This window comes from Vipera ursinii, assembly GCF_947247035.1.
Source record: "Vipera ursinii genome assembly, chromosome: 3".
Classification (NCBI taxonomy): domain Eukaryota; kingdom Metazoa; phylum Chordata; class Lepidosauria; order Squamata; family Viperidae; genus Vipera; species Vipera ursinii.
In genome coordinates, this window is record NC_139516.1 from 172699007 (window position 1) to 172843185 (window position 144179).

At 36.7% G+C, this 144179-nt stretch overlaps 1 protein-coding gene across 1 annotated transcript; it reads right to left on the reverse strand.

The window, feature by feature from the left end:
- Positions 1 to 1081: 1081 nt before the first annotated feature.
- On the reverse strand, positions 1082 to 107399 carry ST18 (ST18 C2H2C-type zinc finger transcription factor; the record flags this gene model as incomplete). The annotated part of the gene is made up of 21 exons (XM_083359992.1): positions 107298 to 107399; positions 89504 to 89558; positions 83170 to 83200; positions 65211 to 65389; positions 58183 to 58968; positions 53564 to 53698; positions 49014 to 49104; positions 47374 to 47478; positions 44598 to 44803; positions 40921 to 41132; positions 27234 to 27479; positions 19174 to 19286; positions 16590 to 16652; positions 16144 to 16212; positions 13831 to 13893; positions 13670 to 13750; positions 12832 to 13053; positions 11196 to 11284; positions 10329 to 10432; positions 4762 to 4905; positions 1082 to 1222 (listed from the first exon to the last, which is right to left on the reverse strand). The coding sequence occupies exons 2-21, from the start codon at positions 89556 to 89558 to the stop codon at positions 1082 to 1084; spliced, it is 3135 nt and encodes a 1044-aa protein (XP_083216118.1). The 5' UTR covers positions 107298 to 107399.
- Positions 107400 to 144179: the final 36780 nt, after the last annotated feature.

The window sequence follows — 144179 nt, forward strand, 5'->3', positions numbered from 1 at the left end:
AACTAAGCCACTCCTAAGATTTATTACTAGTCAATGTTGACAGTATTTAGCTGAATGATAAGTGGTGTTTAATGTTCTTGCTTTGTGATATGTATAAAATTATCAACTTGGGAAGCACTTTTCCAATATGAAATTATATTGATAGTGGTAAACAGAACAATGTGTTTTTTTCCAGCTTCTATACTTCAAATCTATCTTATTTGAATGATTAAACAGTTTGATCTTCTTTCATGAATGAGCATGAAATTGGGCCAATGAGAAGCTATCCTTCAATCAATCCAGTCTTCCCCTGAATGGTTTCAAACAATTGTTTCATGTAGGCTAAGGCTGTAGCTGGATCCAGTGGTTTACTGATTGCTATATTTCATTATTGCTACAAAAATTCATGAACTCTTACTGTATGCTGTGCTCAAGGAAATTAGCCACTAGAGAGCACAATTCACCTTGGTATCACTGGATCTTTGCCTCTCATGCTATTTGCAAACCCATTTCTTATTTCATAAAAAAAACTGTTATAAAAAGCAGGATGTGGTGAAAATAAACTAGAATCACAGTTCTGTTACTTTGTTTCTTTCATAGTATTTTTTTTTCTTCCTGTACAAACCCAGCACATTATTTAATTTACACTATAACTTTCAGTCTATTTAAAATCCCATTGGAAAATAAATTAACAAGCACATTTGTAAAAATATGGCAGGCTGCAAGAAATGCTGTTAAACAATCTTTTCTTTAAAAAAAATCCATACAACTCTTTGATTGAAAATAAATTAAAAATGTAAAAAAATAGTTACACACACTTTGTACATTCACTTTACAAAAATGAAAGAAGTGCAAAACAACAATGGCAACTAAAAGGATTTGTACAGAAATAAATAAGTTTGATGATCTAACTCATTGCTGTTAATACAATAGTCTGTTATGTTTAATGTCCATTTTATGTCAGCTGGAAAAAAATAGTGCAATGTTGTAATTAAAAATGCAGCACAGCAACCAATATTTCTAAGCAGTCCAGGTGCTTTTCATGGATTCATCTGGAATTTGCAGCTGCTGAGACCTTCTTGTGCCCAGCAATTCTTCCATCCTACACATGAATACCCTTCACTGCTTTCTTGATACTTTCCAGTAGAGCCTTACAGTCCGGGGAATAGTCTCTTTCCAGATTGCTGTACATTTCAGTGAGTGTATTCACGTATGCTTCAAAATTATGCTCACTGATTGGGCCCTGAATAAATGACACAAAACAAAGAAATCAAAGATAAGTGGGACATTAGCAAGAGAGAGATTTCTTATCTGTGGACCGCAGACTGAATTTGTGAACTGATTTTTTAAAATCTAAGTCAGAACCTTTTTTCTGGTAAAAGCATGTCAAAATCAGTTGGAATCATATTAAATGACACCCCTTTTCTCTCTGCCTATTCCTATTTTACTGTAAGTGCCTTCACTTGTAATGCTAATATACTTGCCATATTACTAACAAGTAAAAGACTTGTCTATGCTATCTCCCTTGGATGGCCCAGCAAGTTGCTATAGGCAGATATTTATAATTCTTCGTCATCCGTGGCTGGTACTCCAACATCACAAGGTGTCTGTCCAGATATCACTTTTTGGGGAAAGGGTTTTTTAAAAAAACAACAACAACAACACACAGGCATATGGAGGCTAGATTGAGTTGCGATATGATTGAAGGTAAAGGCAAGTGGTTTTTTTTGTCCAGGGGCTCTGTGTGAGAGTGTGTGTGTTTAAGTCTTTGAATATACATGGGTGATGTGATGATAACTCCAGTGGTTCAACATGTGGCCCTTGACAAAGATATTGTAGCCATAGAACAATGGGGAACCCAATCACTTTTCCTTCTTGCCAACTGATCACTATCATCTGGTTTGCAGCAGAAGTGGAATTTTATTTTCCTGCTGCCATTAATGGAAGGGGACCAAGTAACTTGGTCTATATTGTTCTCCTGCTCATGGGGCTGGCAGGGACCAGATGCTGGTTTCCCATTAGTAATGTTGGCAAGTAAAAGCAGTATACAGTATGCCATTGGCAAAGTCACTGTGTGTATATAAGTTCAACCCTTGGATTAAACATTTGAAGAGAATCTTCATGTTAGCTGCGTAAGTTAGCACATCTTCATGTTAGCTGCGTAAGTTAGCACAAGGGCAATTTGGAAATAAACCTCCATTTGGTTATCAATGACAGACACTTGCAAATACAGAACTTTTATTATACACATTAGAAAACTACAACATTATATTACTTTTTGACATAATCTTGAAGGAGGTGGTGGTGAGACCCCTTCTCAAGAAGCCTGCCCTGGATCCAGCGATTTTGAACAACTATCTTCCGGTCTCCAACCTTCGCTTTTTGGCAAAGGTTGTTGAGAGTGTGGTAGCGCATCAACTCCCTCTGTTCCTGGAGGAAACCGATTATCTTGACCCGTACCAATCGGGCTTCAAGATAAAGCACAGAGATGGCATTGGTTGCGCTGGTGAATGATCTCTGGCGGGCTTGGGACAGGGGTTGTTCCTCTGTCCTAGTCCTATTAGACCTCTCAGCAGCTTTTGATACCATCGACCATGGTATCTTACTGCGATGTCTCAGGAGACTGGGAGTGGGGGGCACTGTTCTACATGGTTCTCCTCCTACCTCCTGGGCCGTTCGCAGTCGGTGTTGATGGGAGGGCAGAGATCTGCCCCGAGGCCTCTAGTTTGTGGAGTTCCTCAGGGGTCAGTCCTCTTTCCCCTCCTGTTCAACATCTATATGAAGCCACTGGGTGAGATCATTCGTGGTTTGGGGTGGGGTATTATCAGTATGCTGATGATACCCAGCTTTTTCTTTCCACTCCGAACCAACCCAGTGATGCCCTCATCGTGATGTCCCGTTGCCTGGAGGCGGTTCTGGTTTGGATGGGGAGAAACAGCCTTCGACTCATTCCTGCCAAGACTGAGTGGCTGTGCATATCGGCATCTCGGGTGAACCATTTTTGTCCATCGTTAACGATGGGGGGTGAGGTGTTACCTCCCGCTGATAGGGCTCGTAACTTGGGCATCCTCCTGGATTCACAGCTCAGTTTGGAAGATCATATAGGAGCCGTGACCAGGGGGGCTTTTGCCCAGGTTCGTCTGGTGCGCCAGTTGCAACCCTATTTGGACCGAGATGCCCTATGCACAGTCACTCATGTGCTCGTGGCCTCCCGGTTAGACTACTGCAATGCTCTCTACATGGGGCTGCCCTTGAGGACCACTCAGAGGCTTCAGCTGGTGCAGAATGCAGCCGCGCGAGTAGTAATGGGAGTTTCCCAATACTCTCATGTAACACCTCTTGTCCGCGAGCTTCCAGTTCCCCTCCGGGTGAGATTCAAGGTGCTGGTGATGACCTATAAAGCCTTAAATGGCATGGGTCCAGATTATCTCAGGGAGCACCTGCTGCCAGCATCAGCCTCCCATCGTCCTGTGCTCTCCCACAGGGAGGGCCTCCTTAGGGTTTCGCCGGTTAGGGAATGCCGGCGGGTGATTCCAAGGGGGAGGGCATTCTCTGTGGGCATGCCTGCCCTATGGAATGAACTGCCGGTAGAACTTTGGACTGCCCCAGACCTTTGCTTGGTTATTTGGTTATTTGATCTTTCTGGCCTGGACTGAGGGGGGTTTAATTTAATTTTAAATTCTAAATTCTAATTTGTTTTAATTGTGGGCTAGTCTTAATTTAATTCTATTTTAATTGTATTTATTTGTATTGTTTTAATTCGCCCTGTAAACCGCCCTGAGTCCTTCGGGAATAGGGCGGTATATAAAATCAATCAATTAAATAATAAATAAATAAATAAATAAATAAATAAATAAATAAATAAATAAATAAAAAATAAAAAAATAACCACCATTCATATTGAGGCACTTGTCATAATGTCTTACAAGTTTTGAAATTCCTTAATAGTAGTCACTCGGCACCAAATCTGGGCTATGAGGGTGTGTGTGTGATCAAAAACATCCCAACGGAACTGCTTCAAAAGTTATTGGGTGCATCTAGCAGTGAGCGGGCAAGCATTATCATGGACCAACATCACACTGGAAGAGGCTCCATAGAAAATCCTACCAAATATGAAGATGCCAAAGGAGTAATGCTAGTGAAGTTTATGGAACGTGGTTTGACCATCAGTTCAGAAGTCTACTGTGAAACTTTATGAAAACTCAGATGATTCATCCATAACAAGTGTCGGGGCTTGCTGACTTCCAGTGTGAGGTTGGTTCATGATAATGCTTGCCCACACACTGCTAGACACACCCAGGAACTTTTGAAGCAGTTCCATTGGGATGTTTTTGATCACACACCCCTCATAGCTCAGATTTGGCACTGAGCAACTACGATTAAGGGATTTCAAACCTTGTAAGACGTTATGAGAAGTGCCTCAATTTGAATAGTGATTATGTTGAAAAGTAAATTTTCTAATGTGTATAATAAAAGTTCTGTATCTACAAGTGTCTGTCATTGATAAGCAAATGGAGGTTTATTTCCAAATTGTCCTTGTATATCTCTTATTTCTCTACAAGATCAGTTGTCCCACTCCAAAAATATTATTCTTTTCTATTTAAAGTACTGTCATTATTCTATCCAGAATTGCTCATACAGATTTTCCATAATTTCACAGTGGCATTAATGGATTGTGCATCATAATTTTCCATTTGACAACCCTGCAAGATGCTATGTATACTTCTTTATTCTTTGGGTCTTAGAGAATGTGCAGAATTCTGAGTCACAAACATACTGTACCATTTGTGGAAGTTGAATGTCAGCAAGACTGGAGATGAGAGCTTGGCTTAAACCAGCTAGTTCCTTTAATAGGCTCTCATTATTCTGCTCTATCAGTTTATTCTCTTCTTCTATGGTTTTCAGATTGCTCTCCATGGATGTGATCTGAATCCATAAATAAAAATGAGAGATGGCAGAATGAATAGTTAGGCTCTTGATATAAAGCTTCAACTATGTATTAGAATTTGCTCAGAAAGAGCCAGCAGAGGAGATACAACCCTGAGGCTCACAAAATCGTGTTAACAATATTCATCAGAAAAATTGCTAATTTTAGCAACACATTATTGTTTTTGAAAGAGTGTAGAAATGAAATTTGTTTGCCTCTTGCTTCCATTTCCACCCAACCTAGTCCCCTTCCCAACACTTCCACCCAACTCCAACTTGAGGAAAATTGTCTTCTCCACTCTAGACAGCAGCAGAAAACCTGTAGGATGAAAAGAGAAAGCATTTGTTTCCTTGATTGTTTGGCAGGAGTTCACAAGTGGAAGAAAGGCCACAGTTTGGCAAAATAGGAGAAGGCTTGGTGGTTGGTTAAATGCCTGGTTAAAAAAAGAATTTAGCTACAGTATTAGGCATACAGAAAAAGAAGCAAGCAAACTGCTGTTTACATTGCTGATTTTTTTTTTTTGCCTTGCAGCATCCCTGCTGACTCACTGCAATAATAACAACCCTGGTATTCTCACTAGAGCTAGATAAGACAATGCTGTAGGATGACTGAGATTGTAACCCTTCTGAATGTAAAAGACTAAAATAAAACAGAATAGAAAAAAGTGGGACCTCTTTGACAAGAAAAGCTAACACAAAATATCATCTTGAATGAATGATCCATCAGAGTAAATAATTCTAGACTAAGGGGCACCAATGAAACATTTATATTATTATATTATATTTATTATATTTATTATATTTATTATATTATATTTATTATATTATTATTAATATTATATTATATTATATTATATTATATTATATTATATTATATTATATTATATTATATTATATTATATTATATTATATTATATTATATTATATTATATTATATTATATTATATTATATTATATTATATTATTATATTATATTATATTATATTATATTATATTATATTATATTATATTATATTATATTATATTATATTATTAATATATTACATAATTATAGCACAGCACATTATGCATTACAAGCCTATCTATATTTAGGTAATATGTAGTATATAGTAATTATTCCAAAGTTAGAGATTTAGTCACTTCTTGTGAAGGTGATAACTACTGTATTTGTTACAATAGAAACATCTAACAACTCCTCTGTGTTCAGGAAGAAAAGAAGGCGTTCCATAAGAGAACAGCTCCTGCAAATTGCCTACAGATTCCTTCTCATCGTATTTCACTGCTGAGGGGGGCTCAGCAAGCAGATTCCATTTAGAATTAGTGGTCTACAGATAATCAGGCACAAGCCAGATAAGATTTTAAAGGTTATAAAGTCTCTAAACCAGAAATAAACCTATGCAGGTCCTATGGTATTAATCCTAATGATGGCATGCTCCATTGTGCATTAATTGCAATTTCTTGATGTGTACTGCTCATTGCATATCTATACATTATTTAAATTCTCATGCCTGTAACATTTAATTGGCCAAAATGGTTTACCATAGAGCAGAACTTTTCACCTCAAATAGGCTAGACTTTATGGAATGTGTCAAAAATCCTGTGGAACTGAAATCTGGCAAATTTTATAAAACATTTTATGATATACAAGTTATCATAAAGCATTTTATGACATCAAACAAAATGACACAAATTTCTTGTATGCAACTTCTGATGTTTGATTGTGCTGTGCAGTTCAATATGGGCTACTTTCAAGGCATCTCTGGACATCTCTCTGAATTTTTAAGAACTTTTCCAGGATATTAAAAGCTCTGTCAGTGTTGAATATATTGAGAAATCTGATAAGAAATCCGGTATCTCTAATGATCCAACAGGCCACAGATTGTCTAATTGCATCCTAACGTGATGAGGAAAGCTAAGGCTCAAAATGAACTAAGGCTTGCGACCAAAGTCAAAAATAAAAAAGGTTCTTTCAACATGTAAAAAACAACAAAAAAGTGAAGGAAATGATTGGTCCATTAGTGAGTGAAAGTAGCAAGAAGGTGACAAGCAACAGGGAGAAAGCAGAACTATATAACTCGTTTTTTTGCATCTGTCTTTACACAAAGGGAAAAAAAGACCAACCTATCAAAAATAGTGCCATATAAAACAGAATAGAAACACAAGTTAAGATAGGCAAGAAAATGGTAAGTGAGCACCTGTCCAGCCTAGACAAGTTCAAATCACTAGGGCCAGATGGATTACACACCAAGGTTCTCAAGGAACTGGCAGATGTGATCTCAGAACCACTGAACTATATCTTTCAAAGATCCTGGAGCACTGGGGAACTACCAGATGATTGGAAAAGAGCTGATGTAGTTCCCATCTTCAAAAAAGGAAAAAAAATAGATCCAGGAAACTACAGACTTATCAGCCTGACCTCAATACCTGGGAAGATTCTGGAAAAGATAATCAAACAACAAATCAGCGAACACCTTGATGCAAACAAAGTCATCACTAAAAGTCAACATGGGTTTGTCAAAAACAGATCATGCCAGACAAATCTTATTGCATTCTTCGACCAAGTGACAAAATTAGTGGACCAGAGGAATGCTGTGGATATAATTTACTTGGACTTCAGTAAAGCATTTGATAAAGTAGATCACAAACTACTACTTGATAAGATAGAAAAATGTGGGTTAGACAGCATCATCATCAGATGGATTCATAGCTGGCTGACCGGCTGTACTCAGCGGGTGGTCCTCAATGGAACCGCATCTACATGGAGGGAAGTGTGTAGTAGGGTGCCCCAGGGCTCTGTTCTGGGCCCAGTGCTCTTCAACATTTTCATCAACGATTTGGATGAGGGGATAGATGGGGAACTCATTAAATTTGTAGACAACACCAAGCTGGCAGGAATAGCCAACACTCAGGAAGATAGGCTTAAGATACAGGAGGATCTGGACAGACATGAACACTGGGCGCTATCTAACAAAATGAAATTCAATGGTGAAAAAAGTAAGGCTCTACACTTAGGCAAGAAAAACCAAGTGTACAGGTATAGTATAGGGGGTACCTTGCTCAATAGTAGCAACTGTGAGAGGGATCTCAGAGTCCTAATGGACAATCACTTAAATATGAGCCAGCAGTGTGCTGCAGCTGCCAAAACAGCCAACACAGTGCTAAGCTGCATTAACAGAGGGATAGAATCAAGATCACGTGAAGTATTAATAGCACTTTACAATGCCTTGGTTAGGCCACACCTGGAATACTGCATCCAGTTTTGGTCACCACGATGTAAAAAAGATGTTGAGACTCTGGAAAGGGTACAGAGAAGAGCAACAAAGATGATTAGGGGACTGGAGGCTAAAACATATAAGGAACAGCTGCTGGAATTGGGTATGTCTAGTTTAATGAAGAGAAGGATGAGGGTGACATGATACCAGTGTTCCAATATCTCAGAGGCTGCCACAAAGAAGAGGAAGTCAAGCTATTTTCCAAAGCATCTGAAGGCAGGACAAGAAGCAATGGATGGAAACTAATCAAGGAGAGAAGCAACCTAGAACTAAGGAGAAACTTCCTGACAGTTAGAACAATTAATCAGTGGAACAACCTGCCTCCAGAAGCTGTGAATGCTCCAACACTGGAAGTTTTTAAGAAAAGACTGGACAGCCTTTTGTCCAAGATGGTACAGGGTTTCCTGCCTGAACAGAAGGTTGGGCTAGATGACCTTCAAGGTACCTTCCAACTTTATTATTATTATTAGGATAGGATATTAGTCTTCTGCTCTAAGATTGACCACGACTGGCATCCCAGTTGTAGCTGATCTTATTGGTCATAGCTTCTGTTCTACTAGGAGATGAGAATATAGGACTCTGAAATTGCTCACTAGCTTTTTCTAGAGGAACCCAACTCCTTCCATAGCCTAAAGCTGGTTTTATTCTGGAATCAGTCAGCTTTGGAACCCAGTACTACAGTCTGCAGACCGTGGATTAAAATTCCACCATGTATTAATGACACCAATCCCAAGCTGGTAGATAATCTCTTCCAGAGGCTTCATAAAAATGTTAAATAAGATAGGAGAGAAAGTTGATCTCTGAGGCATCCTGTAGTAGAGTGTTGAAGGGCTCAGACTGTCTTTTGCCCATCCTGTCTCAAACCATCCACTTAGGGAACAAACAAAGCAGCACAAAATGAACCCCTGACTTCTAAGCCTTAGAGATGATTCAGAAGGATACTGTAGCTAACGGTATTCAAGACAGCTGAAAGATGCAGAAGGACTAAGAGGATCATGTTCTCACTATCAAAACCTCAATCATCATTTATTATTATTATTGTTGTTGATGATGATGTTGATGTTATTATTATTATTATTATTATTATTGTTGTTGTTGTTGTTGTTGTTGTTATTATTATTATTGTTATTATTTCTATTCTCTGCACACACCTGGATTGTGACTGAAAAGATTGCAGATAATCTTTCCTACAATCTATACTTCAGAAGACAACTGGAATCCTAACAAAACCACCCTGCAGACTCTGCAAATGCCATTTGGCAGCCAGTAGGATCTATTCTATGCTTGGGATGGGCTGATTTAATTGGATTTATCTCCTTGCAGAGGTCAGTAAAGCCAGTCAATTCTATGGTCACTAAAAAGTGATCTGTCAATGACAATGGAGTAGCTTTTATATCTACCACCACCAGAGCATGCTCAATTGCTCCAGAGTATAAACCAGGTCTCATATGTGGTTTCCTAAGCATTGGACTAGGATAGCTTGGGTCAAACCCCCAGTTATCACGATGACTATGAAAACCCAAGCTGCCTCAGAACATCTCCCCCTCAAGGATGGCTGTTTGAGATCATCTATACCATTCAGTAAATCTAAGTGTCTGACTCACCATCCATAGTGAGGCTTGAATGTGTACAATGACATATTAGCTCTTTTAATTCATTTTTCCAATCCTTTCCTTCTCTTTACATGCTCTTTCACAAAACATCACTTTAAAATATTTCACTTTTCTTCTTCCTTTCTTTCCAATAGATCTGGCAAACAAACTTTCCTAGACTCAGCCTCAAGCAATATGAACCCCTTGCCACGTCAGGATAGTCAGCATTTTAAAACTCAGCTGGTAGTACTCAGTGGCAGCCAAGGCCTCGGTGTGGTCCAACCAGGAAGAAGCAGAGCATAGGCCAACTGGCAGATAGCACACAGGGAAGTGTTCAGGTGTTGTTCATGCTGTTACCATCTGTCACTATGCCCCTTTTCCTATTCTTCTGAGAAAAAGCTGCACATAGAGAATGTGTGTACTGACCTGGTCACCAGTATTCTTTCTTAGCAGTGGCCTTCATTTTCCCCCCAAACCAAGCTGTTCTAAGGAACAGGAGACAGGCCTGGGGAAAAATATGTATTATTGCTATATGCCAATGAAGTAGTTACATTCTTACCTGTGTCTGGAGTTTCATCATGTCAGCTTCAATTTTAAGGTTGGATTCATTTAGTTCTTTAATTTCTTCATCCAAATGTCTGATTTCCTCTTCATTCTCTAAACCTGCACAAGATTTACTAGTTCGAGTCAAGTACAAAATGTCTTCCTGAAAATATTCACATCTTTCTTTAGAAACACTGTGAAACTGAAGCTTAAATTGGTTAGATAGCCACCCATTTAATTAGAAACAAAAGTGCATATTAGCAATTTCATCCTACACTTATCAGAATCAATATAAAACTCTCCATTGTGACATATCAAGGACCAGGAAATCATGAAGGGCTTCAAAAGGCTCATGCATGTCCACTACATTTCTCGATATTTTCCTCATCTTCCTTCTGTTCTACTGATTTAAATGCCTGTTGGTGAGAAAGTTTTATATCTAAAGGGAACATAGTTTTAGTGTGTAATCTATGCATCAATTTCAGTTATATGACACAGGTCCAAAAGTTAAGTTTTGTTAAGTTAAATGTTGTATTACATAGGGATAGGAACTGCTGATCTTCCCTTTGCATATCAGTAAAGTGACAATGTGGTAAATATAAATTTATAATCAATGCAAGTACATCTGTGCCTAGTGCTCAATCATAAACTTCAATAGTTTTTAAAAGGGAATCTTTGGTGGCTAATCAAAATGACTATATGTTACCTATAGTCAATATCTATTGAGGGAAGACAGAGAGCATAGTATCACATAGATATTATGGGAAAACAATACATAGTCAAAACTTTTGTAATAATACTGCTTTAATGTGGCATAACTGTTCTTATAATTCTCAGTAAATAAGTGGGTTGATAGTAGATTTATGCAATCTAGTCTCCTTACCTCCATTTGCTTTCAATTTAACAGTCATTAGTTCTTCAGATATTTTGCCTTTTTTTAAGGCTTGTGCATTCAGGGGACATCCAGACAAACTAAAAAGAGTAGGAAAGGGGACCTATATGAAAGTTGAAACATATTTTGATTGCAACAACTCAGCCTCCAACATCTTGTCAATATAAATCCATTTCAGTATGCTATCCATTATGCTCCACACTTATAATAGCAATAGCACTTAGACTTATATACCACTTCACAGTGTTTTACAGCCCTTTCTAAGCAGTTTACAGAGTCAGCATATTGCCCACATCAATCTGGGTCCTCCTTGGAAGGATGGAAGGCAGAGTCAACCTTGACCAGGTGACACTTGAACTGCCAAACAGCAGGCAGCCAGCAGGCAGCAGAAGGAGCCTGCAGTACTGCATTCTAACCACTGCTCCACCAGGCTCTTAACATAATCTTACCATGTTTTCCTGAAAATAAGACCCATCCCGAAAATACGTCCTAGCTTGAAATTTAAGCATGTGCCTAATATAAGCCCTACCCCCAAAATAAGCCCTAGTTTTGGTGTGAGGCACATGTGTAAAAAGCTAGGGCGGGGTGGGGGGGGGTGAAGCTGCCCCACATGCCCCACACACCACTGCAGCCAGTCCTCCCACACCCCAACACTTGTTGCACTGCTGCCTGAGTTCTTCTGTAGCTGCTTGCAGCTGCACGCCATGTGATGCATCGCACTGCTGTTGCTGCTTGTAGCAGGAGGCCACGTGGCTTGTCATGACAATTGTGCCACTGCCACCACTTGCGGCAGGATGCTGCATGGCTCATCGTGTTGATTGTGCTGCTGCTGCCGCTCACAGAAGGATGATGCCGTGAGCGGTGGCAGCAGCATGACAAGCGCGAATGGTGCGATGAGCCATGCGGCCTCCTGCTGGGAAAGGCAACAGTGGCGTGATCAGTGTGACGAGTCACGCAACCTCCTGCCATGAGTGACAGCAGTGGCATGATGCACCACATGGCATGCAGCCGCAAGTGGCCACAGAAGAACTCAGGCAGCAGTGCAACAGGTGTTGGGTCATGAGAGGACTGGCTGCGGTGGTCCTAAGGTAAGCAGGTTAGACATACCTGGTGCCTTATATAAACACGGTTATATAATATTCATATTTGTTTTGTATGAATTCCAGGGACATGTCTACAACTGTCTTCTCTTTCAGTGCATTGTTCAGTTCTATTATGGCTGCACCTTGATAGCTTTTGCTTCAAAGCACCAAATCTGATACTTTTGCACTACTGTTTTATTAACAGCTGCTATGAAATTTATGACCTTGAAGTCACATTAGCAGCTCAACAGAACAAATTATGAACAGCTTATGGTGCCCATTCTTCAAAGGTCTATAAAATATTAGCTCAGTTGTTTGATCCTAGGAATAACTTATTCTTACATAGTATGCATAAGTGTTCATTAAAGGTTCGGGCCCCAATCATCCCTGAAAGATGAGCTATTTAAAATGCATGCAAAATCCTAACAAGACTTTTCCTGTCAGTTGAACAGGATTGTCAAATTAACAAAACTCCATTGATTTATAGATACTTGCTGAGAGAAGCGGGGGGGGGGAGAGAGAAGGGAATAAAAACAAAGGGATACCTTCTGTGGGTGACAAAAACATTATTAACGTGACCCAGCCCATTGCAGCCTGGCAAGGGGCAGTGTGGCAGTTCTTGCTTGTTCAACTTCCAGGGAAGAGAAGATCCATTGAGAGGACTTTCCTTCTGTCTCTTGGCAGCCATGGGACAACCTGAAGCGGTGCGATGGGAAGTGTATTTACCTGATACATGACCTTGGCCATCACAGCCTAGCACTGGACATCTGTAGGAGCACAGCAAAACTGATATTTGTCTAAAGATCTCTCTTACAACAGTAAGAGCTCAGGAAAATAAATTCAAATTAGCAAAATAATATGCATGTCCAGGATTTTTAATGGAAAGCTCTTAGCATATTTGATCTCACAAATGACATAAGCCACGAAAGCTGTAATGTGCTCTGGGATGAGTGTCCTGTGTTAACCCACATTATATCTTGGCATTTTATGTGAACTTAACTTTTGTGTTAACCCACTCATTGCATTTAGCGGACAAGCCAAGGTTAGTCTAACAGAGCCATTATAAAAGATGTAAAATATCCAATGATATTTCATCATAAAGACTTGACAGTTGTTAACATTTATCAGCGTATTTATCTGCATGGATAATTGCCAATCATAAACTCAGGGTAGGAAAGAATTGCTGGTAATATATTCAGGGAAAGTCTTAGAAACCTTCCTGCATTACATCCTTTTTGCAATATCAGGGATAGTGGTATTCACTGAAACCGTAAAGCTAGCTTTCATAACTTTATTTCAATTTGTTATTATATATGCACATGTTAGTAAGATCAACTGGGGTGTGCTTTGTGATTCATCACAAACCTTTGGAAGCCTACTTACTTAAGTTCAGGATCTTCTTTTTCTTCCTTTGTAGGAGTCACTTTCAGACCACTTTTCCTGGCCCGAGGACAGCCAGACAAACTAAAGAAAAGTATGCAAAGCAGTTTATTTCTCTTCCTGACTTCCTAATTTTTACTTTTGAATAAGTAAGGGGTCCGTACCTTCTGTGAGAGGCATAATTTCCTGTCACATGACCAGAACCATCACATCCAGGAGTGGGGCACCTATGAAACACAATATAGAGAAAAAGAAGAACTATTCAGATGAATCCTACCTTATTAAATTGAGAACTTTAGCAAAAGTTTCAATAGGACTTTCTTGCTTTGCAATTTTGCCACTTCATGGTGAAAATACAGAAAATGCTTTAATGTCTTTAACATTATATATATATATATATATATATATATATATATATATATATATATATATATATATATATATATATATATATATATATATCTTTCTCATCCCTATGAGTGATACATGTCTTGGGTACTCTACAAGAAGCCTGGGAGTTTGAAGGTTCTGCATATTATCTTAGCTGTTCCTAGCACTGCATGCATCTGGACAGATAGCTTTGATCTTCTTCCTGAAATATGTTGGAACTATTGTCCCAGCTTGGCAGCCCTGAAATGCTCCTATCACCACTGGGACCATCCAGCCTCTATTTTCGACATCCTACCCAGTTTCTACTTGTGGTCCTGATACTTCCCAGCTTCTCATATTCCTTCTTCCTGATGTTGCTGTCACTTGGCACCACTACATCTATCACCAGCTCTGTCTTCTGCTCCTTGTTGATCATGATGTCTGCTTGATTGGCCAATACCAGCATGTCCATCTGAGTCTGAAAATCCCACTGGATCTTAGTCCTGTTATTCTCTATGACTTTCTGTTGAATGTCCCATCTGAACTGGGGACAGTCCAGCCCATGCACAGAAAAATATTCCTATACACAGTGCCAGGTACTTGATTGTGCCATTGTTCCTACCTATATCTTACACCCTGCCACTACATGTTTGACTGTATCTGAGGCCTCTCTGCACACCCTGCACCTTGGTTCATGTCTACTATGGTAGACCCCTTCTTCTATGGATTTGGTGCTTGATGCTAGTTCTTATGCTGCTATGATCAGTGCCTCAATATACCTTAGATGGCCAACCAGTTATTTTGACTAAAAAATCCAAAGGTAGAATATGTATGCATCTGTATCTACAGTATATGCTATATATATATATATATATATATATATATATATATATATATATATATATATATATATATATATATATATATATATATATATATATATATATATATAGTTTATAATCATATTGATAAAACATAAATCATATCAGTCTACCATCCAAAAATTGTGGTATACAAACCCTGGCCCAGAGCAAGTTCTCTTCAAACATGAAATGCTAGGTAAAAGAACTCAGGCTTGACTGCCCTATAGACAAATGTAGGAAGGACATTGTCTGGGTCTCTGAAGTCAGGTGCTCCAAAGGAGAGAGAAGTAACTTACAGAACAATGTGCTGTGCCTCTCTCCTTTGATCTCCTCTGAGAAGAGGTTCTTAACATATTCCTTGGGATCGAATGCACTGAACAGATCAACTCAAGAGCCTGTCTTTGAGACTCACAATACTGTCTAGGGTCAGGACTGGAGTGTTCCACTAGAACAGAATTTCCAGCCATTCATTTCCAAAAGAGGTCATTCCTGATTCTGCAACAGGCAAAGTTATGCACTTCCATCATGTACTTAAACTGGAACTTGAACAAAAGTCTTATTCTTCAGCTCAAGACTACTCCCCAGCAGCAGGTGACCAGTTGAATAGAAAACATTCAAATGTCAATAGCTAAGTTTGCCCTTTCTCTTCACATTATTCTTTGTCAGTGGGATTTACCACTGTTTTTTTTTTAAAAAAAATACATTAAGATTCAACTATTATTATTCATCCTAATATAATGTTCAACTATTGTTAATGATCCTAATGGGAGTCTTTTTCTTTGCTTTACTGCATTCATAGCAGCATCTAATTTAGAGGACCTTTGGATCAGTCTGTTCTCCATGCAATCAAACCAGTGGATCATTTTAATGTTTATTCTATTAGAAACCCATCCAAAAAGTGGGGGGAATAAGTCTCCAATACTACCACCACTGTTATCATTTTGGTCCTCCAGGAGATAAAGGACGAGTTTTACCAGAATACTTATCTAACTGGATAATTTTCCACCCATGAGCACATTCCTCCAAACTCTCCATCATGCAATTTTAATTACATGAGATTGGAATGGCTTAATAAAGCTGAAGAAAGAAAATATTCCTGGTAAAAGTGATTTATGATGTTTGGAAAAAAGGGAGTACAAATAACCTTACTTGCTGCTCTTATTAAATAACGGATTTTGAGGAAAGAAAACCCTGTAAAGAAATGTATCAATCAATACCTCCTCTTTCTTTGCAACAAATACATACTTAAGCTCTTGAGAATTGGCAGCCATTAAGGATTTTAACGTCTTGTCAGCCAAAGGACATCCAGAAACACTAAGAAATGCAAAAGAAATGCATGAAATGCAAAAGAATTTAAAGATACTGCAACAAAATAATAATTAAAGATTACTGTTTTTTCTTTTTAAAAATAAACTAAAAGTTTAACCAAAGTAAGACTCACCAAATCTAAGGCTTCAGGATTTATTTATTTTTTTGTAACGTAAGTTTCAGTAAGTACATACAGGTGAAGGAGGTCTTGTGAATTACCAAATCCAAAGTATTTAGGATCTTAAGATTAAGTTATATTTTAAATTGGGCCTAGAAATGTATATTGGATATGGTAAATATATAGCTATTATTATTAACTGCCAATTGCAATCTTGTATCTGTATAGTTTGTTAAATGCTCTCACATTTCTTTTTCTTTTTTACCTGCGGTGGGAAGCATAGTTTCCTGTCACATGACCACTGCCATCACATCCTGGAGTTGGACACCTAAGAAAATAAAGTGCACCATTCAGACACAAATTAATTGGGAAAGAGAGAAAACAAAGGGGAAATAACTATGTTCTGCTGGAGAACCATGTTCTACTGTTCTCCATGGTCATTGGGCTGCACAAAAGATTTGATGTATTGTGGTAGCCTTTCCTCCAGTAGTGTTGGCACAGTTGTTTTGGGAGGTGCCTGTGTGCAGCACTCATGGTGCCAGCAATATGAAGTGGCTATATATTCATTTACATGCATGAATAATTTGGGAAACCCCTTGAAGCAACTGCACAGAGTTTTCTAGAACAGTGTTTCTCAACCTTAGCAGCTTTGAGGTGTCTGGATTTCAACACCCAGAATTCCACAAGTAAATAGCTGGAAAATTTGGAAACTGAAGTCCAGACATCTTAAAATTGCTAAGGCTGAGAAACACTATTCTAGAAGATGTTCCTGCCTCTGAGTTTTGAGGAGAGACATTCCATTTAAGCCACTATGTTTGGGAAGTGTTCCTTCAAATGCTTTATATAATGCTATGTGTTAGTAATGAGATAGCTGTCTCTCTTCTCTCTATCTTGCAATGGGCTTTAGTGAAGACTATTTTTATGGCTAAGCAATCTTATATTCCCAATATTTCAGGGGTGGGGGTGGGGAAGAGATATTCTCTGTATCAGGAACCTGGTTTAATTCCTCATTATCAAGATCTAATCTTACTTCAAATCCTGGTTTGAAAAAACAATTAAACTTCTGCTCCTTACACTGGAAACAGTGACATCCAGGCATCAGACAACTGGGAGTTTATAAGTCCCTGTCCCCCCACTTTTGGTTCACTTCTATCCTCTGGCTGACTTACTTTTTATTACCCTTATTTGTCTATTCTGCTTTTCCAGCAGAACTCCTCTACCTAAACTGCAATAATCTGGCTGACCACTAGAGTTAGAGTTTTCTGTATCGTGTTGCTTTCCATGTAATGGTTGTCCATATTTTTGCAGCAGCCCAAATATCCTATGGGATGTGGCTATTTGCAATGAATGAAATGCAGAGGATGGTGAAGCAGAAAGCAAATGTACAAGGCAAAATATATAGTTGAGTCTGGGGCAAGCTTCCAAGCCCTTTTAAAAAATCTTTCAGTGGCTTCCACTCCTAGTTAAAGAAAAGTAAAGAAAAATAAAGGAAGTTTACAGCTGGTATAGGATGCTGCTATTACCTGTTGTAAAAAGCCAAAAATTCCACATATATGAAAGAAAGTCATGGGGAAAGAGAAAAGCAAACATAGAGGGCTTTGTCTGTATGATAGAAAAAAATGTATGTCAGAGGGAAAGTATAGGCTTGCTGAGGTAACATTACCTTTTTTATTTTAATTGGAGATGCATTCAGTTTAATTCTATAAAATACCTTCTTGTGATTGTCTTCCTTTCTAGCTGCCTATAGCTGCCTTACTTAATGGTGGCTACTGACATTATAATGATTACTAGTTAGTATAACAAGAGCAGCTGAAGTGAGATCCCAAGAAGAGAGAAAGAGTAGATTGTGTGGGAAAATACTGCTTTAATTTAATAAATATGGATTATAACACTATAAGTATTTTCACTGAGATGCATCTATATTTTTATAGAGTGAAAATGAAGATGAAAGCTGCAAAACTATACCTTGAAGATTGTAGATAAAAATATGTTGTTTACTCATAAAGTAACTAAATCATTTAATTATTTCATTTAGTTGTTCACTAATGAGTTGAACCTTCTAATTTTTTTTTCTAATAATTAACTGACTACAGTTTTCAGTAATATCCTTAAAGCATGATTGGATCACCCCATCGTAGCTGCTTAAGAGTACTGGAATTTTAAAAAGAGAAAATGTATAGTTTCTTTTAAGTAGAAATATAGCACATTAGATCACCTAGTTTATTCTGCAGAATACTGTTTGCCTTGGTATAATATAATTATTGAAGATGCCATTAATATTCTAAAATATGTAATCCATATTTATATTTGTATTGTAACTGAGCTTCAGACATAGAATTTTGCTTTATAATTGCTGTTGCCATTCTTGATATTTCCTCACGATGGAGCCATTTGCATTACCAATTCTACCAGCAAATATTTGGTAAACATTCCTTGCTCTGAGTGTTACTTTTAGACCTTTTACATACTTGTATTTAAACATATTTCAGTTAAATTACACAGCCAAACATATTAGCAAGCAAAACAACCATTACTGGGTGATTTAAAATCTAATGCAAGGTTTACAAGGTATGTAAGTTATTATACACAGAGTAAATTATATTCTGTGTTTATTGTGTTAAACAGTTGTGTGGACCTTGGGAATTAACATAGTATAAGTGGAGTTCTTGAATCACTGAATGAAAAAAAATATTTTTTATCCAACAAATTTTATTAATATTTTCTTCATACAGGAAAACTAAGCGATACTGATGCAATATCTATCTATCTATCTATCTATCTATCTATCTATCTATCTATCTATCTATCTATCTATCATCTATCTATCCATCCATCTATCATCTACTCACGTGATCAGTTCCTTTTTGAGGTCTCTTGAATGGACCTTGGGTTTTGGACTAGATTCTGAGACATCTGAGGATTTTTTTTCCTCCAGGCTTTCGGGACAGATTGCAGGATCTTTCTGAAATAATAGAAGAGCCTATTACTTAGAAAAACTGCTATCTTTTAATCCAGTTTCACTAACCTGATGCCACCCAGAAGTTGTGGACCAAACAGTTTCAGTTACCTAATCTAACTCAGGGTAAATAGAAACTGTTGAAAATAAACATATTTTTAATTTAGTGCTATTTCACACAATATTTTTTAAATGTACTGTAGTGGGAAAATGCATGGTAATTTTACTTTTTCATGTGTACTCATATGTACTCATTGAAACAGATCGTTCATTAGGTCACGGGAAAATTGTGTAAATTGTTCACAATTATAAACACAACGTTATGTTTTTCCATTTGTTTTATCATCTGTTTTCTATTTACTTTACCAACAGAAGTTAGTCAAAATAAAGGAATATCTGATTATATAAGCTGGTTCTTGGTTTGTGGTCAACCATGATATGGTTTATTTGGGTTTGGTTTAACAAGATGTCTGATTGCAGCCAGGGTCATTCAATATTTATGTTGTATGTTGCATGCCACTATGATTTGTTCCAAAAACTATGGCTTAACAAGTCATATGAATCTAACCATACTGTCTAGGCAGAATAAGTAATCAAGTAATCACCACTGAAGAAGTTCAATATCAAATAATAATGTCATGGTCACCTTATATCATCTGTCATCTTAGATCCAAGACTGTATTCAGAGTTTGTTGTATCTACTCAAATACAAGAGTCAGCTATTGGAAATAAGTTTATTAATAAGACCTTTTCTGTATGCTTATACAATCTGTTTCAAAACCAGAAAACTAGAGGCAAACCTCATTATTTAATACAAAGGTATATTAGACAGACAGTGGTAAGGTACAGACAGCTAGTAGAAAGTAAACTAAAAGTCTTCCACAATTATAAGTTTTTTTTTCTTTTAATCAACTTCTCTCAATTCTGTTTCTAAGTGATCTCTTAGATTGTCTGTATGTGTGAGCTTTATTTGAGAAGCTGAGCTACATAGTTCTTAGGATCCTTGCCAGCCTCCATATTCCTACCCATTCAGGAGGGGGGAAATCAAATGAAATTCCATTAATGTACAGATGGACATTTATATTGATTTTTCCAAAGACCAGAACATAATGACAACACAAATAACAGATAATAGCATCTGGCACTTTTAACATTTTAAGCCCTGAAATCTTTGGAAAACTGACAGTTGAACTAAACTAAAAGCTCCAGTTATTTCTCAGCTTTTTGCTTCCTTTTAAGAAGAATGTCAGCTTTTTTCAATTCAGGATTTATTTATTTATTTATTTATTTATTTATTTATTTATTTATTTATTTATTTATTTTTGAGGATGGCTTCTGGGCAGATACATTATTTCTTTGTTAGGAAAAAAAAACTTTTAGAAATGAACTTCAATTTGACAATCAATTCCATATGTGTGTGTATGCATGTATAATAACGATTACTTGCTGCATCTAATATAATACCTTTATAGTATGCTGTTTTTGACCTTTTTTCATTTATAGCCAATATTATTTGGATCTTGTATATTTTGGATATGGATCAGACACAAAATTATTTAGATGAAAGGATAAATATTTTGTCCCCTCCCGCCTGTATTCCCAAGGCCCATTTGGAGAATTCTTTTGGTTCATGCATGACCCATGTACCATACTTTTATCTTTACATTATAAATGACAGTATAAACATCTCTATTTGATGAAAGTAAATATATGTGTCCCAGGATAATGTGGCAGGATCCAATCTGGAACCAGATGCTGGAGGCCATCCTCCAGACTGGGGAGAAAGAAGTTCTCTGAGGATGGGCTCCAGCATGAGTCCAGAAGCTCAGAAGGCTTAATCTCTGGTCCCAGTGACCGACCCTGTTTGGATCCTGCATCTTTATCTGAGTATTTTTGGAAACATTTAGTTTCAGTTTACAATCATTTTCAGCTGTTCCAGCTGCAGAAAATATTACTTACTCTAAACTCATCCTTGAGGATAGTGATAAATATTATCAGAAAGACTCATAGGACCATAGATTTAATGCGACCTTAAGCAATTTAGCTCAACTTCTGCTTAGTGCTTGACAGTACTTACCATTGGGAAATTCCTCCTAATATTTGCCCTTAGTTTTATATTCCTTTGTCTTTGTCCAGCTTCCAGTTTGAGTTAAGAAGTGATATGTCCCATCTTATAATATATAACACCATATAAACACTTTTCAAGTATTTGTATACCATTGGCATATTTATTTTAATATTCTCTTTTGGAAATGAAATATGCACCATTCCTGATAAAGAATGGTTTCCATACCCTTCCGATATCTCTTCTCTGAACTTGTTTCAGCTTCTCGATATCTCCTTTAAACTGCATGAGATAGTACCTCTGATGATTTGGATGCAATACTTCTATTAATACACTTATCTTTTTAACTGATGTCTTATAATGTTTTTTCATGTTTAGCTAATGGTCCACTAGTTACTTTACATCCTTTGGACAAACACTCCTGGCAAGCCAGCTCATTAAAATTCTATAGTTATATGTTTGATTTTCTTCTTAATCAGAAACTCTGCTAGTTGGCCTAGTGTTCAAGTCTGTCAAGATAATTTAGACTGTGGTTGCCATCTTAGGAATTAGCCAGCCTCCAAGCCTGGTGTCAGCCACAAATTTGATAAGTGCCATTTCTATCCCAGCTATCTCTGCTCAAGAATCCCTTATGCTGATGATGTAGGCTATGAATTAGGAATCTGGATGCTATCTTTGTTTTAGCCAATTGTTCAGTTCCAGGATTTTGTTTTCCATTTTGCCCCTTGACCATCAATGTATAGATTTATTTTTTGCAACTCCTTTGCTTTCCTGTGCTTGGCTTTAAGCTATTTATCTGAAGTACTGATTTCTTTTGGTTGTGTTGTTGTCTCCATGTAGGGAAGCAGAAATAAATAGCAATCAGTTGCAGTTCCCAGGATATTTTATATTTTGTGTGAAATTTCTATATATATATATGGATTTTCCCACCAAAAACGGAGTATATTCTGTAATATAATATTCTGCCCCCTCAATTCCAAAGACAGCTTTAAAAATGAAGTTTTCATTCGATGATGGGAGGTAGTGGAGATTTTCTATACCTTAAATTATGAGCATTATACTTTTTTTTACTATTACCAAATTTGAATGGCTTTATTTAGTAAAACTCTCCTTCTTTCAATCTTTTGAAATATTCACACATATTATGTTTATCTACTTGGACTGCTTGAGACTCAAAGTGTAATAGAGTAATATAAATCATTCCACTAACAAATCAGTTTGAATATCATGATATAATATTAATAGAAAATTGCATTTTGATCTTTTGTTCATGACAAATTGACATTATGAGCTAATACAGATTGCTAAAAATTGTTGTGTGAAATGTTTGAATGATTAATGGGATTTTTACTTTAACCATTTTCTTAATTAATTTTCATATGCCCAAAGGCAATATTTACAATTGTAACTTCTAGTGACACCTCGGTTTGGGCCTGAAATATTTTCAGCTTCAGAGACACTTAAATTATTAGGAGTGATTAGTAAAATTATAATAGTAAAAGATCCCACAATTAACCTTTATAAATCTTTGTCAATGAATTAATTCAATATGCAAATGTTAAAAACTAAATAGAACAAAGAATTGGAGGTCCCCATTTCCTTTGTCAAGGAATTTTCATATATAAAAATTAAATAGTTCCTATATTATGCCATATTTAATTAAAATAAATTGGATCTATTGTATTTTTACTCAAAAGATATTAATTTTCATCATGTTGTTTAAGATACGGTAAGAACAATGTTTCATTCAAACACATTTTCAGCAATGACCTAAAACTGCTATATTCTGGGAAGAAGTCATATATGTTACTTCGATAGTGATTTTATAAAACTTTGCCATTGTTCCATTATATCTTGGATTCAGGAAGATAACACACTTTTTGTGAGAACTTGCTTGATCCACATATAGCAGTGCAGCAGCTTTATTTTGTTTTGTTAATCCCTGAGGTGGTAAAATCCATTGTTCTATTGAGATACAGAAGAAAGAAATATCTCAGAAAGTTGGAGTTTGCCCTTCATGTCTGTATCTTCAGAGTGATTGTTCAGCTCTGAGACATAAGCCTCTCTTGATTTTTTTTTATGTTTCTAAGAACTCACTATTTCCACAGAGCTTCCTTCTTTCTCTTTGGGGGTCTTTTTTGCTCTTCTGCCTGGTCCTCCTTGAGATGTTATTCTACCCGCTAATATCATGAAGAATGTTCTTATGTAACACTTGTATTTTCCCAGGGGAGTCTTAAAGAAAACGATTGCCATCTGGCCTTTCATCTCCTTCAACAAGGAAAATAACCTACTCTTATAATTAGCATACTTTTCTAGTAAGAAGACAAAATAAAATAAAATTAAGTGAAATAAATAAAACAAAGTAAAAATTGGACTACATAAAATAAAGTTGCTTTGTAAGAGTGGATTTATTGACGTAAGAGCAAGAATACTTCCAGACAGATAGCTGCAGTGCTAACAATAAAAAATATTGTGTAAATATTACATATTCTTTTGCTTTTAATAAAAAATCTTTGATACAAAATAATTGGCATGGCTTTTAAACTGAGGTGTTCAAACTATAATTCCTTGGCAGGTTTCTTTCAAGTAATGGTTCCATTTAAGTTTGATGTGTTCAGATATGTTCTGTTTGATTCATAAAAATCCAGCATAGTTGAAATCTACTTGAATAGCTCTATGTATACTTTGTAAGTCTTTAGTTGCATTTGAGAAATCATAGCCTTCTTTCAACGATAGGTTATGAGGTTCTTTGATCTGGTCCAAAATCAGTCCAATCATTTTTCAATATTACTTGTAATTTTACTATGGGATGGGGATGAATAATTTTTTTGACATATTTTTTTTTATCAAAAACAAACAGATGGTCAATGGCTCTCAGAGTCAGAACTAGAAAAGGTAGGGTAGAGACACAACAATTTAATTTTGTTTTCCTTCCTAAGGCTAGGAGAGCCACTCGAGGTCCTATGACTTCAAATTGTGGGGTTGTTGGTGCTCTTTGAACTTGGTGGTTTTCTTGCAGACATTTCTTTAGCACTGATGATATTACCTAGTTCAGTGATGGCGAACCTTTCAGAGACCGAGTGCCCAAACTGCAACCCAAAACCCACTTATGTATCATTGTGTGCTGGGTGGGCGTGGCCCATTGGGTGGATGTGGCCCATTGCATGGCGTGGCCAACTGGGTGGATGTGGCCCATTGGGTGGGTGTGGCTGCAGTGGTAACGGAAGACTGGGTGGGACTAAAAAGTTCAATCAGTCAATTCCAACTTTGTGAGATCTTTTTTTTTCCACTATGAGAAGTTGAAATTGATTGATTGATTGAACCTTTTTTTTGCACATGGCAGCAGAGGCCTAAAGCGAAAAGGTTTTATAAAACCCAGCTGAAGGCCTAGGACTGGGGTGATGGCACACATGCTGACAGAGAGGGCTCTGCATGCCACCAGTGGCACGCATGCCAAGGACCTAGTTTGTTAATAAAATGTCTGCAAGAAAACCACCAAGCTCAGAAAGTACCCCAAACCCCACAGTCCATTCCTGAGCTACAAATATTCTCTTCTACTGCTGCCTCAAATTGTACCATTCTGTTCTTATGTGTTTCATTGAATTAAAACACAGAATACTTATTGTAAAGATTTAAAGCAGCTGTTTAACTACAGCAAGTCAGAGATTGGGGTGATGGCTCTTCCTACACAACTGCAATCCTTCTTTGCAATGCAAGATTGCAATGACATGGAAATAAATCTCCTACTTTCTGCACTAATTTTCATGTAATTAATATGGTCTCCACCTGGCAGTCATTATACATGCACTGTTCTTATGTTGTACACAAAGATAAATCTGAATAAACAGTGCTGATTCCTGTTAATTTATCTAAGTGTCATTCAACTCGCATTATAAAAATCTGATGCTGATTATTCATCATAAGAGTAGGTTTAAATAATACTCTACTTTGCTTAATTCTGGCAACAACATTCGTATAGAAAACATGGGCAAAAAGTTGGGGGAAGGGAGAAAACAAACAAGAAATGTACTATCAACAGTCAATAAACATATAAATGAAAAGGGCATAACAAAAATCAAGGAAATCATCAGGGTTTAAATTATAATTTAGTACAGTATCTGTTTCAAATGATGATTCCCTTTATGTAAATATTTGTCTTATTTATGTAAAGGAGAGTATCAGTCCACAGCTGCATTTTTGTTTCCTGTTCAGCTTCTATTGTAAACCAAATTGATACACTATACTAATATGCATGTTGATGTTTTGGGAATGCCATGATGAAGAATACAGAGGAGCAAATGAGATATGGGTTGTATTTTAAGTGCTTGATTGATTTCTTTGATGATCACTGTCCAAGGGTCAATTTTTATATGATTTATATGTTTCTGGCAATTGAGATTTCAAATTCAAAGAGGTACACAGTCAAGCTGTATTGAATCTTCACATATCTGCTGTATTCCTACACCAAACCTGGGTAATTTCCAGGGTCAAAACGGGGCTGAAAATATAGATGTTAGAGAACAGTACATGGATATCTAGTATCTTTGATTTGCATACCTCTTTCCACCTTAATTGTTGCTCCATTTTATTTGACTTAGGATTGGTCAACTCTCTGTTTGAAGATTATTATTCTGTTATATACTGGTAGGATGGCTTTATATTTATTAAATATAATAAATATTAGATGTAGATGGGTTTTGGCTTCTATATGGTGAATATCAACAAAACAGAAAGCAGTAAGAACAGATAAATGTGCCCATAAATGTCTTCCTAAAGACTGGTCAGGAGCTTTTTTAGACATAGCTTTTAAGAACAAAATTAACCAGAGATTTAACATGCTGCAAAACAGGACACCACTCTAAAGCATTATCTGTCTCTACAAGAATGCTATAGCATTCTACACAGGGCTCATAAACATTCTTAGAAAATAAAATAGAGGATGACTGCTTTGTTTGGAAACATATTTATCTTTAAAAAAAAACAAATGTAGAGAGTGTCTTAGCATGACTAAATCAGAGAAGAAGCATTCCCATTTATGTGTATTTGTGTGTTTGTGCAGATGAACAAATTGTCATGTAGCAGCCATTTTAAAGAAACTCACAACATGCTCTCTAAACTTTAGACATGGCCTCCTGCTTAAAAATATTGAGGAATGCATATCTGCCTTCCTAAAATAGGTAAAGAACTTACTGACATGGTTTTTCAGATGCTAAACTACAACCCTTTCAGCCATCAGCAATATTTTAAAAGTACAGATAGCTGGGGGCCGGATCCAGCCCGGGAAGTGCTTTCATGTGGCCATCCTGGAAACAGTGAGGGAACGGCCCCCGCTGCCTTGGCCCTGGCCCAGAGACCCTCCTTCTGCCAGAGACCCCCAGATCTGTCCCACTCCTGCCCAGGCCCCCATAGGCACCCTTGATGTGAACGATGTAGAGCTGGCCATGCCCACCCAGTAGGCCATACGAACTCTAGCCACGCCCACCCTGGCCATACCCACCCGGCCCCCCGAGGGCAACCACAATGCTGATGTGGCCCTCAATGAAATTGAATTTGACACCCCTGGTGTAGAGAGTTGAATGTTTTCTCTTCATTCTCATAAAAATCTGGCAGCCAAAATCTGAATTTTCTAGGAATACCACCATACTATCAGAAATGAACATGACATAACAGTTAATGGCACATCATTCTAAATACCTCTTTCTGCCAGCATCATATAGGCAGAAATAACCTTGATCAGTCCTTAAGACAGTAACCAACTTCTAGCTGAATTGCATTTGTTGATATTTAGAGATGCAGGAATATCTGCCATTAAGTCAAATTATGCATTAGAAAATAAACTGTCCAAAACTACACCCCTGGGTATTGTCAAGTAAAATAAAACAAAATACCTCTTTCTCTTCCTCTTTTTTGCCTTGGCTCTTGCTATAATTGATTGGTGTATCCCAACCTTCTTTTTCATTCAAAGCTTGGTAGAAAGTGGCATTAACCAGAATGCTGCCTGATTTGAGGGGGGAGGAGGAAGGAGTGGGGACACTTGCACTGAAGGAACTTAGAGAACCAATATTTTCTTGACTTCGGTTCTTTTTCATGCTCAGATCCAAAGTGCCATTTTCATCTACTTCTATTTCAGTTCCCTGAAACATAAGAGAGAAACGTTTAAAGAGCTGTTTGCAGAGGTACCCTAAGACATGTGGAGCTTTTAAGGGATAAGTGAAAATGCCTCTTATTATTTAAATATGTCTAAATCTAAAACCAGCTTTACAGTTTACACCCATTAATATTTAATTCTTAGGCAGACTTAAGTGATACTTCAATAATGCTCTTTCTGCGTTTGAATACTTCTATATTACAAGCAGAATTGGAGAAGGGGCTTCCTAAATGTAAACTGTATATACTAAATCAGAGGATATGTTTAAAATTTAAATCTTGCTCCTTTTATTTGCAAATAATTATGATCCCTTTCGGATCAAAGCATAAATTCATTGCTTATCAATCTTATTTTTTTTATTCCTTCCTTCCCCCACATACTACAGATAGTACATTTGCATTAGAGGAGGGTAAAGAAATGCAAAAACATTTGTCCTTTACATAGGAGCTACAATCTCACTTGATCTAAAGTGCACTCTGAATTATAAGATCATGTTAAAGGATTATCGTAATAAATGTGGTGGTACTCCTCTTTTAAATATAATATCTCATTGGACATTATGAAGAACAAAATCAGATATAAATTATTCTTGTTGCTCTGTAGCTTGCCTTATGGCCAAATTATGTGTATTTTTCCATACGATACCTTATGCATGTTTGCTATCTACAAAAGTATCGTAACTGAACTATTGAAAAATTTTGACCTACAAAGATTCAAATAGGATTTTTAACCTGATGCTTTCCTAGATGTGTGAGCTAAATGCCACAATTTCCTTTAGGCCCTATTGACCAAGAAGTTGGGGGAGTTAAAATATAATACATCTCCAGGTTTGAGACAACACTATATGCTAAACCAGCTAGAATTGCTGTCCCTTGCATTTATCTCAGCATCCTTTGGTACAGAGGAAGAATAGAGAATTTCAGTTTACTCTCTAATTCAGGGGTACTCAACCTATAGCAAATGAACTCTATCATTCCTGCATCTTTTTTGTCAGCAAGGTAGCCTCAGGAACTATATTACCCAAATTTAGGAGCAATGCAATTGCCACCATATTTTTAAATAGATTTTTGGCACTAAGCACTAAACTAGGTTTTAATAAATTAATACAAAAAGAAAACAATCAACATCTGGGGAACAACTATTAATTCTATGACAAAACAAAATCAATGCAATACAAATTAAAGTACAAATTGTAAAGTTGTAGAGTTGAGAAAGGAGATTCCAGGAGAGAGATAACTTTTGTTTAAAGATGGATGAATGAGAAATGGAACAGTGCTTTTGCTTTATATATTCCCTTTATAAAACATTGCAAAACGGAAAATGGTTAGGTTACTATGGTATTCAGAAATTGTTAAATCCAATCAGAGGGCTGGATTATTATACTCACATTCTGGATCCAAAACTTATTCAGAAAAAAACAAAATTCAACCCTCCCATAATCTAGTATCAGGAACACAAAGTATGTACCACAACAGCCATATTTTCAGGAAAGTTTATAAGAAAGTTGTAAGATTCCACTTTTATAAGAATCTTTGCAAAGGTTTTTGAGCTACAATGCCTTATGTTGTTATGCTTTAAGAAAATTTGGTAGCATTTAAATTCTAAATCATAATATCACGACATTTATAGTAAAATGGGATTTCAGGGAAGAGTATTCCTAGCAAATTTTACACTGGTAGGTTGAAGGTGTTTGGGGACAAGTTTAAGGTGCTTAACTTAAAGGGAAGGGATAATGGAAAGAAATGATGATGTCCTTCACAAATATGTTATGTTGAGAGTAGAAAAATTCTCTCAATAATCTTTTCAATAAAATATAAAATAGACATCCAAAGCAGCTCATGAAATATCACCATGCAACGGGAAATAACAAGGAAAGCAAATGACAAAATAAACATCTCCTTCCAAGATGTTTGCAACCCTCCAAAGAGGCTGTATTGGTGGTCTGATCTCAAGAGGAAGCCTTGTCATTCAGTGTAATTTTTGTTCTCCCTCCCAGCACAACCTGGTTGTAAATATGGAGCAACAAATTGGCCAAATGCACTATGGGAATGCTTTAATTGGGACCAAGCAGGCTAGAGGGATACATTCTATCTCATGTACTTCACAATTTATCCCAAATTATCTCAATAAACCTTGACATTCAAGTCTTGACAGAATCCAATGCTAAACTCTTTTACTGAGTTATCCTGAATTTCATCTAGGTAGTAGGAAAGTATAGGAAGTGAGGAAAAAAAATACAGGGCATATACTGGTCCAGTATCTGTTTTTTTCCTTCATATAAATGAAGCTTCAATGGTTAGATAACCCAGACTTTGATATCTGAATATAGATCTTTTTTAACACTCATATTTTGTTGTGGTTTTTTTAATCTAGCTGAAACGTTAATATATATTGCAAATCCATGTATGATATGCCATACTTTAAATAAATAAATATGTGAAACTACTTCTCAGGTATGATTAGTTGGCTGCTTGGTGGTTATCTTCCTTAACCTATGAACCACATGTTGCCAAATCAGATCAGCTACTGCTTTAGTGACTAGAATATTATTGAATTATTCTTATAAAAAGTTTTATTATAAATCCTGACTGATAAATGTATCTGCTGTATGATTAGTTGCTCCACCATAAATGCTTGGACACGAATTCAGTATGTTGGTTACTAAGACAAAGACAAAGACAACCAAATAGAATAAATCCTGAAAAAAGTTATAAAAGAATAAACTATTTTGATATAGCTGCTTTTAGAGTATGTTGCTCATATAATGTTAGAAAATTATCCAGAAAATGTAAAGTTTTCATGATACTTGCATAAGGTTTTTGAAATATCAGTTTTCTTGCTTTCCTTGGAAAAAGCTGAAAACAATTGGGCCAATTACTTCTCTGTGTACAAACGAGAAACTCTTCTACGACAATGGTCACATTTTAATCCCTCATTTTAAGAGAGATATACTTCATTATATTTATGGGAAGTAAATATACTTATAATATGTTCATGGTAAGATGCTTTCACTATATCTTTCAGTCCCTTTTTAGTAAATAATTTAATCTCCTGTGATAGTTTTAAACCCTGAATTTGCCAGTACAGCTTATCCCGGATAATAACTTAGTAACCACATCTTATGCCATCTGTATAAAATCAAATACAGTTTTATATCAGCATTAATAACTCTTACTTACAAAAATCCAAGATATTAACTGTATCACTGCCAGCTGAACTTTCCAGGCTGCATTACCATAATTACCCTTGTGTTTTTTTGGCTTCATAGTTGATATATAAGTGCAGCCATGAAAGAGAGCTACAAAGTAATCAAGTTTAATAAAATACTAAATATTGTAGTTGCAAACATTTTTCATAATAAAAAATCTTGGGTTAAGTCTGCCTGACCAACATTCACATAAAATGCCAGACCTCTGTGACAGATGGCTTAGGAGAAGATGCCATGTGATAGGGCTGCAGTAGTTTTATAGTGGGGAAAAAAATCCATAAATAGTGCAGATTTTCTGTCACTAAATAAAATACCAGCTATAGGGAAGGCAGAGACAACAGCAAATAAATTCCATAAAACAGTCAAAGTCTTCTCAAATTAAAACACAAATCCAAATATGTTAGGAAACACATCTGACGATTGGGAACCAAGCCGTATTTAATTGAACCAAAAAGGCCTGGTTGGAAGACAATTCATATCCAGAGATGTGAACATTCTTGATTTTTTTCTTTGTTTTTAACATTTATCATTTTATTGTTTGTGTTTTTATCATTATTGTTGAGCTGTGTGCCAGAAGATGAGTTGCTTTATAAATCTTTTCAAGTAAATAAAATTAATACAGCAGCTAGGGTTCTGATGTGTAAACATTGGTGAACACAAATTTAATTATGATCAGAAAGTTGTGCATTTGCAAAAAAAAAAGGACAGTTGGAATATAAGTGAGCTCATAGTTGAACAGAGTGATCAAATGGAAAAATGGGTCTTGGGTTTGTAGAAAAATGGATCCCATTTTACCTCTTGACTATTTATAATGTGATACTTTTCATCTAACATTTTCTACAGTCATACCAAATGCCAAAGGAATACTACTATGGAATTCATCTTTCTGCTTCACGAATTAATCTTTTGATCATATTGTCAAAACATTTTAAACGTAAATTACTAGAAGAGGATGGACACTTATTCAAAGAATAAGAAAGTCTGGTTTTATAGTACTTTTTATTTTCATCTTGCCAAAATATGCAAGATGTGCTTAAATAGCTCTGGAAGATACTTTGGAAACAAAATCCACATGGGACAACTCTTTGATTTCTCCCCAATCAATAAATTGGTTGCATAGAAAACCAACATCTCAGGGAAATGGCTAGGCAAAGACATTTCTCTGTCATGCTAGGATTTGATAGGCAGAATGGTTGACAGAACAGGTGACTGTTCTAGGTATTGGCTGCATTCACACAACATACTTCACCTTGTTTAACATATTACTTTATCATATAAATCATTGATAAGAGATGGTATTAAGAAACAAACATGGAAATTGATCCAGGACGAATCACTGTTATCTTTTGGTATGATTTGGGATTGATAAAATGTCACAGTAATTTTTTAATGTGTTGATTACAATAAGTTTGTTAACAGAAGGTTTTGAAACCTTAATCTTGCCTTTTTTATTACTATTCTTCTTGTTAATTATTATGTCATTAATATAGTATATAGATGACAGGTTAATAACTTGCAAATAAATTTATTAGTTTAAAGATTTGTTTTTTTTTTCAAGGGATGGGAAACTAATATTGTTGTAACATATTAGTCAGTATTCAACTAGGGGGGATAATATATGCACATGTGTTAGTGTTTTTCCTTTTTTTAATGCACTTTTTAAATGTCTGTTTTGTATTTTTTTTCTTAGTTTTTTTAAAAAATTTAAGTTTTGTATTTGTATTTTGTATTTTAACTTTTTTTGGAATAAAATAATAATAGAATTGAAAAAAAATACTATAATATATATCAAACTTGGCAATTTTAAAATTTGTGGATTCCCCAACCAGCGTTCTGGGTCATAAACAAAGAAACAACCAAAAACATCTGCCCAAGATTAACACTAACTAAGCTACTTAGTAAATTGTGCAAATGTGTCAGCTAGCTTTACCTGTTCTGGTTAAGAATGTTACCTGACTGTTATTCTGAAGTCATATAGTCGTAAAACAACCAAACCCCAACATGTTCAGAATAAGGAAGATTAACTGCGGCAGTGGTTACCAAGTTTAAGACACATCAGTTATTACTGGTTTACAATCCCCATCATCCTTCAATATTAGACATGGTATGATGGGAATTATAGAGAATAATATCTGGGGATCCCAATACTAATGCAGCTGATAATCTAAAAGATCATGAATATTCTTAAATCTAGTCAATCCTATAATCTCAGTGTGAAACACAAATCTCATGGCACACATAAGAATTATGCTAAATTAAGTCAAGGACTTGCCTAGTCTGGTATCCTATTTCCACAGTAAGCTTCTAATGTTTCAACACAATTTACAAGAAGAATCAAGCAGAACCAATTTCTTGCTTCTGTACTATCAGCAATTGCATTTCATCAGCAATATTTTTGTTTCCCTCCATCAGAAATAAAGTACCAGAGGTATAATGCAATGAATATGGAGATTCTTCTTGGGTCATAATAATTTCCAGTCATTGGGTTACATGCTGTCTATCTCTTTTAAAACAATATATGCCAATGGTCCTATCACATTTCAGACTATTATTGCAGGAAACTACTTTTTTCCAGTACAAACTCCTACAAAAATGTGTCTTGTAACACCACATTTAAAATATGTCTAATCCAAGAATTCATTATTCTATTTGTGTGTCATGTTTCACATTATAAGGACTAAAAAAGCGTTCTGGTGACAGTACTATGTAGTGTGATTTTCTTACTCAAAACGAGTATATGATCTGCTGTTTCTTCTGTTTCTTTGTTCAATCTGCACTTTGAATCATTTGATGATTTTTTTTCAGTTCTGGCCTTGATTGCATTAGTTCAAATAGCTTGCTCTTGAGCAGTCAAAATTAAGCATTCAGTTGCTTTTTTAATGTTCCGGTTGTAAGCCATTGCCAGGTTTTATCTTTATCCATTTTCCCTTTCATCTTTTCTAGAAATTTACCATGTAATGTTTCTCCTTGCTGGTATTTCATTCTTGTTTTTTATTACATTATTTCAATGTTCATGCTTTATTTCTTGTACATTTAAGTAAGTTCCAATTTTTAACTTGCATTAGTGCTTGTTCTTGGCCATCTTTTATATAATCATCCAATGCAGGCTTTTCTTCTTTGACAGTTTGTTTGACTTGAAATAAGCCTCTGCCTTCATTTCTGCAGGATGGGTATAATTTATTAGTACCATTACAGGAATATTATACATAGTGAATAATCATCAATTTCTTGTTTTTCAGTCCATACTGTCCAAATGAGCTTCTGGGCAGTTAATAATTCCAGCAATGTATCATATCACAAGTATGGCTCAGGAATTCCTGGTTTTGATGGTGTTTCCACTGTTTCGACTGTTCAGTTTTGTCTTTAACCATTTCCTCACTTTTTTGATGTATTCTTTATTAATCACATTTTAACTTGTCCATGTTTTGATGTTATCCAGCTGTAAAATGCCCAGATACTTGTAAGCTTCATCCTGGTGGTTTGGTCATTCAGTATTTAAATTCCATTATTCATCATTTCACTCGGATTTATCGCTACTTTAGCACATTTCTCTAGGCCAAATTCCACTGCTATATCTGTGCTAAACATACTTACAATATTTATCAATGACTAAATTTTGATTTCTGATTTTCTGTAAAGCTTCAGATCATTCATATAAAGTAAATGCAAATAAACAAATATATAAAGCACTTTGGTCCAGTGGTTAAGAAACCAGGCTAGAAACCAGGAGACTGTGAGTTCTACCCCACCTTAGCCATGAAAGTCAGCTGGATGACCTTGGACCAGGCACTCTCTCTCAGTGCAACTCACTTCACAAGGCTGGTATTGTGGGACAAGTAGAAGGAGGAAGTTATGTTGGATATGTTTGTTGCCTTGAGTTATTTGCAAAAATAATGAAAATCAGGATACAAATTAAAAAATACTGTAAACAAAATGTGAGATTTTATTAGTATTTTTTTGCTGTTTGATAGCCAAGATCTGTTTATTTCAAAATCACTGAAATCAGAATCATAACAATGACAAAAATAAATGTAATAATAAGTCACCCTGGAAGATAGATAGATAGATAGATATCTTAGCAATCTAAAAAAAATACACAAATATGAGCTGTCACTGTTGTCACTACTGCCTGTCGATGGCCTTCAGGTTAGGCTGAAACAGGAAATAAAGATTTGTCCCATGTTTAGGGCCTAGCAAGGTAATCTAAATAGTTAACAAGCATATATATATATATATATATATATATATATATATATATATATATATATATATATATATATATATATATATGACTGATGAGAACAAAATAAGTTCAAAATGGCCATATCAGCCTCCCTAATTCTTTATTAGCAATTTGAATAATTTACACAAATAATGAACTGTCGTAAGTTGTGACTATAGCCTGCGGATAGCCTTGGGCTAGGCTGAAACAGGAAAGAAGATTTAACCAGCAAGGTATTCAAAAGACTTGACAAATACTTAACACATATATCTCCCTTGCTTCCTAGCTAGTAAAGAGAGAAAGAGCCTGTGGCCTAGGGGTTAAAACAACTGCCTAATATATAATTAGCCCAGGTTCGAATCTCAGATAAAGGGTATGACTGACTGACGAGAACAAAATAAGTTTGAAATGGCCATATCAGCCTCCCTAGTTCTTTATTAGCAATTTGTTGAGAGCGTGGTGGCGCACCAACTCCCTCAGATCCTGGATGAAGCGGTTTATCTAGACCCGTACCAATCGGGCTTCAGGCCGGGGTACAGCACGGAGACGGCATTGGTCGCTCTGATAAATGATCTCTGGAGAGCCCGGGACAGGGGCCATTCCTCTGTCCTAGTCTTATTAGACCTCTCGGCGGCTTTCGATACCATCGACCATGGTATCTTGCTGCGACGCCTCAGGGGACTGGGAGTGGGAGGCACGGTTCTGCGCTGGTTCTCCTCCTTTCTCCAGGGTCGCTCGCAGTCGGTGTTGGCAGGAGGACAGAGGTCGACCCCGAGGCCTCTCGCTTGCGGAGTACCTCAGGGGTCGGTCCTCTCGCCTCTCCTGTTCAACATCTACATGAAACCGCTGGGCGAGATCATTCGCAGCTTTGGAGTAGGGTACCATCAGTATGCTGATGACACCCAGCTTTTCATCTCAACTCCAAACAACATCAGTGATGCCCTCGACGTGATGTCCCGCTGCCTGAAAGCGGTCCGGGAATGGATGGGGAGGAACAGGCTTCAACTGAACCCGGACAAGACTGAATGGCTGTACGTACCGGCTAGCCAGGATACTCAGAACATCCCATCCCTTAACATCGGGGACGAGTTACTACCCCCTGTTGATAGGGCCCGCAACCTGGGTGTCCTCCTTGACTCGCAGCTCTCCCTGGAAGATCACATAGGAGCTGTGACCAAGGGGGCCTTCTCCCGGGTTCGACTAGTTCGCCAATTACGGCCTTATCTGGACCTGGATGCCTTACGTACAGTCACCCATGCTCTTGTGACCTCTCACCTAGACTACTGTAACGCTCTCTACTTGGGGCTGCCCTTGAGATCCACTCGGAAGCTTCAACTGGTGCAAAGTGCAGCGGCGCGGACACTCTTGGGAGCCTCCCGATACTCCCATATCACACCTCTCCTCCGTGCGCTGCACTGGCTTCCAGTTGCCTTCCGTGTGAAGTTCAAGGTGCTGACAATGACATACAAAGCCCTACATGGCATGGGTCCGGACTACCTGCGGGAGCACCTTCTGCCAATGTCAGCGCCCCACCGCCCTGTGCGCTCCCACAGAGAGGGCCTCCTCAGGGTGCCACCGCTCAAGGAATGTCGGCTGGTGGCCCCCAGGGGGAGGGCATTCTCAGTGGGTGCGCCAGCCCTCTGGAACAGCTTGCCAACCGAAATCCGGATGGCCCCCGACCTCCGCACCTTCCGGCGAGAATTAAAAACTTACCTGTTCCAGCAGTCCGGCCTGGCCTGATAGCTCTTATTGGGGTCCCAGTTTGTATTTTACTATTGTTTGTTTTTCATTACGGTTCATTCTGTATGCCTATCTTATTCTGTACACCGCCCTGAGTCCCTCGGGAGAAGGGCGGTTTATAAAAACAAATAAATATATATATATATATATATATATATATATATATATATATATATATATATATATATATATGTATATATATAGTAAATAGTTATTCAAGTGCATAATTTTATAAACAAAAACAGTCAGTTTGGTATAGTGGTTAAAGAAACCAGGCTAGAAAGCAGAAGACTGTGAGTTCTAGTTCTGCCTTAGGCTAGTTAGATGACCTTGATCAGTCACTCTCTATCAGCCCTAGGAAGGAGGCAATTGCTTTTAGAATATTGCCAAGAAAATTGAAGGGACCAGTCCTCGAAGTTGCTAGGAGTCAATAATAAGTCAAATATGCTTTCTCTCTCTCTCTGTCTCTGTCTCTCTCTCTCATACAAAATTATATGAAAGAAAAACAAATTTAAAAACCTTTAAAAATATAAAGTAGCTTAACCACTAAATCATGATGGCTTTCAAATTAATGCACACATTCTGTATGCCACCATCTCTCTCCTGAGATAGGTATAGGCATTAATGAAAAGAATTTGGATTCAATTCTTTGCATTTACTCTTCAAAAGTTCAGAATATTTTATGAATTTGTTTGCCACCAACTGATGAATGGGAATGTTGGCTTTATTTGTCTGGATAGAAATCTGCTTCCAAAATTGTTATTTAAACTATTTAAAATGTAAGAAATAAGTATTGCAAAGGATCGGAACCTATAGAACAGATACCACCCCAAAGAAGTCCTGCCATTGGATGGAATAAAATATGAGGAAAATAAATTAAAAATAGGAGAGAAATTTAACCAAGTAAATTTACTCAAAATTCATTTAGTGGACCTGTAAATGCCTAACAGCTCATGCTATTCCATTTAATTAAAAATCTGTGGATTAAAAAAAATCAATAAGCACTAGTTTTCAAATATATTAAAATAAATTATTATGCTTAGCATTTATACTGTGGTGTAATAGCTTTAAATGTATCAACTGCAATGGTATTCCTGACTTAAATATATCCTTAATACCACAATCCAGATTCCTGGATTCTGTTTTGTTATCTATTCACCAGTTTCAGCACCAGGAATAATTGAGAGACATCAGATATGCTTGTCTGCTAAATATTTCATGCTGTTTATTTTCCTGTTGTGTTTTCTTTCAAGATAGAGTACACATATGCCACTCTGTCTAAACCTGGTGGGGGGAACACCCAAACATTAAATAGATTTCTTGGCAAAACACCTTAAAAAGATAAAGATAGAATATACTGCATGTGTTCATTCTTTGAATGGCAATTACATAAGGTATGAGATCAAATCAGAGAAAACTGTAGGAAGAAGTGATATCACAACAGGCATATTTCACAAGAATTTAAGTAGAAGAAAAGTTAAGAGTGTCACCATTTTCTAAATCATTTTCAAAACACCCTCTAATACAAACTAAATAATCAGTTTCCTTAAATCTGGATAAATACAGGTGATTCAAGCTCATATTCTACTGTGGTGCCTAGAATATAAAATTTTTATATTGAATCATTTGCAGTTATTTAAATGTATTGGGACCATTAAAATCAATGCTAGAAAAATTCCCTATCTTCTGCACTTAGTGCAGAACAATCTGGTTTAATTTATTTTGTTATTCAAACTGATCCAGAGAATTCTTTGCAGGAATTCATAACTATGCTTTTAAATATGTCGCATTTCATTGATGTTACTACTGTGTGTTGATTTTTTCCTTGCTTTTATTTCATAGCGAAAACTAAGTTATGGAGATCTGTGTTTTTAAATAAATATGCAATTTGATTATAGATCACTTCTATTCTTTCTTAACATGGAAATACAAAAAAAAATCCCTTAAAATATATGTTATAAAAACAAATTAAAGATCTCAGTTCAACTTTAGAATGTTTTAGTTAATTGTTTTGATAGGTTAATCAAAACATATTTTTTCCATTGAAAGATGATTTATTATATAAGCCTCATTAAATTTATTTTCATTCTTGAGGTTAAGTTTGAAAGTGAATAATCATTTTTCCCCATGTAATTTTCCACATGAAGATAATATTTTATTAGATGATGGTGAACAGACAATATACAATAGAAAAGCATAATAAACAATCTAAATGATTTTGCTTGGTTTTCTTTCATTCCCCCCACCCCACCCCAAGACTAAAGTAGACTTTTAGAAGTATGTGGCCTATTGAGGCATTTTCCCCTTATCATTCTTTTGGTGAGTTATGGGCTATTTGATTAGAATTTTTTGTCTGCAAAGAAATTGGAGGGGAAAGCTAGTTCACAAATTCATTTTTCATTCTTTATTTCACAGAAAATGTTCCCAGTGCAATGGAGAGGGAGCTACAGAATTTCAGATTCCCTGCCTGATATTATTTTAAATTTAATAACAATACCTTCTGAGAAAATTGTATGCACAATTAAAAAATAAATTGTAAATATTGTTTGGAGACAAGAGTGAAAATCAGAGTGATTATCACACCAAACTAAAACCATGCAGTTTTAGAAAAAGTTTTGGATCACATTATTCTTTATTCTCATTCTTGAGGAAAGTGGATAGCATAAGCAACAAAAAAAATACCATAATGTATATTAACCTGTTTAAAATCTTAATTTCTCTAAAGGGGATCTTTATTTAAACAAAATAAAAAGAATATCTTTGATTCTGGCAAATCCATCTCTTTCAACCTTGCTTTGCTTTGCTTTTGCCAAAAACTAATTCTGTTGGCCCTTCTGTAACCCTGGTTGTCATTTTTCCCTGCTGGAAGTTTGGCAAAAGTAAAAACTGGCAGAGGACAACACATTATATTTTTAACTGCATATTAAAAACTTTTTTGTATAGCCATTATTCTTACTATGTGCTCCAGTTGTGACTAGGAGTTGCTTCAATCACATTCCCTTCTTTGGCAAATGCAAAGCAGGTGTAAAACTGAAAATATATATATATTAACAACGGTCCCTCTATTACTGTTCTTTGGCAAGAACAGTCTGTTTCTAAGGTCAGCCAAAGGTAGGGGCAGCAGTTTAATATTGCCTCTGGTATCAGCCTCTTTCCACACAGTGGGATGAAAGTAGGGATTGTCATAACAAGTACTAGAATACTTTCTTGATACAAGGTAATAAATAAAACTGTGGCTCCAGCTAAAACTTGTTAGAAATTCTGTACCTCAAAAAGAAATTGCCTGGATAATTGGGCTTGGAAAATAAGACTCTCAGCTTCACTGGTTGTTGGAAAAGGCAAAGCAAAATATTCTTGTTGAACATCTGTGAGCTTCACTTGATTTTCCATATTTTGATATGCTATAAAAATGATTTGCCAGAAGGAAACAATCTTATTAAAGAAGATCCTCTGGCACCAGAATAATGGCTGCTCACATAGCAGGACTGAGAACTATGGCTAAAAGTTTAGTAGAAGGACTGGGAAATAGTAATTTATCTTTTCCAGAGCAAAGACATGTCACTGTATAATACTTTCAAGTAACCTACCTAGCTCTGCAGATCTGTGCCTGTTCATCTGTCTACAGGACCATCTCAGTGTGTTTATTCAAGACTGTACCAACATTATTTCCAATGGTGTTCTTGCTACTAGACTGGTAGCGAATGGTACTAAAGCAACCTAATTTGCCTACCTGAAAGGCTGCATTGTTAAACATTTCTGAGACTCCTAAACAAAGCTGAAGTACAGCAAATCTAGAGGACCCTGGTTGAGAATCGTGTCTTATTAAGTAACAACAATAACAACAAAAACAACAAATCTGTTGCCTTATAATCAATGAAAACAAAGCCTAATTAAAATTAAAAGTTTACAGCTACATATTTTCAGCAACCACCAAAACCTGTATATATCTCCAATTTATCAAAACTTGAATCTCTTTACATTTCTATTAATTTTATAGTAGCTTTTATTTCAGGTGAGAAGAAACTCTTTTAAAACAGTTTTGCACCATGTCCTTCCCTAGTTCTTTTCCATGTAGAAGCCATTTATGACAACTCTCCAGAACATAGTCCTGTCATTTTTCAAAGGAATACTCAGAAAGATGCTGCTCTTTTCAAGGGTAGGAAGGGGGAACAATTGAGTGCAATCACTAATATGAAAGACAGTTTATTCACACAGTTCAGTAGCTAACGCACCCTCCAGGTTTCTGGACATGCCTACCTTGGCAGACAGACTCCGTGGTTTGCTGGAGAGGATCTCTGTAGCTTCCCTGCAGTGGGTGGAAAGGTTCAGAATTGCAGCAGCTGCTGCTATGTGGGTGTCTTCACTACATTGACCATAGCGATAAGAGCTGGCATGGCAAGGACTCTGTGTGTGGGCGCTAGCACTAGGCTGCCGATTAGAAAATTTCCCTGGATTTGAAAAATGCTTTGCTGTTGAAGAGAGATTTGATTAGAAGTAGTTCTACAAAACTGTCCTCCTATTAAAGGGACAAAGGCAATCAGCTCATACAGTAAAATAGACAAACAATGCATGAAATAAAAGCTCCTTTTGACACAAAACTCAACATTTTTTTAAGTTTCAGAAATTAATAGATTTAAAACATTAGACATTGTTGTCATATAAATGTTCAGATACTTCCAAAATCAGTAGAGGACAACAATTATAAATCCATTTCCTAAAATGTTCTCATGCCATGTGAAGGAAACTTTGTAGGAGTTTATCTATCTATCTATCTATCTATCTATCTATCTATCTATCTATCTATCTATCTATCTATCTATCTATTTATTTTTGGGACTTATATGCCGCCCTATCTCCCGAAGGACTCAGCGCGGCTAACAACAATAAAAACAACAATACAAAAGTTAAAAGAAATTAAATAAACAGCCCCAATAAATAAGCTAAACTAAACAATTAAAAATTAAAAAACATCTTAAAAAACCCTGTCATCAGTCCAGGTCAGCCTGATGAAAAAGGAAAGTTTTAAGGCCGTGGCGAAAGGACCGGAGATCCGGGGCCATCTGGAGCTCAAGGGGGAGTTGGTTCCACAGGGCTGGTGCTCCCACAGAGAAGGCCCTCCCCCTGGGGGTTGCCAGCTGACATTGTCTAGCCGACGGCACCCTGAGGAGGCCCTCTCTGTGTGGGCGCACTGGGTGATGGGAAGTTTGATTATGATGCTATGCCTGCCATCTAGCAAATTTTGAAGCCTTCCCCCATGGACATTTCTAACTTTTGGTACAGTCTCTTGTCTCTTTATAAAAAGTTTTCTTAATATTTTATAGATGTTTAGCCTGAACTCAACATTGCAGCATTCATTTTCATTCTTGAATTGAATCTCTTGGGATGTATCACCGTTTTCCTGCAAAAGTGCACACCCACTTAGAGTGCAATTGAGTTCCAGTTATAGCTTGAGTGTGCTGGCAGTTAAGTTCCTATATAATTATACATTTAACTGAGAATTTTAAAGTGGATATTTATAAAATGACAATTCATATGGGGAACAACACAATATTGTGTCTCTCTGTCTGTATCCCAGTAACTGGAATTGTTAATAATGCCCTAGAAGATGAGTTTTCAAAATGTACGTGACTCAGAGTTTACCAGTATCTTCAGATAGAGGGATTACAGGATATCACAATACAAACATCAGAGCAATCACTTTGACCTTATAAAAATGCCATAAACTTATTTTAACAGTGTAATTCTAGTAATTTAGATGTTGCTAGCCTTTCTGCAAGAGATCATCAGTTTTCTATAATTACACCTTTTTACATTAATCAGTGGATATTGCATATAGGTTTGGGTGTGAGTCTTATCTAAACAATGTATTGTTTGCTATGCACTATATATGCATAGTTGGAAAGGATCTTGGAGGTCATCTAGTCCAACCCCCTGCTAAGGCAGGAAACCCTATACGATTTCAGACAAATGGCTGTCTCTTTTAAAAAAACTTCCAGTGTTGGAGCATTCACACGTTCTGGAGGCAGGTTGTTCCACTGATTAATTGTTCTGTCAGGAAATTTCTCTTCAGTTCTAGGTTGCTTCTCTCTTTGGTTAATTTCCTTCCATTGCTTCTTGTCTTGCCTTCAGGTGCTTTGGAGAATAGCTTGATTCTCTCTTCTTTATGGCAAACCCTAAGATATTGGAACATTGCTATCATGTCACCCCTCACCCTTCTCTTCATTAAACTAGACATACCCAATTCCAGCAACCTTTCCTTATATGTTTTAGCCTCCAGTCCTGTAATCATCTTTGTTGCTCTTCTCTGTGCTCTTTCTAGAGTCTCAACATCTTTTTTACATTGTGGTGACCAAAACTGGATGCAGTATTCCAAGTGTGGCCTTACCAAGGCATTGTAAAGTGGTGTTAACACTTCACGTGATCTTCATTCTATCCCTCTGTTAATGCAGCCTAGCACTGTGTTGGCTTTTTTGGCAGCTGCAGCACACTGCTAGCTCATATTTAAGTGATTGTCCACCTGTACTCTGAGATCCCTCTCACAGTTACTTCTATTGAACAAAGTGCCACCTATATCAGGGGTAGGCAACCTTGACTCTTTTATGACTCATGGACTTCAACTCCCAGAATTCCTGAGCCAGCTGGCTCAGGAATTCTGGGAATTGAAGTCCACGAGTCATAAAAGAGCCAAGGTTGCCTACCCCTGAACTATACTATACCTGTGCATTTGGTTTTTCTTGCCTAAATGTGGAGCCTTACTTTTTTCACCATTGAATTGTTAGATAGTGCCCAATGTTCAAGTCTGTCAAGATTCTTCTGTATCTTAAGCCTGTATTCTGGAGTGTTAGTTATTCCTGCCAGCTTGGTGTCATCTGCAAATTTAATGAGTTCCCCATCTATTCCCTCATCCAAATCATTGATGTTGAAGAGCACTGGACCCAGGACAGAGCCTGGGGCACCCCACTACATACTTCCCTCCATGTAGATGCAGTTCTGTTGTGGATCACATGCTGAGTATGGCTGGTCAGCCAACTACGAATACATCTGGTGGTGATGCTGTCTAATCCACATTTTTCTATCTTATCAAATGATCTACTTTATCAAATGCTTTACTGAAGTCCAAGTAAATTATATCCACAGCATTCCTCTGGTCCACTAATTTTGTCACCTGCTCAAAGAATGCTATAAGATTTGTTTTTGACAAACCCATGTTGGCTTTTGGTAATGACTTTGTTTGCCTCTAGGTGTTCGCTGATTCATTGTTTGATTATCTTTTCCAGAATCTTTCCAGGTATTGAGGTCAGGCTGATAGTTCTGTAATTTCCTGGATCCATTTTTCTTCCTTTTTTGAAGAAGGGAACTATATCAGCTCTTTTTCAGTCCTCTGGTAGTTCCCCAGTGCTCCAGGAACTTTGAAAAATATAGTTCAGTGGTTCTGAGATCACATCTGCCAGTTCCTTGAGAACCTTGGGGTGTAATCCATCTGGTCCTGGTGATTTGAACTCATCTAGGCTGGAGAGGTGCTCACTTACCATTTTTTTGCCTATCTTAACTTGTGTTTCTAATGTGTTTTTATGGCACTATTTTTGATAGGTTGGACTGTTTTTTCCCCCTTTGTGTAAAGACAGATGCAAAAAAAATGAGTTAAATAGTTCTGCTTTCTCCCTGTTGCTTGTCACCTTCTTGCCACTTTCTCCCACTAATGGACCAATCATTTCCTTAACTTTTTTCTTGTTTTTACACACACACACACACACACACACACACACACATGCACACAGAGTGTGCGTGTGTGTGTATGCATGATTTCTCAGAAGGAACTAGATATTTTTACCATAGTGAAGCTTTTAACTATGGTAGTTGCTGGTTTGCTTGGTATATACATCCTGAGAGATGAAACAAAAAATACAGTGTAATTTTGTCAGTCTCTTACTTACATTCAAAGGATTGTGTGGGTTTTTGTCCTTGTGTAGTTGGCATCACTGTGCATTTGCCAAAGACCTGGGCATCAAAGCTAGCATAGTCAAAAGGTACTTTCCCATATTTCTCTTGCTCTCTTGTAAAAGTGGTTCCGGAGGAAGTGGTCACTTGGGCAGATTGGCAGCTGTACTGAGATAACTCAAAATGTTTCACCAAGTTTGTCCTTCATAATGAAGACATAAAATATCAGAATAATAACTATTGTTATTAGATTCATTCTCCAGCAGAGATACACTCAACAGAGTAATTTTTTAGAGATGCAGATTAGCACTAAATGTTTAGAACTAGGAAACACAAAATAGTAAGATACAAAAACTAATATTGTTCATATCTTTTCTTAAAGTTCTTTTCTTATATAGAGAGATGTGCAGATTTCAACTCCTAGAATTCTCCAGCCAGCATGCTTAAAGCTGCCAAGTTTTAGAAACGTTGGTCTATAGAATTATCTTTCTCACCATAAAACTCCTCACAGCTGAGGCAGACAAATTTAGTGGGTTTTGTGTTTAGGCATGCCTGTTACTAGCTTTGACAGGTTCATCAGTTACGTCTTCCTAAATACAGCTCTCCGTACCTACCTTTGGTTGGTATTTCTCTGAGAAATTAGGAGGATAGAGTTGAGTTGAATTTATTCTTCCCAATTTAGCCTGATGAATGCATACAGTATGAGGTCATTTCTTTATCCATGATCAAATAATGGATAACAGTAGTTACATTGTGAGGTAACCTGGCATCCACCAGATACCTGAAAGAAAGGCCTTTTCTTTTTTTACTTCTGGAAGGAAATTTCAAGGTTTCTTTTGAAACCTTCTTGGCTTTCTTCTTTAGTGTGGGTGATGGCAACACTAGCATTGCCAGCATTGGGGTTGGTTTATTTATTTTTTCTACACTCCATCTATCATTCTGAATCCTTCATAGCTGTCCATATTTCTGGAAAAGACCAGTCCCTTTTCTGGAGAGGAATAGCTTGATAATTGTTGTCCATGAGCAGGTGACCTCACATTTGGATTCCTGAAATGAACTGTATGTGGGCCTTCTTTGTTTCTGCCCTGGAAGATGCAGATGCAGGGCAGTCTTCAGGATGGGCATCTAGCCATACTTAACAATATTCATATGCTGAAGCTACAGCACTGGCTAACCATTAGCTACCATGCCAATTAGTACTGGCTTATAATGCCCTGAGTTACAACAGATGGCATCTCCTAAATGACCTTGGCTGATTTTGAAAAAGCTAAGCAGGGTTGGACCTGCTTTGTGTTTGAATGGAAGATCACCACAAAAGCACAGGGTTATGGACTAATCTAAGATGTCAAATAGCATTCTGGAAGAAAGTTATGGCAAGACATGGATGTGGATGTGAACAACGTGGAATCAGAATCTCAATATGTCTTTTTTTGTAATATATATCTGGGCAATTGCTATGATCATCTTGAGCGGTCTTACTGCTGATTTCAACTGGGAGTTGACATCTTCTAGCCATTCCAGCCTTTTTAGTGGTAGCAAATATTCTTTGGAAGGCTTTCCTTTGAAATTAGAGGGTTGCTTTCTATTGCCACATATAAGTGCCTCCTAAAGACACATCTTTTATTCTAGTTCTTCCTTATGTAAACAGTAGAGAGGGTTTTTTTTCTCCTTTGTACATTTTAATATATTTTTATTATAATATATTATCATATATTTTTATTATCCTTTTTGTAATAAAATAAGAAATTTAATGGTATTCAGTATATTCATAGGTTAATGAATATAAGCTAATAAATAAATAATGAATTTGAGTGAATAATGAATAGATTTATAAGTGAAATGATAAAGTTCCAATTTCCCTGCATAGTGACCATGGTCAATTGGTGGGTTGTGGTGTTCTTTCAGGTAGGAAGACATAAAGAGTGTAAATGCAAACATTGCAAACATGTGGTGTCACAGTGGTTAGAATCCAATATTGCAGGCTAACTCTGCCGACTGCCAGCAGACTCACCCTTCCATCATTCTGAGGTTGGTAAAATGAGAACCCAGATTGCGGGGGGCAACATGCTGACTCTGTAAACCACTTAGCAGGGGTATCAAACTGCCGGCCCACAGGCTAGTTTCATCATACCAAAGCCACACCCACCCCATTACCGGCAATGCAAAAAGAGTAGCAATATGTCACAACACGTCATGTGACGTGGCGAATTTGACATCCGTGACTTAAAGAATGTAAATCACTATGAAGTGATATATAAATCTAAGTACTTTTGCCATTATGGTGCTTAGATCAGCAGATTGCCATTGAATTTCAGTAGCAAAATCCTCAGGGGATTGGGGATGCATTAGGACTTTATATTTATTTATTTTATTTATTTTAATTCCATTTATATCCCGCCCTTCTCCGAAGACTCAGGGCGGCTTACAAGCTTAGCAGTAGCCTTCATTCTATGTATATGCCTGCTTATTAGGGCTTTCATACACGCCCCAAGCGGCATTATTACAAAGTCAGCTTAATTGCCCCCAACAATCTGGGTCCTCATTTTACCTACCTCGGAAGGATGGAAGGCTGAGTCAACCTTGAGCCTGGTGGGATGCGAACCTGCACTAATTGCAGGCAGCTGGTGTTTATAATATATTAACTTCTACCTGCACTGCCAATTGAAAAGTTGAATGTTTCAGAACATTAAAAGCTATAGCATGAATATAACATGAACTATAAATGTCTTTTTCCAGAATGCATCTACTATAAATATGATTCAAAAGTTTTACCTATGGATCTGATCATGGCACTGCCCTGTTTTGAGTGATTCATGTTGATTTTTTTCCTGAGACATTGCCATTTTCTCAGCTGCAGCAATTGGACATCCAGAAAGACTATTGAAAAGATTTGTTATACAAAAGTAATTGTTAACAGTTTATACTCAGTGGTATTAGGATTTCTAATCTGCATTTCACATCAAAAATAAAATATTCAGCTTGTTGCCCTTTTTATTCTGCTTATCATGTTAATTGCTATTACAGCCTTTAAAATCCAACTATATCTTCTTTTCACTGTTATCTCAAGCTATTATGCCTGCTAGATCTTTCTTTCCTATACATTCCCTGATGATTTTAATTCAGCTAATTTCCCATGGCCATTCACATACTAGGAGGCTATCCATTCTTTTCACCTGACTGTTGCTAACATAATTATTTCATTACTTCCATAACATCATTATCTCTTTAAACTTGTAAGATCTTTGACCTCTCTAGTAGCAATGTTGACCTTGAACATTTCGTGATATAATACTTATTTCTTTCTTTCTCTGGGAAATTAGCCAAGTCAAACTTATCAATGATTTTAATGTACTAAATTAAACCATGATCTATCATAAATGGATCATAAATACTTAGAAGATTAAATCAATACACCAAAGTATATCAAGTTTGAATCAAATCATTTTCACTATATATATTTGATCACTTGATTAGTCTTCACTGTTCTTTGTAAGTAATTTAAATTCTTTGTAGTTATAGACTACAAAGATAGTTTTAATATCAAGTTTACACTTAGGATTTCATATGAAATGAAGATGATGCCACATTCCTGTATAAAGTATATATACAGTAAGTACATAATTAAAAGCAAAAAGTTGGGGAGGGCATATATTATCTGAGGCTGGATAGCATGTATTTATATTGGCATCCTGGCTTTCTTAAGGAGAGCTGTCAATAAATTATGATTTAGGAATGAATGTATTTGATTCAATTCTAACATTTCTTAATACTGTAAAATGAAATAACATAATTTCTTGAGTTATATATGTTTCTTTTTCATTGATTTCAACAGGAGAAATAAGTATATATGTCACTGTCAGTCAGTAAAAACTTTGGGATCTAAAACTACTTCAGTTTGGCTGAAAATTCTTAAATTTATGTTTGTGTAAGGAAGTTTTCTTGGAAGAGTTAAAAGTTTATATTGCTAAGTGAGGTGATCATAAAATGTGACATCATGGGACTATGCTGATTTATGATGACAGTTACAACAGTCCCAGTTTCAGGTTTTAAGAAAATCCCACACAGTTGTCAGGTGTAATGTTGCATGATCACCCATTTGTGATCTCCTCCTAGCATTCCCATTATATTTTTCTTGTCAGTAACCAGCAATGACGTTGGGGCAGTGTGATCATTATAATTGTGAGCTGCCAAGTGCCCAAATCCCAATCACATGACCATGGGGCTGTTGCAATAGCTATAACTTCAAGGTCCTGCCATAAGTCTCCTTCATCATTGTCATTGTAACTTCAAATAGTTGCTGAACAAATGGTCATTAAGTGAGAGTTACCTATATTGTTGCTTTATATGAAATGATGGATATTAAAGAAAACATACCCTTCTTGAAGATACCAATGGAAGCAGACTTGAATTACCTTCTGTGAGTGTTGCGGTTGCTATTGACATGGCCTCTTCCTGTACATCCAGGGGTGGGACACTTTAAAACATTTTCATGCATGGCAAGGACTAAATAAAAGAAAAAACAAACAAACAAAAAATCCTGAAATCCATGCTAATTTTACAGAATAGTTCAACTTTGGCAACTGAGGGGAGATTTTCACTCTCAAGTTTATACTAGTGAACTTTCAACCCCAAAAATGTTAAGACTTGTCACAACTGTAAAATCGGTGGCTATATAAAGTGATTAAATGAATGGATGGATGGATGGATGAATAAGTATATAAATAAACAAGAAACCATCTTCCTCAGTTATTACATAATTACATAAGCAGAGAATCTAAGAGTTTGAGCCACCATGTATCTCCCAAGATAACAAACCTGACATTTGTTGCCCACCTTTTTTTAGAGAATAGAAATCTGTGTTCACTATTGAAAAGTCATCATCATCTGAGTGTGTGTATGTGTGTATACACACATACACATACATATGGTATTGGGTATTAGAAGGTAGAAGGTTGTTTTACTGCAAACTGACTTCCCAGCTGTGAGATAATAGCTGCATTATCCTCTCAAACTATATAAACTACTAAACTATTTTTGTTGATTTCATGCACTAGCATGTTCAGTGATTCTGTAATTTACTGTATTTCTGCAATTCTTGATAAAATAAAATAACTCGAAGTTTCAAAGACATAATTAAGGCACTTTGTAAACAGTTATGGGACATATAACTAAAATACATTTTTCCCAGCATTAAGTTCCAATCATACCAAAGCAATTTTTTTTCTATCAATTTTACAAAATTTATCACCAAAGCTTCAATACTGACTACACAGGATTATACTTCAATTTACGTAGTTGAATTTGGGATATAGATTGATTTTGAATCAGGTTATCATAGAAAACGTAAGAGGATAGCAATGGCAAGTATAATAGGTATCAGTGGCGTAGCGTGGGTTGTCAGCACCCGGGGCAAGGCAACCGGAAGCGGAAATAGAGGGGCGGGCGGGCGGTGACATCACGGCACTGCTGAAAAGACGCGCCCCGCATGCGGGATGCTTCCGGGTCCCTCTCGAGGGCGGCTGGGCGGGGCTCCGACCTGCAAGAGCCGCTGCATTCAAGCTCGCACGTGAGCCCCGCTAAATAAAGCCACGCATGCGCACGAAGCTAGGCCGGCCGGCCAGCGGGTCCGTCTTCGCTCGGCCAAACCTGCCAGGGCGCCTGCGGGGCGCTTGCGGTTGGCCTGAGCCTGGGCGGAGAGTTGGCCGCTTCTATTTATTTTATTCAGTTTATGTGGCCGCCCATCTCACCTGCCGGACTCATTTCGCTTTGCAAGAAAGAGCAGCTCGAGAGCGGAGCCAAGCCAACTCTGTGGAGCCCTTGGGGCTCCCTGAGCAGCTCAGTGCGAGTGCGCCCCCCCAGATGTTGCGCCCGGTGCGGCCGGCCCCCCCTGCACCCCCCACGCTACGCCACTGATAGGTATCTGGATCCAATCTGTTTTGGTCACCAGGACTGAAGGCTTTGTCTTCTGAGCATTTGGAGTTGTGCTGGAGCCCATCCTCAGGGAACTTCTCTATGTGCTTTGGGCTGTTATGTTGTGATAGTTCTCTGAGGATGGGCTCCAGGATAAGTCCAAAAGATCAGAATACAAATTTTCTGGTCCCGGTAACTAACCCAGACTGGATCCTGCAACATTATCCCAGGACATGTATATTCGCCTTCATTCATAATAGATACCCTTTAATTACAAGAGTGTTTCTGGCCTCAATCTTTGTTTAAATTCACAGAACAGCACAGCTGTGCCATTTAAAAGATCTGGAGGCCGATGACAAATTTTCTGAATCATCACATGGTCTTGAAGAAATTACAAGCCACAAGCTCTGTGTCACATAATTGCTTCTCTGACTGTCACAGAATTGTCTTCATATATTCAGTGAAGTGAAAACACCAAAGGCAGCACACCTACCATTCCAACGCCCAGTGCCTACTCATATCAGTTTAATAAAAAATACTCTTCCTGTAGCTTATTTCTGCTTTCAACAACAAGGTGGAATTTAATTATCTCCCTTTGCAAGATTGCTTGGGAATTTTCTTCTTCTGTTCTGTTAGAGTAGACCGATCATGACATATGTAAAAAAAAAATCCTATAGGAAATAACAGATTTGTGATCCTCCCCAGAAGTGTAACACACCTATTTTATATTTTTACGGAATCATAAATAAATAGCCAAATCTATAGCCCTTTCCCTCAGGAGGCACCAAGCACATTATTTTCTTAGTCTATCAGTGTAGCAATTATTTTTAGTACAATGAGAGGCTATAAAAATCAATCTGCCAAGAGAGGCAAAGGGCTTGGGGTTATAAAGGTATTCCCAGGGTATATATTCTTCAGTAAATCATAGGGAAATTTATTTTGACCAAGAGCATAAGGCAGTATTTTCATTTCAAATGCCCACTTATGTTTATTTCCTAGTGTGATTGCAAAGTAGAAGTTTAATTCACTTACTTCCTAGTAGGTGTGCCTGATTGGAGTGTGTGTGCACACATACACTGATACTAGTCCTGATTGGTTTTTGCATCTGAGAAGCAAAATAGCATCCAATTTAATTTTTATTTTTAGTATGAAAATTTGATTTCAGGTCCCAAATCAAATTTAGTTCCAATAATATCTGAATGATGCAAATTTAGTCAGTACAGTACAACTTACAACCATTTGTTTAATGACTGTTCAAAATTATAACAGCACTGAAAAAAGTGATTCATGACCATTTTTCACACTTACAACCATTGCAGTATCTCCATGGTCACATGATCAAAATTTGGATGCTTGGCAACTGGCATCTATTTATGACAGTTACACTGTTGTGGGTTCATGTGATCACCATTTTTAACCTTCCCAGCCAGTTTCTGACAAGCAAATGGTGGAAATGGTCAATGGTGGAAGCCAGATTTGCTTAACAACTACCTGATTCACTTAATAAATGCAGTGATTTGGTTCACAACTGTGGCAAAAATGTCACAAAATGGGGGTGCAACTCACTTAACAACTGCTTTGCTTAGCAACAGAAATTTTGGTTCAGTTGACTACCTGTACTGAACTAGGATGCTTATTTATTATTATAATAAATTCATACATCATAAGCTAATAATACTACCTGAAATACATTAATTTTAGAGTACCCTCAAACTTTTGTAGGCCCTAGACATAGTGCCTAATGGATAATAAGATGGTGCTTTGCCCATCCTTTGATTTAATTTGGTATGGCTTGATCTCATGATACTGTTCTGATTTGTCTAAACTTCTTGGATTATAGATCTAGTTACTAAGGGAAAGTAATCCTGACAATGGTCAAGGTGTTCATACAAAGTAGGAGGAGACCAATATTGAGGATTTGCAGCACCAAGGAACCCCCCCAGGTCAAATAAAAAAATATACATAAACTAGGCACTGGGCCATCTTAAAAATCTAGGTGTCCATGCTATAATCTACATGGTGTGTCCTCCCTCCCCCTTCTCTTTTTGTCTCAAATGGTACAATTGGAAGGCTGTTTAGAAGACTGTTTCTTACCACCAATACATATTGCTCACAACTTTTCAAAGAGGGAGAAAAAAGAGAAATATTGTTTTTAAAAGAGATTCCCTGCAAGTGATGGGAAGAAAATCACATTAAGTAAGTAGCTTTGTAATGTAAGGTGTCAAATACAAATAAGAGGAAAATGCACCGAACGTTAAAGTTTTATAAAATTGTAGTGTTTGTGCTGTTGAAAGATGCTCAGTGAATGCATTTGCTCCTTTTGGCTTAACTTTTAAAGGCTAAGCATGTTCAGACCTGGTTAGTGTTTGTAATCAAGTTTAGTACCTAGAAATATCAAAGACTGGGAAGTTGAAAAATCATCAAAAAGTCATCAATGTCAAACCATTTCTGTATGGATATCACGAGGTCTCAGCATCCATTTCCAGCTTGACTCAAAGAAGACTTGACTTTACATACCGGTATTTATTTGTAAAATCTTGACACTCATTTACTTAATCTAGGAGTCTGGGCACTTGAAATAGAACACTCTGGTAAACACTATGAGATACCTAGAAGTTGAGGGATACTTACCCAATTAGGTTTCATAGTGCTGAGCTTTTGTTCTGGAGTTTTACCCATGCGGTATTACCCAGCAGTGGTAGGGTGAAGTAGATATAAGGTTATCATTTAGTTATGATGGCATGGTTTTTATCTGATCTGGTCCCTTAGGCCAGGCTGGTTTTGCTCAGCAATGGACTGTATTCAGCTTAAGCAACACCCTTCTGGATCTGAGATTTTTCTGGAATATTAATTTCAGGTGCTTTAGTGACTTTTCATTCCATAAATAATAGTGTATCTTCATCACTGAAATGGACATGAAATTATACCACTGTTATAATGCAGATCCTTGCTCTTGGTTAATACAGTTATGAGCCGTATAAAAGGCTATGCCTTGTGTCATCATGCCAGTGGTGTGACATAGAGTTTTCTGTACTGAAGAATTTCTACTTACTTTCAAGTGGCACTCTGACTTTATGTGGACAGCCCGAAAGACTGCGATGGTGAGGATACAATCCAGTCACATGCCCTGTTCCATCACACCCTGGAATGGGACATTTGGTCTCTCTTTTTTCAGGCCTGGGCACATCTGTGAAAAAAACAGAATGGACGGTCTGGCTGGAACACTGTAAATTATATATGTATATGTATATGCATTTTTAAGTAATAGGAAAGAAAGCAATTTTCTTTCAAGGTGTTAATAAATCCTGAAATGCTAGACAACATTTAACATCCTACTTTAAATAATGACTTGTTATTTTTGTACTAAGACATATGGCATTAGAATTTGCAATGACATTTGCATCATGTGCCAAAAATGTGGAACTATCTATGAGTGGAAAAATAACTAGCTAAACAACTAGCTATCAGGCTCTGGGAAAGTTGGATTTCTATGAAGAAATCATACTTTCATCCCCAGATATAGAACCCTAACAATGTCTTAGATCCTTATGTTGAATTTTTTTTATCAAGATGCTTTATAAAGGAATTTATACAAGGAACTACATGCAATCAATATACCAGCATGGCTAAAAGTATAGTGCAGGATTGGTTGGCAGGCTAAAGCTACAACTACTGTATATGATATTTCATTTGTATTAGATGTGAAGCTCCTGTTTGTGCAGCAAACGTAAGCATGCAAAATGTGCTAATCTCTCATTTAAACACTGTAAAAAGTTCTGTCTGCCTTATATATTGCACTTATTTATTATTGCCTTTAAAAAGGATAGTTAGTATAATAATCATATAAACATTTAAAATTTGAAACTAGTAGAATGATAAAGTTTAAACATATTTGTTATTCTTCCTATAGAAATACATGATTTTAACATTTATTTAAGATATACAGTACATCTCACTTCTCTGTCTGAAAAAGGGACACAGAAAACAGAAATAACATTATTGTTTGAATTTTTTTCATTCTTTTCAGGCAGATTAAAAGCGAAAATGTTTGGATGTATCTGTCCCATCTTTAGACATAACTTTTAAAATCTTAAATATGTATGCATTTTTCTTCATAAATAAGGAAACTCCACTGAATTAAATACAAGTAACTTTCAAGTGTCTTCTCTACAATTTTCAATAAAATAGCAGACTGAAATCAAATAAGTAGTCCTTTACAGATACATAGTATTAAAAAGGACTGGATCCATTCAGTAGGTATAGTTTGATCAGTTTATCAAAATGAAACAATTTATAGTATTTTCTATACTAGTTATAAACTTAAACTTAAACTTAGTTAGTTTCATTTTGGGGCAGATACACATTTTAATGTCTTTAACTACCTCCACCACCCACCAAGTGATCTGCTTGCTTCCATGATATTTTCAAGTTACAGTGCTGAGGCAGAAAAAAACGAAACTTTGAATTTGGGTTTTACTGATTAGATAGTTCTGTTGTTATAGAGATGGCTAGTTTATACTATTATGTAAAAGTAAAAAGTTGACGCTTGATGTTACTATCTTATTCTACAGCATCAAAGGGAGTCAGAAGTCAATGCCTTTTCTATCTTTTTCCCTTCTTTTCTACACGTTTCCCTTTTCCCTCCCCTATTTTTCGTATTATTTGCTTTTGTATTTTTGTGTTTTATATTATAAACTAATAAAAAGGAAAAAAATATGTTCAGGTTACAGTGGTAAGGGTTGGAGAGAGAGTGGTCAAACACAGAATTAACCTGGAATCCCTATGGGGGAAATCTGATCCCCCCCCCTTGAATGTTACTTAACTTTATTTAATCTCACCCATATACAAACTGTTAGTCAGAGAATATTCCTGTGTATAGACTTGAGTGCTAAATAGCTAACTGAATCCTTTGCGTGAGAGTCTGGTTGTTTGTGTCTGACGGTAAGGCAAATAGTTACATGTACTGATACATGTACTTATAATCAGTATACAGTTATGGTTTACAGTCTTTTTTCTATATAGTTAGCTTAATAGTTCTTATTCAAGTTTTTTCCCCATAATTTTATTTATTTATTTATTTATTTATTTGTTTGTTTGTTTGTTTGTTTGTTTGTTTGTTTTTATAAACTGCCCTTCTCCCGAGGGACTCGGGGCAGTGTACAGAGTAAGGTAGGTATATAGATTGAACAATAGTGAAAAAACAATAGTAAAAACAAACTGGGACCCCAATTAGAGCTATCAGGCCAGGCCAGACTGCTGGAACAGGTAAGTTTTTAAGTCGCGCCGGAAGGTGCGGAGGTTGGGGGCCATCCAGATTTCGGTTGGCAAGCAGTTCCAGAGGGCTGGCGCACCCACTGAGAATGCCCTCCCCCTGGGGGCCACCAGCCGACATTCCTTGAGCGGTGGCACCCTGAGGAGGCCCTCTCTGTGGGAGCGCACATCATCTTACTGAAGAAGCCCCTGGCCTCTCTCAAGAATTCCATCTCTGGCAGTTCTCCAATCAAAATTAAGTGGCTCCAGTGAAAAGGTGTCAGCTTTCTCAGGTACATCTGACAGAAAACATGATTAGATGAACTAATTCTACTTTATTGAAATGGTATATTAACAGAATCTTGCATTTTTGAAAGTAAAAATCTTCCACCATCTCCTTTATAATCTGAAATGTTAGGGAGGGTCCCTTCTGAGCCTCTTTTTCTTTATGCAACTCTGGGCTATGCTTTGTCATATGCGACTATTCCCTAGGCAGCATCTCGTTGCCTTTTCTCATATATCATTTCAAGAGGCTCCATCTCAAAACTCTTAGTGAATGTTACCAGGCAATAGATTCTCAACATCTTCGTATTTTTCATACTACCATCTTGGGGTTTGGGCTTTATAGACATTTCCTATAATGACATTTATATGTTTCAATAATATATGATAAATCTTTGTTGACTTGATGGAATGTTTAAATTATAGCATTTCAGGCAATGTATGACATTTCTGAATACATAGATTGTTCAGGTTCAATGAATGTGGATTCTGTATCTCACTTTCTCAGTTAACAAAGCCTGTGCTATTGTCACAAGAAAACAGGACAATAGTCTTGGAAGATAACACTTAGCAGAAATAAAAAGAACGCAACAACCCTATCTTTCTACAATAGATAAAACCCAGCAAGGCTGATAAGAGTTTGCAAAGAAACTATCCTTTAATATATAGCTTGCATATCTTGGAACCCATACATTGTATAATCTTCTTTAATATAATAGTTTCAGATAGAATATAATTAATAGATACAATATACAATACAATTCAAAGTAAAATTACATTCACTCATTTACATGTGGGTTATTTTCTCCTAAAGATCTTCCATTGCTCAAACAATTTAACATCATAAAAACATACCGTACTTATTGATAAGTTTGGCACTGAAGATTCTAAAATTCACAGCTAAGAACATTTTGAAATCCATCATATCTGTGAATGATTTAGCTCTTACTAGAAACTTTTCATTTAACAAACCCAGTTAAAACATGCAGTGATATGCATTATATACAGATATGATTTAGTTACCATACTGTATCTATATGGTGTGGTAATATTTCCTTTAAAATTATTTTATTATTTAAAAACTAATTTTGGACCAGAAATATACACTCCCAGATGTGTTTTATCTACTGTGTAGTACATTGTTTTTTTGTCACTGGGGCAATCCAAAGAGCCTTGTTACACTCCCAACTGAATCAAATACAGGTAGTCCTTGACTTACAACCATTCATTTAGTGACTGTTCAAAGTTATGACAACACTGAAAAAAGTAATTTATGACCATTTTTCACCATTATAGCACACCCAAGGGTCATGTAATCAAAATTCAGATGCCTGGCAACTGGTTCATATTTATGATGGATATAGTGTCCTGGGGTCATGTGATCACCTTTTGTGATCTTCTGATGAGCAAAGTCAATGAGGAAGCCAGATTTACTTAATAATCGTGACACTAACTTAACAGCTATAGTGATTTACTTAACTGTGGCAAGGAAGGCTGTAAAATGGGCCAGAACTCACTTAACAACACTCTTGCTTATTAATGGAAATTTTGGGCTCAATTTTGGTGATATGTTGAGGATTACCTGTAGTATTGTGGAAGTAAAGAAAGTTATCTCTTTCTGTTCTCCCCATGACTGAATCATAACACCACAATTAGTTGTTTCGAAGAAGAGGACTACTGTACCATTGCAAACAAGTGATGTGAATGTAGCCCACTAAGTGTTGACATGATAAGTTGAAATCTTTCACACACAGAAGCCATGTATAAATTGTATAAATAGCCATTCAAGCAGTACTTTTCAACACAGGGGGTGGGGGAAAGGGCAAGGAGAGGATTTTTATTTTATTTTTTGGCAGTCAGGTTGTTGAAGCCCTGGAGAAAATCTCCCATTCACTGGTACCATTGTAATATAATGTAATATTTTTGTATTAGCCATGGGGGCAGGGAAATGCATGAAATTCTTTATCAAAAATTTTATATCATATTAAACAAGAGTGAAAAACACAACAGAGAGCTCAAAAGCCAATGTACTAACTAAAACTCAAAACAGTGCTACTCTGGAATCAGGGATGGGGACCAGGATTAACAACTATTTAACTGAATGTGTAAATTTACTGTGAACAAAGAAAGTGGACTTACGCTTGTGGCTATAGACTGGTCTACCACCAAGGTCAACTATTTTGGCTTGTCTTCTTTCACTTGCAAGATGCTCCAGTAGGAACCTATCCAGTTCTTTGTAAGTGCTATGAAAGACATGACCCTGCTCTGCCTGAAGGGCTATTGCTTGTTCCAGCAAATTTAAGTTCTGTTTTGTTTTATCCAAGTCAAATGACTGTTCTGTATTTTCTGATAGACAATCATCTTCTTCACAATCTGGAAATGGATTCTGCATTCTATTGCTGCAAATGTCAGCATGTGAGTCCTGTGATATTTGCAGTTCTGATCTCAAAGTACCAAAAGTTTCAGAATTGTTAACATCTCTTTCTTCAGCTTTGACTCCAGGTGTTTTTGGGACCTCTTCCTGATTACATCCTACAACATATGTTTTATTTAAAGGCAGTTTTATACTTATCTCTTCAGAACAATTTGAGGAACTATCCCATTCATTGTCCAGAATTTCAGAGCTACTTTCATTATCTTCTGAGGAACAGTATTGTGGATGTGGAACACTAATTTTGTCCCTTCTCACTGAAGAATTAATTCCATAACATACAGCAATGTTCTTATTCTGTGTTTTTAAAGGCTGGTTATCACTATCACTTAGTTTATCATTCTCTAGGGAATTTGGTGCATCTTTTGCTATTTTTTCAAAGTTAATGTTGGTCATTGTGTCCTGGCAGTTAGTGAAACTGTCCTTCTTTTGAAGATCATTTTCTTGCATGTTGAAATATGAGATACTTTTTGCAGCCGTTAAAGTGGTGTTTTCTAGATAGAGAGAAACAGAGAAGACAAAGTTAAAGTACTTCTATTTTGGCCACAATTCACAAATCTGTTAATTATAAATTAATCTACTTATGTCAGTGAGATCCTGGAGAAATGCTACCTGTGTGGTTGTTAAGAATTGACAAACAAAATCCATCAATCAATATCAGTGAGAATACTCCAGGGTAAAACATTCTTAAAACCCTTTTAAGGTTTCTTTCTTGATTTGTATGAAATCATACTGTGCAAAACGTTCTTTTTAAAAAATAAATGGAATGTACACTAAATAACCAAACTATTATGTGAATCCAGGATAAAATTATATAATTGGTCCAGAAATATAAAACAATTACAATAATGTGAAGTGTGAGTGACATATGCTGAGACAGACAGACAGATACATCTATATCTCTTCTTAAGTTAAAGATGATGAGAAAGAGACTTACTTTGCATACACCACTATGTAAGAGAGATATTTTGTACCTGGCTTACTGAATTAATGGAAGGACAACATACAGATATAAAGAAAAGCTAGGGGCAACTTCATCATTACATTCAAAATGAAATCAATAAATTATGGTGTGCTTAATTAGTTACTATCAATGTGAACATGGATATTCTGAGCAATGGGAAAAATGCCTCACTTACGGGTGTATTTAATTTTTGCTTTAAAGCAATAGAGCTTGGAAAAACACAAATATAATACAGAAACTGGCAGATGATACTTTTCTCATGTTATGAAAACATATTTTTTTCCTTAATCTTCTTTGACAATGTTAATTCTTTTCCATTGCTTATATTTCCAATTGCTTATATTTTTTAAAGATGATGTATTGGATTTCAATACACGTGCTGTATTGAGAAGCACTTTTTCTTTGAGATTACATGACAAAACAATTGGTAGTAGCTACAAGGAAAAGAATCTCAAATGCCAAAAGACAATAAATCCTTTGTGTTTAATCTACTTTTTTTCTAAACATTTTTTTCCTGACAAGGACACTCCAAAATACATCTCCATCATCTTTCTTTCTGTAATTATCTCCCTAAAATCAACACTGGTCTGCCAGGATCAAGTAAATATTACCATAGTAACTAAAAGCATTTTTGGATGAAGGGAAGAATTTAGCCACAACACTAGCCCCTTCAATAATGCTGATTATAGGGTGTATTCTTTTGTTGGGATGCATTCAACATAAACTGGAACGTTTTGCACTTTACTTCCTAGAAGAGAAAAAAAATGAGATAAACAAGTGCATAATAAAAAAAATAAGACAGTCTGGTTCTTTGCGGAATCCATGTCAAACCAACTCTGGGTTTAAATAATAACTTAAATATCATCCAGAAATGCAAATCAAGTTTTGTCTCAGCAACAGTGAGCTATTAAGAGAAAGTATAAAGGGTTATCATAATTTCAAAGTATTATCAACTGCTGAAAACAAATAAAAAGCATTTTCGGTGAATATGTCCAATTCATTGAACTATTCTCTCAAGCCACTTAACTACCCACATGTGTACAATAATGATTTATAGACATTATACCTAATTATGCATATTTGGGCTATGGTGGAGTGCCTAACAAAAGCTCTAGAAAGCAACAATTACCTCTGTTGCTTAGCTACATAGTTTAAAATATTCCTATTAAGTGCAGATTATTGTGGAAGGGGGGGAGGACGATAGAAGTGCACATGTGCTTCTACAATGCGTTTCACTTTATAGCTGCCAAACTGTTAGTGTTTTGGGTCATTTCCAGTTTACATAATTGTTTGGTTCAACTGTTTGTTATACATTAAAAGAAAAATATTTATTAATTGTTTCTTACACATTTTCTTCCAGAAACTGGCCCCCATACTAAAGAATGGGGCCCTTTTTGAACTACTTGTCAGGCATTTATTGTTGTTGCTGTTATTGCCTGACTTGAAAACTCCAACACAACTTTATTTGTAGATGTTCTACCTTCAGGAGATAGAAGGAGCTAAAAGGATGAAGAGCAGCAGACAAGGTAACAAAAACCTCAACACTTATTAATGGATGTTCTAATCAAGGACAGATAAAGTCTGAGTAAGGTTCATATTGTTCCCCACTTTCTCCATTTAAATTAATTAAATTATAATAAATAGAGGAAAATGGTAAATGGAGAAAAACTCTTATTGAATGTTCTACATTTTTACAACAAAAAATTCCCCAACAGTCAATCTAACATTCGTGAGTCAATAGTACAGAAATGTTTTCCTATAGAGCTACTTGCCTTGTAGTTAGATTGCATGAATTGCAGTTTCTGTCATATGAAATCAATTTGAGGTTATGCAGAAGAAATCATTACTACCCTATCAGCTATTCAGAAATAGGAAACCAGTGCATGATTTATTCTAGCAATACATTCCTCTTCCCCCATAGAAGAATGTATATGACTATTGATCACATATAAGTACATATAATTATCATCATAATAAATGAGGGCCTGAAACAAAAAAAAATAAAACTTACTAGATACCAATATGATATGTCTCTTGGTCCATAAATGTCCATTAAATTCATGAAAATACTAATGCAAGGCAGCCTCCTAGCATTGGCATTGCTTAAATCTGTTTCTAGAATGGACTCTGAATCATACCCAAATATTATCTATCCAGTTGGACAAGTACAGTTATTAGTAAATTCTGAGCATGAACACATGCATCCATACCAACATGTTCATGTAAAGAAGCAAGATAACATTATGACCTGATCATCAACATTCAGACAAAAGCTCTATGTGAAGAACTAGTGAATTAAAAGTATCTGAATTATACCCCTTGTATCACTCCAACTTTATCTGAGAATGGGAGGCCATTTTATTTTATGGAATTTCCTCAGTACATCTTAAACATTTAACTGCACAGGATCACTGTTATGTAGTATGAGCATGAGTGTAAATGACTTCTCTTGAAAACTATGCTTGGTGCCTGTAAAGATGAATCGGTGAGGCATGCAATGTTAGTTATAGAGCCAGAAGACAAGTTGATTAATCCTATAAATGTTAGCCTACATATCACTGCAGTTAAGTCTTCTCACTTATGAACTGATGCAATTCTTCATTCTAAGGCTGACAGAGAAGGCTAAAAGGTCTTTTAATGGCTACACCTTTGTTCTGCTAAGAATATGGTTCGATAGACATAGATCAGTGTGGTAAATTCATGTGCAAGTTAGGAGAAAGAGTGGTTTTCCCTTATCTAAGGTCTTGATAGTGTGCTAGCATACAGTAGTCATGAAACCTAATTCAGATATCTTTTATCTATTCTAATCCAATAAAAATTTCAAGTTGTAAATCAATATTTGAAAACAATAATGTATATGTGGGGGGAGTGAGGAAGGGGGATTGAATTTTAATTTATTTAAGACAGAGATAATCAATTAAAAGATAGATCAGAGAAGAAAAAATCTCATGTCTTATTTTTACATTTTGGATTTATTTCTACAATCTGCCATGACCCATGTTATGCAGCTGTCAGTGTCAGGCATATCTGCTCATGTAATATAGTTTTTAGACTCTTAAGTCAGAATTAGCCAGGAGGATATGTACCTTAAATACATCTTATATGAATTCTATGTGGACTGACTTTTAAAAATTATTTCAAAAATTCAAATGTTTTAGAATACTATAGCTAGACTGATACCAGAGAGGAACTCATACCAGATAGGAAAAGTATAATTAATTTCTTTGAATTTTTTAAAAAAGATTTTGTATTTTGGATAAATAAAAACTCTTTGGATTGGCAAAGTTTTATTTAACTCATCAGGTGAGTTTCCGACTCCTTAAAAGGCAATGAGATAATTTTGATTTTAAAAGTTTTAAAAATATATGATTTTTTGGGATTATGCAGCAAAAGGATGCTTAGTATATAGATTTTTAGTATATACATTTTTAAAAACTGATTAATGGGTAGGGAGATTTGGAATTATGGTTTTGATGATTTACAAGATAACCAATTTTTGTGAGAAATAAATAATAATAATGACACTTTGAAGGCTGGACACTAGAGCCAGAGGATAAAGAAATGGGAGCAGAAATCCTTGGTGCAAAGTTTTGAGTATTTTTCAGCCAAATTTTAGGACATAATGGATCAAATACATAATAAAATTGCCAGAGCATATTGTAATGAAGTTGCAAAACAAGAATAAGTTACAATGAATGTCTATAAAATTAATTTGAAGGGAGATTTAAATGTAAAACAAATGAATCTGCTGGATGATTCATTCCCTAAAGGAGATGAACAGATATTATACTAGGAAACTGATTTGTATAGTTGTTGTTTTTTCCCTGAATGCACAAAAGATGCTAAAAATTGGAAGGACTTATTTTAGAAGTGACAAATAGAAGAATAAATTTTACTTATTGATATAAAAGAAATATGTTAAAGTTTTGATGGATTTTTTTTCTTTGAAACACAGATGAGAAGCAAACTACTTCTAGAACTTTTTTTGAATGGATTAAAAAATAAATTTCAAAAAATCAATGAAGATTTATAAGATTGTCTTTTTGACCAGGCTTCAAAGAGCTACATTATTATTAATACACAAAAATGTGAAATCACATTGGGTTTGTACGGATCAAGTATATGTTTGATTATCATTATTGTTTTAGAGCATACTCCTGTTTCCCATTTTCTGACAACAACTCTGAAAAGTACATTAGACTGAAAGAGATTAGGTAACTTGGATGCAATTATAAAGACAAGTTATTAGAATCCAACCCAATAAATATAATGGAATTTATGCTCATGTGTATGATTGCAGACTAAGAGACCCTACTACCTATAACTAGAATCTTACACAAATTATAAAGAAAGTAACCCGCTACAATTCTAATCCCAGTTGTTTTAGAGATTTGACAAAGCAATTTTCAATGATTAATTCTGTTAATTTGTTATTAAATTTCTATACATGTAGAGCAATTTTGATCTGAGCAAAGACATGTTCAAGTGGTTTGTTCTCTGTATTTACTGAGTTCAAAAAGAAATAATTCATCAAGTTTTTGATCAACAAAGCAGAGGCATTCACACAAGAGAAAATATGCTTTGTTTTGAACTTGTAATGAAACACTTTTACTCAAAATGTTCTTTTGTTTAAATTGAAGTGTTCTGGTAGGACAAAACTAAAAATGGCTTGGGAATAACATATTCCAATGGAATAAACATGTGTTTGATTATTTCAGAAATTTGAAACAAGCTCTTCCCATTTTTCCCTGGGATTACATAATTAGATCGGACTTCCACATTGACTACTACCAGTCACTTAATTTATATGAAATTTGGCCCAGTGTATTTATTAAAAATATCAAAATAATAACAGTTTCTACTTAATAAAGTCAAGTAACAATTTCTGCATTTCTTTTGGTACCCTGCGTATCTAACTCTAACCTAAGCCCAGTTAATAAAAAAGTTTTCATTGTAATGTAAAATAAGAAGGGGATTGTGGGTAATATTTTTAGTAAAGTAAAATATAAATACTTCAGGACACAAATGCATGCATATATGTAATACATAGAGTGCACATATGTACCAAACTCAGTAAACAGAGCTAACACCCAGGTTTTACAATTTTAAATGCACACCAAAAGCTCAACATCAAAAGACATGCATATGCATGAGCACATATAAATGCACAAATTCAAACCAACACAATAGCATGATGTAACTGCTGTTTGTCCCAGCATCCCACCTACCATTTCAGCCCATGTGCTAAGCCAATAGTTGCATCAGTCATAACTCTTGTTCTACTGGTTGGGCTGGGATATTTATTTTTAAACAATAATCACAAGCTAGAAAATGAAATCTAAAAATAGTTCTAAAAAGAATCTAGAACATTCCATTCTGGTGTTTGAAACACTGAGCATATTTTCTTAGAGCACCAAATAGTTGGAATGGCTGTTTTTAGCTCAGAATGTTTCCATCTTAGAATATTTTGCACACCCTAAATTCTAAACCTGAACCACTTTTAATTTTATCATCATCATCATCACCACCACCATTATCACCCTCACCAACGTACCATCCTTGATCCACAAGTCAGGTCAATAGGAATAATATGAATGACTGGTACAAAGTCCTCCCAGTGAGCTATGTGCCCAATTGTCTTATATGTTAACAATGATACCACATTGGCTTTCTGATATAATTTTAAAGCATGTCTAATGATAGGATTTCTCTTGTGTTCTTTGGGAAGTGTTAGGAAATATTGATTAAGTTATAATCCATGCTTTTTCATACCTGTTTGGAGAATATTATTATTGTCCTGACACTGTGTCCTGCCTTCATCCTCTCCTTTGCCTTCCAAGGTGGGGTTGTAGTGGCGAGGCTTCATCAACAGAGATTTCCTTTTGTTGATTGGAACTTCCAAAACCTGTTCTTCAGCTTTTCTCTTCTTAGCCATGGAGCTTTTGTAGGCACTGCATTTATACAAAAGCTTTTAATAATAGAAAAAAGTAACATGAAAGACATTGCACAAGAGAAGTAGTATAAGATTATATATATGAGATTCAAGGTCCTGGTAATGGTCTTTAAGGCCCTACATGGCATGGGTCCGGAGTACCTCGGGGATCACTTGCTGCCGGCGTCAACTTCCCTCCACCCTGTGCGTTCCCACAGAGAGGGCCTCCTCAGGGTGCCTCCAGTCAGAGAATGTTGGCTGGTGGCCCCCGGGGGAGGGCCTTCTCTGTGGGCGCTCCGGCTTTATGGAATCAGTTGCCGGTCGAGCTCCGGATGGCACCTGACCTTCGCTCCTTCCGACGTGGTCTGAAGACCCATCTATTTGAACAAGCCAGCCTGGCCTGATGGGGGATGTGTTGGGGTTTTAATGGGGATTTTTATATTATTATTGATTGTTTTAGCTGGGCTACTATTTAATTCTTTTTAATTTTTGTATTCTGTATTTTTATATATGCCCTGTTCACCGCCCTGAGTCCTTCAGGAGAAGGGCGGTATACAAATATAATAAAACTAAACTAAACTAAACTAACCAAAGTTGTAAATGGATGGGTCCTGTAAAAATGTGTATATGTATATGTATGTTCATGGACATATATAGATATGTTTAGTTTTACTGGATGGTACTAAAGATGAAGACCCTTTTCAGAATGTTTTATTTTCTTACATAACCAAAAGTCTACAGAGGCATAATATATAAATTTTAAGAAAAATAAAAAGTCACCCTTCATTCTGAATAGAACATGTGTTAATATAATCTCAGCACTTGATTAGATTATTTGTGTCCAGGAGTAGCTAAGGAGAGATAAATAATGGTTCGTTAATCCCAAGAGAGAGCAAATAAGAAAATTCCAGTCGAATGTGTCAAATTTCTTTGTTTTGCTGAGATCAGTACAATTGAAATATAACCATTTAAATGGTTTGCTCTTTTTCTTGTATGTGAGAACTGAGGTATTGAGCTTTAGAAATGGACAAAGAGATAGATAGAAATTCATAGCAAAGATACATTTGGATTCTGATCTAAATCAGAAAATAGAACCAGCACATGATGTGCAATGCAAGATATTGCTGCTGCATTTCTGAGCCACCACAAGGTCTTACTCTCATAGCTAAATCATTAGACAAAGTCCTTCTTGTAGTTTTCAGTCACTGGGATCTAACACTGTAGAGAAGAAATTAGATACACCCACACCCAAACACAAACACACTCACAAATGTTATTCTATCTTATATCTGCCATTCTCTAAGATATTTAAAGATTACTGTAACAATCAACTTAATCTCCTCTTCTTTGCTCAATATGCTCAGTTTTTGCAATTTGTTTTTCATTGGATTAAGTTTCTAAGATTCTGGCAATCCTTTTCTAGCTCCACTTTGATCTATATTATGGCTATATAGATCAGATCTCAAGGTAATTATTTTGGGGGCTAAATAGATTTATTCTGCATCTTCAATTATAATGTGCTATATATTCATAGAGTTCCTTTTTTGTCTTTATAATCTAGAAGCACACAACCCAAGGGAACAGCTATAAGCTGGTATGAAAGATTTGGAAGAAAGCCCCATAACTCTTTCAAACCTTACAACCAATATACAAGACATAACATATTAATTGTACATTCATTCATTCATTCATTCATTCATTCATTCATTCATTCATTCATTTATTTGCCACCTATCTCATTTCAAAAGACTCTAGGCAGCTTATAGCATAATAAACATTACAAACATTAAAATCATAGAATATAAAATTACAGAAGACACAAAATCAAATCATTAATTTATTTATTTAGTGTACGGCATACAATGTCAGGGAAATTTACAAGTGCTAGACAAAATGCAATCTTGACAGCTTAAATTGCTAGTTCAGTGTTCAGTGCTTGTGTGCCTATCTTTGGTGCACCACAGGGGGCAAAATAGTTTACACCAACTGACTAGCAGCACTCGGGTTGCATGCTTTCGAACTGCTGGGTGGGCAGGAGCTGGGGAACAAGTGACAGGAGCTCACCCCATCTCACAGAGCCAGGCATGAACCCCTGGTGTGCAAACCATTTCTGGCAGGCAGTTTCAGCATCATTAAGCCACTGTGTCACTGAGTCCCCTACAAAATCATTAACATTAGATGGAAAAGGAGGGAGCCAGATATAAGGGGGGTAGGTGGGATTTGTTTTTAATTAGTCAACCATCTCCAGTGTGAAGCTTCCCCATTTGGACACCAAGCTATCTGGTAGAATCAGGTTTTAAGGCTTTTACAAAAATTCAGGAAGCTGGGAGACAATCTCATCTCAGAGGATAAGATGTTCCAAAAGATGGTGGGGAGCCACGGCAGAGAAGGCTTTTCTCCTGGATTCTCCCAGTCGAAATTCCTTGACTGATGGGATCCGCAGTATGCCCTCTTAATTGGCTCAATTAATTATATTAAATTTAAATGAAGATGAAACAACATTTAATACATATCAATGTTCCATTCGCTTTTTTATTTTGGCTTCACTTTCTGGATTGTGGTAAAACACTCCATCCAGGAATCAAATGCAGCCAGCAACTTCCATAAAGAGTTGAATGCATTTCCTACCTAACAAAGCATGTGGAGGTGTTCCCTAAGACTGATTTTTTTTTAAAAAAATAGTATGTACTATATTCTAAGAAAGTATAAAAATATTTTATTACTTGTTAACAAAATTGAATGGCTGGACAGAAGCATCTGTCAGCCAGCAGGGCCATAAAAACATTGGAAAAAATATTCAGATGATGTATATGTCCTTTGAAAAGTCCAGTGTCACATGCTAAAAATTCTACATTTACTGTTTTTTTAAAAAAAGATTCATTATCTGGTGTTCTCTCAGTTATGCAATATGAATAATAGCATTATATCTGTCACAGATGAAAAATTGCATTTATGGATCAGTGTAATCCACTCATTGGTTGCTGGACTCAACTCCCCTAGGGAGTATGACAATTCAACATGATACCACTGGTTGTTAAATTTTGCATTTGGCTCATTGATCTAGCAGAAAGATTTGCAAAAATCCCTGTCTCCAGACAGCTCCCTGTTGGTTACACATATTATGAGGCTCAACAGCATAAATTCATCTTTAACTTATGTGCAGTAAATTGGCTCCAGTTTGGATTGTTTTGGATGATGGCATATGACTAACTTAAGCTTTTTACTTTTTCTTTTTAAATCCAAGTTGGCAAGGCTTCTTCTTGGCAAGCTACCCTTACAAATATGAAGGACAGGAAACAAATGTGAAGATCTTCACTGCGGCAAAAGTTAAACCACAATCAACATGTATCTTAAACTGTAAATTCTCTTGCTCTTTCACAATGTTGCACAAAGCAAGAGACCAAAATAATGGATACATTCCCGTCTGTCTATTTAAAATGACTGTGGTTTATGTGGCATATTTATTTGCCACAGCAAAACAAATGCCACAAAGCAGTAATGATATTTTTTCAGTGTACATGGCATACAGGTAAAGAATTGTAACTGGTTGGATTGGAGTAAATAAAATTGTGCATCAAGTAGTTTTTTTCATGTAACTTTTGAGAAATCATTTGCCAATTCGTTACTTTTTTGTTCCCTTTCATCTACTTTCTTCCTTATCCAAATTAATATTACATGGACAAAACTATCTGATATTGACTGGGAATAATAAGGTAATAATAAAATAATATAATTGGAATTGCTTCACAATAGAATAATAGATAATAAATTTGCATGCAAATTTCTTTGATTGTGTTTATTAATCATGCGTGTGTGTGTGTGTGTGTGTGTGTGTGTGTGTGTGTTAAGCACATGCAACTGTGTCAGTCAACTAATGAAATTATTCTGTACATGGAAGTACCTAACAGCCCAGAAGTAAAGAAAATAAGAATTTTCACCAATGGGAAAATACATCTGCAGCATTTCTAATTGTAAATTGGCTTCAAATATGTTACTCTTGTGGTATAGGTGAGCTGAAGGTAAATTGGCTCAGTTATCCAATGGGGATAAGGTTATGAAATCACAGGTTTATGGGAACAGTATAAATACTAGATATGGATTTAACTCTTGTGCATTGAAGATTTCCATTTTGCCCTATTTTCTGCCCTTTCCTTTCCTTTTTTTATTGAAAAGTTTTTCAATACATTTTATCTTTAACAAAACCCCTCCCCACCCCCACCCCCTCTTCCCAACCCAACCCATCCCTCCCCCCCTCCCCTTCCCCCCTCCCTGACTTCCCAGAGCTAAATACAAGGTATAAAAGTAAAAAACAAACATAAACTACCATATGCTAATAACAATAAACTATTAAGTCTATCTTACTTTCCTATCTCTTGTTTCTTCTTATTTTTAAAATTTCATATGTGATATTATTCCTTCAAATTAATTTGATCCTAATCTGGCAGTTTAAATGTGAACCCATGGTTTCCAACTTCAACTATATTAAATACTTTCATATAACCAAGTTATCAATATGTGATTCACCACCCAGCATATGGCAAACATGTATTTAATTTTTAACTTTGAAGTGAGAAGTCATTTATGTTCCTACTGTCATTTGATCATTTTGGAACCATGAAGACACAAAAACTGGGAGACCAACCATATGTATTCATATTTTTCAAAGAAAGAGGTCTGTTTCAGCTGTTCTTGTAGCTCTTATTTGCATTCGTATAGTAATTAATAACATAATGAGAATAAAGTCTAAGGCTGTGCATATACAAAAAGAATAGCTTTACTTTTTATCAATAATTTGCATATTAAAATGTTGCCTTTTATTCTGACACTACAAAGCATGTCATATAATCTATGTATTTTGGTATTTCTGATGATAATGTATGCTTTGTACAACAATTACCACAGTGTGGCCTTCCGCTAGAGAATTCAGTAAAGAGATCTTACCTTGGGTATGTCCCTTTGTATATGAGGTTAGTGATATATATCCATACCTCCTACATAGCAGAGAGAACCTTGTCTGAATTTATTTATTTATTTATTTATTTATTTATTTATTTATTTATTTATTTATTTATTTATTACATTTTTATATCGCCCTTCTCCTGAAGGACTCAGGGCGGTGTACAGGGCAATAAATATAAAAATGGAATACAAAAGTTAAAAAATGATTAAATAATTATGCCCAAATTTAAAACAGAATTAAAAAACATATTAAAACCCCAACCCTAACCCATCAAACCAGGTCAGATTGCTCGAATAAATAAGTTTTTAGATCGCGCCGGAAGGAGCGAAGGTCGGGGGCCATCCGGAGCTCAACCGGCAAGCGGTTCCACAGGTCTGGCGCACCCACAGAGAACGCCCTCCCCCTAGGGGCCACCAATCGACATTCTTTGATCGGAGGCACCCTGAGGAGGCCCTCTCTGTGGGAGCGCACTGGACGAAGGGAAGTTGACGCCGGCCGCAGGTGTTGCTGTAGGTAATCCGGACCCATGCCATGTAGGGCTTTGTAAGTCATTACCAAATTGATTGAACTGATCCATAGTAAAACCGTTTCTTCACTGAATACACATCAAAGCTACTTTACTGTTTATTTTCAAAAAAAAAAAAATTCTGAATCTTCCTCAACTTTTCCATTAAAAGAAAAGCTAGGAAGGAGAAAGGAGGAGAAGGAAGAGAAAGGGAACAAGGGTGAGATGGGGGGAGGAGGAGGAGGAAGAGTAAGGAGGAGGAGGAAGAGGAAGAGAAAGAGAACTTTATTATTAATAGCTGAAGGTAGGGCATGGATTAAACTGTGCTATAAAAAGCAGTTTAGCCTGCAGGAGTAGCAGAAATTGGGACAAAATCACTGCTAATGCTATAGATAGATTTGGATAAAGGCACCAGCCTGGAAACTGGGAGACCATAAGTTCAGACCAGCCTTAGCCATGAAAGCCATTTGGGCCAGTTACTCTCTCTCCGCCCAACCCACCTCACAGGGTTCTTGTTGTGGGGAAAATAGGAGGAGGAAGGTGTGTTGTATATGTTCAACATTGAGTTAACACCTTGAGTTATTTGTAAAAATAATAAAGGCCAGATACAAACAAACAAAAAAATAAATGACAAATAAATAAATAAATTGCCACATTTAGAACAGCTTATACCATGAAAAAATTCTTAACTATTCAATATGCAAACTATATAGTTTTCATTGCAGTAATTATCTATGTAAATAGCCTGTCTATTAAAATTATATTTTTATGAGCCAAATAATTTCAAAAGTTCTCATTGAATCAAAGAAAAAGAATACCAATACAGACCATTGATAATATAAATTCTCATACTGCTTAACTGTATTGGACCATTTCTAACACTGAAAATAATAATGCATTTTCCTCATAATTTTAAAATATAAGCTAAAATGTGTTTTTCTTTAGAAAGTATTTAATTATTAAATATTTGGAATATAAAACCTCTATAGAAAGCTTCCCTTTAAATTCTTTTCAGTATAACAAATCAGCAGGTCAATAAAGTTTTTTTCTTTCCATGATGCATACATTCATTTGCAAAGGTATGTTAAATTGTAGTTTGCTAACAGTAAGTCTGTAATTTAACATCTCTGTTATGCATCTCATACATTTTGTCACTAATACTTTTCTTGCTATTTATTAACCGTCCACTTGTTGTCATGGAATATTGGTTTAGCTGTCAAAATTACTAAATGATCTGTGTCTTACAGAAGGAACATTTTTTAATTAATTAGGATCTATTATAATTTCATTCCTGTGCCTGTTATGGCATTTTTGATGAAATATTGATAATAGGAAATATTTTAAGTAAAAATTCAGTTCCTGTATTGTGAAATGACATGACAGAAAACTCTAAACCTGGTGATTTGAGAAAGTTGAGATCTCCTAAATATACATCCTTGATATACAACTCCCTTTGTAAATAGAGGAATACAATTTCTGAAAACCTATTTTTCTTTATTTATTTAATATGCTGTCCATCTCTCCAATTAGGGGACTCTAGGTGACTTACAAAGAATAAAAAGATAAATATAAAAACATTTAAAAATTTTAAAGCTACGTAATTTATCTATCTAAATAGTTAATCTATATAGTTTAAAGTTTAAATATATAGTTATATAGATTTTTTAAAAAGTTCTATCTTTCAACTTACCAAAGAATTTTTATCAAAGTTTTGAAATGGTTAGGTATAAACCTATGGAATCATTCTTCTTAATATATTCAAATAAAAATGTAGTTAAAACTGCAGAAAAGTCAGAGATTGTTTTATTTGTGCCCTAAAAATGTAGCTGAAATGTTCTTTGGTTCTTACAGTTTTGATGATTTCACAGCAGAGTCATTAATGATCGCATTAGCAGCATATATTCTAATAGATGTTTAACTAAATCCAAGCAAAAATGGCTTTTATATATATGATATATTATGCGTCAAAACAAATGTGAACATTTAGAATATAGAATTACAGCAGGAGAATTGATTAAAGAACTGAAGTTAGAAACATGAAAGTTTTAAAATGTTTATAAATATTGCATGCCGGTTAGAGTACAAGACAACTTAGAAGTTAAATATTTATTGAATAGTGTTTTAGATTTTTTTCTTTCTTGTTTCTGTTAATTGAATTATCTTTGAATAATTAAACAGCAGAGATATTGGTATTCAGCTCAGAGATTTAAAAATCTTTTAAAATCCTTTCCCACTTTGTTAAATATAACTCAGTGTATTCTGCTTTTTATGATTAATCCTTCATCAACGATTTACTGAGCACCAACTATATAACTTTTCCAATTATTTTTCTACTTACTGATATATCTTTGCATTATTTTTCTTCTTCTCTCTCTCTCTCTCTCTCTCTCTCTCTCTCTCACACACACACACACACACACACACCACACCTGCATATGCTCTTATTTATTAACTATTTGTATCAAAAACATTTGTTGAAGCCCAGGGAAATCCAAAGTGAAACTGCAGTACTGTGAACCATTTCAAAGTGGCATGCATGCATTTTTCTACCAAAGTCTTGATGACATTTTAAAATAAAAAAAATATGTTCATTTTTCAAAAAAATTGTATGTTGCTTTTCTTAACCAGGTCTTCCCAGAGAAAGAACGTGTAAGTCAAATAGTTGCAGACACATATATACATAAGATGATTGATAACATAATTGATTTGCCAATAGCACTTGATGTTTAGATACCCATCCCAGGATAATGTGTTTAATATTAATGTTTTGTACTTGATATTAAAACATGGAGTCATTTTTATGGCTGACATCTGTAAAATTTATTTCCATGGATGCACCAAACTTCCTTTAATAGGAGAAAGGTTTGATCAGTTGCATTATCTAGATTATACATTAGAGATATACAAAATTATCTGGATCCATGGTAGAAAGGGTGTAGAGAAAGATTTCTTTGCAATTATACAAATGAATGGTGTTTCCTTACTAATACTAATTAAAGTTCAGAAGTTCAATTATATTTATATTTTATAACATCAAAAAAGGAATACTGACCACAGAGAGATGAAAGCAATACACAGAAAGGTTTAGCTGCCAATGAAGATAAAAGAAGAATCAGGACTGATGAGCAGCAATCTTAGAGAAAAGTAACATAGAAGTTATTAAAATTTGCAAGTCCCAATATACTAATATGAGGATTGCCAAGGAAGAAAGTAAAATAGCACTGAGACCAGGGCATATATAATAAGCTAGAAAGCAAATGCATTGTGATTTAACTGGAATCAGGAGGCAATTTCAATATCAAAGGGTAATTTCTTTAAGAGAATAAAATAGGGAGCAGAGAAGATGGTGCAGCCTTGTTGGGTATATTAGTTCTAAGAGAAGCCTGGGGAGGAACCGATAGTGCTATTGACTCATTATGCTTGGACAGTCTTGAATAGACTCTTCCAGGCACTGTTGGCTCATATTTAAGTTGGAATTCTAGTGGACAATCATTTAAATATGAGCCAACAGAGTGTGGCAGCAGTTCTAGTACTGCTTTACAAAGCCTTAATAAGACCACACTTGGATAAATGCATCCAGTTCTGGTCACCACAATATAAAGAAGACATTGAGGCTAGAAAGAGTGCAGAGAAGAGCAACAAAAATTAGGGAGCTGGAGGCTAAAACAAACGAAGAATAAGTTACAGGAATTGGGTATGTTTAGTCTAATGAAAAGAATGACTGGGGTGATATGATAGCACTATTCCAATATTTGAGGGGCACCTACAAAGACAAGGGAGTCAAACTATTTTCCAAAGTACCAATAGGCAAGAAAAGAAACAATGGTTGTAAACTAACCAAGGAGAGAAGCAACGTAGAACTAGGAGAAATTTCCTAATGATGAGAGCAATCATGCAAAGGAACAGCTTGCCTTCAGAAGTTGTGGGTGCTCCATCACTGGAGGCTTTCAAAAAGAGACTGGACAACCATTTGTCTGAAACAGTAGGGTCTAGAAAATCTCCAAAATCCATTCCAACTCTATTATTCTATGTTCTATGTTTATAAAAGAATCCAGGAGAATGACATTTTTTCTTCTTCTGACAATATCAGGAAAAGAAGTCTTGTCAAAATTTATGAGGTTATATCTCGTAGAATCACCAAGCATTATAAGAGATGTAGCCCTGAGTTCAAAATACAGTTAATTAATCATATCTCTGAAAGATTGGAAAAAGCTGAAAATGTATAAAAACCACAAGGATATACAAATATTGCAATAATGACATACATTTATAATATGTAACAATGTGTAGATGCTTGACAGACAGGAGGTAATAATGAGAATAAGTGAACTTTAGTATACATCCAATATATAAGCTGGCCTCATGCTTTATACCGATATAATTTCAGTGTACTATAAATAAGCAAATGCATACCCACACAGGCAGATACAAACTTAGACATACTTACTGAGTTGTCTTGTTGATGACAGATTAAAATTATCTAGCCTGATTGCTCCAGACATATAAGCTGAGTTCCCAAATGGCAATTACTTGATTTTTAATAGAAAACTCTTCAGACTGTAAATGCATTACGAACAACAGCATTTCCACAGAAGATTCTATTCTACCTTGGATTAAATAGCAGTTAAATCACTGTCTCCTCACAGTTAACACTCAACAGGCAGAAACTATTATCTACATTGCAAGTTGTTTACTGTTTGTCATTTACTTATCCTCAAATGTGGCCTGCACCACACTTGGAAATTCTTCTTCCCTTGAGCTTTCACAAAATAGTTTTAGATAAAGCGCATATGGATTCATGTTTGAGTAAAATTAGCTTTAGGCCTACTTTTTTGTGACAGACATTTGTAAACTATATCAAACCTATTTATCTAATCAATAAAATCAAGTGCAGTGTATGCCTCCCAGCATACACAAAGGACAGCACAGCAGGAGGCTGATGGTGCAGATCAGCAGAGGGGCTGGACAGCTCCGGGCGATGACTGCTCACTCAGGATAAGCCTAATGACTTAAGCTGTTGACAGCCCCATGCATGGTCAGCCTGGTGGGAAGCCAGGATCCACACCCATTGTCACCTGCACTGGCAGGAAGCCCAGGTTTGAACTGATTGGATGCCATCCACCTGGGCAGGTACAAATAGACGCCAGGCTTCCCTGTTTCCCCAGTTCGTTCTGTTCAGAATAAACTCATCTTTACCCCAGCTCTGTGTCCGTCTCTATGTGAAGCACGCGACTTTACATCAAGTAATAAAGATTTTGCTGAACTATACAATTTCAGGTTACTAGTAGGCTCGGCTAATCATACCTCTTCCTAGTTGTTGTTGTTAGTTGCGAAGTCGTGTCTGACCCATCACGACCCCATGGACAATGTTCCTCCAGGCCTTCCTGTCCTCTACCATCTTCTGGACTCCATTTAGGCTCATACCTACTGCTTCAGTGACTCCATCCAGCCATCTCATTCTCTGTCATCGCCTTCTTCTCTTGCCCTCAACCTTTCCCAGCATTAGTCTCTTCTCCAGTGAGTCCTTCCTTCTCATTAGGTGACCAAAGTATTTGAGTTTCAACTTCAGGATCTGGCCTTCTAAAGAGGAGTCAGGGTTGATCTCCTCTAGGACTGACTGGTTTGATCGCCTTGCAGTCCAAGGGACTCGCAGGAGTGATGTCTCTGCTTTTTAGTGTGCTGTCTAGATTTGCCATGGCTTTCCTCCCCAGGAGCAAACGTCTTTTAATTTCTTGGCTGCAGTCCCCATCAGCGGTGATCTTGGAGCCCAGGAAAATAAAATCTGTCACTACTTCCATTTCTTCCCCATATATTTGCCAGGAATTGAAAGAGCCGGATGCCATGATCTTGGTTTTCTTAATGTTAAGTTTCAACCCAACTTTTGCACTCTCCTTCTTCACTCGCAACAAGAGGCTCTTCAGTTCCTCTTCACTTTCTGCCATTAGAGTGGTATCATCTGCATATCTTAGGTTGTTGATATTTCTCCTGGCAATCTTAATTCCAACTTTTGATTCATCTAGCCCTGCCTTTCTCATGCATATAAGTTAAACAGGCAGGGTGACAGTATACTGCCTTGCCAGACTCCTTTCCCAATTTTGAACCAATCAGTGGTTCCGTGTCCAGTTCTCACTGTTGCTTCTTGACCCACATATAGGTTTCTCAAGAGACAAATAAGATGGTCTGGTATGCCCATCTCTTTAAGAACTTGCCACAGTTTGTTGTGATCCACACAATCAAAGGCTTTAGCATAGTCAATGAAGCAGAAGTAGATGTTTTTCTGGAACTCCCTAGCTTTCTCCATGATCCAGCATATATTGGCAATTTGAACTCTAGTTCCTCTGCCTCTTTGAATTCCTGTCTGTACATCTGGTAGTTCTTGATCCACATACTGCTGGAGTCTAGCTTGTAGGATTTTAAGCATAACTCTACTAGCATGTGAAATGAGTGCAATGGTGCGGTAGTTTGAACATTCTTTGGCACTGCCTTTCTTTGGAATTGGAATGTAAACTGATCTTTTCCAATCCTATGGCCACTGTTGAATTTTCCAAATGAGTGTAGCACTTTTACTGCACTGTCTTTTAAGATTTTGAATAGCTCAGCTGGAATACTGTCACCTCCACTAGCTTTGTTGTTGCTCAGCTTTCCTAAGGCCCATTTCACTTCACATTCTAGGATGTCTGGCTCAAGGTCAGTGACCACCTCATCGTGGTTATCAGGGACGTAAAACTTGTTCTTGTATAGTTCTTCTGTGTAATTTTGCCACCTTTTCTTAATCTCTTCTGCCTCTGTTAGGTCCCTGCCATTTTGGTCCTTAATCATGCCCATTTTTGCATGAAACGTTCCCTACATCTCTCCAATTTTCTTGAAGAGATCTCTAGTCCTCCCTATTGTATTGTTCTCTTCTGTTCTTTGCACTGTTCATTTAAGAAGGCATTTTTATCTCTTCTAGCTAATCTCTGGAATTTTGCATTCAATTGGGCATATCTTTCTTTTTCTCCCTTGCCTTTTGCTTTCCTCCTGTCCTCAGCTATTTGCAAAGCTTCCTCAGACAGCCATTTTGCTTTCTTGCATTTCTTTTTCTTTGGGATGGTTTTAGTTGCTACTTCTTCTACAATGCTGTGAACCTCCATCCATAGTTCTTCAGGCACTCTGTCTATCAGATCTAATTCCTTAAATTTATTTGTCACCTCTATTGTATATTCATCAGGGATATGATTTAGTTCATACCTGAGTGGCCTAGTGTTTTTCCCTACTTTCTTCAGTTTAAGACTAAATTTTGCAATGAGAAGCTCATGGTCTGAGCCACAGTCAGCTCCTGGTCTTGTTTTTACTGACTGTATAGAGCTCCTCCATCTTTGGCTGCAGAGCACATAGTCAATCTGATTTCTGTGTTGACTGTCTGGTGATGTCCATGTGTAGAGCCATCTCTTGGTTTGTTGAAAAAGAGTGTTTGCTATGACCATCTTATTCTCTTGACAAAATTCTATCAGCCTGTTCCCTGCTTCATTTTGTACTCCAAGGCCAAACTTGCCTGTTATTCCAGCTATCTTTTGGCTTCCTACTTTAGCATTCCAATCCACCATGATGATAAGGACATCATTTTTGGGGTTAGTTCTATAAGGTGCTGTAGGGCTTCATAGAACCAGTCAATTTCATCCTCTTCAGCACTGGTGGTTGGGGCATAGACTTGGACTGCTGTGATATTGAATGGTTTTCCTTGATTCGAACTGAGATCATTCTGTCATTTTGGGGATTGTATCCCAGTATTGCTTTTCTTACTCGTTTATTGACTATGAAGGCTACTCCATTTCTTCTGAGGATTTCTTGCCCGCAGTAGTATACCTGATGGTCATCTGAATGACCCGTTCCTGTCCATTTTAGTTCGCTGATTCCTAAGATGTCGATGTTCAGTCTTGTCATCTCTTGTTGACCCCATCCAGCTTTCCTTGATTCATGGATCTTACATGTCCTATGGAGAAAAAATCTTTACAGCATCGGATTTTCCTTTCACCACCAGACACATCCACAGCTGAGTGTCCTTTCGGCTTTGGCCCAGTCGCTTCATTCTTTCTGGCACTTACTAGTGCTAGCCCTCTGCTCTTCCCTAGTAGCATATTGGACGCCATCTGACCTGAGGGGCTCATCTTCCATCGTCATATCTTTTTTTCCTTTTGGTACTGTCCATAAGGTTTTCATGGCAAAGATACTGGAGTGGGTTGCCATTTCCTTCTCCAGTGGATCATGTTTTGTCAGAACTCTGCTATGACCTGTCCATCTTGGGTGGCCCTGTACAGCATAGCTCATAGCTTCATTGAATTACCCAAGCCCCTTCACCACAACAAGGCAGTAATCCATGAAGGGATCTTCCTAGTTAGGAGCTTCTAAATAGGGGTAGTGGCTACTGATTTAAGATAACAATATCTGAGATAAATTATTTCTCAAATCTACCTCGTAGAATTGTGGTATATGATTGGATGTTCAATCTAGTGCTACAAAAGTATTGGTATCCTTCTACAAGAGTGATGAAACTGTTGGCTGGTTGCCCTTTCCCTTTTATTTGGTTGATTGTACAAAGAGCTATAGGCAAGTGCCACCCATCCTTAACCTGGGAGCTCCAAAAAAATTAAATCCTGTCATTTATCACTTGCCATGAATATGTTCATGATATGCAGACAATGGGTAGCTGTAAAGCAAATGAATCACTTTGAAAGATTGCAATACCAATCACTTTCTTCTAACACCATGTAATTCTGACACAGTATGTTTTATTTTTAAAGACCAACTTCTGGGTGGAGAGAGCTTAACAAATGGGTGAACAGAGCATTGTTTTAAAAAGTTATATCAGACTTCAAAAGAAGAAATCTTCCAAACATAAAAAGGCTTGATTTAAAAAGTAATAAAAGGAGATGTTTAAAAAGTATCTATAGAACTGTCTTATTTTCTCATGACATGCAAATATGGGGTCATCTAATAAATATTCAAGATGCAGAAAACAACATTATAAATAATTTACTTAGTAGCTAAATGTGGAGAAATTCAATTCATGTCATACTTAAACTATGGAACTATACACATTCTGTGGTAGCATGACTGATATCTATGTTTCTTATCAAAAGTGGCTAATCATGATGTTATGTAAAGACTACAAGATTTGAGACAGTACGTCACTTGCCAGCATCAAGTTCCCTTCGTCCAGTGCGCTCGCACAGGGAGGGTCTTCTCAGGGTGCCGCTGGTAAAAGATTGCCGGTGGATAACACCCAGGGGAAGGGCCTTCTCTGTGGGTGTGCCTGCCCTCTGGAACCAGCTGCCCGTGGAGCTCAGGACTGCCACTGACCTGCATTCATTCCACCGGGACCTGAAGACTTGGCTCTTTGAGCTTTCTGGCCCAGGCTGAGAATTTTAACTGTTTTATTTGCAGGGATAATTTAATCTTTTTAATTGTTTTTTAACTTTTGTATTTTGTATTGATGTGATTTTAAAATGCCCAGTAAACCGCCCTGAGTCCTTCAGGAAAGGGCGGTATATAAATCTAATAAAATAAAAAATAAAATAAAATAAATATCAATCTTTGGAAAACATGATCAAGATAATGTTATCATGATGACTTTTCAAAGGTTTATGGCTAGCTAATAAAGGCAAAGACTGAAAAGAATCCACAATTGATTCTGCTAGAAGAATGAAAGCTACCGTGTCTTGCTCAAAATAAGACCAGGTCTTATATTAATTTTTGCTCCAAAAGACACATTAAGGCCACATTAGGTCTTATTTTCAGGGAAATATGGCACTAAATGTGTATGTATGGCTGATTATCTTAACTGGGGCTTATTTTGGGGGTGGGGCTTATATTACATAATTCCTTAAAAATCATGCTAGGGCTTATTTTGTGGTTGGGTCTTATTTTCAGGGAAACATGGTAGTTACTTTGTCCTCACTCAGAAAAAATCGCTGTGGGAGTAGATTAGGATTGCATTTACTACTTAAACATGATGAAATAGTCAATAAAATCCATTCTAGCTTCGTAAATGTTTTTAAAAGCCCTACATTCTTGTGGGCTGCAGAATCAAATGGCCACATTACACAAAATAGGAAAATTTTTACTGTTCAGTATATCTCTATCTGAAGTAAATATGCAATCTTTTTCAAAATTAAGAGAACTTAAAAGTAGACTCTCAGTCATTTCAAAAAGAGTAACCCTTATCACCATCCAGATCCAATATGGTACATTGTATGTGTGATTTTAATTAAAAACCAGTAGCAAGATTTGCCATATTGGAATGTGGTCCAAAAAAAAGAAAGGAATTATCCTGACTAATTTAATTATATTACTGTGGTATGAGAACACGATGCAGCCTTAAACCACATTTTTTTGACCCTGAACCTATCTCCACAATTTTACTGCTAAAAATCGCAACATATTAATTATTGTTTAAGTGCTTTTGGGGTGTTGGGATCCAGAATATCTTTGAAGAAGGTAAAATTAGCTCTAATAGTTTATTTTAAGTGAAATTGTTAAATCTTGTCTTTCATTCACCCTTTTCTTTTTCCTGCCTTCTTCAAAGATTTCACTGCATCATTGTGTCTTCTATGGCCCTTGGAGCTCTTCAAATAGATAAAGACGAACTACTAGATGGAAAAAATATCCATGGACTAATGAAACATCGCTCTTTTCATATCCCCATATCACATTAATTCCATTTTTTTAATTCACAAATTAAACAAGAAGCATCAGATATACCACAATTATAGCAGCTAATAATTTTGGGTGAAAAAATTCTTAGGCATTCACCGCTACCAAGTTCTAGATTTCTGTTTTATTACTATTTAAAACTTTATTAATAAAGAAATTTGTACCACAAAAAGCTACAAACGTGGAATCTAAGATGACAAATTAAAAATATTTTTGTCTCTTTTCGTGCTTCTTTTAACTTTGAAATACTGTTTTTATGCTTTTGATATTTTATTGTACACTGCCCAGAATCCTTCTGTGAGGGAGATGAGTTGTTCTTAAATGTGACAAATAAATACAAATAAATATCTTTCTACTAGATATATTAGGGTTTTTTTCCCCACTTTAATTGTGTCCAATTGTCAGAGTCTGCTTGGACAAGTCCTTGCAATTTTCTTGGCAAGGTTTTTCACTGTCTCCTTCCTAGAGCTGAGAGAAAGTGACTGGGCCAAGGATACCAAGCTAGCTTTGGTCCTTAGGCAGGATTTGAACTCACAGTCTCTCAGTTTCTAGACTGGTGCCAAACTGGCACTCATATTAGAGTATACTATATATCGCTTGTAACAAATGTAAAGTTCCTGATTTTATACCAGAGATAATATACTGTTTTTAGAGTTTTAGGGGATTATTAGTATTTTTCTTTTAAAAAAATAATCCCTAAATCTTTGACATATCCATATTTTCAGTTGCTGTTCAACTGAAAGGTCAGTTTCACTGTTAAAGCTTCCTACTGCATGTCCTTGAAATGCCTTTGATTGAACAATTTAGAAATAGAATATGAAAAAATGGTTCCTAATTTTATTTTTCTCCATTGAAAAATTCCCGGAACTTTTTCATTTACATAATGTATTTATATAGCATTTATTTAACATTTCAGTGACCAATAACAATGTGAGCTAGATAAAAAATATGCAGTAATTTTGCAATTAACACCTTTGGCTTCAATAAAATGATCAATAGGAAAAAAAGGTAAGCAGCTAAATGATGCCAATAAAGAGAGAGATATATCATTTTTTTTAACATGGTGTAATTGCTACATAAGCCATGATCATTCCACAGGTTTTGCAGAATAACAGGAAAGGAGAAATATCTTCTCAGCTTTAATTCCATGCAACACTAGTTACTGTACTTGCGGTGTTAGAGAACAACAAAATATGAGATTGAGGGTTTTTTAAAAACTTTATTCATTTCAAACTTTATTAAGAAAGAAGAAACATAACAGAAAGCTGTAATTTTTGAATCTAAGAAGAAATATGAAAAATGTTTTTATATCTGAACCGAATATCTGCACACTAGATATATTAAAGTATAATGTACAGTATAGTGAAATTATTTGAAAAGTTATGGCAAAAGAACTTAATGAAAACAGAAATGACTGCCCACGTGTCTAATCACTAAAGTTACCCATTGGAAGTTTTCTGACACCAAAGAATTCTGGGAGGTATGTAATAAACAACTTTAACATTTTGTTTCACCAGCATTTCTTCTAAAGAAATAACTATAATCACTTGAACACACCCACTTGTCCTGGTTGTTATTTTATTGTAATAAATGCCTATGATGAATAGTCAGTGCTGAAGCCAAGATATAAACTTTAAAATCTTACCTGAGCTCCTGCGCGATTGAATCCACATGTGCTGTAAAAGAAGGGAAAACTGAATCAACTTAAATGTTTTGTTTTGTTTTATCTGCTTGCTTCTGATAAGTAAAGTAATGCTTTGAAAACAGGGTTAGTTTAATTTTCTCCCAGCCACAGGATTATTATTCTGAGTAGTAACTATTAAGTAGCAAATTCTATGATGACTTCAAAACAAAAGATGCAGATGGTTTTATACCACACTGAAAGATGAAAAAATACTGTACAATGGATAAAATTTACCTTGTATATTTTCTTTTAAAATAAATACAATTGCTACTAATAGCAGTAGTGAAAAAGCATAAAACTCTGGTTTTACCTATTTATTTACCAGCCTGAAAAAGATTAGATGGTTTATTGGAAAAGCCAATAGATCATTTACTCATCTTTTGGGAAAACACAGTTACTCTTATAAGCCTCTTTGGTCAAGAGAATAGAGTTTTAAGGCTTAAATATGCTTAACTGTTTGGGTAAATTAGAGTGATAGTCTCCTTAATGTTTAAAGAAATTATGGCAGTGTGTTAACTTTGATTAGAAACTACTAAAGAATCTCACTTAGCCTGTAGCTCCCTGCAGACTTAGTCAAATGGAAGCTCACAACAATGTTCAGATGTGCAGCAATAACTTCATTATTCCATTGCAATTAATCATCTCATTTGGGAGTTGCTTTTCATCCTGCTGATCTAAATGGAACTGCTGTCATTGATTTCAGCTGAAGGTAAAGGAAGCTTTTTAAAGAATCGTATAGATCTAGACTGATATCATTATAACTAGTTATATTGCAAGGGCTAAAAGGTATCTGGGTTGATAACCTCTGGGTGACCATGAGATGGCAGCAAATGGTCAAATTTATATGTATCTCTTTGCTACCATCTACTGTTTGAATTTATGTGGTTTATGATAGCTCCAGACATTATGCTCACTAAAATGAACACCAAAATGTGCATAGATGTATAAATTAGTTTTATAGCAATTTGTTTGGAATTTACAAAAATTCTAAGCAACTTACTTTAAAAAAGACGGACATAAAGTAGAAATTATTGGATTGTATCACTTAGTTCCTTCATCTGTAAATACAATTTTATGTGATAATGCACATTAATTTCTACATTCATAGACATCTTTCACATTGAAATGTTGTAATCAGAAGTTCTAAAAATGGTGGGTCATGAAATCTTGGGAATTCACAAATAAATAGAGAGGCCCTGATCACTGTCCACAAGAGTGTAAGTAGCAGGGCTTGGAAACAGCAGTCATTAGACCCAGAATTAGCAACAAAAGCATGGTCTGGGAATAAGAATAGGAATCTCAATGGGGAAGAAAACAGGACAAAAGCACTCTAGAAACTGGTCTCGAAGAAAAATTTTGGAACTACCAAATGCCTTACAGGAATTCTGCTTCAATCCAGCAAATTGGGTACCAGGAACAAGTTACAAGGGATGATACAAGTCCATGGGAAGATATACACTGATGTTGACTTGCTGAGGCAGAACAAAATAAATTTCAGCAGAATCATAGTCAAGAACCCTGATCTAATCACAGGAAGGTCAGGAATGAATTTGTGTTTTATTAGTGTAAGAACAGTTTTGGTCACCATGATGTAAAAAAGATGTCGAGACTCTAGAAAGAGTACAGAGAAGAGCAACAAAGATGATTAGGGGGCTGGAGGCTAAAACATATAGGGAACGGTTGCTGGAATTGGGTATGTGTAGTTTAATGAAGAGAAGGGTGAGGAGTGACATGATAGCAGTGTTCCAATATCTCAAGTGCCGCCACAAAGAAGAGGGAGCCAAGCTATTCTCCAAAGCACCTGAAAGCAGGACAAGAAGCAATGGATGGAAACTAATGAAGGCGAGAAGCAACCTAGAACTAAGGAGAAACTTCCTGACAGTTAGAACAACTAACCAGTGGAACAACCTGCCTCCAGAAGCTATGAATGCTCCAATATTGGAAGTCTTTAAGAAGAGACTGGACAGTCATTTGTCTGAAATGGTATAGAGTTTCCTGCCTTAGCAGGGGGTTGGACTAGATGACCTCCAAGGTCCCTTCCAACTTATTATTATTATTATTATTATTATTATTATTATTATTATTATTATTATTATTATTATTATTATAACTAGATAGGTTCAAGAAGTTTCTACATTGATGTGTTCCAAACTCCATATGGACTTCCAAGAATCAGTCTTTTCTCATTTATTTTTTCAGCATTCCACACCTATGTGTACATATTCTTTTGTATGTGCTGATACATAACGGCACTGACTTCTGGGAATACAGCATCCAAAAGCTCCATTCAGTGCTCCTGGAGCCTGTGAGAACTCATTCATAAGTCACCAATAAAACTGAGCTCTCACCAGATTCTGATTTTGCACATGCGCAGGGCTATGGAACTTCAATTAGGAATGCTTTTGAAGCTGTCACCCTCAGTACTTTCAAGAAAAAGCTCATTGCGAAAGTGGAAGATATATGTAGCTCTGATTTGAATTGTTTGGTTCTTGATTTATCTGAACTTGCTTTTCATTTTGAAGACATTTTGTTACTGGCTAGGTAACATCATCAGTGCATAGGAGAGTGAAATTTGCTGCCTAATTATATGTGGCAGCTTGTCCTATCAGTCTTGATTGGGGTATTATTTCTTCCTTGATTACTCTTTTGATTGGAAACAGGTAGAAGACTGTCAGGTAGAAACCTGGCAGAACATAGGCATGAACGTGGCAGTCAGAAGACAATGAAAATTCCTTAATCTCAAAACGCACTGACAAGTTCCAGCACAATTTCAACTGGAAAAATGTAGACTTAATCAAGACAGATCCAAAAATATAATACAGTTTCCTAACAACTTGGAACTCTGACTGATCAGCTAGTAACAAAAACACTGAGATAAGCTCTCTCTAGAAACCATTCAAAAATGGTAGTAATTAAAGGTCACAGAAACAACCAAACAACCTTAAGTACATTGATCATCATCACACCATCATTCGTTAACCCACATCCAGATAAGCAGAAACAATCAAGAAAGAAACAATGCCCCACTCAAAGAGCATTCAGTGAAACAATAAAGCAGTCAAGGTTGGTAGGACAAGCTACTATATTTAAACAGTCAGAAAACTTCACTCCCCTATACAGTACTATGTACTGGTGAAGTTGCCTAGCTTGGTTATTAACTATCTGCAAGAAGAAAAACAAGTTCAAAGAAGAGCTCCCTAGTCAGAGTAACATGAAAGCTATTATTTTAGAAGCCCCAGCTCCACAATGTTTGATAATTGCTTATTTCTGATGTAATGAGTTAAGCAACTCTGCATCTTTTAAAACAAATACTTTATAGGGGTCAAGAGGTCTCCAAACTTGTGGAAATAAATATGAAGCACATATTTTTTTTTTTAATTCTAAGAGCAGCTGCATTGGTTACAAGTCTCAGGTAACTATTACAGAAACTGCTTTTGGCCATCCTGACAGATAAGAAGTGAAGTAGTCATATGTACATATATATACGGAGACTGCTTGGAAGCAGCTTCAGAGCAGCACTAAAACTTTGCAATGATGTGGTTGCTTTAATGATTCAGAATGGGATGTTTCATACCCATTTCCATGCATTGCAGATGATGCTTTTCACACAATCTTTTCTCAGTCTTAATATTTGAAAATGCTTGCTTACAATGAGAAGGAAGGAAATTGCCATATGGTTGACCTTTAATAAAATAATTTATTTAAAATATGTATGTTAACACTGAGCTTATTTTGAATTCATTGCATTAAGAAAAATCAGAGTTGGGCAAGCAGGCTTCTATTCATAAACTAAAATGAGTTTTCTGACCATTCAGACAAAATATTTGGAAGGTCTTGGATGCTTGAGTACGGAAAGCCACTTGTCCACTTAGGCCTCTTTCTTTGGATAGAATTGATAATATTTACTGGAGATAATTTGGTCTGTAATCCTTTCCCATGACAGGATTAGCTGATACACTTTTTCTACTAGTGTCCTTCTCCATTTTCTAAACTTTACAGTAAGGGAGGTTTTTCCTGCAATGGGAAAAATCAAGGCAGAGAATGCTTGGGCAGGACTATTTATTCATCTATGAGATTTTATCCCACCTTTATTACTTTATAAGTTATTTTCCTCACAACAACAACCTTGTGAAGTAGATTGGGCTGAGAAAGTGCGAAAGCTTTCATACCTAAGGCATTGTGGGAAGAAAGTGACTTCCATATCCCCTATGACATATTCTATGTCACCCTTGCCATGCACATCATCCACTAACCTTGGCCATGCTTGACCTCAGTAAGTCTCAGTAGATCATAAAACAAAGAACTATTTAAGTTTTTCTGATCATAGTGATTCTGGGGCTGAACTGGCTGAGTGCATCTCCCATTAAGACATTAGCAACTCAGTCAAAACCCATAAGAAATCTCTTAGGACATGGAAGTCCTTTACACAGAGAAAAAGGTTGCGATTGGCTATAGGTTGCAAGCCCATTGAGCTAAACATTCCTTTTAAGAATAAGCAAAAGATCCCTTCCTCTGTGTGACAACCACTTCTAACTACAATGTTCATTAAGCAGGAAGCCAAGTGATATGGAGGGAATGGAGGGGGGGACCCTACAAGCTCAGCAGGATGCCTAACTGAGCACCCCCTTTTGGCTATTCAGCTAATTACAGTTTTCAATAATTTCTAGTAGGCAGGCTCTGTTCTTGGGAGGAACATAGGGAAGGTATAAAGCTAAATACTTGAGAACTGTAACTTTGTTGCAACCTTCAGTTGTTGTACTGCAGGTTATGTTGCCAGAATAAACTCACCCAGTGAAATAAACTGACCCTCCTGTGTATTCTTAAGATGACCTGGTCTGGATTTGAACCTAGAAGAGCAAAACTCAGAGTCTCCTGTCCCAAAGGCGCTTTTAAAAAAAGGCAACAGGACTTTCTTGATTTTTCTTGAAGACAGTTCATTTCTCATCCAACAAGAACTGAAGAAGCTTCTTGGATGAGAAGTGGAGCATCTTCAAGAAAAATCAAGAAAGTCCAGTTGCCTTTTGAAAAAGCACCTTTGGGACAATCATGACCTGGATGACTGAAAACCTCCATAGACATTCAGAATCTCCTGGTTTCTGGATCAGCACTCTAACCACTAAATCAAACTACATGTTTCAATTCAGCCTATGATGGTCTCCGATGCAGCTGTAACAGGAGTGGGTAATGGGATGATATCTCATAGGAAGAAGGTGTCTTCCAACTATGTGTTACAAGCTTTTAGGTCATTTCAACAACTAATGCTTGAATCAGATTACTTGCCCTGAATTGTTCATTATATGCATTATCTTCTTGCACCAGCGTATTCAAACATGATATAAATAAGCAGATGCTTCAAAGGTCCTTCATGGAGTCATATGTCAAAGTACCCTTAAAGTGCCCTTAAAGTAATGGATTGTAGCAAATTAGATTTATTAGCATTACATTTAGTCATTGAAGTTCTGCCACAAACTTTGCAACTAAAACCTGCTTCAAATGAAAATAAAATATTCCTATTTATTTACTTTTATATATGCCCTTATCCCGTTTTCAATGAGGGGTCACAAAGAACATTAACAATTATAATAAAAAGTTATTTTCCTTAAGGGGTTGTATTACTAGTCAATCATGTTTTCCAGATGTTTAGATCATTAAGGGGCCTTTTAATCTCAATATTGCATTGCCATCTGTTCCACTCCTTACCCAATGAGAATCAGAAAATGGGTTTAGCAAATATTCGAAAATATATGTCTTTCTCTTTTAAAAATATGTATATATGTATATGTGTATGTGTGTATGTGTGTTTGTGTGTGTATGTATATACATTTCAGGTAGACAAACATTCATTTGGAAAGGATATTTTTTTAAAAAAATGGTTATAACAGAGTTTGTTCAACTGGGAACAAAAATTCACTAAAATGCATGTCCCTCGTTTACCCAAGTTAGCATATAATTTGAAAAGGATCAGTCACACTGAGGAGTTTATATTCTCTTCCAAAATCATTGCTTGCATGGCAAAAGCCATTTAGTGTCAAAATATCAGAGAGCTTCTGTTGGGATTTTTCAAATTGTCTATGTGAAATTTATCATGCATTAGAATGATTGTCTTTCCTCTTTCATTCCCCAATGCATGTAATAACATTTCACCTCGTAATGCTTGCAGTTTCTGTCCGGGCTTGATTAAAATGAGCCCTAAGGAAGGTGTCGACTGCACATTTGGGAGCCTGTGCAGAGATCATTATGCTTCATGGTATGGTGGGCACAGGGTCAGAGAAAGGGGCCTTTTAAGCTAACTCACCCTCGATTCCTCTTGAACGGGTACATAGCTTTTTATCTTCTCCATCAGCATCCATCTGCAAGAAAACAGGAAGCATTCAATTAAATCTATTTACCACTGAAGACTGTTTTGATGTCTTACAAATGAAGAATTTATTAATCTGTTGTAACTGAGTTAAAAAGCCAACCATGAATGACTTTCAGTGACAGTTCAGAAGCTATTTCTAACACAAACAGTGTATCTTTAATAGGCTCTCCACGCAACTGCCAATGAGCTACAAATGAGTAGTGATTTAAGGATTTACATTCTGATTCCAGTTAAGAAATTGTGTATATGTTTGTATGTACTCAGATAAAAACTCCATCTAGCCTGGAACCTAGCCTAGAACTTTTCCTCCCTCCGCACCAAATGTTTTCATCAAGATCCAAGCAGGGCATGAAGGCTTTTGTCCATTGGTGCCTTCCAGGACGTGGCATACAGTAACAAACTGCCTGCAAGTATTGAAGTTCCATTAATCCATCATAGTCATTATTACTAACTGATGTATCACTAGATGAATTTGTCTAATGTCCTTTTAAATCCATGCAGGGGTGAATTGTACAGGAACAAATTTCATATATTTCTGTTGTCTTGAGAAGGAAATATTTTGTTTGTCTTAAAGTGACTGTCTATCAATTTTAAATTTAAAGTTGTAGGAGAAGAGAAAAAGATAATAAGCTGTGCTGTATATTCTTATATAAGTTATTGGTTTCCACTAAGAAAACGGCCTTATGAGATTCAACAACTACAGTCTAACACATCCTCTGCCTAGAAACACGTACTGTCTGTTGGTACAGTTCAGACACATGTGGAAAATTTGTAAATTTAACACAGTATGTGGCAGTACGTATGTCCATACTATCCGATAACCCATCAATTATTTTATGTTGTTAGAATTTTGAGATTTGTTACATTGTAATTAATTCATTTTTATATTAACATACACCCTCTGAAAACACAGTTAACAGAAAGCAAACAAGTATTTTCAATAAATCTTTTAAAGAAAAAAATTGATAAAATATCTTAAGCGCACAATGTAATAAACATAGTTTTTAAATTTTTCCATGTTCTTCTTTTTCAAGGCTACTTTATTATTTATATTGTTTAGATTTATGTGTTGACTAAATTAGTGGACTAACAATCCAATATATTTGGATTTCAGTAAGGCATTTGACAAAGGAGATCCCAACCTACTGCTTGGTAAGCTAAAAAAAAAATGGGATAGACAGCATCACCACCAGAGGGATTTGTAATTGGCTACAAACTGCACTCAATGAGTAATGGAACTACATCTACATCTATATCTACATGGAGGGAAGTAAGTAGTGGAGTACCCCAAGGTTCCATTTTAGTACTCTTCAACATCTTCATAAACAATTTAGATGAGGGAATAGAAGGGGAACTCATCAAATTTGCAGATGACACTAAACTGGCAGGAAGGTAGGTTCAAGATCCAGATGAATCTCAACAGACTTGAACACTGTACCCTATATAACAAAATGAAATTTAATGTAGAGAAAAGTATAGTTTTACACAGGAAAGAAAAACCAAATGTACAGGTATAGGTTAGGTGAAACCTGGTTCAATAGCAGTAAATGTGAAAGGGATTTTGGAGTCCTAGTGGACAATCACTTAAATATGAGCCAGCAGTGTGGCAACAGGCCAAAAAAGCCAATGCAATCCTAGACTGCATTAACAGAAGGATAGAATCAAGATCACATGAAATATTAGTACTGCTTTATAAAGTCTTGGTAAAACCACACTTAGAATACTGTATCCAGTTTTGGTCACCATATTATAAAAAAAGATGTTGAGACTCTAGAAAAAGTGCAGAAAAGAGCAACAAAGATGATTAGAGAGCTGGAAGTTAAACATGAAGAATGATTGCAGGAATTGGGTATGTCTAGTCTAGTGAAAAGAAGAACTAGGGCAGGGGTGTCAAACTCAATTTCATTGAGGGCCACATCAGCATTGTGGTTGCCCTCAGGGGGCTGGGTGGGTGTGGCCTGGGTGGGTGTGGCCTACTGGGTGGACGTGGCTAGAGTGTGTATGGCCTACTGGGTGGGCGTGGCCAGCTCTACATTGTTCGCATCAAGGGTGCCTATGGGGGCCTGGGCAGGAGTGGGACAGATCTGAGGGTCTCTGGCAGGAGGAGGGTCTCTGGGCCAGGGCCAAGGCAGTGGGGGCCGTTCTCTCACTGTCTCCAGGATGGCTTCGTGGGCTGCATGAAACCACTTCACGGGCCGGATCTGGCCCCCGGGCCTTGTGTTTGACATGTCTGAACTAGGGGAAACATGATAGCAGTGTACCAATATTTGAGAGACTGCTACAAAGAAGTTGGGGTCAACCTATTTTCCAAAACACCAAAAAGCAAGGCAAGAAGCAATGGATGGAAATTAAACAAGGAAAGAAGCAACCTAGAAATAGAGAGAAATTTCCTAACAGTGAGAACAGTTAACCTGTGAAATGGCTTGTCTTCAGAAGTTGTAGGTGCTCCATCACTGGAGGCTTTTAAGAAGAGACTGGATAGCCATTTGTCTGGAATAGTGCAGGTCGCTTGAGCAGGGGGCTGAACTAGAAGACCTCCAAGATTCCTTCCAACTCTATTATTCTGAACTCTGTTATTCTGAACTCTGAACTCCTCTGGGAATGCAAGATAATGTATGAATTTCTGGTTCCTTTATATTATTCCCACAATAACAACTCTGCAAAATAAACAAGATCATGATTCTCCTAATACCCAGTGTTCTTTCAAGGGCATAGATTTGAACCTAGGTCCTACACTGCCACTTTAGCTCCTATATCTCACAGATGTTAGATTTATTTTATGGGAGAGAAGCTAAGTCTCTGAGGTTACTACAATCACTATTGTAACTATTCTGGTGGTATGTTGTGAATTTGGAACATATCTTGGCACTGAAAGTATGTTCCACACAAGTGGGTATAAACATTTAATTCATCATAACTTTCTTTCCTATGAATTGTTCACAAAATTCTAATAAAGCAGTGGATCTGGTTATAATTATGCATTGAAATTGGTCAGGCTTCTGGTGACATCTCATTGGTATCATTTCTAGCAATTATAGCTCCAACTGAAACAAATATATTCAAATTATATAATTCAGAGAGCATATTATGTGGTAGAAATTTCTTTGGATAGACTGACAACAAAACCACAACTAAACAGGGCTGGTTTTGTTCCTACTGCCTCCTCAAACCTATCCAAGAAGTTATGCATAAAACATTGTAACAATTATATGTATTGCCATTTTATTATATTTGAAAACTCTTAACATTTTTCTGTAAAGTAAAAACATTAACTTTTATTTACAGCATGAAGAAATCCACTATCCAGCTAGAAATGGGAAAATTTTCTTCCATTATTATTAGTGATAAACAAATTTTCAAGCTGACAATGGAAGCAAGAGGAGCAGCTGTTCTTAAATTGTGTGTATGATTGTGTGTTTTCCACTTAAACAGAGGAAGAAAATGTGAGAGCTTTGGTTCTGAATACGAACAAGAAGGGACAAAAAAAGTAATTTGAGGTTTTGAGCAAAAGAACTAATTAAACTCTGAAAAATATAAAGGAACCACATTTTGAGATGATGAAATATTTGCTTATTGAATTAAGATATTGTAATATAGATTTTAAAATCAGTAAATTAGGCACATATGCAACTGATTTATTCACTATGACTTTTATTTATTTTTTTAAAAAAAACAACCTCAGACTATCTTAAGAGCAACCACCCTGATCATTGTCCCTTTGATAAAAATAAAATTCTGCACAATTTTCATGATCTGTTTCATTTAGAAATAAAGACTTTTTTTAGTTTGCCAAGAATATTTTTATACAAAGGATGTTGTAGAGCAGAATAAAGAGTGCCACGTAACAGAGTGAGCACACCTGTTACTCGTCCCAGCTTCTGCCAACCTAGCAGTTCAAAAGCACGTAAAAATGCAAGTAGAAAAATAGGGACCACTACGGTGGGAAGGTAACAGCGTTCTGTGCGCCTTTGGCATCTAGTCATGCCGACCACATGACCACAGAGACATCCTCGGACAAGCGCTGGCTCTTCGGCTTTTAACGGAGATGAGCACCGGCCCCTAGAGTTGGAAACGACTAGCACGCATGTGCAGGGGAACCTTTACCTTTTAGCTTTAAGTTTTAACCTGACAATCTCATCCAGCCTGCCAAAGCCTTACGACTTCACCCAGAGTCTGCCATGAATGACGGAAACCTCTGTTTACTCTGTGGATTAACCTGATGAATTGTTACTCTAGAAACACAGACAAATATTTTGCTTTAGAATTTATGTGTTGTATATTATTTGTTATAAAGAATTCTAAATTTGAAGGCTGGTGTCTCCAGATATTTTGCGATTATAGCCTTCAATGTAATCCCAATACAAATTAAAGACTGGGAAAAATTGACATTTATTTTTTTCAGCCAGCCATAATTCAAAAGCTAGGAAACGTTGTGTTCTAAAATTATGCAATTAGTTTATTATTATGGATTGTAATAATGATTGCAATTAAGCATAACTAAGAAACTTGAATATTGGATTGTAAAACAATTGCAGATTGAAGTAATTCTGATTTTGAATTATTGTGCTTTATGTACTGCTTGATCAATTAAGAAGACTGATTAATAGCAACAGCAATGTTAGATAATGCCCAAACCTCCTCAAATCAAATCATATATGGTTTGGATTTATTATTTTGTATATTATTTAATTTGAAGCTCAAGTTGGTTTACATGGGTACCCTCCCTTATTTTATACCCCATAATGAGAGCACTGTGAAGGGACAATTAAATGCCATAAAGTTGCTATCAACATTTAGAGACAATATAGGTAGATTTTATGTCTTGATGATATAAAATCCTGCTCCTATTTTTCCAATAATGTACTCCTCGTCATTCTAATTGAGTTCATCCACTTTGCTGCTGGTCATCATTTTTTTCTTCTTTCACCTTTTTCAGAAAACTAAATATTTGCATAATGTATCCAAAACATAATAATTTGAGCATCATGAATTGTCCCTTAAGTGAGAACTCTGGCTTCATATGTTTCGTGATTCTTTAACTTGCTTCCTTTCCCATTCATGATATGGTATCTCATGAAGGTTTTCCAATACCAATGTTCAAAATCATTGATAGTCTTTCTATTCCTTTTCAGAGTCTGACTTTCACTTTCATAAAGCAGAGAAAACTAGTACCTGCATAATTCTGATTTTAATTGCATGTAGAGCTTCCTTTTCAACACTATTGTACCAAATGTTAGTCTATGGTGCATTTCTTGACTGCCAGGTTTTTTTTTTATTCTTAAAAGCAGAAGGTATCCATCATTTAGATTCTTCACTGTTATTTCAAATGTTGGTTACTTTACTTGTTGTCATTAGTTTGGTCTTCTTTTCATTTAATCATAGTCCCATTTTTTTGTTTGTACTTCTTGACATATTACTAGAGCTTGCAGATAATTTGCATGAGGACAAGGAGTTGTTCTGGGATTCCCATTTCTGTAAGGACACTGCATGGCTTGGCATGGTTAATACAGTTTAAGGCTTTTCTAGAAGCAATTGAATTATACTGATCCACAGTTTCATGGCCATGAGCTTCAGAGTTTGGTTGCTTGCTGTTCGGCAATTTCTTTTCACATCCATTCTTAACAAAGTCTACACTTCCTCTAATTTTCTATCAGTGAAATTCAGGACTTTAAAGCCATTCCTGTTGTCCTCCTTGAAAATTGTGGATATATGCTCAAGATCATATCATGGAGACTGATTACCGTAGGTTCTTCTTTCAAGCCTTCTTTAGATTGACAAGGAACCTGCATATGAGCAATTTGTTATCTGTTCCACAATCTTTGCTGTTTAATCGACATTTGATCATTGTTTGCATTGTAGTCAAGAACTGTCCTTATTCATACTTCCTTACCATAAAAGCAATGTCATTCCTTCTTTAATGTGTCCTAAATGCTAAAAACCATGGTTTTCTGACTGAAAATGTCCACTTCCACTCAGTTCAGTTCTCTGGTGGTGAAGTTGTCAAAGTCAATGCATCTTTCAAAGTGCAAAGTGCTGAGCTTCAGTGGCGTAGCGTGGGTTGTCAGCACCCGGGGCAAGGCAACCGGAAGCGGAAATAGAGGGGCGGGCGGGCGGTGATGTCACGGCACCGCCGAAAAGACGCGCCCCGCAGCGGCGTAGACTTTCCAAGAACAGTCGCGTGCATGCGGGATGCTTCCGGGTCCCTCTCGAGGGCGGCTGGGTGGGGCTCTGACCTGCAAGAGCCACTGCATTCAAGCTCGCATGTGAGCCCTGCTAAATAAAGCCACGCATGCGCACGAAGCTAGGCCGGCTGGCCGGCGGGTCCGTCTTCGCTCGGCCAAGCCTGCCGGGGCGCCTGCGGGGTGCTTGCGGTTGGCCTGAGCCTGAGCGGAGAGTTGGCCGCTTCTATTTATTTTATTCAGTTTATGTGGCTGCCCATCTCACCTGCCAGACTCATTTCGCTTTGCAAGAAAGAGCAGCTCAAGAGTGGAGCCAAGCCAACTCTGTGCAGCCCTTGAGGCTCCCTGAGCAGCTCAGTGCGAGCGCCCCCCCAGATGTTGCGCCCGGTGCGGCCGGCCCCCCCTGCACCCCCCATGCTACGCCACTGCTGAGCTTACCTGTATTTATGTTCTTTGTATTTCATGTTCCAACTCTAATTCTCTGTCTTTGCAGTTTTGGATTTTCATGTCCTGTATAGTCTGAAGACTAGCCTAGCTATGTCATAAACACCAATATATAATACACCAAATGATTCTCAATGGTTCCTCAACAGTATGTCGAAGGCCCATTATCCAGCAGTATATTATCAATAATTTTACATCTATATGTAGTTTTTTTGGTAAAGTACAAAAGTGATTTATCACTGCTTTCTCCTGCACATAAAATAATACTTTTGCCATTATCACTAAAATGCTAATCCACCTCCATCATTTTCTATATCACTGTTGCCCAATACTGGTGCCACGTTGCTTTAGTTAGGATGACTTTTATGCTTTGGCTGATCTGGTTGGAATTATAAATTCTTCATTATCCTTCTCAGGAATATACAGACACATGCACACACATACTGCCATGATGAAGTCAATATAGTAGGATTTGAGAGGGTGTCAAAGCATTCTATGATCCAAAACAGTTAATTCTCTAGAGCAAGTTCAGACAATTTAATTTAGAAAGAAAGTAGCTTCTGTTGAGCAAATAAATAATCTGAATAGAATTTGCTCATTAATCTTGTGTATCTATATTAATTAATCCCTATTTCCATTTCCATCAATCTTTTTTTAAGGTTGCATATTTAGTTTAATCAAATATTGGAAAACTTCAAGGAACTTTGTGAGATTCTCTGTCCCCCCCCCCACAGCTAATATTACACAAGGCTGTATGAGATATGTAACATATGGTGTATGACATATGACCTAAATATCTCTTTATAGGAATAAACAAGCAGTCAAACAGTTGAACAGATTTTTGTAAATGTTATGCAGATACTTGAATAAGTCTGTTTCTTTGGTTTTGGTCTTTCATAATCTGAAATTAGAAATGTGTGCATGTGGGGGGAGTCTATGCATGTGTGTGTGTTAGCAATGAAGGACAATAGAGGATAATAGAAAATGCTCCAAAGAAAATGGCTATCAATGTAGATAATTAAAAATAAAGTGTCTGATCAGAAAGAAAACTTCTCTGTTGCTTGCTGCCATTCAAACCTTGGATGGGGTGGTTTGCAATGTGATTGCAATAGTAATGGGAAATGTGGCTCTGTTCTCTGATGCTGAGTCGTGATTGAAGGCACTGACCTGCCATAGACTTATAATAGGGGAGCAGGTGTGGCAATGATGGACTTTAATTTCCTTTAATAAACCTTTTATGTGCCACACTTTTACTGCCATTCCATGCTCTCCAAGGTCCTGCACATAATAGGTTCATTACTTTTGATTACTATAGTCTATTGAGACAAACAACTCCAGATCACACTATATATTATGTGCAGTTAAACCAATACAGACTATTTATCCAATGTGCAGTATTTCACCTGCAACTATGCTGAAAAAATTAACAGCCACTCTTACAAGCTAAAACTATTCTTTTTTTTAAAGCAGTTAGAATAACATCCTCATCATTTCATAATAAACACTACACCAATCACTGCAGTTCTTTTTTAATTGTGAAACAAACTGAAAAGTGGAGGAAATTCTGGCTCTTTTTAAGCAGCATTTATTTGAGTTTTTATTTTGTCATGAATATTTAAATACCACGCAGTGGGTGCAAAACACTAGCCAAATCAATATAGGTGATTTTTTTTTCTATTGATTTTCTTTCTTTAGGAAAATCATTTGAATTTATGACAGATGTTTAAACAGATTAAGATTAATCTGGCTAGGCCTATTTAGTATGATGAACATAGCACTGTAAACCCATCATCATGGGCTGAGGGTGTCTGCTGCATACAAAGTAGTCCACAGAAAACTCAAATCACCCTCCCCTTCCCCCAACGTCCTCAAAAAGCTGGAGTTATTTACAATGTCCCAATGCAGTGCAGTTTTCCATCCATTCAGTGACATATTTTAAAGAGTCATAATGTAAACTTGAGCAATTTCTTCCATTATCTTCAAAAGTTTACTTTAGCTCTTTGATAAAGCCTTGTTTTAGGACATATAGCTTAATATTAACCAGCACTTTCTTAATAAGAAAAATTGAAATAAATCAATTGGCTATTCAACTAAAGTAATTGAGGCAAGAAAGTACTCAGGGTATGGGTAAAAAAATATCAAGATGGAGGTTGCAATGGTACAAAGTTCCACCTATTTATGTGATGCACATAAAAACCCAGGTGGAGCTTCATTCACATTAACACAGTCACCATCTTGATTTTTTTTTAAAATCACATTTTGAAGACCCTCCTACTTTGGGGCATGGTACATGAGCAGCCTTTTATTAACTCAAGCAATATTTCACACACACACACACACACACACACACACACACACACACACACACACATATATATATATATATATATATGGATCCTTGGTTTTTCGGGTTTTTCCCCGCGTAGAACTAAAGGTGTAGGCGCAACGTTTCGACGGAATCCCATCCGTCATCATCAGGCTTTAGCTTCCTTCTTCTGGGAGAAGCATGTGGCTGTTTGTTCCTCTTTTTTAAACTGTTCCTCTTTTTTAAACTGCTCTTTTTTAAACTGCATTTCAGTTTCCCTTTAATTCTTTGTTAGTAATTTACACACACACACATATATATATATATATATATATATATATATATATATATATATATATATATATATATATGAACAACAAGAATAATAATACTAGTCAGTGTGTGATGATTAGAAGTTTGGAAGTCACAACAAATCTGGAGACCAACTAATTAAGAAATCAGTCAACCTGATATGATTATTTTTCTGAACTCTAGCAGCATTAACATTACTAAAGAAAAAATGTTTGATGTTTCGTTAAATAGCTTGTATATATTTTAAAGTTTTCAGGGGATAATTTAAAGCACCACTGAAATTTAAAAGAATATTTAAAAGAAACAGACAAAACAAAAGAGGAGGAGGAGTTGCTCTATATATAAGAAATAACTTTATTTCTACAGAAATAGAGCACAACAATGACAAAAATTGTAAACTTGAAAGCATTTGGGTCAATATAAAAGGGGGGGAAAATGACATTGCCATAGGTGTATACTATAGGCCACCCAACCATGCAGAGGAAATAGATGAACTTTTTGCTAGTCAGCTAACTAAGGTATGTAAGAAGCACATCACAATAGTAATGGGGGACTTTAATTACCCTGATATCAACTGGGAGACAAACTCTGCACCAAGTGGAAGATCAAACAGATTCCTGTCAAACCTAGCAGGCAACTTTCTCTCCCAAAAAGTAGAGAAGGGAACTAGGGGATTAGCCATATTGGATTTAATTCTCACAAACAGAGATGAAATGATAGAAGGTGTCGAAGCCACAGGAACCTTGGGGGGAAGTGACCATGCAATATTGGAATTCAACATTCTGGAGGCACAAGCAATAGAACACAGCCAAACTAGAGTCATGGACTTTAAAAGAGCTAATTTCAATAAACTTAGAGAGACCATGGGAAGAAGTCCATGGATGAGAATCCTAAAGGGGAAAACAACTCAAGAAGCTTGGGAAATTTTGAAAAGTGAGATAATAAAAGCCCAGTCTAGTACAATACCAACAAAGAAGAAAAATAACAGCTCTCAAAAGAAACCAGCATGGCTGCATAAAGAACTCTCTGATAAATTGAAAGATAAAAAGGACAAGTATAAGAATTGGAAAGAGGGGCACATAACTAAGTCAGAATATCAGCAAATAGCCCGTGCCTGCAAATATGAAGTGAGGAAAGCTAAGGTTCAAAATGAACTAAGGCTTGCGACCAAAGTCAAAAATAACAAAAAAGTCTTCTTTCAACATATAAAAAACAAGAAAAAAGTTAAGGAAATGATTGGTCCATTAGTGGGGGAAAGTGGCAAGAAGGTGACAAGCAACAGGGAGAAAGCAGAACTATTTAATTCGTTTTTTGCATCTGTCTTTACACAAAGGGAAAAAACAGTCCAACCTACCCAAACCAGTGCCATAAAAAACAGAATAGAAACGCAAGTTAAGATAGGCAAGAAAATGGTAAGTGAGCACCTGTCCAGCCTAGACGAGTTCAAATCACCAGGACCAGATGGATTACACCCCAAGGTTCTCAAGGAACTGGCAGACGTGATCTCAGAACCACTGAACTATATTTTTCAAAGATCCTGGAGCACTGGGGAACTACCAGAGGACTGGAAGAGAGCTGATGTAGTTCCCATATTCAAAAAAGGGGAAAAATAGATCCAGGAAACCGCAGACCTATCAGCCTGACCTCAATACCTGGGAAGATTCTGGAAAAGATAATCGAACAACAAATCAGCGAACACCTTGATGCAAACAAAGTCATCACTAAAAGTCAACATGGGTTTGTCAAAAACAGATCATGCCAGACAAATCTTATTACATTCTTTGACCAAGTGACAAAACTAGTGGACCAGAGGAATGCTGTAGATATAATTTACTTGGACTTCAGTAAGGCATTTGATAAAGTAGATCACAAACTACTACTTGATAAGATAGAAAAATGTGGGTTAGATAGCATTACCACCAGATGGATTCGTAGCTGGCTGACAGGCTGTACTCAGCATGTGGTCCTCAATAGAACCGCATCTACATGGAAGGAAGTGTGTAGTGGGGTGCCCCAGGGCTCTGTTCTGGGCCCAGTGCTCTTCAATATCTTCATTAATGATTTGGATGAGGGGATAGATGGGGAACTCATCAAATTTGCAGACGACACCAAGCTGGCAGGAATAGCCAATACTCCAGAAGATAGGCTTAAGATACAGAAGGATCTGGACAGACTCAAACACTGGGCACTATCTAACAAAATGAAATTCAATGGTGAAAAAAGTAAGGTTCTACATTTAGGCAGGAAAAATCAAATGCATAGGTATAGTATAGGTGGTACCTTGCTCAATAGTAGTAACTGTGAGAGGGATCTCGGAGTCTTAGTAGACAATCACTTCAATATGAGCCAGCAGTGTGCTGCAGCTACCAAAAAAGCCAACACAGTGCTAGGCTGCATTAACAGAGGGATAGAATCAAGATCAAGTGAAGTACTAATACCACTTTACAATGCTTTGGTAAGGCCACACCTGGAATACTGTATCCAGTTTTGGTCACCACGATGTAAAAAAGATGTCGAGACTCTAGAAAGGGTACAGAGAAGAGCAACAAAGATGATTAGGGGGCTGGAGGCTAAAACATATAGGGAACGGTTGCTGGAATTGGGTATGTGTAGTTTAATGAAGAGAAGGGTGAGGGGTGACATGATAGCAGTGTTTCAATATCTCAGGGGCTGCCACAAAGAAGAGGGAGTCAAGCTATTCTCCAAAGCACCTGAAAGCAGGACAAGAAGCAACGGATGGAAACTAGCCAAGGAGAGAAGCAACCTAGAACTAAGGAGAAACTTCCTTACAGTTAGAAAAATTAACCAGTGGAACAACCTGCTTCCAGATGTGGTGAATGTTCCAACACTGGAGGTTTTTAAGAAGAGACTGGACAGCCATTTGCCTGAAATGGTATAAGGTTTCCTCCCTGAGCAGGGGGTTGGACTAGATGACCTCCAAGGTACCTTCCAACTTTATTATTATTATTATTATTATTATTATTATTATTATTATTATTATTATTATTATTATTATTATTATTATTATTATGAACATTCCTAAAATAGTCTTCCATAACAGTAAGAGAAACATGTATAGGTTGGATGTATGGATGTTTGAAAAGTTTGAAAAGAAACAGCTTGGTGATAAGAAGAATGAACAAGGCATAGAAAGGTTAGCAACAATTTAGTAAACTGTAACACCCAAGATCACAAAAATAATCCCAACTCATAAAAGGGCGGGATATATAAATGGGATTAAAATAAAAAGTAAAAATAAACCAGCATAGCTCACCTAACTATCCAACCTAAATGCCTAAAAGAACAGCCAGGTTCTTGATATGTTACAAAAGGCTAATGGGTTGGGGTCAACAAAATGAAACAATAATGTATCATAAAGAAGCAAAAGTTCCAACTTCTTTGACCAAACTTTGTTCAATATGTAATAGTTTGAATCTGCATTTTAAAAATTGCAGGAAAAAAAGCAGAGCCGAAATAAGTTGAACTATATCATGCGAGCCACAAGTTAAAAAACAGATAAGCATATATTTTAAATTTAATAGCATGATTTTATATGTTGTTTTTTTAAAAAAATTCAGATCATTAAAAATAGCAACTTGAAATTTGAAAAGAAAACTGGGAGGAATGAATTTTGTTAGGCTTAAAAGATAAGAAGCACTATTGCTTATATATTACTTTTATGTATAGTTTACGTTGTAATTCCCAATATCCTACTAAAAGCTGCCATCTTAAGTATACTTATTGGGATGTGTATTTCACCCACAGACATAAAATATGTGATTTAATCAAGAGTTCCTTTAAGTATGTGTTCACACAATAGAGCATTAGAGTTCATTTGACTAATGATTTTCATTTTAATAACGCCTTCAAAGAGCTTTTATATTCACTAGTGACAGGCAGTGTTTTATGTGATCTTAAAATGAAAATATTATGCCTTGCCCTTAGTTTCTGGGAGCAACATTTTGTAATATTTTGGAGTAAAATGCAATGAGATCATATGCAATTTAGGGAAAAAGTATATAGCAAAGCAAATCCCTCATAAATTCTGTAAAGTAACCAATATTTTCATAATAGACACTAAGTGTATCCCTATGTATATATGTGAGTATATGAGCAGACATAAACACTCACGTTATTGTTTGCAAATAGCTTTTGACATATCCATTTAAAACTTCAATACTAAACTCAGTTTAACTTAACAGAATTAAGTATACATAATTTTGGTACCACTGAATTTAATTATCCAACTTTTAAACCTGAAACAGTTGCCTCATTTTTTTTAATTGTCTCCAGTTTCAACCTGCATAATCAAAACACAAATCTAAGCAATCTGCACAATTGTTGTTGTTTCAGTTTGTAATATGCATTTTAAAGAAGTACATATAGCAATACATATATGCAGCAAAGGTGAACCTCCAAACTTTTTCCCATCTTGTAATGACAATCCAGTCTTATAAAAATTAGACATTCACAAAAAAGTAGAAATTGCAAGAATCAGCTGAATGTTTTGTTCTCCATGCCTAAAAGCAAAGGAGTTCAGACTGTTTCCTGCCCTATATCATGTTCTCAAATTAAATCGGTTGCTTTTATAAAATGAAAATGAAGATTATGATTGAAACCCTAAGGCGACTCTGGGAGGCATATAAAGTTAAAAGCAATAAAGCTATACAGGTATGTGTGTATGTATATGTATATACAGATGAAACATACACACAAAAATATAAATAAAACATAATAAAATAAAATTTAATAAAGTAAAATATAAATTACGATTAAAATGATGGTAAAAATACGGGGGGAGGGGAACAGTGTGTGCAGAAGGTGAGATGGGGTCTGCAATTGGTTCATCAACCATCTCCAACATGATACTCACCCATTGGAGCCTGAAACTAACTGGCAGAACCAGGCCTTCAGACCTTACAAAAAGTCAGGAGGATGGGAGCAGATCTCATTTGGGGTGGGGGGGCAAGATCTTCCAAAGAGTAGGAGCCATGTAACATATAGCCATGGTATTGGATTTCTCAGGGGTCTTTATTCTTTATTAACCTGTACTTGGACCAAAATTCACCCTGTCTTTAGTTCACATGTAGCTATTTTAAAGCTTTGGATAATTGTGACATCTTTAATAATTTATATAAATATATAGGTCGGTTGGAACCAAATAACAGAAACCACATAGATATGAAACTCATACCATTAGTTTTTCAGCTTATTGTCTGTCTAGGAAGGATCTGCTGCATTCTCATAAATCATCTGAGACAATTTAGAAATTATCATCTGGAAAACTAAGTCATTTGATCTAAAATCAGTATATTGAGCTGAACAATCACGATAAATGTCTCATTGATTGAAGCAGGTCTAATCTAAACATTACTAAGTATGGATCAGCCCAGGATCTTAAATAGTTACAACTTACAAGTGGTCCCCAGTTAATAGCTATTCTGTTTAGTCACCATTCGAAATTATAACAGCCCTGAGAATGTACACTTATGACTGCTTTTCGAAATTACAATGATTGCAATGTCCCCACAGTCATGTGATCACTCTTTGGGTGCTTGACAACCAGCATGCATTTACAATGGTTACAGCATCCTGTGGTCATGTGATCACCATTTGTGGCCATTTGTGACATTCCCTGCCAGCTTCTAAAAAGGAAAGTCAATGGGAAATCCTATAGTAAATTGCAAGTTGTAGTCACCTGATGTCACACTTAATGATTTGGATGATAAGCTTAATTATTGCAATGGAACTGACATCACAATTTAGGCACAGATACAATAAATTTTACTTAATGACTGTCGTTTTAGCTAGGGAGTTCCAGGTACCAATTCAGTGGTGGGATTCAGCGAGTTCGCACCACTTCGGCAGAACTAGTAGCTAATTTTTTTGTTGCCCAGAGCCAGAATGGACTACCGGAAGTGGCATCCAGATAGAGAACCGGTTTTTCACATATTTGAATCCCACCACTGTACCAATTGTGGTTATTAGGTGAGTATTATGAGCAGCAGAATGCTTTGTCTTCCAAAATATTTCTAGGAGAATTAAATAAAGTTAAAAGTAGGGGCCATTTACCCTCTGAAGCTTCCAATTAAAGATGAGGCAGTCTGAAAGTTGCTTAACTATATTTCATAATATTTCCTTGTGTGATTAGATTACATTTTTGAAAAAGAGAACAACAGTAAAATAAAACAGATAGTTGCTGATTCTGTTCTTTTTCTCCAGATCTGAAACACAGGGTATGTCCTTGTTTGTGTGTGGGTGGGTGGGTGTCTTGCCTGAATACAATGGTTTTAATCTTTCACTCTACCATCTTTAGAATAAATGCATCTGGATCTGGGAATAAAAATGTAACTTGTAATTTTTCCTCCAAGGCAACAAACAACTTTGTGTAAAATCCTGATTTGGATAGGGTGACTGCATCTGCTTAAATATCTTGAATTTAATATATCATCTAGTTTTACCATCATTCACATATGCACTCCAATTTCTTTAAAAAAAATCTTGTGTTTGAATGGATTTGAGATTATACAAGCAATTTTCTGTGTGATGAATAATGTGACTTAACTGATTGGAGCAGATAAGAATTATTTAGGAACAATGCAACTTACTCTTTTGTGCAACCTAAAAATATGAAACTAAATAAAACTGTTGAAGCAAGATAATAAATATCTGATCACAATCCCTCCATTGATTTTTTTTCTTCTTCTTCTTCCCATAGAAGTTTTCACTTGATATTATAGATATGCCTGTTGCCTTACTATATGAAAGTTGATAATCTGGTGTACATTTAGACTTGGAAAGGAAGAAAATCAGATTGATGAATAGCTATCTCAAAAGAGGCAAAGGTCCTAGATTACGTTTGTGGCAGAAAATACTAACATTACAATAATAAGTCCATGCCCACACAAAGATCACATTGTAACTTGGTATAAAACAAATTCCTAGGAGCTTTCTAGGTTGTGAATAAATTTGCTCACTACTATTGGCCTTGTTGGTAACCAAAATGTCTATTTCATTATGCTTTATAAAATGTAGATTGAAAGAAAATTATTACCAGCAGAAAAGAATAAAGCTGATTAAATACCTTTTATAAGAACTCTTCAACTAATTAAACTAATTAAAATTGGATGAATATTAAATTTCATATTTTACACACATACACATCATGTTATAGAATTAAAATGTGGATAATACTTTTGAGGTTAAGGAAAGAACAATATCACATTATGAGATATTAGCTGATTCTTATTAATAATAAAAGAAAAGAAAATGCCAATATAGAATGTTACTTTGGAAAATTATCTATATTTATTTTTTTAAAAAAATCAGCTGTACATCAACAGCATCAAAGCTGTAATTAGAGTATTTTCTCTGATGCTTTATAGCTTTCAGGACTTTGAAAGCTTCTTTTCCATACAGTATTATTCATATTATCATTAATGCTGTTGCATCCTCAAAATGAAAAATAAATGATATGAATCTGACTACTGTACCAATATTCCTGTTCTTCAAAAACTAGAATAAACAAGTTTAAATACTAAGCCTAAATCAGAAAGAGTTTTAATTTGAGACTATGCACCATGTAATCCTTTCTATGATAGCATGGTAAAATAGTATGTCTATTTTCGAAAAGGGATCTAAAATTCAAAACTGGGTTAACAGTGGAATACATGTTATACCAGAGACAAGCTTGGATGGTTCTTTAATGAGGATGATTTATTTTGATTCTCACTTCTGATTTTGGAGTTGTCACTGCTGTTGTATACCTCATCCACGCAACTTTGCACAACTGGCAGGACTGAATATAAACCAAAGCCATATGTTTATGTCCTTTTGCCAAACGATTACAGCAAATAGTTCTATTATTCCCTTAGGTAACTCATGTGTGCCAAGGATTTCTATTAGTCTGCTTTACCAAGGCATCAGAGGGTAAAGTCACAGCTTTATGAAATGGGGGCATGGGGGGGCAGATGCCAACTTTATATTTTCAGAATAAAGAAACACAAATCTTATGCTAAATAGTAAAAAAAACAATTTTTGTAAAAAAATAAATATTTTTGGGATTTCTTTCATAAGGATATCAATTTTCTGGATAATTCATTACAACCACAAAATTTCAAAAAGAAAGAAAACTGGTTGTTAATACAATGGTATAAACAGAATAAAAGAAATTTTGGTCTTAAAGAATAAAAGCTTCAATGTACAATGGGTAATGAATGTTTTCCACAATATCTATTTATGTGAAAATATTTATTTTTAATACGAAGGCATACAGGTATATGTAAAATTATCATTGCTGCTTGCCTCATCTGAAAAGAAAAGAAATAAAAGCACCATTCCATTGTTTAAAAGATGCTTTAGGAATTAACTAATCACATTATCTAAATAAATCAAAAGTTTTAAAATCCAAACAAAATGTCCAAATGAAACAAGTTTGACAAATAACATACTTTCCAGTCAAAACTAAACACCAAAAACATTATCCCACCTTTGTTTGCTTCAGAGTAAAATTATGTGCAAATTCCAAATGACCAAATCCGTCTCTTGGACCAAAATGTCTTGTCTGACTTAACAGATAATCCCAAAATTCATTCTCTGTAAGAAAGAATGCAAGGTTTACAAATTGTTACTGAAATTGAATTTGGACAATGAATATGTGAAGCATTGATTCAATGGCCAAAGAATTTTGGAGTATAATATAAAGCTTGAACAACGGGAAAACATGTGGATGAAAGGTTGAAAATTTACAGTAAAGAAAATGTTTATAAAGTGATGTACTGTTGGCATTTAATACCCCACAAAATTGTCAAAGAATTAACTTTTGACCATTTTGGTGAATTTGTGATAAAGCAAAGAAATACTGGGGTAAGATTCATATTTTACTACAGAAGACTTTTAAAGTGAATATAAAATTAAGGCAGAGACTTTTCTTTTAGGCTTAATGAACAAAGAATTTGGGGAGGAAAAATCTGGAACCTTGTTGCTATATATATTGATGGCAGCAAGAACGCTTTATGGATAGAGAGAAGTTCCCTGAGGATAGGGCCTCCAGCATGAGTCCAAAAGTTCGGAAGAAAAAACCCCTGTTCCCAGTGACCGACCCAGCTTGGATCCTGCTGAATGCTTTATGCACAAAAATTGAAAGATATTCTAATTTCCACAATGGATGAATGGCTAGAACTTATGGAACTAACGTGAATGGCTAAATTAACTGCTCTAGCCAAATAAAAGAATACATCTAACTTTTGGATTTTGTACTTGAGGTGATATATATATATATATATATATATATATATATATATATATATATGCAAATTATTCAAATTGCTAATAAAGAATTTGGGAGGCTAAGATGATCATTTCGAACTCATTTATGTTCTCATCAGTTAGTCATACCCTTTATCTGAGATTCGAACCCGGGCTGATTGTATATCAGGCAGTGTTTTAACCTCCTGAGCCACGGGGTTCTTTCTCTCTTATATTAGCTGGAAGGCAAGGCAAATGTATGTTTAAGTATTTGTCAAGGCTTTTTGAATGGACCTTGCTAATTAACTCTTTCATTCCTGTTTTGGCCCGGCTCAGGGCTTATCCACAGGAACTAGTCAACTTATGACAGCTCATTATTTGTGCAAATTATTCAAATTGCTAATAAAGAATTTGGGAGGCTAAGATGATCATTTCAAAAAGCCTTGACAAATACTTAAACATACATTTGCCTTGCCTTCCAGCTAATATAAGAGAGAAAGAACCCCGTGGCTCAGGAGGTTAAAACACTGCCTGATATACAATCAGCCCGGGTTCGAATCTCAGATAAAGGGTATGACTAACTGATGAGAACATAAATGAGTTCGAAATGATCATCTTAGCCTCCCAAATTCTTTATTAGCAATTTGAATAATTTGCACAAATAATGAGCTGTCATAAGTTGACTAGTTCCTGTGGATAAGCCCTGAGCCGGGCCAAAACAGGAATGAAAGAGTTAATTAGCAAGGTCCATTCAAAAAGCCTTGACAAATACTTAAACATACATATATATATATATATATATATATATATATATATATATATATATATATATATATGACAAATGTATTTGGAGATTTGTAATTTCACTTAAGTCTTAGAAAATTTCACATAATATAGACAATGTGAGCTAAAGATAAGAAAATTCAACAGAGTACAAATCTGGGAGATGTTGCGTGTTCTCAGGCCATATCATGTGCCATATCATAAAAGTTATCTTCAGTAAACAAATACGGGCATACACATCAAATAAAGCTTTTGCAAACCATGTGTTTTTATGCCATGATGCTTGTTTCATCCCTTATATGTTTTGCATATGATCTCATGATGGAAGTAAAACAAGTAGTTTGCATTGCAGTATTACTTGATTTGTTATTATTTGTGGAAATATAAATATATGAAAGTAATATATCTCCTGTGTTTTCTCCAACAAAGGGATAAGCTAAAAATATAATGAAAACAAAACCAGAGTCGTAGATTTATTCTACTGTAAAGCTTTGTTTCAAAAACATGTATCTACAGTGCAACTGAAAACCAACTGTTCTTCAAGGACTTACATTTCTAATATAGTATATATACTTCATGGTAATATACTTGGAAAGTATTATGGAAATGTCATTATTATTACTATAATATTGAATATCTTTAAATACGGGAGACTTATAAGTCAATCACTATATGATATAAACCTAGAAAACACAATAGATTTGCTAATGGTTTCCTCTAGCTGAATGAGCTGAAAGGGTTTAATTCTTACCCTGACATCTGTATAATTTAAGCAAGGAAGAAGTGTAAGATATAAGAAGAAAAAGGTATATATAATGCTGATTAAGGTGCTAGTGTAGAAGCAGGGAGAACCAGGGTGTAATCTTTCCTTGGCCACTGATGGCATGATCTAAGTGAGTTTGGGCCAGTCACTCTTATTTTACACAAAGACCCTAGGCTAAGAATGTTTGACTTAAGAATAAACTTTAGATATGAACTGGCTGCCTATTACTAAAAATGACAGACGGTGTTGTCCTTCCTTAAGCTGACAAACTGCTGAAGCCATTCAGTGCTTTCAGGAACTGCTGAAGCTACACGCTTTTAATATACAGCCTTTTTCCAACAGTTTTCAGCAGTTCCCAAGACCATTCAATAGTTCGTCAGCTTGAAGCACAACACTGTCTGCTACAGACAGTCTGTTTTTAAATACAAGTTCTGACTTACATACAAATTTGAGTTAAAAACTGGGAGCACCTCAAATACATGATAGGGCCTGGAAGATGATGATAACCTTCTGGCTGAAAATTCAATTTTTTCCAGCTGGTCTTCTCTCCATAGTTCTGATAAATAACTTCTATTCTCCCTGGAAACATAAGCTGGCATTGTATGGGCTTTCTCCATTGTTTTTAATCTCATTAGGCTATGATCGAGTCAAACAATTGGCTTTCAATAGAATAAGAGATATGGAGTTCCAGTTACTGTAGAAGTAAATAGGATACCTCTACATAGTAGAAAAAGGGATAAGATGGTATATATTGGAATCAGCAAGATATCTGAAAGATCTAACCTTCCCTAAGATTAAATAGTATTTTTAGAGGTAGATTTAAGCACTATATCAGCAAGGCTAGTATAACAAAATTGTCATAGCAGAATGAACATGTACATTTGGCAACAAGGAAGTTGAAAACATCTCATATGTTTTATTACACTACAAATACTATAGGGGCAGGGCTTTTTTTGTCATAGAATGCACTTGAATGGAGTTCCGGCACCTTTTTTCGACTGATTTTCCAGAGTTGCATTCTTTCCCTATTGTTTCCCTTCCTATCCTTGTTTGTTTTTGAAAATGCCCCGCTGGTGGTATGGTCCCTTCCAGCACTGTTTGCCTTCTCTAGGAGGAGCCATGATGTGCCGGAGCACCACACACAGAGCGTGGCTTGGTTGGCTGGTTTGGACCATGTGGTGTGGAAGCCAATGGAGGCGGTGGGAGACACATAAACATGGAGGCCATCTTTCACAAGAGGGTGAGTGAGCCTTTTGCCTTCCCTTACAGAGGGTGAGTGTGTGAGAGGTTAAAAAGAGGTGAAGCAAGAGGAAAGAAAGTTGGCTGGTGTGAAAGCTTGCCCGACAGTGAAACTTTGCTGTTTCAGTCCCTTGGGTAGTTCAAAGGCTGGGATGTCTATGAAAATCACATTTTAGTCTTTTATACTTTATATTCAAACTGTAGAGAGGAAGAATAAGAATAAAGCCAATGTCTTCTGATTTGGAGGTATTATTATTGTTAACAATATATATTAATTACATCAGATGTAAAGGTAGATCTACAGTGTGAGGTTTAATCAGATCTATTTATTAAATTGGATTTAACTTAAAGGTAAATTAAAAGTCATCTGTTCACTGACAAAGTTTCAACTTTAATTTGTTTCAGGTCAATATCCATATTAAACTCCAAATGTAAATTTTCCCACCTTGTTTGACAACTTCTTAAAAATAATTCAATCTTTTACAAGCAACCAAATTTTGTTTTATTGGGCCAATTTCATTCCACATAGAAAGCTGACATTTCCACTCATTAAACTAAATGGGTATGCCAGTGGTAAATGTCCCAAGAGATTAATAAAATGCCTTCTTGTAATTTAAAGCCACTCAGTGCATGGTAATTTTAATAGTATTAACTTACTTGAACAAAATCCTAGTCTTTTAGATACACTAAAAATTGAAGGGTTTTTTTTCCAACTACAAAGGTAAACCTTGTAGGGTAGGCAAGGTAGCCTGTATGATGTGTGTGAGTTCCAGCACCTTTTTTTTAAAGCACTGTATAGGGGTATTAGATCAATATGCATCCACCCCATAATAGATAGTTTCCTAGGGAGACCAGACACGTTTTACATGAACCATGTTTTCCGGGACTTAAATCCTGCCATTACTTGTAGAGTAGCCAATTTTTTGTGCTACTACAATGAAAATAAGGCAAAACTGAGTAAAGAAGTAATGAGTCTTATTTTCACTAATATCTTGTTCTGTTGTATTTTAGTAATTTTTGGTGGATATATATTTTGGTGTATAGTTTTAATTTATATAATTTATTAGTGTGTAGGTGAACAAATACAATAGTGTTGTAATAGGGATGTTCAAAGTACTCTAGGTTTAGGTTTATTAAATTTATATGCCGCCCTTCTCCCTGAGGACTCAGGGCGGCTCACAACAATAAAAAGTTAAAAGTTATAAATACAAAAATTAAAAGAGGATTAAACAATATAAGAAATACGAACAATTTAAACCAATAAAAAACCAAATTTAAAAACCATGATCAGTCCAGGCCCGCTTGTTGGAATAACCAGGTCTTTAGGTCATGGAGGAAGGACCGAAGGTCAGGGGCCATCCGCAGCTCTGGGGCCAGTTTGTTCCAGAGGGTCGGTGCGCCCACAGAGAAGGCTCTCCCCCTGGGGGTCGCCAGCCGGCATTGCCTGGCTGACGGCACCCTGAGGAGGCCGACTCTGTGGGAGCGAACCAGGTGATGGGAGGTTGACATTGGCAGCAGGTGGTCTCGCAAGTACCCTGGGCCTAAGCCATGTAGGGCTTTAAAGGTGATTATCAGCACCTTGAATCACACCCAGAGGGCAACCGGAAGCCAATGCAGCTTGTGCAGGAGTGGTGTAACATGGGAGTATCGAGATACTCCCTTAAGCACCCACGCGGCTGCATTTTGCACCAGTTGAAGCCTCCAGGCGCACTTCAAGGGCAGCCCCATGCAGAGAGCATTGCAGTAATCCAGGCGAGAGGTGACAAAGGCATGGGTGACCATGCATAGGGTATTTCGGTCCTAAAAGGGGCGCAACTGGCGTACTAGGCGAACCTGTGCAAAAGCCCCCCTGGTCACAGCAGTTAGATGATCTTCCAAATTAAGCCGTGAATCCAGGAGGACACCCAAGTTGCAGGCCCTTTCTGAGGGGGGCAATAGCTCCCCCCCATAAGAAGAGATGGAACCTGTTGGACAGTACGAGATGCCGATATCCACAGCCACTCGGTCTTGGAGGGGTTCAGCCTGAGCCTGTTCCTTCCCATCCAGACCCGCACTGCCTCCAGGCACCGGGACATTACGTCAAGGGCATCACTGGCTTGGCTCGGGGTGGAGATAAACAACTGGCTATCATCTACCAGTGCGACCAATCCATTTCCGTGCTGTAACCGGTCTGAAACCAGACTGGTACGGGTCCAGATAGCCTGCTTCATCCAGGAATTGCGGAAATGTATTTCATTTACTGAACACTAGTCAATATATACTTGTGCTCATTTGTCTTACTTTGATTCTGATTGTACTTGTTATTTTTCATTTCTTTTTGGTTGTTTTATGTTGCTGGTCATTGACTTAATAAACATTACATGACAGGATCAAAATTTGTTTTTGACCAGGGGGCTGTCTGAATAGAATTGAGCGGATGAAAAGACTGGACCACAGTGGTAAATTACAGTTCATAATTTTCAGCAAAGAGATATTCATTTTCAGTGGAAGGATTTGTGATGCACACACATATATGCACATACATACACACACATGCAAGTAAAAGTACGTACGTGTGTGTGTGTGTGTGTGTGTGTGTGTGTAAGTAATTTTTAAATATTGTTCTTACCAGGTCAAGGCTTAACAATTTACTCAGGAACATGTTTACAGTCCTGAATATTACTTAATCTTGAACAGTCCATAGTACAGAATGTTATATAATTGCAGCTTCAGCATGAAGGAAAAAGTGAGGAATATTATAGTTTAGTGTTTCTCAACTTTGACAATTTGAAGAGGTATGGTACAGAATTCCCTAAGTTTACTGAGGAATTCTGGGAGTTGAAGCTATCCATCTTCAAGTCACCAAAGCTGAGAAACATTGTTATAGTTCGAAGATAAGGGCCAGTTAGGTGGTCTCATTCCCCAGAAATAAGAGACATCCTGCCTGCCTGTTTGCCTACTTGTCACCCAATTTATCTACTCCTCTCATACATCAGTATTTCTATCACTACAACTTAAGTTGATTCATAGGATTAGTTTAGTATCTACAGTATATGCAATCCATTCAGCGACAGTTTTGGTAAAGAAAAGGCACACCTGATTTAGATAAACCCAAAGCATGTTTTGCTCTTTGACTTCAAACTGCTGTAACTATCTAATGACTAAACAGAGCAAAAGACACTTATTCAGAAATTACTGCTATTCCCACAATCTGAAAAATTGCACTCATTGATTGATTTCTTGACACTGCAGTTTGATAATATATATCTTCAATCATAGTCCCCTTCTCTTTAAATATTTTGTAGCTGATCTTGGTTGGATAAGAATATCACTGAATCCCAGTGCATGCAGCTATTCTCAAAAATTCAGTGAGAACATTAGAACATTTCAATGGTACAAGAAAGGTTTGTGGTGGATTGTATCCATTCACCTTAGATGTTTAAACTGCATTTTGCCTGCTTCGTTGAAAGAATGCCTTTGAACTTAAAAACCCTTTTTATCACAGCATTTAGAAAGAATATTCAAATCAATGGTATTTTGGAGTTAACGATGAACAAAGTTATCTTTTGCCAGGATATCCAATTATAAATCGGATGATTTGTTTCTTTAAACTTTGGTTTAAAAAAACAAACTGAAAAAGAAGGAGAAGAAGAGATTTAAATTTCTTTTTCTATCCATATCCCATTTTAGCTTCTCATTTTTCTGGAAAAGCTATTTTTGAAGTTGAGTGACAGTCGGGGCTGTAATGAGGACAGCAGAATCTCCACGATTGGTGGAAATTACTAACTTTCCTACCAATTCCATCACTTTGGAGATCTATCCTATGGCACATAGGAAAACCTTTAAGGTACCACCAATTTCTTCATGGTATAAGATTACTTTTGATGTCTATAGTTTTTTTGAGTATCTCCTGTTGAAACTGAAAATACTGTTTGTAATATTTACATCATAAGAGGCAGAAGTTGAGTTAAGGTTCTCTTCCAAATTTGATTGTGTCAGACAAAGTATTACAGCAAAGAAAGAAAACAGTGTTATGGATGACAGAAAATAAATGATCCCAATAACTAAAAGCATGTTAATCTTATAATAGACCCACTATTAGAAAAGTAGGTTGTGTACCCTGATAAGTTTTTAATTTACTAATCTAGTTTCTTACAAGAGGCACTTTGCACCTGCCTCAGTCCTTTTGTTTGTAATACATTATTCTAAAACAAAAGATTACTGAAAGGAACTCTTTCAACATCCTCAAATTTAGCAGTTCCCCCTCCTACACACACACTGCTTCCTTACTCTCTAATGCTCCATCAAGTTCTATATTTATTAGCAATACAGCTTCCACTTATTTTCCCAAAGATTGCCAATAAAGCTCTAAATCACATGAGGGAATAGCTGTAAACCCTTGGAGTTCCCTAATGTCAAACTCATTAGCATCCGAATAACCACACGCCAGCACATCATCTGCACAATTGTGAATTTTACTACTTTTAATAACATTTCTCAAAAGGCTCATTTTTAACTTTCTTCAATGGCTAGTCCTCAAGGGACAAGGTGCTTCCTGACGCTCACAGCTTCAACTCAAGAACCGGGCCATTTACTGTCATAAGCGTCACCCTCTGCCCTAACCCCATCTGCTGTCTCTTGCTTCCTAAGGGACTAAGAGTTAAGGCAGCACAGCTGAGATCTACTTAGGAAACTGCACTGGGGAGGGTGTAACTGTGCAGACTGATTGCCCAATGTGCTGGATTTCTGACAGAAGTAGAGATGTTGCAAAAAGAGCTTGGGAAAATATCAAGGAACTATTGGGATTTTCTAACCCTCTTTACATCGCTGAACATCAGGAGATCAATTTCAAATGGATTGGAAGTTCAGCCATTTCAAATTGTACGGCTTCTTTTCAGAGATGCATGGACCAATATTAACAGTTAACTTGTTAAGAAAGGGCTTGGGGAAGTTTCTTTAGCAGCAGATGGAAATCTCTTCTCTTGCCATTTTAACTATACACTTCTGGAAAAACAACCTGATTTTCAAGTGGTTATTTTGGATTAATTAATACTTTTAAAACTAGGTATGTTTAAGTACTGTGACTTTCTGAACCATTTATTTTAAAAAGTAACATAAGTTACTGTTAAATAGCGGTTTCTTTGGTGCAGGAATGAAGACGAGGTAACTGAGTACAGGGAAACTCATATTTTATTTCATGCAGTATCTGTACTGGCGAAAGGCTGCAACTAGCCGCAATGTATACTCTAGCCTCTAGGCGGCAACCAATAGGTTTGAAGCAACCATTGCTGCCTAGGGATAGCCAATTATAGCACTGGAGACTTGTAGTCTGGGTTACTGGAGAGCCGTTAGCTGCTCCAGCAACCCACGTGGTATTACTAATAAGCCCAGTACATAACACCCCTCCCTCTTAGATCAGACAATATTAACACAAATTAGTCTCAATGCAATTATCAAGACTCATTATCAAAATACACTAAAATAAAAGTAATAGGAAAAAAACAACCCATATAGTTTACAACGTTATTAAACAACGTCTGAATGAATAGGCTTCAAGGATAGCACATTTAGACAGTTATAACATAGCACTAGTTTCTGTAGTATAGTGGCAAACAGCAATACAACAATATTATAGCTCTTTTTTTTTTTACAACGTAATCAGCGAGATATGAAGGAGGCTTGTGTGCCCTAGTGGAACATCTTGGAGTTCCAATCACTTTGTGATCTACCAGCTTACCCAGTGGGCTGGGTAAACTTGTGCTCCTGAGTCAAGGGGATTAGATGCTCTCTGGCTGGCCTCTCGAGGTTGGCTCACCCCAGAGTCAGACTGATCAGCAGAGTAGGTGCAGCAGTTGCTGAAGTTCGGATGGCTTGCTCCTTCAGGGGATCCATGTTGCATTCCAGGACTCCCCACTTCTCCCTCTGGTTCTGCCTCAGTTATGACGGAAAAGTCCAGAGAGTCCATGTGAGGGCTGGCTTGGCCGCAAGTTTGAGGACCTTGGGAGGGACTTATGATGCAGTCCTCACTTAGTGGCCTCCCTCCAACCCCACTGGCCCAAACCCAATCACCCATGTGCAGCCCCCTCTGGGGTTTTCGTCGAGAGGCTTCTGCTGCCATTCTATCTGGATACAATCTGCCAAGTTTAGTGATCAATCACCTCCCCCAATATAGTTCTGCAGGACTTTTGCCTGTAGCAGTGCAGGGCATAGAATGCTGGCAGAGTAGAAAATCTGCCAATCTGTGATGCCAGTCACCTGTGACAATGCGCTTGAGTGATTGCTTCATTGTCCTCACCATGCATTCAGCTTGACCATTAGAAGACAGATGAAAAGGCGCAGACATTGCATGTCTGATGAGATTAGTTCTAAGGAAGGCCTGAAATTCAGCAGCAGTGAATTGGGCCCCATTGCCTGAAACTAAGACATCTGGCAACCCATGTGTGGCAAAGAGTTTTCTCAGCACCTGGTTGGTCCTAGCAGTAGTCATATTAGGAACTGGAATTACTTCCAGCCATTTGGAGTGGCTATCCACTACTATAAGGAAGAGCTGTCCCTGAAAGGACCCAGCATAGTCTATGTGAATTCTAGACCAGGGAGTGTGCGTTTCCTCCCACCTGTGAATTGTAGCCTGTGGCATTTCAGCCCTAGATTACTGGCATGTATAACAACCATGAACTTGTGCCTCAATGTCTTTATCAAGGCCAGGCCACCAAAGGTAGTTTCTAGCTAAAGCTTTCATTTTGACAATGCCTGGATGGCCTTCATGTAATGACTGTAAAACCCTGTCTCTTAGGGAAGTGGGAATTATCACTCTGTTCCCCCATAAAATGCAAATAACTCATGCCTTCTGACAAAATAGTTTTGAAATTCAGAACCTCGGCTTTTATCCAACCAGCCCGTGTATACCCATGACAATACTCTACTAAGTATTTTATCTGTGGCAGTTTCAGCAGCAATGTCCCCAGCATGGAGGGGAAATTCAGTTATGTCCTGTATGGACAGTATTCTAGCAGCTGGAGCCAGATCTGGTTCCATTAGTGGCAGTGGTAGTCTGCTGAGGCCATCAGCATGGCCCATTTCTTTCCCTGGTTTGTGAATCAATTTAAAAGTGTATGCAGATAGAAAAATAGACCATCTCAGCATTCTTGGAGAAAGTATGTGGGGGGTTTGTTTGCCTGTTGTGAAAAGTCCCAAAAGAGGTTTGTGGTCTGTAAAGACCGTGAAGTCCCTGCCATATAAATAGTCATGGAATTTTTTTATTCCAGCAATGATGGCTAGGGCCTCTTTGTCATTCTGAGCATAGTTGCACTCAGCAGAGGACAATGTCCTTGAGTAAAATGCTATAGGGACCTGTGTTCCATTTTTTCTACATGTTTAAAAACTGCCCCCACCCCATAAGGAGATACATCATATGCAAGACATACTGGTTTAGACTCTTTGTAGTGAGTTACAGTGGACTTTTCTGGCAATAGTGCTTTTAAGTCCTGGAAACTTTTTTCATGTAAGTTAGTCCATTTCCATGGAGCTTTCTTATCTAGAAGCCTGTGGAGGGGCTCTGCTAGTGTGGCCTTATGAGGTAGAAATGTGTGATAGAAGTTTAGGAGGCCCAAGAATGCTTGTAGCTCTCCTTTGGATTTGGGCCTAGGAGCCATTTTAATGGCCTTTACTTTAGAATCAGCAGGGTGAATGCCGTTAGCATCAATTCAGAAACCCAGGAATTCTGTTGAAGGAATCCCAATACTACACTTGCTCTTTTTTAATTTGAGGCCTGCTTCACTAAGCCTCTGCAAAACAGCCCTGAGCCTACTGGCTAACACTTCTGGGGATTCCTTTGCAATAAAAACATCATCAAAATAAGGGCAGACACCCTGAATACCCTTAAGTGTACGCTCCATGATTCCCTGGAAAATGCCCGATGCAACACTGACTCCAAACTGTAAGCGTTTAACTTTGATTCCCTGGAAAATGCCCGATGCAACACTGACTCCAAACTGTAAGCGTTTAACTTTGATTCCCTGGAAAATGCCTGGTGCAACACTGACTCCAAACTGTAAGCGTTTAACTTTGAAAGCCCCCCTGTGAGTCACGATCATCTGAGCTGCAGCTGTGGCCTCATCAACTGGCAATTGCTGATAGGCCTGTGCTAAATCAAGTTTAGCAAAAATAGTACCCCCTTGCAAGGAGGCTAAAATGTGGTTGACCGCTGGGACCGCATAAGCTTGTTGCTTGAGGGCTTTATTTACTGTGCATTTATAGTCAGTGCAAATGCGAATTTCCCCATTGGCTTTAAGTGGAGTGACTATGGGAGTTTCCCACTCCTCACCATCAACAGGCTGTAACATGCCCTGTTCTACAAGCTTATCGATTTCTGAATCAATTTTATGTTTTAAGGCAAAGGGGACCCTGTGAGGCTTAACCCTGATTGGAACTACGTTGGGATCTAGCTTAAATGAGATAGGCGGGCCTGTGTATGTTTATTTATTTTATTTATTTATTTATTTATTTATTTAATTTGTATACCGCCCTTCTCTCAAGAGACTCAGGGCGGTGAACAGGGCAATACATAAAAATTAGATGTTCCTAGGGCTGAATCAAAAACATCTGCATAGTCCTCACATAATGACGCGAGGTTTGCAGTGTGTGTCTGATTTATGCCAGTAATCTTAATACCTAAGGCATCAAACCAATTGAGTCCAATAAGACTCGTTCTCTGGCCCCCTACTACAATGACATCCAGGTGCCCAAAAAAACCCTTATATTTTACCGTCAAAGTGGCTTCTCCCTTAACTTTAACTTGAGCATTTTGAAAGACAGGATTATATCTGAGGGCCTTAGTTTGGCCCAATTGTTACTGCGCCTACACACAAAGTTAAAAGTGTCTTGAGAAATAATTGAGACTGCAGAGCCAGAGTCCAATTCCATCTTACATGGAGCTCTTTGTAGCTCTATCAAGAGCCTGAGTTTAGGTTTGAGAGGGCGTCGAGCCCCGGTGTGGCACATGCTTCTATGGCTTCTGAAAAACCCCACACTAACTGGACCCTGGGCCCCAGTACCTCTCCTAGTCGGTTCTTCCGACAGGTGTTTGGATGGCCAGTCTCTCTGGCGGGCTCTGCAAACCACTGCGATGTGGCCTGTCCTTTTGCAAGCTCTGCACGTGGCTGATCAGAATCTGCAATCGGCACGAAAATGGTTGCCGGTTCACCCCTTACATCTAGGTAAGAGATTCTCTTGCTGCTGGCTGTTTCAGTGTCACGCGTTGGGTTGCTTTTGCAGTCTGTTGATTTCAGGCTCTTCTTCCTCGAAAGATATCGGTGTGTTTGGCGTCCTCAAGGTGGACCGTTTCTTCAAACTTTGTCGTGTTGGCGGGCTGTACTGCTTGAACTGTGCCCCCGGGAGCTTCGTCGGCTATCACTTCATCTTGTGCCTCAGAAAATGTTAAGTTTGGTCTGGCAAAGAGTCTCTGCTGAAGTGTTCAGTCCTGTAGGCTGCAGAAGAGCCGGTCTCGTAATTGCTCTTCTAAATTTGAAAATTTGCAAAGGCGTACGGCCTGCCTCAGGCCCGCTATGAATTCAGAAGCTGATTCACCAGGTTGCTGCACTCTCTGGTCGAACTTGAACCGCCAAGCCATTTCAGACATTTTGGGTTGGAAATGTCTGGTTAGCTTCTGCGTAGGAGACCACTTCAATCGGTGTTGGCGCGAAAAGGTTCTCGGCCAAGTCAAAGGTTGCTGGGCCGCATACATAGAGTAGCATTGTGGCTTTCAGTCCTTGTTCCACGATCTGATTTGCCCTGACGTAGTTCTCTACCTGGGACAAATAGGATGGCCATTCTTCTGGGTGCTTCACGTCGAATTCTCGAAGTTTCCAGACCTTCGGCATTCTTTCTTTGCTGGTTCCTGCATTTCCTTCCAAATCGTGCTTCCAGGCTCAGGGAATGAGTCTACTGAGCACGAGGTCGCTAGTGTAGCTTGCTTGCCAACCTTGAGAGGGGGGGGAAATGCCTTTTCCCTCCGGCATGTGCTGCCTTTTCCTCGTAGACTTCAACTCTTTTTTTCAGTGAAGCAGGAACCCACCTTCATCGCCAATGTTAAATAGCAGGTTCTTTGGCGCAGGAATGAAGACGAGGTAACTGAGTACAGGGAAACTCATATTTTATTTCATGCAGAATCTGTACTGGCGAATGGCTGCAACTAGCCGCATTGTATAGTCTAGCCCCTAGGCGGCAGCCAATAGGCTTGAAGCATACATTGCCACCTAGGAATAGCCAATTATAGCACTGGAGACTTGTAGTCTGGGTTGCTGGAGAGCTGTTAGCTGCTCCAGCAACCCACATGATATTACTAATGAGCCCAGTACATAACAGTTACATAAGTTACATAAGAATCTAGCTTCTATCTAGTTATACAAGTAATCCATTTATTTAATTATTGTCTATACTGCCTAGCACAGGGGTGTCAAACTGCTGGCCCACAGGCCAGTTTCATCATATCGAAGCTGTGCCCACCCCATTGCCAGCAATGCAAAAAGAGTTGTGATATGTTGCAACATATCACGTGATGTGGCGAGTTTGACACCCATGGCCTAGCAAAAGATCTACCTGACTATTGTATGTATTGTCATTATTATAGTATATCCAATGAAACTGGTGAATGGTCAATCTGTAGTTGAACATTTGAAAGCTTAGACTGCAATAAATGTTCAGTTTATTACAATATTTTCTTATACATCATATAATTTCACAAATATTAGATTTTTTATGATCCAGTCTTCATACTATATCTATCTATCTCCAATAATGTGTGTGTGTGTGTGTATTCTGCTTTCTTTCTTTTTCATTCACATGTTGTCTATTACACTATTGTCCTTTTGCTTCTCTGTGAAAATTTGGGAATACCCTCTGTTGAAATGTATTTTCCTCCTGATAAGACAATTATCTCCAGAATCTTTTCCACAACTTCATTCTATTCAGCTCTTTCCCACCATATGTTAACTGAAAACATTTATGATCATTGGGGAAAACTTGGACATCTGATTCATGCTTGTATTTGTCATAATAGGAATTATAAAGTAAAGATTTTAGATATAGTAATTTATTTATTTATTTATTTTATTTTATTAGACTTATATACCGCCCTTCTCCCGTAGGACTCAGGGCGGTTCACAAGGTTTTTTAAAAACAATACAAGTTACAAAAATTTAAAACAATTAAAATGATTACACTAACCTTGAACTAAAAACCCCAATTACAATTAAAATACAGTAATAATGGAAAAGAGGAAGGAAAATATTTTAGATACTAAATGTTTTATATTTTAGGATCAGCCAATGAATACAAGAGAGTAATATATTAATAGAGCAACAGTTTATTGTAATGGTTAAAGATACAAGGCTAAAAACTAAGAGAACTCTATACATCTAGAGTTCTCCTGGTTTCTACCTGGTATCTTTAGGCATCAATGAAGCCGGCTGTCAGCCCTACCAAATGACAGAGTTGTTGTTTGTAAGCCACTCTGAACTGACCAAAATAAAGGTGGGATAAAAATCTAATAAATAATATAAAGCCTACTGCTCTTTTTCAAGCATTTACCTCTTTGTGCCACTTCTGTATCAATGCTTCTAGGTATTTACATGGGGACAAAGCTTTCTCCTAAGATAATGTTCCTCACATGCCCTTATATTTTATCAGTGAAAGTTCTCTGTACACATTTAATTGGACATCACATATTTGAATGCTCTCTCATGAAAACAAGTTATGCATGTAACAAGATAATCAGAAGTCTCTACCACTTGTTAATTTATTATATGTAAATATTTCCACTCATGAAGGAGCCTTTAAAATTCCTCTCCTGGATGAGTTGATAAAGAAATGCCACCCCTTGTGCTCTGGCTGTATATTTGCAGTAGCTGAGTTACAATTAAGGAAGTCAAATTGGTCTGGGCTACTGTTCACCACAGACTGCTCCTAAGCTGTTTATATCTATCTCACAGAGCACTTTAACATGCACTCTCTTATTGCTGTCTTGGGTGTTAGTGGGCTGGCCAGAGTACAGCACAAACAATCAGAATGGCACTGCTGCTTGCCCGTGAGAAAGAAATCTAGATCAAAAGCTCTCAGAGGAAATGGTGTGCTGATGAAGTCCACAAGCTGCGTGTAAACATTTTAGGAAAGCTCTGCATCTCAGGCTGTAGCCTAATTAAAAGTGGAGCTCACATCTGCATGTCATCACTTGATAACTGCCATATGATATCCCAGGTATTTTAGGCAGATTTGTGTTTTTTTTAAAGTCCCTCTGTAGGAAGAGAGAGAGAGAGAGAGAGAGAGAGAGAGAGAGAGAGAGAGAGAGAGAGAATGGTGGAATTATCCTATGTGGTTGTCTTTCCCTCCAAAACTGTGAATGACTGGTATTTATTCAGCATTCAGTTTTTAAATATGAATCAGAGATCACCAGGAACTACCAGGACAGCAGGCTTTGCTGGGCTCTACAGTTTGCCAACATGGATGCCTGCAAAATTTGCAAGATATTGGGTGTGGTCCCAGACATACAAAAAGGATGAGGCTTTGATTGCAACATCACACCTGAAGTCTTACAGATTTTGACAGAAATCCATGGATAATTCTGCCTGCTAAGAAAACTGCATAGGTGTGTCCATGCAGTCACTGGGAGCCCTGGATCTATTGGACATGGACAAGGATATACTTATTTTTACCTTTGTTTCTAGTTTATTGAAGACTATTTGGCACAACAAAATAAAGAACACTATTTGGGAAACTTAGCAAAGAATCCTTCTGCATATCTTTCCCTACCTTTACTCAGCATCTTTAAAGTATATTTAATTCTTATACTTATATATAATCAATATCAGAGCCTTTAGGTCAACCAAATGGATAATAAGTAAAAAGCATTATTGGTGCTTTATGGATTTAAATTTGAAGCAAAACAGCCTCATAGCCATGTGACCTTGCATTGGCAATTCACTATGTAGTTATTACAAAAGTAGTTTGTAGAGAATTAAATGCATCAGCTTTCTTAGGAAGGTATCAGTGCCCCTCACATTAGAAAAACATGTAGCGTAGCCCTTGGAGTATGGACTAAAACTAGTGAGACCCAGGTTCAAATTCACATCCAGCCCTAGAAGCTCTCTTACTTCAAGCTACCACATGGGATTGCAGTTTAAATAAAATAAGAGGAAATAGTGCTATTTATAATTCCTTAAACTCATGGAGAAAAAGCACCATGTAAATCAAATAAAAAGCATCAAATACACCGCAAGACAATTGAATGTTTATTCTTTTTAGCCCTAGATAGAAGATAACAGTGTTGCTATCTCAGTACCAATCTTCGCAATATATAGCAAAAAAAAAAGAGCTGGTTGGGGATTTGAAGACTTCCAGGAGCTGAAATTCCATCACATTTGAAGGGTGCAGGTTCAAGAAGGCTGCTATAGATATTGTAATACAACATGTTCTTCAAGAAATTATTGTGATCACATATCATTTATGCATTATTATTCCACATCCTGTTTATTTTTCTGTATGGCCAATTCATTACTGAATGTTATAAGGTTTTGGGTTCATAAATAAAAATTGCATATTCCTGTTTATATTATTATTAACATGTTTGGGTCTGCTATTACATTTAGTATCAGTGAAGTGCTGGTGAACATATTTAGACTATTCTAATTCTATTTTTAGTTAGAATTTTACAACTTGTTATAAACTTCAGTATTACAAAATGTTTAAATGATCAGAACATATTCTGGAGTGGATTGCAATATTTTGAAAAAAGATGCTGCAATTTGCTTCTATAATATCTCAATTATTTCTGAAAGACAATAGCTGGGCCAGTGACTATTATAACTATTCTATTTGTGCTGGGTTAGGATTGTTATGTTTAGGGTTGCAAAAGTCCAGATGACCACTAAAAGGAGAAAAGGAGTACAGAAAATTCTGAATTTGCAGTCCAGATAAATTCACTTTCTTTCTTTACTTTCTTTCTTTACACTTGTAAGTATTCTGATTTATCTGAATTTTGACCATTCCTAGCTACTTATTTATACTATTTACAGTTCATGTAATATTTGTAGGTTACCATCTGGCTGTCGTGAGTGGGAACTGTAAACCTTTGTAAAGTTTTGTTGCAATATATGATGCAATCTACTGTAGATTAGAATGCTACAAGCAGGTAGCATAGGATTTCCGTTTATCTGCTGCAAAGATGGGAAGAAGCTATCTATATGGTCAGCAAGTGCTTGCACATCTACAAATGAAATATGAGATTGTATTTGCTGGAGGGGTGGGAGGGCCCTGGCCTAATAGCTGGGCTAACTTTGATTACCTTATGGCCCATAGCATATGAGTAGGACTATCCATTATGCTAAACTCTTACAATGGATAAAAAAATATGTATAATCTCAATTTCATAGGCCATTCTGGCCAAGACTGCTAGGAGATGTTCAGAGTGAAAGGCCACAGGTTTTCCATCCTTGCTCTAATAGAGAGATCATAGTACTCTACTTCTAAGAGCAGCAAGGCAGAATCTGCTCAAACCTTCTATGGCCACCTTAGCTGTAAGTAACTAGTTTATTGAATGCCATCAAATCGGACTTGACTTCATCACCAAATGATTGGCATCTTGACTTTTCTTTAATAGTAATTAGTCACTTTGGTAAGTAACTAGTAGTTCAAATTGAATATAGACTCTTGTTGAAGGGCCAGTTAGCTAGTTGAGATGCTTGTCACACCATCGCCCAAGTGGCTGTGTAGCAATGGGATCTCTGTAAATATATCAACTTTCTCTGTTCTTTGCCTTCCAAATGATGTTGGTGAGTGCAAGACTGAGACCTTATTTGCAAAGTGGCTTCCTATAACTCCTGTCTTTCTTTATAGGCATTTCTCAATCAAGTTTGGCCCTCACAATTATTGACAGTTGCCTCTTTATGCTATCACCTTCTCACTAGACCCAGTATTCTACCATGGCCCACTGCTATAAAGGGCTCTACAAACCAGAAGCATAAATGAGTCAAAAATGAGTCAAACATAAATGAGCCTTGGTGGAGCAGTGGGCTGATGCCTCCTTAAGTAACACCAGCTGCCTGCAATTAGTGCAGGTTCGCATCCCACCAGGCTCAAGGTTGACTCAGCCTTCCATCCTTCTGAGGTAGGTAAAATGAGGACCCAGATTGTTGGGGGCAATTAAGCTGACTTTGTAATAATGCCGCTTGGGGTGTGTGTCAAAGCCCTAACAAGCAGGCATATACATAGAATGAAGGCTACTGCTAAGCTTGTAAGCCGCCCTGAGTCTTCGGAGAAGGGCGGGATATAAATGTAATAAAAATAAAAAATAAAAATAAAAAAATTATTGGGTCTTGAATCATAGTTTGGGATCAAGCCAAAAGACTGGAGGCAGAGTAATGTTTCTTTTTAGCATTTACACTGTAACAGATACACTGAATTGAGTGTACAATAATCCATAGTGTTTTAAGATTCTTAGTTTAACTCTGCTTGAGTTCTTGGCATGGCACAATGAGAACAGGTGAGTACAAAATAGCCTTTTCACCTCTATAGTTGTCTACACCCTACCTCTGCGTGGCCTCTTCTTCCTTTTTCTTTTTCTAATATCTAGCAGCAGCCTGTATTGCCTTGTGTAAGCTATTTTGCTTAGAAGAAGGGTTTAACTTTCACCTGATTTAAGCTACAAAATCTGTCACAAAGATACCCAACTCCTTATGTTAATTAACACAACTGCATTTAGATACTGTTTGCGGATGATAGTTCCAACACCTTGTGCTTTAAGAGAGAGAGGGAGGGAATGAGGAAGGGAGGGGTGCCTGCTGTAAACATTATAAACATATTCAAATAAGCTTAACACAATCTGCCATGCTTATTTCTGCCTAGATCATGGACCAGCGAAATGGTTAATGCAAATGGATTTATAATTTGCTTTGGGGGGCCAGTTTCTTCTCCTTATTTATTAGCCCAGCTGATGGGGCAGATTTGATGAGGCACTTCTGGAATAATTGAGTCATCACACAAAGAAGGCTGCTAGCATTCAGAGTGGTTTTATCAGCAGCAAGCAGGCCTGATTACTGACAATTACACTCTGATCCGGTGATGGAGGAGAAAGAGCCAACGAGTGGGAAATGTCCGTGTTTCTATCCAGGAATAATTTCTACATTCATTTTACATGCTAAGTGTTTCCTATCTCTGCATAATAAACTGTAAACAGGAATAGATGGCACAATGTGCCTTAATATTTCCTGGTAATGAAGACACAAACGTACAGTGAGTGCTGATAAATATAGATGAAACATAAGCTATTCTCCGAGTCAGTATTGTTACCTTTAAAATAAATGCATTTTGGTGGTAAAAGCATAATCATAGGTAATGCAAAAAAATGACAGAAGATTGAAGCTGTCCTTGTAACTACACAGAAACTTTGCAAAAGTCCTGTTAATCACTGCTGCTTTCAAGCTGAAGGTGAAATCGGTAGAAATGCATCATTTTTCCCCCTCCTCTGCAACTATCAAACAGGCAAAAACTCTTTTGGCTGTACCCAGCAAAAGGAGGCCACGGGAATGACCTCCATTAACACTTTTGGGAGAATGCATCTGGATATTAAACAGGCTTCAAAAGAAAAAGAAACCTAGTGATTCTGATGCTAGAAGACGTATACAGGGTGATGAATTCAATTTTCTTCCCAACAAGCCTTTCAAGGGAGTGTTTGTAATGAATAAAGTTGGGTCTTGGAATAGATTAGGTGTTAAGCATAATCTAGTCTTTTTTCTCTTTCCTTATTGTTGATTGTATGTTGAATAACTAATATACTCAAGAGTATGGTTAACTGCATGTTAAAAGCATTAACCACACCTTTTTAAAAAGCAGTTTCTATCATGTTTTGAAGAAGTAAATGGTTGAAACTGACTCACATTTTTTTAACCAGGTAACTGTACCACCGCTAAAATATTAACATGACAAAATCTGAGAACTGTAATTTTTATGTTAATCTTTTTGAATCCACATTTTTAAAAAAAGAAATATATATATATTCATCCATTGATTTACTTGTTTGTTTTCCTCTCTCTAAATTAAAAGAATGCTGCAAAAGAAAGAAAAGTTGTTGTCTGTTCTCCAGGGGTAGCTATGGCAACTCTGTGCTCATAAATTAACCACTTAACTTCAAGGCCTGGGTTAGAACTATATACAACATTTGTAATACAACTATGCCACAACAGCCTTATAATTTTAAAGCAATTTATTTTAAATAGCAAAATATAAAAATTCAGAAACAAAGTTCATTTTTATAGCAAAAAAAAGTATTTGAACAATTTTATTAAAATAAATACTATTTTGGAAAGAATCAGATAACTGCTATCAGATCTGGGCTGCAAAAATCTGGACAAATCTGGACACTAAGTTGAACACAGTAAATGTGCTGCTGTCCAGTGGTTGTCCTTATATTTCGTGCCTCTGATCTGTTATCCTTACTATTATTTGCTGTTACTTGGAAAAATAGACTATAGGCAAAGATATTTATAAGAAGGAAAAAAGAAAAAGAAAATTAATACAACTAAAATGGAAAATATATACATTTACATATATAAAAGTTCTATATAGGGAAATGATTTGTTCATTAGTAACCATAATATAATAGGACTCCTTAAAGTTCCTGGGTTTCCTCTAACAAGAATACAGATAAACATTTTATTCAGTTCTGCATGTATGAATGAACAAATCAGATGTCTATTCTTGAAACAAAAGACAGATTGGAATATCTTACACTTTTGGGGCTCAAACTGAAATATATGTGAAATTCATTGTTTAGCTGAAGTGTTCACAAAATACAGATAGTTTAGTTCAAATGCACAATATTTTTTTAAAAAAGTAAAGCCTGTAGGAGTTTTCATAATTATTTTTTTTAAAAAATAACATAAAATAAAAAGAAAATGGCAGAGATCGGAATTTTCATGCAGTCCTATTAGTCTGGAGAAGTTTAATACAAATACTCAGTGCTTTTTTTGTAAAAGAAAAAGGTGCCGGAACTCACACGTGTCATACAACCCACCTTGCCTACACTACAAGGTTCCATCCAAAAAAGGTGCCGGAACTCCGTTCTGAGCGTTCTATGAGAAAAAAGCCCTGCAAATACTTGATACAGACCAGTAAGAAGGTTACAAGGCCATCCCATCAAGTTTGCCCTGTGCAAATGCCACTGAAATGAAGGACAATTGTATGGTCTCAGTCCTATATAAGTTGTGTGCACATTGATAATACATCAAAATGAAGCAGCACTCAAAAACAGAACTCATCCTGATGGACTGAACAGAAAATTATCCAAACCAACTTTGCTATATTCTGCAGAGATAACTATAGTGGGTACGTGATGGGGAAAGGAAAGAAGCATGATTTTCTTTTGGATTGCAATTCTACAACTATATGTAATAAAGAAGAGAGTTCCTTCTCATTAATGACAGTTTTACCACAGTGATCCTTACAGCTATGATATTGCCACTACAACAGAGCAAGGAGACACCTTTAATAAAAAAAAAAAAGGAAAAGTGCTACTGAATTATCATTCTAGAATTGCTCTACTTCCTTGACTACATTAAACCGTGGTGTCTACATATGACAATATAGTCTATTGTTCTTCCTCCATAAGGCAAGATAAAACAGTATACTTATTTGGAAGCAAAGTGTAAGAAATTTTAGGGAGGTCTGAAATCCTGCTAAGTATATTTTATTTTCACCCAGCAAAAGTTGTAAATGTATTTTGTAAACTGATACTTACAGTGTTGGCATGAAAGATACAACCTCTTCATAAAGAAACTTTAAACTTGGCCTGTTACAGCTTAAATAGGGAAGCAAAGTTAAAACTGAACTTACACTGCAATTCTTTTCTTGTCTGAGTTTTTGTAATTATTTCAAGGGGGCTTTTACTCTGTCTTCCAACTTTAGATCTTACTAGGCAAATGCTTTAAAAGAAAATATAAGCATGATGAAGCTCTTTGCGCACTGGAAGTACTTTCAAATCAACAATTGCAACATGGAGAAAGATCTATTCCATTTAGCCCTCAGACACAGTCTTGCTCTTCTCTATGAACAAAGGATTCTCCCTTCAATAGACATGACAGACATACCCCAAGAAGCGGGGGAGGTAGTCACACAAAAGAAAGAAGTGTGCCATCTTTGAGCATGCAAATCACATATGTTCATTAAATTCAACAGGACCTTGTGAAAAGCAGTCTGCTGCCTCTAAAAGATTCGCAACTGCCCTAATAGTTATATTCACAAGCTACTTACTGGACTGTGATTCTAAACAACCACTGCTGATAATACTTGCCCTATGAATATATGTATTACTGTAGATACAATCCTGGAATACCTCACATGATAAGAGTTTCCTATGACTTTGAACTGCTTCCTTAAAGCAATATGACTGGCCAGTCTTATATTGAAATTGAAGATCATCCTGTTTACACATAATTCAGATTGAATATGTTTTCTATCAATTGTTTATGAGATATCAATCAATATATTAAGCAACAAGTGACCCAGACCTACAACATTTGTCACCATCAAAGTTACCGTACTATGCCAGCTAAATATACAAGAGATTTGTCTGGGACATCACCAATGCCATGATGGTATTTCAAAAGCATTGTATGCCGTTTTGTAAACAATGTTTAATGACTTTAAACCACAAATTTCTATAGTAAATCTCTTGCTAGTCTAGAATATTTGGATTAAGAACAGTACATTTAATGGTTGCAAGTAATCTGGTTTGTTTGACAGCAGTATCTGATATTTTAAAACACCATACATTAAAATTAAATTATTAGGTCTCAACTAATATTTTCAAAATATGTCTTTCAGGAAAATGGGGAGGAGGAGTTGAAGAAGGAGGAGGAAGAGGAAGAGGAGGAGAAGGGGGAAAGAGGAGTGGGAAGAGGAGGAGGAGGAGGAAGACATATCACACAGCTCCAAATATGTCACACAGTTCACAACTTCTTTTTAAAATCCCTAGAGAAGTCCCTTCCCTAAGTCCACCCAGAACCTTGAAAAGTATAGACGCAGAGAGACCTAAAATCTGGGAAACTGAAGTAATGTGTTCTAAAGGTTCAAGAACTACTTTTTTTAGCAAAAATGATACAAAGCTTCTCTTTCAAAGGTTTTCTACATCCCCACAGTTATCTAACATCTTATTAAAACCTACAAAAACTTCAGTAAAGTCACATTGGCTAAGGCTTTTGTATACTATATCAAAAACATATACCTTTCCCATTCTAATTTGACTTTTCTCCCTGATGTACCTTTACTATTATTAGCCTTTTAAATCTCAGTTTCATCTCAACCCCTCATACCCCCTCCCCCCAAAAAAAGAAATCTGGGTTGTTTGTCCAGATAAGCCAATGACAACTATCCAAATGAATCTCAGTGGATGCTAAAATTAATACATGCAATCAACATTTTTAAAAAAGTGCACCCATTTCTTCTTTTCAGATAAAAAGCCCCTGGTTTAATATCTATCTATTTGATTGTTTCAAATGTTTTACTAAGTTTAAGGATGTCCTCAAAATAATCAAAAATTCATAATGAGAAAAGTCAGTTGGGAGCCAAACAGGTGGGTAACATTCACTCAAGTTTCCATTTTGAGAAGGACCTTTAAAAAAGCACCTAAGTATCATTTGAGGTCCTTTTTAGGGGGCCACACCTGAAAGTGAAAGTGAATGATCAATGACGTTTTTTAAAAGAATCAGTGGTTTAACACTAATTTCTAATCAGATTCTACAGAAAGGAACAGCTCGCATGGCAGCTGTACTTTTCCCAGGGTTAATTACCTTTCCCTGCTCTCTGCTAATGAGTCAGCTGTTCCTGTCATCGCAGAACTACACTCTGCTCAGCTCCGAGCTGTGGACAAACACTGAACACCGGTGATATTTGTTATGCAGAGGTTTTGCAAAGAAAAAGAACTCCAGCCTCCCTTTCATTTAAAGGAAATACATGTGAAATGTGCATTTTCAGAGAAACAGGAATGGGCAAATATCTCAACCTAAGGGAAAAGTAAATGTTCTTCTATCTGCCTTCATTTTACCTATGCTTGATGTGTTCCAAACTTTCATTAATTAGATCTTTCTTGGAATCTCTTGCAAGGAAAGAAGGAAGGAAGGAAGGAAGGAAGGAAGGAAGGAAGGAAGGAAGGAAGGAAGGAAGGAAGGAAGGAAGGAAGGAAGGAAGGAAGGAAGGATGACAGTTAATAGGGAGCAATGTAACTTTGAACTTTAGTTTTTCTTAGTGTGTACAACAATGAAACCTCAGCTTCTTTTCCTTCCAATTTGGCAAATTATTGCTTGCCCATTTATTGTAATGTGCAAAGTGCAGAGACTAATATCTCTATTTTTAAAAGGGATTGGACTGCATCATTTTCTTCCCTCTGAAATTTCATCCCAAGGTTTGGCCAAATAGTCATGAACTGAAGGCCTGGATCTCAGTTACAAAGCTGGGAAGGTGACAAGTGTATCCCTCATCCTACTCTGATGAGCATGACTAGAATTAATCTCTGTTGTCCTGTGAGCAAGTTTGAATTATTGTACATCTTGACCCAATGGGGTAATACTTAGCAAATATATGCTGTTTAATCCTATATACAGAAATGATCACACTAGTTAAAAAGACTTGCTTTGATGCAAGATCTTTCAATGTGGAACAAAAGGAATTTTCAAGGTGTTCAACCTGAGCAACTGAAGAGAATTTTGTCTTAGTGCATATTCAGTTGAATGGCACCTAAAGTTTGGACCATTGTCAATAGATACGAGTTTATGGTGTTTATAATTTTTCCCCTTATCTTTTCAGTAAAGTTTAAAAAGTACTTAAAAAACAAAGTACAATTTTTTCAACATCTCTCCCCCAATTTAAAATTGGTAGGTCATTCTTTGTCCCATCTAGTTGCAATGTTTGGACCTTTATTCCAAGAAAAAAACTGAATTTCCCTAATTTATAAACAATTTTTCCATAATAATACAAAAATACTGATCTCACACTAGTAAGACATTCTACTGTCCAAAGAACTACAAATGACGGTGAGAGATTAGAAAATATGATTTAGAAATATCCTAAAGGACAGTATCAATATTCAAAAAAATTGTGACATTGGTCAAAAATCAGTAAGAAAATTGTGACATTGGTCAAAAATCAGTAAGATAAGTTTAAACAAGGAAAAATCAGAGGTATGACTATGGAACAGAGGGACATACAAAGCAGCAGAATGTGCAAAAAATATCTGGGTATCTTAGCAGACCTTGTACTATACATGAGCCAACAATGTGATACAGCTGCAAAAGAAAAACTAAAACAAATGCAATCTGAATCTGCACTAATAGAAGTATGCATTGTTCTTCCTATTCTGTACCAAGAATATTGTGTTCAATTCTGGACACCACATTTAGTAAGGACTTGGACAAATATGTCTGTCTAGAGGAAGAGTAATAAGATATCTTGAAGGAAAAAATTAATAGTTGTAGATCTTGGGAATGTGTAGCCACGATAAGAAAAGACTGTGAAGTGATATAATTGTTTTCCCATATCTGAAGGGCTGTCATGTAAACAATGAGACAGACCCATGTGGTATGTATGTATGTATCCATCTTCATAATTCCCAACAAATGCATGGAGATGGATTGATGGATTCAACACCTGGCTTCCTATGGAATGGCAGAAGTGGCTTCACAATATTCCAATATCATTAATTTTAACTTGCATATGATTAGTGAAAAGCAAAGCTGTTCTTGTTAAATGTGTAGTCACTATTGCCAGTCACAAATGAACAGCTGCTTCTTTTTTATATGTTATGTTTTTAATGAAGAAAAAATGTTTTGTGTCTTGAACAAGTCAGAGTTACCATAGAATATTTCAAGTCTGTGGGTCAGGATGCTAGGGAAAAATACCTACAGAATTCCTTTTAGAAATAATATTTGCTCACCTATTCCATTTTTTTCTTTGTTTTTGGTTTTCCTCCATTAGGCAGAGAAGCGCATGATCCTATGCTAATCTTTGTTTTCAAATGCTGTTGAATGCGTGTGTGTGTGTGTGTTTGCATGACGTCTAGATCCATCCCTGGAATCGATCCCTGGATTCAGTTAAATACAACAGGCAAACTAGGCCAGCAGGTATGATTTTCAGCTATATTATATGCCATGTATAGTCAGGATTAATTTGATGTGTACAGTATTCCAGGCATAGAACAGAACTTTAAAAGAGACAAAATTAGTAGAAATAATACATTATTTCAAAAGCAAATAAACTAAAGCCCAAAGATTTAATCATGAGACAATATACCGTCATGAATGGAAAAAAAATTGTAGTTCATCCAGAAAAGTGGGTTACTTTACATTTCAGTGACATCACAAACACACACACACACACACACAGAGAGAGAGAGAGAGAGAGAGAGAGAGAGAGAGAGAGAGAGAAAATGAGTTTAGAATTATTTTTTACCAACTGTCAAATGATATGGAAAGTGAGAGAGCAGAACAGTGAAATGAAAAGATACTGTATTTGCATTATTTCTCTTTTGCTAATTTACCATGCAGTTACTCTTCTAAGTATAATTACTAAACTATAGGCAAGACATATAACTGCTAGGGTAAGGTTTTTGATCAAGGAGAAGGCTAGATTTAGCCCAGGTGATCTACACTTGACCAAATCTGTATCATTTAATGGAAATATATATCAGATAGCCAAAAGATGCTTTACATGTCACCTTTCTTGATTTACAATATAGTATTTAATTCCCAGAGATAGACTTTGAGCAAAAATCTAACATCTAGTCAGTAATCCTAAAACTCCTATTTTTGATCATGAAGCCTTATGAAAACTTGTCAACACAAGTTAAAAATATACTGGAATGTCTTTATATGGCAGGCATGTCAAACTCACGACGTCATGTGATGTCACGCAACATGTCATGACTTTTTCCCCATTGCCGGCAATGGGGTGGGTGTCGTTTTAGTATGATGCATACTACGGGCCAGCAGTTTGACATGCCTGCTCTATGGTCTAATTTCTATTTGAAAAGCAATGAAGCAAAATTGCACTCTAGCTCCCTTCATTTTTAATTTTAGTATTAATTCCATAACCCAAATCCATTGTTTGGAAAGCAATGAATTGCATTGTTCTAAACCAGCTAATAAATTGTTTTAGTTTTAATGTACACTGATAATGTAGCTACTCTTTCTACAGTGGGCTTGATGCAGAGCCTTCAAGCATTAGTCTTACATAGTAGAGATGAAAGACTTACTCATTAGCCACTTTAAGGCAAAATAGTGGTCTCTTAAAAAAAGACATTCCCAGCTGGAAAATAAACAACATCGCTACAGAAGAAAACAAGACATTGTAATATGTGAGAATTATTTTTCAATCCCTTATTGCAGGAATCAAATATGTTTCAATACTCAGTTCAAGACTGAATTCATTACATTACATTTGGTCATCTTTGACAAAACTGAAATTAAACTAGGGTTTATTATTTTTATTTTGCTTCCTTGATTCTTTGCAACAGTCAAACTCTTGGCAAAAAAGGCATTGAATTAGATTTTCCATACTATAGCTTCTTTTATCCATCACTTAGTTTCATAAGGCTTGGAGAAAGTCAATACAGAATTAATATAATATATTGTTGTTGTTAGCTGCGAAGTCGTGTCCAACCCATCGCAACCCTATGGACAACATTCCTCCAGGCCTTCCTGTCCTCTACCATCTTCTGGAGTCCATTTAAGCTCACGCCTACTGCCTCAGTGACTCCATCCAGCCACCTCAGTCTCTGTTGTCCCCTTCTATTGCCCTCAATCTTTCCCAGCATTAGGCTCTTCTCCAGTGAGTCCTTCCTTCTCATTAGGTGGCCAAAGTATTTGAGTTTTAGCTTCAGGATCTGGCCTTCTAAAGAGCAGTCAGGGTTGATCTCCTCTAGGACTGACCGGTTTGATCGCCTTGCAGTCCAAGGGACTCGCAGGAGTCTTCTCCAGCACCAGAGTTCAAAGGCCTCAATTCTTTGGTGCTCAGCCTTTTTTATGGTCCAGCCTTCACTGCCATACATTGCAACTGAGAAGACCATAGCCTTGACTATACGCACTTTTGTTGACAGGGTGATGTCTCTGCTTTTTAGTATGCTGTCTAGATTTGCCATGGCTTTCCTCCCCAGGAGCAAGCGTCTTTTAATTTCTTGGCTACAGTCCCCATCTGCAGTGATCTTGGAGCCCAGGAAAATAAAATCTGTCACTACCTCAATTTCTTCCCCATCTATTTGCTAGGAATTGAGAGGGCCGGATGCCATGATCTTGGTTTTCTTAATGTTAAGTTTCAACCCAAGTTTTGCATTCTCCTTCTTCACTTGCAACAATAGGCTCTTTAGTTCTTCTTCAATATAATATATACTTAATATCAATTTATATATCAGCCACTTACTTGGAGTTGGAAGGCCATTCACACCATCTATCGACTTATAATAGCCATCTTGAGTCCTGTTTTCCTCAACATTGACATTAATTACTTTAGTAAGGAAGGAAAAGAACACTTTTCAATTCTGTAGGTGACACAAAATTGAATGGAAAAGTTACCAACCCTAAATGACAGAAAAAGGATTAGACAAATGGGCTTAAAATACTAGTGTGAAAGGGAGACAAATATGAAGTTCTCATTATTTATAATTACAATGTAATATATTTATATTATAGGAACATGGTGGCTCAGTGGGTTAGGACGCTAAGCTTGTTGATCAGATGGTCGGCATTTTGGCGGGTTGAATCCTGAGTGCCGTGTAACAGAGTGAGCGCCTGTTATTCGTCCCAGCTTCTGCCAACCTAGAAGTTCGAAAGCACGTAAAAATGCAAGTAGAAAAAGAGGGACCACTACGGTGGGAAGGTAACAGCGTTCCGTGCGCCTTTGGCGTCTAGTCATGCTGGCCACATGACCACGGAGACGTCCTCGGACAAGCGCTGGCTCTTCTGCTTTGAAATGGAGATGAGCACCGGCCCCTAGAGTTTGAAATGACTAGCACACATGTGTGGGGAAACCTTTACCTTTACCTTATATTTATATTATACCTATTATAAGAAGTTTATAAAGCAATATTCTGTATATAATGTACAATATTATATAACAAATGTACATAATATACACATACTAAAAATGAGGGAAAAGGAAAACAAACAAAACTTTTTATTCATACAGAAAAGAACTTGAAGAGATAGATATTCAGTAGGTCCCTCCTTCTTTGTGAAACTTCCAATAAAGTCTGAGAAATTTCAACAAAGGGAATATTCCAGCATATAAGCATCACCAGTGAGAAAATCTGCCTCAATGTGATTACATGGCATGGATATAGACAGACACAGAAACATTTCTCTCAACAATTTTACTGACAATGGCCTGTAATAGTGAGAGCAATCCATCAAGTATCCTATCCAATACTGCTCAGTGTTTGACATGTCACAAAGTAATTCTTTATCCTGGCATGGTAGCTAATGTGTGACCAAGGCCATTGCTTAAACAAATATGTAATGTCTGTAGCCATGTACCCTTCTTAGCAAACTGGATGCTACTTTTGGAGCAGTTGTAGCTTCTGGACAAAGTACAAGAATACCCTTACATAAAATTCATCTATGTGTGAGATTATCAGTGCATGGACAATAATAGTTGTAGTGAACAGTTCAGGATTGTTGGTCTAATCACTGAAGCTGGTAATAGGTGCTTCTGGTCAGAGACAGCACTTGGTTATTAGAAGCCCAAGTGTTCTCTCTGACTAGACACACCTATTACCAACTTTGTAATTACAAACTAATGAATTTAAGAACAACCCCAAACTATGTACATATTTGTTTTTCTGTGAAAGTACAAACTCACTGAGAACAGACAAATTTTACATGTGCCATACCTGGGAATCATTGGCTTACAAAATTGCAATCTATTCAGGCTTTAATCTCAATTATGAATTTTAAAAATGGAAATCAGATGCAAAGTGTAGATACTTGGTTCAGCAATAATAGTTGTGAAAAAATATTAGTAGTGGATTACAAATAGAATGAGTCAGTACTGTGTTGGAAAAACAAAACTGGCAATGGCAACATAATCTGTAGTAACTTAATTAGGGGGTATAATTATTCCATTTTATTCTATATAAGTCAGACTTCACTTTGATTATTGTGTTCAATTCTGAACTTTGCACTGAGAAAGAGTCAGAGAAACTTGATCAGATTCAGAGAAGGCCAATGAGGATATCAGGTGATTAGTACAGCTCCTTTGAAAAGGGATAGAAGAATAGAAATGATTAGCCTTGTGAATTGTAGAATGTAAACTTGGGGATCATCTAGTCCAATCTGGTCCCCAGTCAAGGAATGCATTGCTACAGTATTCCACCAGACTCCTGAGACAGTCAGCTTCACTAAGACATTAAAATGCTATATGATAGCATTATTCAAGCATCTGAAATAATGGCACACAATGGAAGAAAGAGATCTGATTTGCATTATCTGATATGGCAGGATATGACATAATGAATTTAAATTATTGGAAGTCAGATTCCATTTTTTTTTAAAAGACATTTCTCTTAACAGTGGGAGTACATTCACTGTGGAAAAAATACCAAGGGTGATTTCTCCAACATTTCAGGATGTATCCAATCAGAGACTACAACCATCTATTGTGAATACTTAAAAATGGATTGCTGTGAGGAAAACCATGAATTCTATGTCCTGAATGGGCCTTCCAAATCTTTGGTTTGGTAATTTCTATGACCCATTAACACACTTTTCCCAGAGAGCAAAATCAAATGACACTTCAGGTAAATATAAAAGAGTCTGTGTTCATTTCAAAGATATCTGTTAAGTTAGTCTGACCATATGTATGCCAAAAATCTGACTTCGGTTCTCCAGGATCCTAAATAAAATTTTCAAGCAACTTGTTAGCTAATCTTTGGTATCAGGCTGAACATGAAGCATTTTGCTTGAAAATAAAAGAAAACCTGAGTGATTAACTCCCCATTTTTGATATTTGACTTGGAAACATAACCAGTCAACATAATGGTTTGGGCACCATTAATTAAAAAAAATATAGAAAAGTTATTTGGCAAGTTCCCAATTTATCCTGCTTTTGTTTTTCATTTTATAACTCTGCATAAGTGATTTAAAGGCTCACTCAAGCATTACTTTACTACCAATAATAAATCCTATTTGTGTTAGCAATGTATTACTAGTTCAATGGCTAGGTGGTATTATAAATTGCTAGTATGGAAATAGTTATAACTTTACATAAAAATGGGGAGATATAGTTATATTTATAACACTGCCCATTCTAAATATAATGAGTTAGCTTTATAGTTTGGCAGGTAGTTCAAGCAATGAAGCAAATATTGACTAGTTTCACACTTTTGCCCATTTTTTAGGAAAAATACTGAACCCAATTAGTCCTACTTCTGAGTAGATACTCTAATGTTATCTATCAGCAATTAATTGAAGAAAAGAAGGAATACTAAAGGACCAGAAGTTTGCACCTTTACCTTCCCTTTCTAAACCAGAAATACCCAGTCTATGTTTCAATTACCTTTTTATAATCATGAAAAAGGTATACTGAAACATTATTCATAACTATGCACAAAGTACCTTTCTATCACTGTTGGCAATATGTCACTATATTTTCAGGTTTTAAGAACAGACACCTATCCAAGACAAACAGTGCTGTAATCCAGCATTTCCTTTTTAAAAAAAAATAATGTTATAGCACCTCCCATTCAAAGTCCCACAACAGATGAAAGTTTCTTCTGAAACCACTGAGATGGCTTGCCTCAGGAGGTTACAGATGTATAGATGATAGCACCCAAATCATCTGAGATCCCACTGCTAGGCCCCTCAACATCTAACCTGCAATCCAAGCAATGAAAGCCACAGCAAGTCCATGCAGTAACTTGACACAATGTCCTGTCTATATCCCTTACCTCTTTCTCTAGATAGCTAACTGGAAATAGGTAGAATTCCAAAGGAAAGCCACATAGTTCTTTAAATATATAGTTGCCAGCTATTATTCTGGTTTAGAATGCTAGAAAATTAACCTGATCTATATCAAGACCATTGTGTGCAAGAAAGGATGTATGAGGAGGGATGTCTAATTGCCCTCACTTCTTGTTTAAGAAAATGTAGATACACATACTGATATTTGCATCCACATTTTAATGCTATGCTTCAGTTGTTATATTTAATTGATCAACATATCTGTGTATGCGTTTTTTTTTCAGATGGCATGTGGGTGACTACTGTATATTCAATATAATCTCATTTAGTAGACAACCCAATGACCTGTTGGAAATCCTTTCAGAAAAAAAAAAATAATGCAATCTGATGTGATCAAGATGAACATTAAATTTTAGGCTGACCATATATATTTTTTTATTTCAATGTCGGACAGTCCTGTATTCATCTAGGAACAGTGTATAACTGTGGTGAAATTACCAGCTGAAGGAGAGTAGGAGTAAAGAGACATTCCAGCTTGGAATCAGATTGGAGGTGGAAACATCTGAAGTCAAACCCTTAGACTTTTTTTTGCCTATAATCTATTTTTTTATGATCATTGAAATATATGTTAATAAGTTCATGTAAAAAGTCTATAAAGAATTTTCAGTCAGCATTAGATAATGTCTTTTCTCTGGTCAAAGATGTCAATTTGGTTATCTCAGCAAGTTACATCATCTTTGCCATCTATTTCTCCATTGTGGGTAATGTAAAATCTTTCTACCTTTGTGCATATTATAACCTTGCTGCAGTCATGTATAGAAACAAAAAAGCATGATTTTTTTTCCAAATTGTTTATCAATCAAAGAAAAGCCTCTGGTTTCAATTGTATATTAATCTTTAAAATGGTCTGGATTACTGCAAGTGGTTGAGATCAAAATTTTATGGCTTTTTGACACATTCACCAAGCATGATAAAATGTCCCCTCTTGTGGTACACATTTCCAACCTACATTTCAAGTATCTTTATATACTCTAGACCAGTGTTTCGCAACCTTGGCCACTTGAAGAGAGGCACATGTTGTCTAGGGAATCTGGGAGCTGAATTCCATCCTTCTTCAAATGGCCAAGGTTGAGAAACACTGCTCTAGACAACTTCATCAGTGACATATCAACATGTGCCTTTAAACACATGTTAAACATTCTCTTTAAGATAATATAATGTAAATTCAAGTGTTTCAACTGCATATTTTCCCAATGTTCTATTTGTATATTGTAACCAAAATGTTTAACCCATTTTATTATGCATTCTTTCACTTGTTCTTTTCACAACCAGAAATTCTCTTATCTGCTTTAAATTTTTCTAATAACTGTAAATAAGAGAACCATTGACAAGTATATCCTTCTGCTGCTAGATTTTCTCTTGATTTTATTTTACATTTCCCTTGACAAAAATCTAAAATGTCATGATAAATTAGCCATTTGTATTTACTTATCATTGTCCTTCTATAATACATTTCTTGTGTTGAGAGAACCAAAGGTATTTGGGGGCACAACCTGGGTTCATATCTATTTCATATTCTCAGTATGGCACATCTAACAAAATATTTTTTTTAAATCTACATTAACCACAGCTTTGTCATACCATAAATATCCATACCACTGAAATCTCAATTCATAGCATTCTGGCTCCAAAAGTCTTTTATTTTTTAGCAGCATCCACTCTTTCATCCAAATCAACAAGCTGCAAAATATACTTTCAAATCGCATAAACCCAATCCTCCTCTTTCTGTAATATCTTGTAACATCTTATATTTAACATGTTTGTTTCCCTTGCCAAACAAATTTAGACATCTTTCTGCCATTGTTTAATTGGTACATCAGTTGTCAAAATGGGCATTGTTTGAAAGAAAAATAATATTCTGGTCAAAACATTCATCTTAATCACAGAATTTCTCTACAACAATGACAACTATAATTTCTACCATCTTACCATATCCCTTTTAACGTCATGACTTTTTTGAAATTTACATGATTTTCAATTGACTCAATTCTCCAATCTGAAAATATTTCAAAGAAATATTTATTTGAAGAACAAAAATATCATAAAATATAAAAATGTCATGGGATAAATGAAAAAAGAAAAAAAACCCATACTTAATAGCCTTTAAGTATTAAAGTATTTAGATGTTTTGTGCTCTAAGTTTCTCTTTTTAGATTAGATATAAAGATTATAGTTGGATTAGACCAGAAACTACCTAGTTAAACAACTGTTGTGTAGTGAGTTCTTTGGAAGCAGAAAGCAAGACAAGATGTTTCAAACAGGAACATTGCATTATTGAGGCAAACAGGAACAGAACTGAATCAGAGGCTTCTGCGCAGCTACTTATATGGTTGGCCACTAGGCGGAGGCCAATAGGTTTATAGGAACCCATTCCTGCCCCAAATCATTCAATGATCTTCTTGGAGACTGCATGTCTGGCTAGTCAGCGACTGTTACACAGACACCTCAACTGAGCAACCTTAAGCAGCATTCAAAAGACACGTGAAAACAGTTCAAGTAAAATCCCAATACATTACACCCCTCCCCACTAGAATGTACACACATTTTTACTATTATTTGAGAATAAAGTCGTGCAAATATGGTGGTGGTCTGCATGACCTTGCAGACTGCCCGGGGGGTCCAGACAACTCCCAGTCCACCAGCTTGCCCGCCGGGCTGGGTAGACCAGGACTCATGAGTTCACAAGAGTCAGATTGAGTCCCTTTGGCCGGCCATTCCAGGTTGGCCCAGACCAAAGTCTAAGGAAGAAGCAGAGTTAGCACAACGGCTGTCTTGTTCGAGTTGACTTTCCCCATCAGGGGACCCATGTTGCACTCCCGGGCTTTGCTCATCTACGACCACCTTCCCATTGTACTGACTGGTTGAGTCCTCAGAGCATGCGAACTGCCCTGCTTGGCTGCTGGTTTCTGGCTTCATTTGCGGACCTTGCCATGAGGTCCTTACTTAGTGGCCATTCTGTAAAACGCTTCCACAGCTGATCAATATGGCCCATCCAGAGCCACCTCGTAGGAAATAGGTTCCAAAATTTTGACAATTTTACCCGGCACCCACAAGTTCCCATGCCCATAGTTTCAGGCCCACACCCCATCACCCACTTGCAACCCCCTTGGAGCCTTTGGGAGAGAGGTGTCTGCTTCCACCCAGTCAGGATCCAACCTGTCCAGCTTTGTGATGAGCCTTCTTCCCCAGCAAAGTTCTGCTGGGCTTTTGCCTGTTGCTGTGCTGGCAAAGCAAGAAATCAGCCAGCCTATTGTGCCAATCTCATGTCACTATGCACTTGAGTGACTCCTTTGTTGTGCGCACCATGCGTTCGGCCTGCTCGTTAGTCGAGGGGTGAAAGGGAGCCGATGTTGCATGCCTTATGAGTTTACTCCTCAAGAAGGCTTGAAACTCTGCCACTGTGAACTGGGCCCCATTGTCCAAGACTACAATGCCCGGTAGCCCATGAGAGGCAAAGAGCTTTCTAAGCACCTGGATGGTCCTAGCAGTAGTCATAGTTGCAATAGGAATTGCTTCCAACCATTTAGAGTGGCTGTCAACCACTATCAAAAATAGCTGTCCCTGAAAGGGCCCAGCAAAGTCAATGTGAATTCTTGAACATGGTGTATGAGTTTCCTCCCATCTGTGGACAGGAGCATGTGGCATTTCTGGTCTGGACTGTGTACCCGTGTACTTGGGCCTCAATAGCCTTATCTAACCCTGGCCACCATAGGTAGCTTCGTGCCAATGCCTTCATCTGGACTATGCCCAGATGTCCCTCATGCAGAGACTGAAGTACACAATTCCTTAATGAACTGGGGACAATAACCCTGCTCCCCCATAAGATGCAACCCTTGTGAGCTGAAAGCTCATGTCTACGTGTGAAGTACTCTACAACTTGTAGCTCATGTGTGAATCCATGACAAGACTCTGCTTTAAAACGTCTGCAGCAGTTTCTGCAGCCACATCCCCAGCATGGAGGGGAAATTCAGGCAAATCCTGTATTGACAAAATGTGAGTTGCTGGAGCCAAATCTGGCTCTACCTGTGGCAATGGCAATTTGCTAAGGCTGTCTGCATGGCCTGTGTCTTTGCCGAGTTTGTGAATCAGCCTGTAGCCATAGGCTGACATAAATATGGACCATCTTAACATTCTAGGGGACAGTATTTGAGGCATCTGCCTATCTGTAGTAAATAACCCCAACAATGGCTTATGGTCAGTGTAGACCTTGAATTCCCTGCCATACAAGTAATCATGGAATTTCTTCACTCCAGCCACAATGGCCAAGGCCTCTTTGTCAATTTGAGTGTAATTGCGCTCAGCTGAGGACAAT